The 141,013-nt window shown below is 37.7% G+C and overlaps 3 protein-coding genes and 2 pseudogenes across 5 annotated transcripts; 2 read left to right on the plus strand and 3 right to left on the minus strand.

The window, feature by feature from the left end:
* Nucleotides 1–3,145: 3,145 nt before the first annotated feature.
* CIRSR (corepressor of RBPJ and splicing regulator) lies at nucleotides 3,146–40,960 on the minus strand. The gene is made up of 10 exons (XM_036075796.2): nucleotides 40,781–40,960; nucleotides 36,075–36,169; nucleotides 31,544–31,617; nucleotides 30,253–30,263; nucleotides 30,098–30,162; nucleotides 29,233–29,281; nucleotides 28,208–28,325; nucleotides 6,805–6,911; nucleotides 5,191–5,276; nucleotides 3,146–4,164 (listed from the first exon to the last, which is right to left on the minus strand). The coding sequence occupies exons 1-10, from the start codon at nucleotides 40,850–40,852 to the stop codon at nucleotides 3,450–3,452; spliced, it is 1,392 nt and encodes a 463-aa protein (XP_035931689.2). The 5' UTR covers nucleotides 40,853–40,960; the 3' UTR covers nucleotides 3,146–3,449.
* SCRN3 (secernin 3) lies at nucleotides 40,946–72,606 on the plus strand. 2 transcript variants are annotated; one of them, XM_078071008.1, is made up of 8 exons: nucleotides 40,946–41,029; nucleotides 42,983–43,152; nucleotides 45,002–45,183; nucleotides 46,363–46,562; nucleotides 49,479–49,691; nucleotides 62,098–62,260; nucleotides 63,237–63,417; nucleotides 71,191–72,606. In XM_078071008.1, the coding sequence occupies exons 2-8, from the start codon at nucleotides 42,994–42,996 to the stop codon at nucleotides 71,359–71,361; spliced, it is 1,269 nt and encodes a 422-aa protein (XP_077927134.1). In that variant the 5' UTR covers nucleotides 40,946–41,029; nucleotides 42,983–42,993; the 3' UTR covers nucleotides 71,362–72,606. The 2 variants fall into 2 exon arrangements, with proteins under 2 accessions (XP_077927134.1, XP_077927135.1); XM_078071009.1 differs by lacking the exon at nucleotides 49,479–49,691.
* On the minus strand, nucleotides 52,146–53,449 carry LOC118525221 (U1 small nuclear ribonucleoprotein C pseudogene; annotated as a pseudogene).
* On the plus strand, nucleotides 63,429–64,639 carry LOC118525220 (small ribosomal subunit protein uS2 pseudogene; annotated as a pseudogene).
* An 11,960-nt stretch (nucleotides 72,607–84,566) lies between the features above and the next one.
* GPR155 (G protein-coupled receptor 155) lies at nucleotides 84,567–127,880 on the minus strand. Of its 2 annotated transcripts, none has more exons than XM_036075792.2 (16): nucleotides 127,669–127,880; nucleotides 123,008–123,504; nucleotides 115,231–115,630; nucleotides 113,319–113,484; nucleotides 112,308–112,463; nucleotides 110,227–110,310; nucleotides 109,524–109,641; nucleotides 105,546–105,630; nucleotides 105,367–105,457; nucleotides 103,958–104,168; nucleotides 99,233–99,337; nucleotides 94,536–94,672; nucleotides 92,971–93,066; nucleotides 90,488–90,552; nucleotides 89,070–89,207; nucleotides 84,567–86,514 (listed from the first exon to the last, which is right to left on the minus strand). In XM_036075792.2, exons 2-16 carry the CDS (start codon nucleotides 123,471–123,473, stop codon nucleotides 86,223–86,225), a joined length of 2,610 nt encoding a protein of 869 aa, XP_035931685.1. In that variant the 5' UTR covers nucleotides 123,474–123,504; nucleotides 127,669–127,880; the 3' UTR covers nucleotides 84,567–86,222. The 2 variants fall into 2 exon arrangements, with proteins under 2 accessions (XP_035931685.1, XP_035931686.1); XM_036075793.2 differs by having other exon boundaries at nucleotides 86,433–86,567.
* Between the last annotated feature and the right edge of the window lie 13,133 nt (nucleotides 127,881–141,013).

Genomic DNA, 141,013 nt, shown 5'->3' on the forward strand with positions numbered 1-141,013 from the left:
AAGGGAGGAGAAAGGCGGAAGGTGATGGGGAGTATCTGCCTCCCTTTCTGTCAGCAGGAACCGGGTTTTAGGAGCCTGGGCAGAACTCGCAGTTGCCATCGCACTTCCCAGACCTTAGGGTTCCCTCGGTCTTACTTGTTTCTCACGACTGTTAAAAAAGCATTTCTCCTTTTTGGTCCAAAAAACGCCCCCAAGGCCTGCAGCTATTGCATGCCTGTCTTTTTAGGAAGTGGTAACTACCAAGGTTTTCTTGCAGAAAACCTGAAAAAGATTCCTGAATATCCTTCAGCTACTGAAGCTAAAATGCAGCTTTCTCCCTGATCTTAAGCACAGGCGGTAGAGGATGCGGCCTCACTGAACTGCTTCCCGCAGCGACTTCACCCAGTGACTTGGCCCTTATGGGCCTTAGGTAGGGAGGAGAGTGAAATGGCTCGGGTGGATTCTGAAATCTAAGAGCTTCACTGTAAAGCATATGAAATGTTTGGTGATTAAAACTGGGAAACGCCGGCTCCCAGCAGCATGGCCTGATCTGATTCACTATCAGCAAGCAGTCTCATGGAAGAAGAGCAAGAAAGGTCTCTACAAGCCTTTCAGATAAAAAGCTTTCTTCAGCTTAAAACCGTGTGACTCAAAACAAGATTTCCACTTCACAGTGCAAGGTAAGCAGACCTGCCACTATGCTGCAGCCACCTCTGCCTATTGGGGCACATTTACTAAATGAAATTATGGCTAACTAACCACATAGACATTCAGATAAATAAACAAGTCCTAACCTAGTAACCTGATCTTTCCTGGGCATTTGTAAATCGACAGCACCTCCTACAGGAATTAATTTGCTAGTGTTAAATTATGTTAAATGTTAGGCCGGGGAAAGAGGGGAGAGGAGAGTGCCCCAGAACCGGCTGGGGGTGGGGGGGGAGTGCAGTCTCAGGCCCATGGACAAATAAATGTCACTAGGCATACCCAGATCTCTTTATAAGAATTTTTCTCATAAGGCTAAGAAGAATGGCAAATATAACCAGACTTTTCTTGTGGTTTTCTAAAATGTCACTGTTGAAGACTTGTTTGGGTTCTTCAATCATAGATTCATTAAACTTGGAGGATTCTTTGATCTTTGGTACTTAGGGAAGTCTCCACACAACTAGACGTCCTTTTTATTACGGTGTTTATCTCTGCTTTTTACCTTGTATTTCAAAAGCAAAAGTAGAATTAGATGTGTAACATTTTGTTTAAGAAAATCACTTTCAATTCCCTATACCCATACCATTACAAGTATGCACAAGCAGTGAGCCTCGTTAAAGCTCTTACCATGTTGAGTCTACGTGAAAATCCCTCCCTTTGGGTTTTAAGTTTGCAAAATTGGAATGCTAGCCCCTGGGGGTCTGTCTAGCACCCTTTGGTGACCAAAGCTGAAAGCCAAATAGCAAATCAACACCTTCCATAACCACACAGGAATTTTTCTCACTGTTAGATGGATAAGAGTATTGGGGCTATTGGCAGTACTTGATAGTTTCTCAGTCTTAACAATGAAGGATAATTAAACCAGAGATTAAAAAAAAAAATTCTCATGGCCACCTTTTTTTTTTTTATGGCCACTTTAAAAATGGATCACACTTTTGTGAAAGTCAAATGAAAAAAGTGTAAGAAATGACAATGTAGTTCTTTAATTCACTTTTAATTACAGGATGCATTTCAACATCTCTCTTCACGAACACTGTATTGGTTCAGAAACCCTTTGAGGCAGTTAAGTACTGCATAGGTTTTGACATTATAAAAATTATAAAGTCTAAAAAGGCATAAGGTAGAAAATAATCAGTGCAACACTGATGAACTCAAGGTGTAAATTAGCAGTCTTTATCAATTTCAAATGCATGCTTTTTTTTTAAATGAAGGAAAGGGATCTTTGAGGTGCACTGTAAGTTATTAAAGAATACTGTATAAGGAATTCAAGTTCTCCCCCCACCTCAAACCCTCTTAAAAATCTAAATAAAGGGTTGCTTATGCCTTTCGTTTCTTATAAACCAGACATTTGTGTGTGTGCATATATGTGACAAAGACATATATATCAGACTACATAAAGCGATTTAACTCCTTTCAAACTTACTTTTTATAGAATTTATGAAATTATGACTGACAACCCTCAAAATAATCCAAAGTAACCAATATTTGCATTCTATTAAATAACAGATTTTTTTTTTAAAAATGTGGAACCGTAATAATAAATACTTTGTCCATGATGTTTTAGTAGATGTTTTTTTGGAATTGCAGGTTACTTATAATCTGTATCAAAAAATCTTTTTCTATAGCTTTCCTTTACCATATCCTTTGAAGCACAAAGGAAAATTTGCAGCTAAGTTTAAATATGCTTACCTATACTCATGAAATTATTTAATAGTTTATAATAGTCCATTCATGACATTATATAAATGCTTAACCTTTAGAAGGAAAATCTTTAATAGTTGTGTGCTAGTAGCAGAAAGGCCACCAGTGGTAGGCAGAATAATGTCCCCTCAAAGTATACGTTCTCATCCCTGGAACTGTGAATATCTTAGGTTACATGGCAAAGGGGAATTAAGGCTGTGGATAGAATTAAGATTGCCAATCAGTTTATTTTAACATAGGGAGTTTCTCTGGTGGCCCAATCTAATCACAAGGGTCCTTAAAATTAGTGCAAGAGGGATGCAGAGTATCAAAATGTCAGAGTGATCAGATGTGAGGACTTAACTTTACTCTTGGTAGTTCTGAAGATGGAAAAAGAGGCCAGGAGCCAAGGAATGCAGGCAGACTCCAGAAGCTGAAAATAAGCAAGCAAATGGATTTTCTCCTAGAGCCTCCAGAAGGAACCAATCCTGCTGACACCTTGATTTTAGCCCAGTGAGATCCATTTCAGACTTCTGATCTCCAGAACTGTGCATCTGTGTTGTTTGAAGTTTGAGGTAATTGGCAGCACAGAAAACTAATATGCCATCCAAACGTAAATAGAACCTGAAGGGAGTTTAAACGTCTTAAGGAAACAGTGATCAAATCCACTACTGAATTCATACTAGAGAATTTCAACAATGATTATACTTTGCTTCAAGTAAATTCAAATCTTAAAAGTAATACATTTGAATAGAAAAAAACAACGAAAATTAAATTATAGCCATTCAGTGTACTGTCATTCTTTTAATGATGTTTCAGAACAAAGAAAATGCCACAGAGTTATATGGGGTGCTTAATCTAGTAGAGGGCACAAGAAACACTTAATCAACAGAAAATATTTTTACAGCCCCAAAAGAGATTACTTACAAATATTTGCGAAGTTCATTCTGCTAGGACTCATGTAGTTTTTGTATTTGATATGACAGTTTTCAGGAATGGAAAATTAAAACAGAGCTTTTTTATTAGAAAGACAATAGTATATAATTTAGCCCTTGCCACAGATACTCAATAAGGAAGTGGAGATATTTTTATTCCCAGGTAATTGTCACATACAGTCTCTCTTTATTCTCTCTACTTCTGCTTCGTTCTCTTTGTGTCACCCTGGTATGCTTATCTCCTGGGCTCTCTCTGCGCACTCTTCCTCCTCTGTGTACATCTGTGCCACGGCTTCTGGTGTCACTCCTTCCATTCCGCTCTTCACTGGGACTTCGCTGTGGCCGTTTTCTTGTTTCCCTCTGCTTGTAACCACCGTGACTTCTGCTGCTCTGGCTCCTACTGCCCCTCTCGTTTCTTTCAGGTCCTCTCTTCTCTGGGCGCTGGTTATGGCTTCTGGACTTTCTGTCAGAATCAGAATGGCTCCATTTGCTATTCTCCCCAGAACTCTCTTGTTTTAAAAACCTAGGCTTTTCCTTGGCTTTTTCTTTGTGATGGTGACTGCTAGAAAGTTCTTCATGAACTTTTCTCTTCTTAGACTTGTCCTTCTCTTCACAATCACTGTTGTTATTCCCTGAACACTTATTTTTCTTTCTTTTCTTCTTTGGTATTTTCTTTTCTTTGTTGTCACTCTCACTGCTGCTTTCTGAAGTCTCACTGGAGGAGGAGGAGTGGGGGGAGGAGGAAGAAAAGGAGGAGGAGGGGGACCTATTTTTATGTTTTTTGTGTTTACTTCTGCTTTTCTGAAGCTTTTTCTTTTTTCTATCTTTTTTCTTTTTCTTTTTTTTCTTCTCAAGCCGGTCCAATTTCCTGGGAAAATAGTAACATACTATGTAAAAATAGTCCTTTTGTTGACAAAAATGAAATTTTAAATAGACAATATATTTTCTTTGACACTACTGAAAGTGGTATTCAAATATAAATGCATTCTTTATTAAATGACAATTTTCTTTTAAATTATTCAAGTCACACATAAAATTAAATGCATTAAGCCAATTCTCTCACTATACTTTCCTCAATAGTAATGATCCTTAAAAAAATTCTTACTGAATCAAAATTTGAAATTATATACCACTCTAAATAAACAGTCATCCTGACCTCAAGGAAGCTTTATAACATTAGTTACATGCTAATGTAAACTCAAATATGTAGCTATAATCAGACAAAAAATTGATGATATGTGCCATTTTAAAGTATGGAAATACTAATCAATATTATTCCATTAAGGCATTCTGAATTTCTAAAGAGTACTTCACATTCTCAGAAGAGTAACTTGTTTATGTGTCTGAGTTACTCTGAAATAAAAATGTCTTCACTGAGGGTTCTGTCCAGCCATTCTCAAAATCCACATACTGAAACATCATGAGCTCCCTCTATTGGACTCAGCAGACATTTCTTGAATTCTTTAATCCAGAGGTAGTCTGTTTAACAAGATTCATATTTACCTTAAATTTAAACATTTTTCAGCATTCCTCATAAAATCTTACAAAAAGAATAATACATGGCCCACAAGTGTTTTATGAGAACAAATTGTGTGCAAAGATATGTACAAATCCATTATGAAAAGTAACACCTACAAATAAAGCTATTTCCAAACTAAATGTTCTGGGAAGAACAATGATTTTGTGCCATAATCTGAATATATAATCTTACATTCACTTTCATATTACTGAAAGAAAGACAAAATTGTATTATTATAGCTAAAGAACAAATTAGTAGATGTGACTCATGTGTTTAAAGTTGCTTCATAAGCTCTTAGGATCAGGGTTAAATATGATACTAAGATAAAATATAAGAAAAAATAGTTGAATCCATTAAATATACACTTTTAATTACCTGAGAAGTTTCTGTTTTTGTTTGGTTGTTAGTGACTTTAAAAATTCGACTTCTGGATCTTCTTCACCTTCACTTGCAACATATTCCTGAATCAACAAAGACATCAATAAATTGCTAGATTGCAAGACAAATTAGTTATCAGATGGGAAAGAAAACATTTACAAGTAAGGAATTTTGTGTTAGAGACATACTATAAGATGAGTATGACATCCTGGATTGGGAAGCAGGGGGTGGGGGACTAAAAAATCTTGTAGTCTGCTTGCCAAGGAGGATCATAACACACTAAGAGGTGAGGATAACTGCTTTGTCAGCATTAACAAACTTTATCAGGAAGAAGAAGATAGAAAACACAGATAAAACATTTATAGCATGGCTTCTACTCTCCACCTCTTGAGTTTGAATTTAAACACTTAAGCATTTAAATATTTTATTTTTAACTTAATGAAATGTTAAAACCAAGAAGATCATGAACTTTATTTACTATTTATTTATTATTATTACTATTATTTTTTAAGATTTTATTCATTTGACAGAGACACAGCGAGAGAGGGAACACAAGCAGGGGGAGTGGGAGAGGGAGAAGCAGGCTCCCCGCCTAGCAGGGAGCCCGATGCGGGGCTCAATCCCAGGACCCTGGGACCATGACCTGAGCCGAAGGCAGACACTTAACGACTGAGCCACCCAGGCACCCCTATTATTATTTTTGAAGATTTTATTTATTTATTTGACAGAGTGAGAGAGCACAAGCAGGGGGAGCGGCAGAGGGAGAGGGAGAAGCAGGCTCCCCACTGAGTAGGGAGCCCGATGGGGAGCTGGATCCCAGGACCCTGAGATCATGACCTGAGCCGAAGGCAGATCCTTACTGAGCCTCCCAGGTGTCCCTGCTCATGAACTGTACAAGAAGGTCAAAACATCCACAATTTTAGCCTTTATAAATTCAACAGTACATTATCAAGTATATACCAATATATCGAACAGTACAGATACACGATTATATAGGTTATATGAAGAGTCCCTAGCAGTGTTTGAAAAGTAATGTGCCTATTTTCAGAGTACCACAAGTTTATGCCAATGGGAGTCTGGGTTTTAGTGTCAGTTCTCTCTCTAAACAACCACATGAGGCACAAGGGCAATTGCTTTACTTCTCTGGGCTCCAGTTTCCTCATTAAATAAAATAGTTTGTGGTTAGGATATCTATAACCCTTCAAATACAACCATTTTCTGGATCTATGTACAGTTTAATAAATTAAGTAAGTTTAAAATATTTTCTATAATTTTTAGGAGTTTGCGACCATATACCACTTCTCATTGGCTCTATTTAATGTAAGTTAGCAGGAAGGAAAAAAAAAACACCTTATCACCAGTTCGGTTAGAGATTTTATCCACATAAACCTAGAGGAGCAGTTTCATTTATTAAAATACAGGTTTAAAAACAATTTCTCATTTAGGTTAAAATAATAAAGAATCAAAATCAAAATACATTTTAGGCATTTTCTTTGCTCTATCTTGCTTTCCTATGGATATATGCATATTGGAAAACATTAAGTAGCAATTCACAAGCAATCACATTTAGATTTATAGACATTTTCAGCTTACCGATAAAAAGATCATTACCTGTGATGGATCATTTGCGGTCAAGTTTCTCCCCAGTACATTTCGTTTCAGTGCAAACCCACTGTTTCTCATCTCCGCTATTAGCTCCGAGGGGTGCATCGATGGCCCTGTTCACAAAAATCACAGTTTGAATGTATCATTTATATCTCTCTACCTTTTTTGGACTCCACAGTAGGAATGCAGTTGAAGCTTTGTTAAGTAAAATCACAGCTAAATCAACTCAATAATCTTCTGCTGAGCAAATAATCAGATATGATTTTCTAAAACAGCAGTCTGGAGATTCAGAATAGAAAATAATTGCATTTTTCTTTACGTGCCAGGGGATTCTCTTCTTATGTAACTTTGTCACATTGAAAAAGATACATTTAGATGTTATCTGCTTGGCAGTTTTTAGTATAAAATTAAAGAAAAATGGTAAAAAACTGAAATTAAACTTTAATAGTTATTCTCGCAGCAAGAATTCAATTTTAAAAAGATACTTTTAAAGGTACATGAGCAATTTATTATTGTAGTTTCCAATTAAAAATTCCTCATCCTTATTTATCAAATACCAACACTGAACACATTGCCATGTGGTTGTGAATTATCAACAGAACACACACACACACACACACACACACACGCTATGAGTCACTATTAAGCACTTTTGTTAATCTCCCATATATACACTCAGAGTTTGAAATGTCTAGTTACCAGTTTGGGGTTGGTGACAAACAATTTTAGGCTGGCTATAGGTGTGTGTGTGTGTTGTATCTTTCACAAGCTGCTGTTTCCACTTTCGCAAAATCCCAAACTGAAAAGCAAGCTCCTTTTTTGGTCACATAATATATACTAAAGATACATAATATGGACTAAAGATAGATACAATTAAAAAATGATTTAAAAAATATCTGTGCTCCTCCCTCAAACATTAATATGTTTACCATATGGAAGGAGGGATTCTTTCCTCTTTCTTTCATATTATTTCAGTTTCATTTTGTTTTCCCTGCAGGTAGCACACAAGGACAACATTTCATGAAGCTATTTAAAGTTTCTGGCCTAAATTATCTATACTGTCTTAAATGAACTACCCTGGATAATCTATCTGGAATATAAGGAAGAATAAGACAGTTCCTGCCAACAAGGAATTCATAAGGGAGGGTTGGGGATAGAGAAACTTCAAAAACAGATTCTCTAGGTTTTTTTTTTGTTTTGTTTTTTAAGATTTTATTTATTTATTTGAGAGACAGAATGAGAGAGGGAGAGGGAGAGAGCATGAGAAAGGGGAGGGCCAGAGGGAGAAGCAGACTCCCTGCTGAGCAGGGAGCCCGATGCGGGACTCGATCCCGGGACTCCAGGATCATGACCTGAGCCAAAGGCAGTCGCTCAACCGAGTCACCCAGGCACCCCAGATTCTCTAGTTTTTTATTAAATACTTCATCTTTTTTTTTTTTCACTGCTTTATTGGTCTTTTACTAGTTATTTGCGAATTCACCTACATGTTACCATGGAAAACAAAAGACAATAAAATTCAAATCTGTTCACTTGTCAGTAGCATCTTTGGCTAAAAAGTTTGGTCAGAAAAGTTCAGGTGCATGTTACTATCTTTTATTATGATCTATGGGCTTTACCACTCTATTCATATTACCAGGAACAACTGAAAGTACGAACATAACTTTATAAAGTAGAAAATGTGTTTTCTGAAGTGTCAAAACTACATTTCCTTGTTTTTGTTTTTTTTTAAGATTTTATTTATTTATTTGACAGAGACAGTGAGAGAGGGAACACAAGCAGGGGGAGTGGGAGAGGGAGAAGCAGGCCTCCTGCTGAGCAGGGAGCCCGATGCGGGGCTTGATCCCAGGACCCCGGGATCATGACCTGAGCCGAAGGCAGACGCTTAACGACTGAGCCACCAAGGCGCCCCTACGTTTCCCTGTTAATTTTTTTTTGATGTCAAATGAATTCAGAAAGCAAACACACTAAAAATTAGGATAAAAACTACTCCAGGAAAGGGTCAAAGAGCTTGGCCATTATGATGACAGGTTACTAATTTCATCAAAAGATGGGTAATCTTAGTAAGTTTTAAAAAAAACCACACTTTTTACATTTTTAAAAAATATTTTATTTATTTATTTGACAGAGAGATAGCAAGAGCAGGAACACAAGCAGGGGGAGTGGGAGAGGGAGAAGCAGGCTTCCCGCCGAGCAGGGAGCCCATTGTGGGACTCGATCCCAGGACCCTGGGATCATGACCCAAGCGGAAGGCAGGCGCTTAACAACTGAGCCACTCAGGCGCCCTTTACATTTTCATTATAGCAGTTATAACTACTTCAAGAAAATTATCTCCCTTTAGCCAGTCTGACAGATTATATAGATTATGAACCAAACAGGACTCTTGCAGCATTTGCATTGCTCCAAAACCTCAAGTGAACTCTGTGTAGTACATATGCTTGGCATACACTTCCACACTGTAAGACTAAATACTTAGGGAACCACCTGACAAACAGTATTCAATATACAGTAACAATTATTATTTTTGCCAGTTGCTATAAAACATTTATGATTATCTTATGACATATTCTTTATAATTAAAAATGCTTTTAGAGTAATATTTTTCAAAATCCAGTCTTATTCATATATTTTTTTATTTTTAATTTATTTTTATTTTATTTTATTTATTTGACAGAGAGACACAGCGAGTAAGGGAACACAAGCAGGGGGAGTGGGAGAGGGAGAAGCAGGCTTCCCACGGAGCAGGGAGCCTGACGGGGGCTCGATCCCAGGACCCTGGGATCACGACCTGAGCCGAAGGCAGACGCTTAATGACTGAGCCGCCCAGGTGCCCTCTTTTAATAATACAATATGATTTTATTTATTTTTTTGTTTAATTATGTTCAAGGGAGTAAACTAGAAGGACAAATCACTGCATGAAGCATTAATCTAGAGGAGTGGATAGCCAATAGGCTCTTCAGAAAACATTTATTGTATTTAAACTATTTCTCAATACAGTCTTTTCCTTAATGTTGGTAACACATTTTTTTTTTTTTAGCTGGCATATTTTATTTTATTTATTTCTGAATATTTTTATTTAAATTCAATTAATTAACATATAATGTATTATTAGTTTCAGAGGTAGAGGTCAGTGATTCATCAGTCTTATATAATACCCAGTACTCATTACATCACGTGCCCTCCTTAATGTCCATCACCCAGTTACCCCATTGCCCCAACCCCTTACTCGTATACTCTTATACTTAAACCTTCTTCTATCGTCAAAAGTTCTGGGTTTAGAAGATGTGACAAGTCAGGTTTAATTAAGATATATTTAGCAAGATATCTTTATACTTCCTGTGATTGTGACAGTGGCTATGAAGAGTTAAACTGACAGAAATTACTCCAGCTGAGAACTCAAAATTTAGTTGATATAATAGATTATATAGATATGTTGAAAAAATACATTTTACAAATATATTCAAAATGCAAAATGACTACTTTCATGTATAGTGCCTTAATAATTTAAATTACAACTGTATTTGGAGCTCAGGAATGTTTGGTTTGCTCTTAGATTTGCTATGATTGAATAATTCTAGAGAATTCAGGAAAAGAGCTTTTGTTTTAAAATGTAGATTTGTGAGGGCTCCTTTCTAGATTATTTCAGTCAGGCTAGGTTAAGCCTCCACTGCATGAAAACCAATGTTACAACTTAGAAAAGCAGATCACTGAAGAAACCGTTTTCAACATTCACTAATTTTACAAACTCTTTGCTGTGATATGGGTAAGCATCAAAATACTGACTGTGACTATGATATTCAGCTCCATGTCCCAATTAGACCTAGACTATGTTCTACTAGAAAAACACCACGAAGTCAGTGTCTCAGGAAAAAAAAAAATCCCAGAAGGCGAATTATGCTGTACAAAATTATGTTTGTAAAGGGCCTAATCTATTCATTTAGAGCGTTCATTTTTATAGAACTAAGCAAAAGTAATGGAAGGTAAAAAATATTCCATAGTAAAATAGATGTTTTATCAGAGAATAATATAGGAAGTCAAAAGTTCTGGCTATGAGAAAGGCCATATCACTGACTTCACAATTAGACAGCAGTCCCAAGTGACTCCCACAAACGGCACAAAAGAAAGCTGAATGGTGAAGGCAAAGACAGTTGGGTTTCACTGCTAGCACTAGGCCCATCTGCTCCCAAGGACAAATGTATCTTCCTTTGAAAGTTCATCGTTCCTTTCAAGCAAAACATTCTAGTTTCGTGGTATTCAGCGGGAGAAGGGAGGGCCCTGAATTGTACATTAGGTAAGGCTGTATTACAAATGCCTTTTACTCCTTCCCCTAAATTTAACACATTAATTTATGGCTGTTTGCTGAAAATGTCTGCTATTTCTAAAGTGAATATAGTTTTGTTTGCTATTAAAGTGGTGACAGGGTGCCTGGGTGGTACAGTCAGTTGAGCTCCTGACTCTTGGTTTCCGCTTGGGGGGTGATCTCAGGGTTGTGAGATCGACTTCCTGTGTTGGACTCGGGCTCAGTGCAGAGTCTGCATGGGATTCCCTCTCCCTCTGCCCCTCCTGCTGGTGCCCTCTCTCTCTAAAATAAACAAATCTTTTTTTTTTTAAAGATTTTATTTATTTATTTGACAGAGAAAGACACAGCGAGAGAGGGAACACAAGCAGGGGGAGTGGGAGAGGGAGAAGCAGGCTTCCCGCTGAGCAGGGAGCCCGATGCGGGGCTCGATCCCAGGACCCTGAGATCATGACCTGAGCCGAAGGCAGACACTTAACCGACTGAGCCATCCAGGCGCCCCTAAAATAAACAAATCTTAAAAAATAAATGAATAAATAAATAAAGTGGTAGGGGCACCTGGGTGGCTAAGCCAGGGTTAAGGGTCTGTTGATTTGGGCTCAGGTCATGATCTCGGGATTGTGAGACAGAGCCCTGCATCAGGCTCCATGCTGAGCATGGAGTCTGCTTCAGATTCTCTCTCCCTCTCCCTTCCCTCTGCCCTCCCCCCAGTCGCTTGTGTTCTCCAAAATTTATAAATAAAATTAAAAAAAAAATACAGTGGTGATCAATTTCTTTCCTTCTGTGTATTTTAACTTTACACAGTGAAAATCTTCAAACCTAGAGAGAATACTATGTATCCCTTACACAGCTTCAACAATTATCAATGTTTTGTCATTCTTACCTATTACTTCCAACTTCCTTTCTTTTTTGATAGAGTTATTGATAGAGATTTGATAAACCTAGATTTTATTTGATAGATACAAAATCTCAGGTATCACTTTGGTATTTAATCACTAATAAACAAGGAGTATTTCTTAAAAACAAAACCCTAACACCTTTATTACACCTATCCATACTGACATTTTTTTTTTTTTAAGATTTTATTTATTCATTTGAGACACAGAGATACAGAGAGAGAGAGAGAGAGAGAGAAAGCATGAGCAGGGAGAGAGGCAGAGGGGGAGGGAGAAGCAGGCTCCTTGCTGAGCCAGGAGCCCGATGTGGGGCTCGATCCCAGGACCCTGGGATCATGACCTGAGCCGAAGGCAGACGCTTAACTATCTGAGCCACCCAGGCGCCCCTCCATACTGACATTTTTAAAACATCATCTGATATCCAGTCAACATTCAGGTTGTCTCAAAAGTATCTTTTCATAGTTGGGTTTGTCCAGATTAGGATCCAAACAAGGTCCACACACTGCATCTAGTTCACATATCTCTCAAATCTCTCTTTTCAAATTGAGGTATAAGTGACACAGTGCTCGCTTCAACAGCACATACACTAAAAATGAGATATAAGTGACACATAAGTCTGTTGTTTTTTTTTTTTAAAGATTTTATTTATTTATTTGAGAGAGAGAATGAGAGACAGAGAGCATGAGAGGGGGGAGGGTCAGAGGGAGAAGCAGACTGCGGGACTCGATCCCGGAATTCCAGGATCATGACCCGAGCCGAAGGCAGTCGCTTAACCAACTGAGCCACCCAGGTGCCCCACACATAAGTCTGTTTTAATCTAAAAAATGTCACCACCTCCACCCCCTACCTGCTTTCATTTGTTGAGAGAACGGGGTCATTTGTCCTGTAAATTTCCCACATTCTGGATAGTGATGTCATTTAATATGTTCTTCTAGTCACCTGTATTTCTGTAAGTTGGTAGTTAGATCTAGAGGCTTATTATTAAATTATTTTGGCATTTTATGCCATATACTTTGGAGGAGTACATAGAAAATCTTCTTAAATTTAGATTTAGAAAAATGACACTTGAAACAAACACATTTCTGGCTAATGAACTAGACTAAGGAAAAAAGGCTGAGACTTCAACCTAGTATGTTTGCTGTTACCACGTAGTCATAGTCACAGTGGCAGAACCTTAAAAATGTTTTTTTTTTTTTTTAGGATTTTATTTATTTATTTGACAGAGAGAGACACAGTGAGAGAGGGAACACAAGCAGGGGGAGTGGGAGAGGGAGAAGCAGGCTTTCCGCTGAGCAGAGAGCCCGATGCGGGGCTCGATCCCAGGACCCTGGGACCATGACCTGAGCCGAAGGCAGACGCTTAACGACTGAGCCACCCAGGCGCCCCCTTAAAAATGTTTTAAAATAAACCCCAAACATTATCACAAATAAAATATATTGATTCTTATTTCCATGAAAGTACAACCTTCTGTCTTTCTTTCCTAAAATTAAACTGACTGTATCTAGTAAAAAAAAACACTCCCTGTTACTAAATGTAAAAAGGACAAATAGAGACACTAGTTATATAGTACACAATTGAGAGGGAGATCTGGTCTAGTGGAAATTATCAAGAATCTTATATATGATTCCTAATATTACCTAACCTTTTTGCTTTTAAGAAAGCTTATAGAAAGTTATCTTAAAAAAAGACTGAAAAGGGGGGCACAGTAGGAACATGCAGCACAAGTCCCAGGGAAAAAGTGAACAAAGCTATTAATAAAGTGTGTGGGTGATTTTTATTTATATAGATGAGAATGTTTTATGTATGATTTTCTAAAGGTTATGCAAGAACCAATTGTACTGAATTGTAATAAAACTGCTCCATACTGGGAATTTTCCTGACACACTGCCAGTTCAGCTTAGTGGAGGCTGGAAACAATAGGGTTTCTTATTGCCCTTATTCCAAGTTCATACTGAAGACAGCTAATTTGATCTCTATTAAAACATACAATGTAAAGGAAAAATTAAACATTTCATTTTAGTCTGTGTGTCTAGAAAATACACAAAAACAAGGAAAAAATAAAACCTCTCTTATTGTATGCCAGTAAAGAACACTATTTATTAAAAACAATCTTCCCTTAACAGAATTAATAGTTAAATATATGACTTACATTTGATTATATCTTCAACTTAAGTTATATGCAAATATTTTAGTGATGATACATCCAGTGATAATAAAGTGAATTCAGAGTCCATAGAGCACTAAGAAAAATCATTTGTGCTGTGATGAACATGAAGTATTAGAAGTTAGCACCATGTTTTAATTAAGTTTTAAGAATATGAATGCTCCTGAGAGAGAATATGAGAGCTCTTGAAAATTATTCATCCATGAACCTCAAAAACATTATGTTGAGCCAAAGAAGTCAGACACAAAAAATACATACCATATGATTCCATTTATATGAAGTTCATGAACAGGTAAAACTAACATATGAGATTAGAAGTTAGAATAGCAGTTGTGGGTAGAGGAGGCTGACTGGCAAGGGACATAAGGATATTTTCTAGATTATGGCAATACTGTGCTCTGTATCTTATCAGAGACATTGGTTACATGGGTACATACATCTGTCAGGCTCAAACTCTACGCTTAAGAACCAATGCATTTTAGGGGCGCCTGGGTGGCTCAGTTGGTTAAGCGACTGCCTTCGGCTCAGGTCATGATCCTGGAGTCCCAGGATCGAGTCCCGCATCGGGCTCCCTGTTGTCAGCAGGGAGTCTGCTTCTCCCTCTGACCCTCCCCCCTCATGCTCTCTCTATCTCATTCTCTCTCTCAAATAAATAAATAAAATCTTTAAAAAAAAAAAAAAAAAAAAAAAGAACCAATGCATTTTATTTTATTATTTTTTTTTGAAAAAAAAAATTTTTTTTAAAGAACCAATGCATTTTAAAGAAAGTTACACATGGTATTTTAAACCGGTCAACAGTAATTACTGAATGACCACATTATTACAGATTCTCACTACATTTCTGTATTACGTCTAACTATGGAGAGAGCCTGGCAGAGGAAATTTCAACTAATTCATCCCTACTATATAATATAGAAAGTGATTTTAAAAATCAGTATGTATTACTGAGCAATTATTTTATTTCATTAGGCCTCTTAGAGAACGGAGAACTTAGTTTTTGCCTTGAAGTTTATAATCTTTTGGGGAACACTAGTTCGTATCAAAGAACAGGAAAAATATAAATTATAAGTCTGTGTTATGAGATATATTCAGAGAAGATAAGAAACAGTGATGTTTATAATAGTTAGCAAAACCTTTCCATTCAATCACTAAACTATTATTTGTTAAGCATGTACACTGTGCAAGGCATTGGGACACAAAGATAAGTAAGATACAGTTCCTAATTCAGAAAAGCTTAGACTTTCCAGGAAAGAACAAGAAACTGAGTTTGATTTTCAAACTCTCATATGATTTAGGAAAAGGTAAAAAGTAGGGCATTCTAAATGAGTGGAACATGATGAAGGTTGTTAACTTCATTAAGTTTGATTTGCGTAGCAGAATTAATATTTACTAGGTGGACTACATTTCATTCATTTTCCTTTTCCAGGAAATCACTAGCTAATTTCCTTTACTTGAAGCTGGCAGACCTTGAGTAGATGTAATGATGTTAATAGGAAGAATCATGTAAAAGAGAGTTATGACTGTGATCTGAGAATCTTAATACCCCTTGGAGATTATGGAAAGCATAGCTCCCACTGTCCCACACATGCTTTTAACACAGAGCAGAGTCATTTACTGATAGAACAGGATTACAATTAATTTGTTAATGTCAATGGAATTTCAAGGCCTAGTCCCTGTAACAACAAATTTAAGCACGGAATTATAATAGTGCTTATAAATAGTTAGAAATGCCTTAACCACTGGTAATCACTTAAAATAAAAGAGCCAAAATTTAAAGTATTAATCAAGAGCACCATTTTGACCTTTGAAGCACCATGACTTGACAAGTTTTACTGAATTATCTCTTTAATAGGTCAATATTTCTTTTCAGCTAATTAGCTTCCACGTGCATTAAAAAAAAAAAAAATTGGTTCCTGACTGATCAACTACATAAAGGAGAGAAATGGTGACTAACTTCACTTCTTTATTTTGAGGTCAATCCTTTATTTATTAGTTTTAATATCTGCCTACTTTAGGAGTTTAGCCTATTTTTTTTTTTTTTTTAAGTAGGCTCCACACCCAGTATGGGCTTGAACTCATGACCCTGAGAGCTGCATGCTCTACTGACTGAGCCACCCAGGTATTCCCAATTTAGCTTTAATAAGATTCTGGTAACACAAATACTTTTTCTGCAGTAGAATTATGTTGGAGAATTAAACAAAAATTCTGCCATCAGATATAGGTCTATCTTAGTAGCTATGCTGGTAGGATTCAACTTCTTCAAGGAGTTGCATAAAGGAACTCCATAACAGATTCAGGGAGATTTGCCAGATGGGCAACTGAGTTTATCATCTTTTTTTCTACAGAAAAGTGCCTCTCGCATGCTCCTAGGTATCTTTCTAGCAAAGCTTATGACTAGACAGTTATTTTGCGAAATTTCCCAAACATATTCTGAAGTGACAAAATATTTTCAACATAAAAAGCTGATGAAGGGGCGCCTGGGTGGTACAGTCGGTTGGGTGTCCAACTCTTGGTTTTGGCTAGGGTGGCGATCTCAGGGTCATGGGATTGAGCCCCACATCGGGCTCAGTGTGGAGTCTGCTTGGGTTTCTTTCTACCTCTGCCCTCCCACCTGCTTTCTCATGTGCGCATGCTCATTCTCTCTCTTGCTCTCTTTAAAATAAATGAATAAATCTTAAAAAAAAAAAGGCTAATGAAAAGACGGAAGAGCAGCATGTGGAAACTGTTGCAAAAAACTTCTATCAGTGCTATAGTTTAGTGTAACATTCTTCAAGGAAATTAAATCAAGAGTTAGGGAAAATTAGGTAAGGAAAAGAGCATTCATAGGCAAACAAACCTTTGTATTAAGTGTAAAAATAATATGTTCCTCAATTTAAGCTATTTATTCATTTTCATATTGAATGAAACGGATTAAAAACCATGGTGTAAACAGAACTCGTAGAGACATGTGAAACATACCTACCTAACATCAGTTTAGCCATTTGTAGTGTGACTGGTTCTGAGACTTAGATATTATAAAGAAAAAGAAATTTTGTACATGTCAAAACTATCCAGTGGCACTCTTTTGAATTTGAAATTTACTTTCATTAAAAATGTAAAATTTGCCGTATTATATGAAGTCAGTTCCAAATATTTTAGCTAAGTTAAAAAAAATGGCAGAGCAACTTTAAATATATAGCAACTTAAGCCTAAAAAACCAAAAGTCAAATAATTAGTATAATATGAAACTATAATGTTAACAAATTTGGATTCAATGTTTATTCATTATTATGTTGCTTTAACAACTTTTAGATTTTGGTACAATATATAAAGAGCTTGAAAGTCCTCCCATCCTTACAACAACAAAAAGCTGAAAAAACTGAAAATCAACAAATCTTCTGGGAGGTATTAGAGAATTGAGGCCACAGGGTAAAACACTGCCCCCAAAACAGGAGAGACGGGCGATACAGAGAATCACAGTTTAACAGGATCAGAAACCACCAATGGAGTCAGCAACTACTAGGAATCCTTAAAAGAATAATATACTATTGTTGGACTGAGCACAGATTAGCTTGAGAACTAAAAACACTTTAATGAGTTTTACTTCCAGGAGCCTCACCAGGTTCTCACTGTGAATATAATCCCCTTATACTTACCTTCCAACAGTAGGAAGGGAAAAGTAACCATTTTGAAAATATGCCCAGAGCATTTTGTTGTCCTGAACATATGCTCACTCTCAAGGGAAACTATTTTACCAGAGCCTAACCTACGTGGGGAAAAAAAAGAAGCTGAGAAGTAGGGAAAAAAAGCTGAGAAGCACCTGTGAAGGTTATAGCCCAGGAGCATAGGCTCACTAAAAAGAGTGAGATTTAGGAGCACATGGCTGGCTCAGTTGGAGAAGCATGCAACTCTTGATCTCAGGGTCATGAGTTTGAGCCCCATGGTGGGTGTAGCAATTACTTAAATAAATAAATAAAAATAAACCTTAGAAAAGAATGAGACTTAGTCATAGGATTATAGAATGATTCCCCTTCCCCTGTATCTTACCACCACATCAATAGGGCTCCTGTATAAAAAGAGGAGATTACAACTGAAGCAAGGCTCAGACTGTTATATGTTATAAAGAAGCAGCCTGTAGGGACACCAAAAGATAACAGGGGAGACAAAAACAAGGACACTAGAGGAAATTCAGGCCCTGACATCTACAGCTACACCCAACTGTAAATACAACCTAGCTCCTAGCCAGATAAACATAAGACCTCACACTAAAGACACATCATGTCCAGCTTTCAACAACAAAAAATTACAAGTATGCTAAAAGACAAAGCAAGCATCAGAATCAGACTTAGCTATGATGGAAATTTTGGACTTACCCGATTGGGAATTTAAAATAAGACTAATATGCTAAAGGTTCTAATGGACAACATGTAAAAATAGATGGATAATATAAACAGAGATAGAAACTCTAAGAAATAATCTAAAGGAAATGCTAGAAATAAAAAACATTAACAGAAATGAATGCCTCTGATGAGCTCATCAGTAGATTGGACATGCCTGAGGAAAGAATCAGTGAGCTTTAAGATATGTCAACAGGAACTTCTCAAACTGAAAGCAAAGGGAAAGAAAGTGAAAAAAAGAAAACCAGAATGTTCAAAAACCGTGGGACAATTACAAAAGGTACAACATATATACAACAGGAATATGAGAAGGATAAGAGAGAAAAGAGAGATAAAAGAAGAAATACCTGAAATGGATGAGCGTTCCCAAGACTAATGGTAGACAACAAACCACAGATTCAGGAAGCTGAGAGATCACCAAGCATGATCAATACCAAAAAATCTACCCTTATAGCATACTCAAACTGCAGAAAATCAAACACAAAGAGAAAATCTTGAAAGATGCTGGGGGGGTGGGGTGGGGGTGGGGAACCCTTACCTAGAAAGGAACAGAGATAAAAATTACATCATGCTTCTCTTAAAAAACCATGCAAGCAACAGGAGAGCAAAGTATTTAGTGTTGAAAGATAAACCTACCAACACTGAATTCTGTAACCAGTGCAACTGTCCCTCAAAAGTGAAGGAGAAATAGTTTCTTAAACTAACAAAAATTGAGGAATCTGTCACTAGCAGACCTGCCTTGCAAGAAAGATTAAAAGATGTTCTTCAGAGAGAAGGAAAATGACACAGATCAGAAATCTGGATCTACATAAAGAAAGAGCATTTGAAAATAAAATATAAAATATTTTTTCTTATTCTTAACCGATCTAACATAGTATCTTGTTTGAAAATGCTGGTGGTATTTTGATAGGGATTGCATTAAATGTGTAGACTGCTTTGGGTAGTACAGACATTTTAACACATTTGTTCTAATCCATGAGCATGGAATGTTTTTCCATTTCTTTGTATCATCTTCAATTTCTTTCATAAGTGTTCTATAGTTTTCAGGATACAGATCTTTTACCTCTTTGGTTAGATATTTCCTGGGTAACTTATAGAACCTTGAAATTTCAGGGCACCTGGGTGGCTCAGTCGTCAAGTGTCTGCCTTCGGCTCAGGTCATGATCCCAGGGTCCTGGAATCGAGCCCCGCATCAGGCTCCCTGTTCAGCAGGAGACCTGCTTCTCCTTCTCCCACTCCCCCTGCTTGTGTTCCCTCTCTCACGCTGTCTCTCTCTCGGTCAAATAAATAAAATCTTTAAAAAATTAAAAAAAAAATCAAAACTTCCGGTTTAAAAAAAAAAAAAGAACCTTGAAATTTCTTGAGTGACAGGAGTGTTTGTTATTCATGATGGGACCTGACAGCTTATATTAATGAGGCGACTCATGGTGAGTGCCTAGATAGGTTAGGCTAAGGAGATGAGTCAGGACAGGGCTGGCCATACCAGAAAGATCAACCATGTTATTAGAGGGTTGGAGCTTTGAGCCACATGACATTAGCCTGGTCTCTGGAGAAGGGAGAGGAACTGGAGGGGAGTTCAGCTATATGGCCAATAAGTTAATCAATCAAGACTATGTAAATAAACCCTAATAAAAACTCTGGCTTAGGTGACCTTCCTTAGTTAACAATACTCTGTGCATAATTGATGTGCAAGGAGGGTGACATGCGTAGACTCCATGGGAAGAGGACACTGGATGTTAAGTGTTTGGGATGGTGGGTGGAAAAAAGGCAATTATAATTGTGTAAGTGTGAAATTTAAAGGCAAAGAAAATGATACTAAATCTACCTTCTTTACTACATATTGTATGATTTCATTTATATGAAATGTCTAGAATAGGCAATCTATAAAAAAAGTAGAAAGTAGATTAGTGGCTGCCCAGGGCTTGGGGAGACTAGGAGCTGGAAGGTGAAGGGCTGAGGGGTTTCCCTTTGGGGTAATGAAAATATTCTAAAATTAATTATGGTGATGATGGATGTATAACTCTTGTAAATATACGAATTCAAACCATTGAAATGTACACTTTAAGGCATGAACTGTATGGTATGTAAATTTCAACTCAATAAAGCTGCTAAAAAAACACCTGGTCAAGAAAATGAAAAGACAGGCAACAGACTGGGAAAAAATATTTGTAGGAGACACATCTGGTAAAGGAATATCATCTAAAATATACAAAGAATTCTTAAAACTCAGCACTAAAAACAAACCCAATTTAAAAAAAATGGGCCAAAGGCCTTAACACACACCTCACCAAGAAGATACACAGAGGGCAAATAAGCATATGAAAACATGTGATGCATCATATGTCATCAGGGAAATGCAAAATAAAACAACAATATACTACTGCACACCTATTATAATGGCCAAAATTCCTAACATTGACACTGTTAAATGCTGGCGAGGATGTGGATAACAGGAACTTTCATTCACTGCTGATGGGAATGTAAAAATGGTATGGCTACTTCAGAAGACAGTTTGGCAGTTTCTTATAAAACTAAACATACTCTTACCACAGTATCTAGCAATCATGCTCCTTGGTGTTTACCCAAAAGAGGTGAAAACTTATGACCACATAAAAACCTGCACATGGATGTTTATAGAGCTTTATTCATAACTGCCAAAACTTGGAAGCAACCAAGATGTCCATTAGATCAATAAACTGCAGCACATCCAGATAATGGAATATTATTTAGCACTAAAAAGAAATGAGCTATGAAGTCATGAGGAGGAAACTTCAGTGCATATTACTAAGTGAAAGCAGCCAATCTGAAAAGGCTACATACTGTTAAGATTCCAACTACATGATCTTCAGGAAAAGTTTAAAACTATGGAGACAGTAAAAAGTCAGTGGTTGTCAGAGGCTCGAGGGAAAGGAGGGATGAACAGGCAGAGCACAATTTCTAGGACAGTGAAACTACTCTGTATGATACCATAATGTTGGAAACATGACATTATACCTTTGTTCAAACCAACAGAACATACAATGCTGAGTGAGTCCTAATGCAAACTATGGATTTTGGGAGATAATGATGTGTCAGTATAGGTTGATCAATTATAACAAATGTGGGGCGCCTGGCTGACTCAGTGCGGTGCAGCACGCCAACTCCTGATCATAGGATTCTAAGTTCGAGCCCCATGTTGGGTATAAAGATCACTTAAAAGCTAAAATATTAAAAAAATTGTAACAAATGTACCACTCTTGTAGAGGATGGTGATAATAGGAGAAGCTATATATTTGTGGGAGCAGGGTGCTATGGGAAATCTCTATAGTTTCCTCTCAATTTTGCTCTGAACCTAAAACTTCTTTAAAAAAGTAGTCTATTAAGAAAAAGCACAAACAAAAAACAAAACAAAAGGATTAAGTAGGAGGCACACAGATATATGTAACTATTAAATCTATTAAGAAGGCAAAAAAACAAAAACAAAAATACCCCTCTTACCTTGAAAACCCCCACTGTGGATTTAAAATAATGTTTAATTTCAGTATACACTAAAAAAATAAGGGACAGATGGTAAGAGTCAATGGTAAGAATAAGGGCCAAAGAGTATGGGTAAGAGGCAGGTGGGCAGGCCATTTAATTATACTGTAATATAAAAATATTTTATAAAAATTCAGTCACCACTGAAGCTTGAGAGTTTTACATGTAATTCTGATGTATTTAGAGTGCATGGAAACTTACAAAGTTAAGATGATCTTATCGGTAGAAAAGATATAAACCAGCTTAGCCAAAAGAAGTATTTTGATTGCCTAATTTAACTCTGTAAAGGAGAAGTAAATCTTATAGCTGGTCTCTGTAAACCTCACAGCTGGAACATTCTAACAGCACCTTGCAGTTTCCAGTGATCAAAGTAAGTTACTTTATATACTAAACTAAGAATTTCATAATAGAAATAATGCAACACCAGGGGGTGCGGTTATCATGAAATAATTACACTCCTGGGAGATTACAGGCACAAGGCTATACCCCAGGGGTGTGATTATCCCATGATAACCACATCCACTGAAATTGCATTATTGCAAAAATAATCTCTATTCACCGGTGAGACATTATTCAATAGGTGATTTTTTAAAATGAAAAGATTTTTTAGCTTGAATCAGCAAGTGGATTAGGAAATTGGCCAGTTTATTTTTCATTGCATTCAAATTCAGAATAAAACATCATTATTATTTGCTTTCCTATTTGATATAGTAGAGTTTTTTATTTTGTTTTTGAGAAACCTTTAAGAGTTTCTCTTAGTGTTAGTTAAGTGGCACTGCTAAATTCAGGTCAAACTTCAAACATATTAACTAAGCAATAAAATTTTAAATAATTTACTTCTATGTAAAAAATTTTAATTCTTCTAAAATAATATTCACTTAAAAATTACAAATGTACAACCAATGTTAATATATTGGTCTATTTCCTGCCATTTTTCTACAAGTAGCTGTCTATATGTCTACCTACAGACAGCAAGAGAAACACAAATGGAATCCATGTAGCTTTGTTTTATAATCTGTTTTTTTATTTGACCAAATGTTTTCGACAACATCCATATCATTAAATCTTCATATCATTATCAATTGTTCTTACATACAGCTGAAGCTGATGGTTCTCAATCTTGACAGTGCATCAGAAATAGATCAGTAACTTTCATCATCTCCTGTGGTATCACAGATGGTGAAAGTTACTGATCTATTTTTACCATAATTTTATTACAGAGTTCAGTGCTTTGAGATATTCTCAGATGAATAAGATAAAGGATTTAAGAAATTAAAAAATATCCTGTGTATTTACCAGTATTTGTTCTCACACATTTGTCAGTTTTAAAGGAGAAAATGGAAATGGAAATTTTCCTAATGCCTTTTTCTATAAAGAGTGAGGCAAAGAATTAGACTGCTAGTTATTTCTCATCATGAATATACAATTTACAAAACACCAGTAACTCTTTGCTTTATTTAGCTGTTCCCACTATTCTGAAAATAAATTTAATATAGGAGTACAAAGGAAAACATTACCTTCTGAAGGATATCATGAAATATTCAATGTCTATTAAGCCTAAATTTTAAGTTTCTCTCCCAATTTTAATCACACATTTTAATATAAAAGTAAAAGAAAGTCACTTGTAATTTCACCAAATTATTAAACTATTTCATTCTTCCATGTTTCCTTCCAGTCCTAATGTATACGCATGTAGTTTTATATTATCAAAATCATAATGTAGATTCAATTAGTATTCCTTAATTCACTAAATATAGCAACAGTTTATTCTGCCATTCCCCTAGTGCTAGGTATTTAGTTTATAAGAGTGAAAAATTAGAAATGATGCTGAAATGAACATTTCTCTTAAAATCAAAAAAAGGATTTTCATCACATTACCATCTTTTCTTCTCCACTGTACTATCCCACTTCCAAAAACAACACACCACACTACACAGGATATTCTATGGCATCATTTTTGCCTAAACCTGTTTTCCTAAATTTTCAGATCATGATCATCCTCTAGGGGTGAGAGTCTCAGACTCCTTTCAGGACTCTGATTCAATAGGAGCTTGGGAACCAATATCTATCTTTAACAAAAAAAACAAAAAAATTTTTTTAAAGAGAGAGCACGCACATGCAAGCGGGGGGTGGGGAGAGAGAGAGGGAGCAGACTCCCCACTGAGCGCAGAGCCCAGCACACGCAGGGGTAAACCTCACAATCCTGAGATCACGACCTGAGCTGAAATCACAAATCGGATGCTTAATGTGAGCCACTCAGGAGCTTCCCCTTATCACTTTCTTATAAATTCCTGGAAGCTGAATTTCTAGGTAAAAGAATATGAATGTTTTTAAGGCTTTTGATACATATCACCAAATGACTCTTTAAAAAGGCTATTCCAATTTATCAACGGTGGATTAAAATGTTAATTTTACCACACTTGCTTCAACATTGGATGTATACTTCTTTTAAACCTGCCAAATTTGGTAGGCAAAAAGATAATATATTATTTTAGTTTTCATTTCTTTGGTTATTTTTTTTTTTTTTAATTTTATTTATTTGACAGAGAGAGTGCGCACAAGCAGGGGGAGCAGCAGAGGGAGAGGGAGAAGCAGGGAGCCTGACATGGGGCTTGAACCCAGGACCCTGAGTTCGTGACCTAAGCTGAAGGCAGATGCTTAACTGACTGAGCCACCCAGGTGCCCCTATTTCTTTGGTTATTAATGCTCTTGAAAATGTCCTCATAGGTTTAATGGCCATTTGGAGTCCTCCTTTTCTAAGCTACGTATATTTATATCTTTTGCTCTTTTGTGTTTGTATGTTCATTTTTTTCATGTTGACTTGAAAAAACATTTTATGTATTATTGAAAGAACATTTTATATATTAGTGATATCAACTATAGTATTTCAATAAAGTTAATACTTTTTTTTACCCTCTACCACCCCACTGCTCAATTCATTTAGATACAGAGAAATAGTCACTAATTTGTAGACATCTCAAGCTTGGTTACAAATATGTTAAGACTTATTAGAAGCTAAAAAATACAGCATTTTTCTATTTGGTTCACTTTATTTTGAAAAAGTTTATATGACTGAAGAACAGTACTACAGTATAACCCCACCATAAGTGGGCTCCAAAAACTTTGTATAAAATGAATGATTACTTTAAAGTTTATGAATGTAAATGGGTGGTGGAGGAGAGCTAATAAACCAGCTTTGTTGTATCTGAATTCACTAAGATTTTATTTATTTGAGAGACAGAAAGAGAGAGCACGAGCAGGGGGTTGGGGCAGAGGGAGAGGGAGAAGCAGGCTCCCTGCTAAGCAGGGAGAGCCTGATGTGGGGCTCAGTCCCAGGACCCCAGGATCATGACCTGAGCCAAAGGCAGACACTTAACCAATTGAGCCACCCAGGCACCCCTCACCATTTCCAATACTTTTTTTTTTTTTAAAGATTTTATTTATTTATTTGACAGAGAGAGACACAGGGAGAGAGGGAACACAAGTAGAGGCAGAGGGCGAGGGAGAGGCAGGCTTCCCTCGGAGCAGGGAGCCCGATGCGGGGCTCGATCCCAGGACCCTGGCAGAAACTTAACCGACTGAGCCACCCAGGCGCCCCTCCAATACTCTTAAAAATAGGTTAATAGCACAAGTTCTTTTGGTTGTTGTTATAGACTTTCTAATATATAATCAAGACAAAGCAGGTCTATTGATTACTAAATAAAAGGCTAAGTCTGGAGTCTATCCTACTCATTCTCTCAGAAGCAGGATCAAAGTAAGATGAAGCTAGGGAACAAAGACAGCCATTACCACTGCCTGCCCCTAGCCAATACAGGAGTCATAGAGTTGTAAGGGCACCACAAGGCTGAGTGAAGGAAAAATGAGAAAGATGCAACCCCCTTTCAGATACAACATCAGATTCCTATGACTACTAAGATTAGTGGTCAGAAATATTTGGGTTGGGGCACCTGGGTGGCTCAGTCGGTTAAGCGTCTGCCTTTGGCTCGGGTCACGATCCCGGGGTCCTGGGATCGAGCCCGACGTCGGGCTCCCTGCTCCACGGGGAGCCTGCTTCTCCCTCTCCCTTTGCCTCTCCCCCTGCTTGTGCTCTCTCTCGCTATCTTTGTCACTATCTGTCTGTCTCTATCAAATAAATAAATAAAATCTTTAAAAAAAAAAAAATATTTGGATCAACGGGTTCTTTATATGACCTAGTCTACACCCATGTTCTTTGGGGCTTTATTTCTTTTGGGACCACTCTCTCTTCTTTTATCAGTTGAGTGGGGGCAGGGGAGGAGGGAACATCAGTATGTGGGTTTTAAGAGTACCTGCACTGTGGAATTAGTGGGACATTCTTTTGTCAGAGATTGCCAGGTACAGACCAACATTCTCTCATCACTGAGCAAATAGCTTCCCTCTCCGTAAAATATGATTTCTAAACCTTCTTTAGAGCAGTAAGGAAAAAAAAAAAATCAATTGTTAATATTCTGTCTCTGTACTTCTCTACTCATTCTAACATCCATAACACCATAAAAGAAACAGTGTCAAGGGGCTCCTTGGTGGCTCAGTCAGTTGAGCCTCCAACTCTTGGTCTCAGCTCAGATCTTGATCTCAGAGTCATAAATTCAAGCTATGCATTGGGATCCACACTGGGCATGGAGCCTACTTAAAAAAAAAAACAAACCCACAAAAACAAAACAAAAAAAACACTGTCACACTTGACAATGGATCAAATTCCTAAACTCTTAATATGGGAACTGGCATCCTGAATCCTAAAGCCTGCCTCTGGCTTGCTGGAAGGAAGCAGGATCTCTTGTGAGAGAATAGAGGCTGAAGGTCATATGCTGACTGACAGTGAACCCTGGGCTCAAAGGTGGTAGTGAAAGCCACAGGGAGTCCAAAAAGGTGCATCAGAGGGCTGGTGAACTGAGGGGACGGGCCTTCACGCCCAGAGCACTTGCTTCAGTACAGCAGCTCTGCCTTAATACATGTTCTATGTACTGGGGTTTCATGTAAGATTTCTTTTTAAAAAAGGTTCTATAGCGGGGGCACCTGGGCAGCTCAGTGGCTAAGCGTCTGCCTTCGGCTCAGGTCATGATCCCAGGGTCCTGGGATCGAGCCCCACATCGGGCTCCCTGCTCGGCGGGAAGCCTGCTTCTCCCTCTCCCACTCCCCCTGCTTGTGTTCCCTCTCTCTCTGTTGAAAAATAAAATCTTTAAAAAAAAAAAAAAAGGTTCTATAGCTTCTTAAATAATGCTGAAAAATCTCTTGAGTTATACTATCATCCTTATTTTAAGATGAGTTGAAGCTCATAAAAGTGAAGTAACTTGTTTAAGATTACAGAGTTAAGCAGGTTATTTTTATTTATAATTTATTATCACTTATAGTTGGATTGGTGTGGCTGTCTCAATAATATACTAATAAGGCACTAATAAATTCAAAACTTCTCAGCTTTAATATCTGAGAACTCAGGGGCACCTGGGTGGCTCAGTCGGTTGGGTGTCTGCCTTTGGCTCGGGTCATGATCTCGGGGTACTGGAATTGAGCCCCACATCGGGCTCCCTGTTCAGCAGGGAGTCTGCTTCACTCTCTCTGCCCTTCTCCCTGCTTGTGTGCTCTCTTTCTCACTCTCTCTCAAATAAACAGATAATTAAAAAAAAAAAAATCTGAGAACGCAAATGATCCAAACCAAATTAGACCAGTCTTTTTAAGTCGTCAATAATAAGCAGGAAGGTATAACTTTTAAGTAAAAAATTTTAACATATTTAACATCTTTTTAATCTCAGTTTTGATTTTATCTCTGGACTAAAATGACACAATTGCTGAGTCTTCTAGTCAGCCTACATTTACAATTTTGGAGGACATGAGAAATAACCATTTCTTCCTTCTATTTTTAGGTTACTAACCTGATGAACTATGCTTAATATATTTTTTACCTTTAAAATCAAGTTTATAGGCTCTGGGCTAGAAAAATTAAATTTAATTCTGATACACAGCATTTCAAATTCAAAATATATTACCAGAGTTTCCCATTGATCATATTTTGGGTACATGACTTAGTCCAAAAAAACCAAACCAAAGGAAAACAATACCCAGAGAGATGAAAGAAAAATGTTATCTTTCCTTGTTATGTTTATCCTTGATACAAATTCTAAAACAAACATAATTCATGTCTAGTGCCTACCTGAGCCATCAGTGGGAACTGAACTTGCATTGATTCCAGAAAGACCAAACAGAGGACATTCTCGATCTGTGTTGACATGACCCCATTTGTGACATTTAATGCACCTCACGTTTCGAACCTGAGAAATAGTGGACGTTATTTTAGTTATTAAGATAGTAAGAATCTAAGAAATGTTCAAATCCCTACTCCTTGGTAGAGTTTAAGTTAAATTACTGTCATTTTTAAAAGATTTCCAGTGAAAGACTCCATGACTATATTTGGTAATTTAATATAAATACTAATATCTTTTATAAATTCTGCCTAAAAGCTATGAATCCTATTTCTTTTTGACTGTTACTTGGTGGCAATAAAACAATGTCATCCAAAAAGAAATGGTAAAATACCAAAAAGGAATTACATTATGGCTGAATCTTAAATTCTCTAATTTTTAAAAGTTAACCTTTAAAGTTTCGGTTTCCTAATCAGGGGTTGGCAAACTTTTTCTGTAAAGAACCAGAGAGTAAATATTTTAAACTTTATGGGCCAGAGGTCTCTGTTCCAACTCTGACAATGTAGCAGGAAAGTAGCCACAGATAATATGTAAATGAATAAGCAAGGCAGGATTCCAAAAAATGTTATTTCCAACAAGAATCTGGCCTTCTGGTGATATTTTGTCCCAGTTCTAAACAAATAGTTTTAAATCTTTTCTTAACCTTAAGCTAATTCTCCAATTTCCTGGAAACTGAAGAGACCCTTATCATTATAACCTTCAGTACAAAACTTTGATTCCTATCTTTTTTTTTTTTTAAACAGGAGAAAATCAAATTTAATAGGCATATGTACAGGGAATCCACATGAACATGAGATTCCCGATTCCTATTTTATCAGTCTACTACATTTAATGTTTTCTCCCCTAGTCCTTTTACTACCTGATACAAATCAAAACCAAAGAGCCCTTTTCAGCTTACATACCTTTTGGACAACAGTATAAAGAAGTATTTATTAAATAAAAATTATTCTTACAGAGTAAAATATGGGTCACTTGCCTGAATACCAAAGGGCTGATCTCTGATGTTCATGTCATCTTTGGCATATCTATTAAGTAGAGAATACGTACAAACACAATATTAAGAACAATTTAATAAATTAAACAGCAGTTATTCTGAAAACAGTTTTATAATTCTAAATACATTATAAAATATGTAACTTCAATAAATACACAGAACTAGGAAATCTATTTAGTAATTCCAAACACCACTTATTATTAATTGTCCAGTTTGATGATTTGTGATTTTTTTTTTTTTTTAAAGATTTTATTTATTTATCTGACAGAGAGAGACACAGCGAAAGAGGGAACACAAGCAGGGGGAGTGGGAGAGGGAGAAGCAGGCTTCCCGCCGAGCAGGGAGCCCAATGCAAGGCTCGATCCCAGGACCCTGGGATCATGACCTGAGCCGAAGGCAGACGCTCAATGACTGAGCCACCCAGGTGCCCCTGATGATTTGTGATTTTAAAAAAATGAAAACTATATAAAATTAAAGTCTATGATCAAGTAAATTAGTTGTATAAAACAAATACCTTTAACATTAGTTGCCTGCACTAGTGAACGAAAAGACAATATAAGATGGGATATTAGATAAAGTTGGTGATATATATTTCATCTTTTTTTTTAAAGTTTTTTTTTTAAGATTTTATTTATTTATTTGACAGAGAGAGACACAGCAAGAGAGGGAACACAAGCAGGGGAGGGAGAGTGGGAGAAGCAGGCTTCCCACTGAGCAGGGAGCCCAATGCGGGGCTCGATCCCAGGACCCTGGGATCATGACCTGAGCCGAAGGCAGACGCTTAACGACTGAGCCACCCAGGCGCCCCGTGATATATATTTCATCTTAAAAGAAAACTGGCTCTTACTTTTCTCGGGGGGCTCCTTTCTGCCATTCAAATTTGTATTCGGTCTCTCCTTCTGTTTCTTCTTTCTAAAAACATTCATAAAGAAGTCTTTCAATTTTTCCATAAAACTACAATCTATTGCCAAGTAAATCCAAACACAGAAAATAGTACTTTACCTCTTTGTTTTCTTGATTGCAGATCAAAGATATGGGAGGGAAAAAAAGGTAGATCAAGTTAAAAACTTCAACATTAAAGTCTGCTATCATATACTATACTATGATGTCATGGTATTTAATTGTAACTTTTAAGAAATTATTGGTTTGACCTTTTTTTTTCTTCTTTCACAAGATAAAATTCAAATCACTAAAGGATAAATACAATATTGAATGAGACCGTATGCAGTAAGCATGTTAATTCCTAGTTTTTAAACTTTTATATTTTTTGGGCGCCTGGGTGGCTCAGTTGGTTAAGCGACTGCCTTCGGCTCAGGTCATGATCCTGGAGTCCCGGGATCGAGTCCCGCATCGGGCTCCCTCCTCAGCGGGGAGTCTGCTTCTCCCTCTGACCCTCCTCCCTCTCGTGCTCTCTGTCCCTCATTCTCTCTCTCGCAAATAAATAAATAAAATCTAAAATCTTTAAAAAATAAATAAATAAATAAAATAAACTTTTATATTTTTCATTGACAAAATATTATGCTATCTATAAGTATATTCAGTAAGAAGGACTAAAGATGTATACACAAATTATAAAAAAATAAATGCACTTCTGCTGATGCTGACATTTTTTCCTCCTCAAAGGTCAAGTCATTAAAAATGTCAAGTCACGAAATATTACTAGATTAGACAATTATTTTTACTATTTATTCTATTGTACTGAATTCAGTATTTTAAAATTATCTTTACAGAATAATAGCAATTTTAAAAGATGAAGAGCAACTTTTATGTATGTATGTATTTATTTATTTAAAGATTATTTATATATAAATTTATTTATTTATTTAGAGAGAACACAAGCAGGGAAAGGGAGAGAGAATCCTAAGCAGACTCTGTGCTGAGCATGGAGCCCAACACAGGGCTCAATCTCATGACCCTGAGATCATGACCTGAGCCCAAATCAAGAGTTTGACACTTAACCGACTGAGCCACCCAGGAGCCCCAAAAGATGAAGAGCAATTTTTTTTTTTTTAAAGATTTTATTTATTTATTTGACAGAGAGAGACAGTGAGAGAGGGAACACAAGCAGGCGGAGTGGGAGAGGGAGAAGCAGGCTTCCCGCCGAGCAGGGAGCCCAATGCGGGGCTCGATCCCAGGGCTCTGGGATCATGACCTGAGCCGAAGGCAGACGCTTAACAACTGAGCCACCCAGGCGCCCCGAAGAGCAATTTTTAAAAAAATGTCTGTCATAATAGTTCTCAATCTTTAGTTGTCAACACATCAAAGACTAAAAAAAAGGAAATGAAGCAAGTACCTTTTTTAGCTCCTGGTGGGGCCTCATACATGAAATTAAGGCCATTCTTTACACGCTCATCTCCCATAAGCAACCTAAATTAAACAAGAGAGTTAACAATTTTACATAGGAGGAAAAAAATTACAGAATAACCGTTCCCCATCTCTCACAACCCTAAGGGAGTTAAGAGAAAATATTTTTATTAGAGATAAAGTTCCAAAACTTTACTTCACTGATTAGATAACATCTGAAGTACATGAATGGGAAGTCAAACAGTACTGCCTCTTTAGTAACTGGTTTTAATTTGAGACTTTCTCATTACCTGAGAGATCTTCGCCCTTCCAACAGAAAAGGGGAAAAATGCCATGGTCACTCTCACATGCTTTTCTTAAACTTTGAAATGCTATGGAAATAATGACAGCTTTGAAATCCTATATGGCAGCACAAATTTGGAATTAAGTTAAATAGTGCCAACATTTTTTCTTAATTGTGAGGGATCAAACAGTTTTGGAAAAATGAGTCTCTCTGGAATTTCTTTGGAAAGTCAAATCCAATTAATGCTTGTAATAAGAGTCAAAGTCAATAGGAGAATCAAATTCTTTGATGAAGCCAAAGAGGAGAGAACAGTTTAAAGATATTCTACAACAGGTTAATTACTATGATGGAATCAATGTCTGCTGCACCTCAAAAATCATTTTCTTTCTAGTTCTAACACTGAAAATTGCCAGTTTGGGTTCTGTTTAGAGAGATATGCAGTGACTTTTTTTTAAAAAAGCTCTGCAATAAATTGAATGCCTGGTTGAGTTAAAGTTTTAATTCATAAGATCCAAGTAAGTCCTGATTATAAAGATGAAAGCTAAAGAGTGAATAGAATCTCCTCTTATACTTGAAAAAGGCAATCACAAAGGGTATATTACATAATTATAATTCTTCTCTTATTTCCATTGGAATTTATAAAGAACCGTAAAAAAAAAAAAAAAAGGAGAGCAAAAAAAAAAAAAAGGAAGAGAGCAAAAGGATGACAGATCTATATCCATACAATGGAATATTATTTTGCAATAAAAAGGAATGAACTACTGATACATGCTACAAAATAGATGAACTTCAAAAACATTATACTAAGTGAAAGAAGCCAGTCACAAAAGACCATTTATATGTATGATCCCATTTATATGCCAAGTTCAGAACAGGCAAATCTACAGAGACAGAAAGTAAATTAGTGGTTACTTAGTGTTGACAGGTAGAGGGACAGGGTGTGGGAATGGGAAGTGACTGCTAACGGGTACAATATTTCTTTTTCAGATGATGAAAACGTTCTGATATTAGATTACGGTGATGGCTCCAAAACTCTGTAAATATATATACTTAAAGCCAACATACACTTTTAACAAATTATATCTTAAATTAACACCATTTTAAAAGTTAAAATCAAGCATATGAAAAGCTCAGTATCATTAGTTATTAGAGAAATATAAACCATAGAGAAATATAAATTAAAACCATGAGATACCACTGCATACTAATTAGGATGGCTATTATGAAAAAAAAAAGGAAAATAATAAACACTGGCAAGGACATGGAGAAAATGGAACCCTGGTGCATTATTGGTAGGAATGTAAAATGGTGCAGCTACTATGGAAGAGTTTGGTGGTCCTTTAAAAGCTAGATACAGAATTGCTATATGATCCAGCAAATCTATTCCTAAGTATATACCTAAAGGAACTGAAAGCAGGGACTTGAACAGATAGATATTTGCATGCCAATGTTTACAGAAGCATTACTCACAATAGCCAAAAGGCAGAAGCAACTCAAGTGTCTATCCATGGATGGATGGATAAACAAAATATGGTATATACATACAATGGAATATTAATCAGCCATAAAAAGAAAAAAGTTCTGACACATGCTACAATATGGATGAATCTTGAACACATTGTGCTAAGTGAAATAAGTCAGACGCAAAGAGAAAATATTTTTATTCTACTTATAGGAAGCACCTATAACAGGCAAATTCAAAGAGACAGAAAGTAAAATAGTGGTTACCAGGGGCTGGACATAGGTGCCAAGCTGGGAGAATCTGAGGTCAAAAGCCAAAGGCCAAAACTGAAACAATCTGAGCACCAAAATAAGTAACAATAGTATTGGATTATAACCCATTAAATAAATACCTGAGTCCATACTGATAGAAATAAATAATTAAATAAATAACTAAAGGAGGGAAAGGGAAAATTCTTTTTTCCACAGGAATTCAAATTTTAAAATGTAGAAGGAATGAGAGGAATAGATTAGAATACCACAGTAATAACGGATGCAGGCAATATCCACCAGTGAATGCTAAATTAGTGAACAATGGTTCAAGGAAGAACAGGGTATTTGTATAGCTTCAAATATTAAATTACAAAGAGAATAAAGTAACTCTCTTTTAAGATAAAGAATAAACAACGGGTGCCTGACTGGTTCAGTTGGTAGAACGTGCAATTCTTTTTTTTTTTTTTTTTTTTTATTTATTTATCTGAGAGAGAGAATGGGAGACAGAGAGCATGAGAGGGGGAGGATCAGAGGGAGAAGCAGACTCCCCACTGAGCAGGGAGTCCGATGCGGGACTCGATCCCGGGACTCCAGGATCATGACCTGAGCCGAAGGCAGTTGCTTAACCAACTGAGCCACCCAGGCGCCCTAGAACGTGCAATTCTTGATTTCAGGGTCTTGAGTTCAAGCCTCATGCTGGGCATGGAGCCTACTTAATTAAAAAAAAAGAATAAGCAGTATAATCTGTTGCAAACCTACTTTTCCACTTCCACTATCTCTTTATCAGCCTAACTCAACTATTGGCTGCTTCCCTGAACACCCTCTCTACTTTCCCCCTGTGATCTTTAATAAGCTTTTACTATATGTAAATCAGGGTTTCTCAACAGTGATGCTACTGACATTTTGGACCAGATCATTCTTTGCTGTGTGGGGCTGTCCTGCATATTGTAGGCTGTTTTGTTTTGTTTTGTTTGTTTTCTCTGAATGTAGGTTGTTTTGCAGCATCCCTAGTCTCCACTCCTTAGATGTTGGTAGCAGCCAACCTCTGAGTTGTGACAATCAAAAATATGTCCGAACACTGCCACAGGTCCCCTGGCAAGGGCATGGGGTGTATGTGGGGGCAATAATGGTCTTCAGATAGAACCACAGATCTAAATCCTCAACATTCTTCATAGTTCAGCTCAAATGTCACTTCTTTCATGAAGTCTTACTTTGTTATCCCAAATTATTATTCTGTCCTACATTAGCATGCTACAGTTTTTAAAACATTTGTTTTTAATATATCAGTTATTATATTCAGCTTTGAACTATAATACTTAGTAGATATTCCTGAGGGCAGAGACAAACTACATATCACACTTTTATAAGCCCCTATAACAAAAAGGCCTATTTATTGTCTTGCATGGAAGGTACTCAATAAAAGTTAACCAGATTAAACTGAATTAGTGAGAAAAGTACTTAATTGAAACTAAAAGTTTTATTTCTATAATTTCACTCTTGATATACTATATTTTAAAGAGAATATTTAGTAAGTTTAGTAGTACTTATATTTCATATTTTGATGAAAAACAGAAATGAGCTGAAGAAAGTATGGTCTATATAACTAAAGCACCACTATTCACTTGCTTGATTAACCAAGAGCAACCAGCTTGAGTTAGACTTGCTAATATAAACATAAAATGACAATAAATAAAGGGCAGGTCCTATGCTAGAATAAACCAATAAAGGACTCTAGCTATGATTCTGCCATTAATAGAGCAACGACATGCAGGTCAAGTAGAGTCACTTCATTTTACTTCTTGAAGGTGTCCTGTGCATCTCTTCATTTCAGTGTATGCTGAAGAAATATCTTGTAAGCAGTCTCAGTAGTTCGAGTGTAGACTTTCATTGTTCTTCCAAGCTTTACCTAAGTTGGGATTTGCTCATAAACTGTATATGGAGTCACATCAACGTATGTTTTATGTGAATTATGGGTAAGGTTGGAAAAAGTGGCAATGTACAGATATAAGAGTAAAAAGGGTACCAGGAAATAGAATCCTATCATTGGGGCATTCAATTCAAAAAAAGCTAATTTAATACATGATTTAATAAGTGATTATTCTCATGCAACTGATTATTCTAAAAACACTAGCATATAAGCAAAATAAGTCAATCAGAGAAAGACAATTATCATATGATCTCACTGATATGTGGAATTTAAGAAACAAAACACGATCATAGGGGAAGAGAGGGAAAAATAAAACAAGACAAAAATCAGAGAGGGAGACAAACCGTAAGAAACTCTTAATCATAGGAAACAAACTGAGGGTTGCTGGAGGGGAGGCGAGTGGGGGGATGGGGTAACTGGGTGATGGACTTTAAGGAGGGCACGTGATGTAATGAGAACTGGGTATTATACAAGACTGATGAATCACTGAACTCTACCTATGAAACTAATAATACATTACATGTTAATTAATTGAATTAAAAAAAAAGCCAACCATACACACACAAATAAAACCACTAGCATAGTGGAATTTCTTACCTATTATCATATGATTCTTGTTCTTTAAGATACTGTTGCATTAATTCTTCTTGTTTCTTCTTATCATATGATATTTTTTGTTCTGCCATCCATACCTAAATTAATAAAGTAAAAAATTTAAGTTAAATAAAAAGTTTGCTTTTCTTTATAATAAAATATAAAATGTTACCATACATAGTTTACAACATAACCTATTTGGCAATAATGACATCACCACAAAAAAACAGCTAAAAAGTCTGATTTGTGCCTTGATACAGGTCCTTAAATCTAGTCATTCAAAACAGCTAAACTTTCAGGCAAAAATATCAAACTTAAGAACCACTTTGAGCACCTGTGGTACAACAGCTTCTTGCACTGAGTCTCTGTGTTATCTCAGAGAAGAGAATGACCATCTCTCTATATGGAACATGTCTAGTCTGGAACATGTCTAGTCTAGAAAACATCTAGGGTACAACCAGTAGGAATAAATAATGCCCACCAATGCCAATGGGTAACACAGACACTCCAAAAGAGGAGAAATGGAGGATAAGGAAAAGAAAAAAGAAAAGAAATTGAAAGGTAATTGTAGAAAAAAGGGAAGAGACAAGAGAGGAAACAGAGACAACACAGAGATGCGTCAAATGTCTTGGAGTTGCTCAAGGGCACCACACCACAGGCTGAATGTGTCCCCATGTGAAATCCTCAAAATCATAAAAGTGGTGGAGGTAAAAAGCCCATACAACTTATTCAAGGATACTTAATCAGGTTATTTCTAGGTTTAAAAGATATCAATGCCTTCCTACTGCTTTTACAGTAAAGGACACAGTATTTGACAACCATTCAATGTAAACAGCAAGTCAAAACTTTCTCTCCAAACATGCTAAGTTTTAAGAAGGTAAACTGGAGGACAAATACTTACATTGATAAAATTATAATTATTAATTATGGGGGCAGATAGGTGTGGTGAAGAGGGTGTGGGACAAACTGCCATTACTCAATTTTAGAAGCAAAAGAGGGGTAGTTACCAGTATTTTAGTAGTGATAAAAAAGGAAGGTTCTAAGGGGACACTGTTTTAGATGTGGACAAGAAGGAATTCATATGGAAATAAAAGCAAAAACAGAAATGAAAAGAGAATTCTTCAGGGACAACATATACCAGAAATTTCTTTCGGTACAAGTTTCCTGAAAGTTTCTTCCACTGACTTCATACTTACCAACGTAACGTTACAGAACAAAAAAAACCCCTACACTTGGAATAGGCAATAAAAAGCCACATTTGGAATTTTCACTGTAGCTCAAAGTGAAAACAGCTGCAACAAAGACATCAGGGTGTCACCGCCTCGTAGAATAACACATTAATAATATTCAAATGAATAACATATTATTTCTAACAGAATACCATTTATTTAAAGCTCTAGATTTTACAAAGTTATTTATTAGTCTCAATTGCTCAAGAGCTTAAATACATATTGAGTACCATGGACTGGAATAAAAATAAAACACACTTTTGCCTTAAAAATGCTCAGAATCTAATAAAAAAATTATATAACTTTTCTGTATGTTTAAGCTATTTCATAATAAGAAAAATGAATTGGGTAAATAATAATAAAGTTTGATATCAGGATAATAGAAATATGCCCAAGATAAATAGAACAAGATAGTGATTAGAGGACAGGAGGAAGTCTGGTATAATGGAATGCTTTCTAGCAAGTTCTGGTTTTTAGAAGTTAATTTTTTTTAAAGATTTATTTATTTTATTTTAGAGAGAGGGGGGAGAGAGAATCTGAAGCAGACTCCCCACTGAGTGCAGCGCCTGACAGGAGGCTCGATCTCACAAACCCAAAATCGTGACCCGAGCTGAACCAAGAGTTGGACACTCAACCATGTGAGCCACCCAGGCACCCCTAGAGGTTAATTTTTAAATTAAGTAACTACATTCATAGGTAGCCAAGGTTATAATTTCTTATAATCTTTCCGAAGATGTTCTAATGCATATATACATAAAATTACACATATATGTATATATATAAAACAAACATACACACTCTTTTCATAAATGGTAACATATACTGCATACATGCACACAGAATATGCATAAAGTAAAACCGAATATCATGGAGATCATTCCTAGATCAGTAAATAAAAGCTTTCCTGGTTTTGGGGGAGGACAGGCTGAATATCATTCCACTGTGGAGCTATCTCATCATTTATTTAATTAATCTCCTGCTGTACTGATGGGCATTTAAGTAATTTCCAATCTTTTGCCATTATAAACTCTGCTTCAACAAATAACCCCATACATAAATAATTTCATACATGTTAAGCAGGGTTTTGAAGAGGATCAAAATTTTGCCAAGGAAAAAACAGGGTAAGATACTACCAGTAGAGGGAACAACTCAAAGGCCCAGATGTGTAAAATAGGAATTAAGTAGTTTGATATTACTGGAGTATAAAATCTGAGGAAGAACAGCAATAGGGGATGAAGAAGGAAAAATAAACTGAAGTTAGATAACTAGGACTTAATCCTGTAGTATTTTATTTTATTTTATTTTATTTTATTATTATTTTTTTTAATCCTGTAGTATTTTAATAAGGAGCCAAAAGAGATCAGAATTGTGTTTTAAAAAGACCACTCTATGGAAACAACCCAAATATTCATCAACTGATAAATGGATAAATAAAATGTGCTATATCCATACAATGGAATTATTCAGCAATAAAAAGGAATACAATACCGATACATTCTACAACACGGATGAACTTCTAAAACATTATACTAAGAAAAAGAAACGATTCATAAAAGGCCACATATTGCATGATTCCATTTATAGGAAATGTTCAGAATAGGCAAACCTACAGAAACAGAAAGCAAGTTAGTCGTTACCTAGGGAGGGGGAGCAGGGAAGGTTAAGGACAAAAGGAGAGTGACTACTAACAGACACAGCGTTTTTGGGGAGGTGATGAAAATGTTCTATAATTGTTTGTGGTGGTGACTGCACAAATCCAAGAATATACTAAAAACCACTAAATAGTACACTTTAAGTGGGTGATTGTATGGTATGTGAATTATATCTCAATAAAACTGCCAAATTAAAAAAATATTATTCTGATGGCTACATAGAGAATGGGGTCAAGAGGGGTCAAGACTGGAGTAAAAAAAAAAAAAAAAACCTGTTACGAAATTTAACAGTTTAGGTGGAAGATGATGAGGGTCTAAGCTAAGAAACAGGCAGTAGTGACGAAGAGGAGAGATGAATTCAAGAGATATTTGTAAGGTAAGACAAATAGAATTTATTAGCTACCTAGATAAAGGGGTGATGGAATCTTGAATTTCTGGCTTCGGTGTCAGGATGAAGGATTTGTGTTACTACCTCTATTTCCTACTAATATGAGATAGGAAGTATAAAAAGAAGAGCAGATTTAGGATGAAAGATATATCCATTTCAGATATGTTGAGTTTGAGATGCCTGTAATATACCAAGATGACACTGTTTAGTATATAGTTGTCTTGAGGTGCCTTAAGCTAGGGGGAGAAAACTTAGAATGTAGATTTGAGAGTCGAGAGTAGAGAGGGAGTAGCTAAAACCATGAAATTGGATGTGATTGTCTGGGAAAGCATATAAAGGCACAGGCCAAGGATGAAGCTCTGGGTAACACATGTATTTTAGGGTCAGGCTACAAATAAAGTTTGTGTGTAGAGGCAATTAGCATTTTACTGAGCAATCCCTCTACGTGGTGGGCTCCGTGCTAGGTGGTACTTTGTTTCAAAACCTTTATATACCATCTTATTTAGTCCTTAAAACAATTTCTCAAGGCAAGGTAACTGATACTGGTCATTTTAAATTTACAGATTAGGAGATGGGGATAAGGGATATTAAATATTTGTGAAAGGTCTCAGGGCTAAAAGTGACTGTGCTGAAATAACTAGAATCCAGGTCTGATTCCAAGGTCAGACTTTTCCTACTTGACCACTCTTGCTTTCCACTGTCACACTATTCAGCATTGTTTTTCTGTACTGAACCGAGTAGGCCTGTAACCGATTATTTAAAAAGCCAAAACGGGGGCGCCTGGCTGGCTCAGTCGCAGGGCGTGTAACTCCTGATCTCGGGGATCGTGAGTTCGAGCCCCACGTTGGTTGTAGAGATTACTTTAAAAAATATAAGCAAATACAAAAATAAAACCAAACGTCGTCGTGTATCTGAGCCTAATGTAACACTGTGTATACTTCAATTAAAAAATAGTAAGTAAAATAAACAGCCAAACTTCAAAGAGATCATCAGACGCTACATTACCGGGTGGGATAAAAAGAGGAACAAGAGGTGACTTTATTTCCCTTTTAAGAGTTATCTTAAATAAACAGGGAATCACCTTTGGACAGGATGGCAGAGCTCAGAAGCCACGATCTCTGGGAACCAGAATCAGCTGAGGAAGTAATGAGTAACCCTATGATCAGACTTCTTCATATCTTAAAGATTTACTTTCTAGCTGACAAGCCGACCGAGCAGACGAAGGCTGCCCATCTTCTGGCTGATGTAGAATAGGCGTCGAGGGCCAGCTTTGTCAGCGAGTTTCTCAGCGGAGAAGAAGGGGCGAGAAGACCAGGGCTTTAGGCCTGGGGAAGAGGTGACTGTCCCAGGAATCCCAGAGACACCACCACTTTCACCTCCAGCAGCCCCTGGGAACCCAGACGCCAAAGGCCAGAACCCTCCCCTGCTCCCCCTACTTACTTTTTTGATATTGGACTTGGAGGCGGGATGAAAGTCCTTCTTGCACATGAAATTGGCGAAAGACTTCCCCATCCTAAAGCCTAAGCTGGGGAAGGTAGCCGCGGGACCTGTGAACAACGTAAACAAACACTGCCGCCTAACCGGAACTGCGCCACCAGGGCGAGCGGGAACTTCCGCGGTCAAAGGTGACAGCTTCCGGCGACTAGCGCCTCCGCCGACCCCAGCACGCCCTTCCCCCTTTCATTGAGGGTAGGTCCTAGGCCGGGGGAGGGGCGTGAACGGGGGAGGGGCGTGCGTAGCGGAGGTGCGAAGTGGGCAGCCGCGAGGGGCCGCGCGGGCGGGACCGAGGGGCTGCGGGAGGTGCCACCGGTCTGAGGGGAGCGGGCTGTGGGCTGAGCGCCGCCAGCTGGGGTGTGGAGTGTGTGCTGGGTGGGAAGGGGTGTTTGAAGTTTGAGCCCTTTAGTCTGGACTCTGACTCGGGTTCCATGAAGTTTTCCGCACCGATTTTCTCGTCTGCGTTGTGAAAACAGTAATTCTCGCCAAAACTGTAGTACGTTCGTATGGATCAAACGATGTGATGTTTCTGAAAGCTCTTGGTGAACTAAAGCATATAAAATAGAATGCCAACTCCACAAGAGCGAGGATTATATTTTGTTACCAGCTGTACGGTGTCTGGTTCAGAAAGATGTTCATAAACATTTGTTGAATGATGAATGCGTACTAGGAGTTCGTAAAGGCTCTCAAACCTTCCCTTTCTAAGTGGGCTAGGTGTTTTCCTAACTAGGTGGCATGTTTCCTTAGCTTCTCGGAGGACGCCTGTTAAGCCAGCACTGATCATCTCGTGCCGCTTGACGGCCCTTGAGACTCCAAGGTTTTCATTGGACGTGGCTGCTACCTCTGTAGGGATCCACCAACCCAGTCCTCTCTCAGGGAGGCAGTGGGTGTGATAGCAAGAATAAACCTTTTGTGAGAAATTTACTCTTCTGTCCAGTAATAACTATAACAGCTTTTTTTTTGCGTGTCTGGTATGTTTCATGCACTATGCAAAAAAGCTTTACATATTGTCTTATTAAATTCTAATAACAGCCTCCTGAGATATTTACCGACGAGACAGAAGGCTTAGATAGAGATTAAATAGCCTGCCAAGGATATGCAGTGGTAGAAATAACTTTGGAACACAAAGAAAAGGCGATCCAGGACATAAAGTTTGAGATTCACACAGAAAAGAATAGCAGCTATCCTATAACTGAGGAACTATCCATAGCTGAGGAAAAGAGACAAGTCTTAATTCAGGCTGAAGGTGTTGCTTTCTTACTTGAGTCATTTTGATTTTTTAATGAAACATTTATTAGATTTATGTTGTTTTTAAATTGCTAGCCTCTATTTGTATGAAGCCATTCTAAAGTTTGGGCATCATAAAGGAAAGAAGGAAACTCTAAAAAAATTATGTCCATTCTGGAAGCGAATATATTCTACCAAAATTGAGGATTTAAGATTTTCCAAATTACAAATGAAGACACAATCTTGATACTAAATTCTACAATCAGGATTTACAAGTTATGTATGTGAACTTCTTCCTGGAAATATCAACAAAAACAATATTTTTGTATTTGTCTGATTCAGTGAGTTTTTAAAAATTTTAGTCGTCTCAGTATTATAATCTGTGTATTCTTCTCCAGCTCAGCATTATGTTCTGAGTGTATTCTTCTTGTTTGAGGAAATATTGGGACTCTTCATAAGTTCAGGTGATGAGAATACAAAGATTAATAAAGTGTACTCCCAGCCCTCAATGATCTTACTATCCAGGAGGAGACTCCTATATGTGCACAAATATGGAAACTCATATGTGTACACAGATACGGTCTTCATAGCAGTAAAATGCAGGCTTCCCAAATATGGAAATAGTGAAAGGAGATTCAGGGAAGACTTCAGGAGAGAAAGATCTTAGAGGATAAATTTGACCTATAGACTAGAAGAAGATACTGGTCATTGCTATGTTCCTACTGATTCTTGTAGTACAAGATTCATTCCCAAGTCGTTTTCTTACTGATTTTTGTAGTACAGTATAAAGTTTAAACTTTAACGAACACCCTTTATTAGGTATGGCAATAACATCCATTGGTCATCAAGTAAAATTCTTTGTTTTGTATATACTAAAAATGTTTTTCTCCTTTTATTTTGAATCTTCTATATGTTTTTTAGTTTTTTTAAAAATGGAGCCTTGTTCCTGTGATACTTTTGTGGCATTACCTCCAGCAACTGTTGGTAACAGGATTATTTTTGGAAAAAATTCAGATAGATTGTGTGATGAAGTACAAGAGGTAGTTTATTTTCCTGCTACAGTTCATGATAACCCGAGAGAACGTCTTCAGGTGGGTGAAGTACATGTTTTGTTTTTCGTTTTTTTTTTTTTTTTGAAGTACATGTTTTGTTAGCAATAGTTTTCTTTAAAAAATGTCATAAACAGCTTTTTAAAAAAAAAAATACCTAGCTATTTGGCAGGGACTATAGAAGTTAAAAATTCAAGGATTTAAATTTGAAAAATAATTTGAGTCAGAACTAGATTTCTGGTCTTATATTTCAATGATTTGGAGGAAGCTGAAATAACAATAAAAATAATTGTTAATTCTTTGATCGAATATTTGAATGTTTATCATACGCAAGCATGTCAAATAGGGCAAAGATTTAAAGTCTGCTGTCAAGACCAGTTCTGTCTTCCAGGAGCTTAGGGTCTAGTAGAGGAATAGGATGTGTATGTAACTAACCCTATTATAAAATAGGGTGGTTTAAATGCTCAATTTAAGTAAGAGCAACAGTTGTGACAACAGTGGAGAAGGAGCAGTTAATTCAGACTAGAGATCAAGGAAGTCTTCACCAGGAGCTTGGGTTTCAGCTGGAGTTTGATGGACAGAAAGTATTCTGATTGGTATAGAACAGAGAAAGTCATTCCAGTCTCTGGAAATAACAGTTTTATCATCAAAAAAAGGCTTATGGGGCCCTGTGATAATACTATTAACATGCATTTTATGCAGTCCATTTGGTAGTATACACATTAATTAAAGGATCCTTTAAAAATTATTAAAAATCCATTCAACAAGGGCGCCTGGGTGGCTCAGTTGGTTAGGCGACTGCCTTCGGCTCAGGTCGTGATCCTGGAGTCCCTGGATCAAGTCCCGCATCGGGCTCCCTGCTCGGCAGGGAGCCTGCTTCTCCCTCTGACCCTCCCCCCTCTCATGTGCTCTCTCTCATTCTGTCTGTCTCAAATAAATAAATAAAATCTTAAAAAAAAAAAATCCATTCAACATGGAACTTAAAACGTTTCACATTATGCTTTTATTGCTAAGTTATGTATTTTTCAGATTTCATTTTATTGCTATTCTAATACTAAAATATATTAAATATTAGATGTTTTCTGTATACAGGCCTTTTTTTTCTTTTGCGAGACTATTTATTCCTCTTAGATCCATTTCCACTTTCTCTCTTTATGTTTAAATTTCTCCTATTCTGTAAACCAGTGGTTCTTATTCTTTATACTACTACTATACTACTTTATAGTACAGTTTATATATAGTATACTATATATATATAGTATACTACTATATATATATATGTATATATATATATATATATACACACATACACACACACACACCCATCACACCAGATGGGTGACTTCCACAGGTTACGTAGGCTTCTATAGCAATTCTCTTGTATATAAGGGCTACCATATGGGACTTATGTCACTAATTAAGAAATACTGGACATTGAGATTGAGATCCATTCCCTTTAAGCTTCAACTGAATACATCTTCCTCTACAAAATGTTTCGAGATTTCACAACTAGAAACTCTCTCTCCTGAGCTTACGTTAGCACCTCACTTTTACTTTTCTTAATGGCCCTTATACTTTACATTTTGTTGTATTTTAGTTAGTGTGAAAGTCTTAGTTTCTTGAAAGCAAGATTTGTATCTGATTCATCTTTATAACTAATATATCTCTTAGAGTGCTTTGTAGTAAGAGATGCTTAATAAATATTTGAATGAATAAAAGCTTTAGGGTCAATTCTGGATAAGTTTTAAGGGTAATAACTTTATTATAGAAAATTTTAAGTTAGTTATACTTTATTTCATAGTGGGCATGTCTTCTGCTTGATTTGTAAGATTCTGAAACTTGATAACTTTCTTTTTTGGTTTTATGGTTGTTGCTATGACTTTCTTTACAGTGTACTTACATAGAAATTGATCAAGTTCCTGAAACATATGCTGTTGTCCTTAGTCGCCCAGCTTGGTTATGGGGGGCAGAAATGGGAGCCAATGAGCATGGAGTTTGCATTGGGAATGAAGCTGTATGGGGAAGAGAAGAAGTTTGTGATGAAGAGGCACTACTGGGCATGGACCTTGTCAGGTTATTTTTTAATTATATTTTTTCGGTATAGAACTTGTCTAACACTCTTACAAGTTTTATTTTCCTATTTTTCCCATATTTTGGACATTGATACTTTATAGTTTGTGTTAAAATGCTTCAGAGTACAGACATACCTCATCTTATTATGCTTTGCCTTATTGCATTTCACAGATATTGCAGTTTTTACAACAAAATAAGAAGATAGTCTAAATTCAATTTTATATATTATGCAAAATAAAAACAGGTAAAATATAAAATAAAATGTCATCAAAACAACTGGCAATGACTTATTTTGAAAAATAACATCCAAATCCTCCAAAGCTCAAGGCTACCTTCATGAAGACTTTCTGAATTTCTCCAGCCCACAATGACTTTTCCTTTCTCTAAATGTTCACATTTGCTTACTTTGTGTCTCTGTGTCACATTTTGGTAATTCTCACAATATTTCAAACTTTTTATTATTATTATATTTGTTATGGTGATCTGTAATTAGTGATTATAACTTGGTGAAAGCTCAGATAATGGTTAGCATTTTTTTTAGCAAGGAAGTCTTTTTAAATTAATTTTTAAATTAAAGTATGTAATTGTTTTTTTAGACATAATGCTGTGGCACACATAATAAACTATAGTATAGTGTGAACATAACTTTTATATACACTGGGGAACCAAACAATTCATTTGACTCACTTTTTGCGATATTCTTTTTATTCCAGTGATCTGGAACTGAACCTGCAGTATTTCCAAAGTATGCTTATATATGCATGTAATTTGCAGACTCAAAGATCATTAATTGGGAGAAGGGAAGGAGTTGAAAATTATGATTCATTTATGTGAATTATGTGAAGTACCCAACATACTTTATCAGACCTTAATTAATTCTCACAGTAACCTCATGGGCTATATATTATTATCCTCATTTTATAGATGAGATACTGAGATAAAGCAACTTGCCAATAAATTACCAAGTTGGAACTTGAACATTGATCTATGATTCCAAAGACTTTGTTTTCATGGTTCCAAACTGACTTCAGAAGGAATGGCTTAGAAGTTGGATTTCAGTTTATCCATTAACTTGAAAGAACTTTTGCTTTGAATATAAACAAAAAATCTCATGTGCATGAAATTGTTTAAGAGAAATGATGGAAATTTAATCTGAGAACTTTTATATTTTTATTTTAGACTTGGCCTTGAAAGAGCTGATACAGCTGAAAAAGCCCTCAATGTCATTGTTGATCTATTAGAAAAATATGGCCAGGGTGGAAATTGTTCAGAGAGTAGGATGGTATTTAGCTATCACAATAGTTTCCTGATAGCTGATAGGAATGAAGCCTGGATTCTGGAGACTGCAGGGAAGTACTGGGCTGCAGAAAAAGTACGAGGTATGGACAACTTTTCATGATTTGTTTTTTTTTTTAAATTTGTCTTATAATTAATAAAATAACCCCCTTAACTGCAGACATTGCATTTAATTGTTTCTCAAGATTTATAATCCAGTGCAATGAAGGGTTGAACTTCAGGGGAAATGAAAAAATTTGAAAGAATGTTAACAGTGAAAGAGCACTACAAAGGGCTTTTCTGAAAAAGAGAAAAAGGTAGTGTTCTCTCTTTTCCATATTATGATACTAATTTTATATAACCTGTATATATTTTCTGTGCTGCATCTCTTGGTTGTTTTAGTACTTTTCTACTTCTTAATAACCCCTTGCCATTTCTTCCTCTTTTAACTTTGGGCTGAACTCAAACATTTTATTGTGTGTGGATATGGAGGTGAGGAAGGGGGAGTGCTTCTGGGGATTGGTGTCTGTCAGTTAGTGGCTGGAAAGAATATGTTGATACAATAGTAAAGAGTAAACATTGAGTAAAATAACAATTTGATTATTTTAGGATGCTTTGCATGCATTTTTTTCATGGTTTCTTTGTGACCATATATTCCTTTCATTTTTCAAGTGACGAAATCTGGAGATGTGAAGTGCTTTACTTGAGGCAGTGATTGAAAGACTTAGAATTTAAATCTTTCCATCCTGACTCTCAGTTCAATATTCTTTCATTAGAGTACAGCCTTATACTCAAGCACAATCATGTACTTTTTATGTACTTACTTCCTGGATCTCCTAGTTTTACAGGAGAGATAATTTGCACACGTAAAATATTAAATGGTGCCTGAATGATTCAGGCACATAGATGATGTGAACATTTAGAGAAAGGAAAAGTCATTGTGGGCTGGAGAAATTCAGAAAGTCTTCATGAAGGTAGCCTTGAGCTTTGGAGGATTTGGATGTTATTTTTCAAAATAAGTCATTGCCAGTTGTTTTGATGACATTTTATTTTATATTTTACCTGTTTTTATTTTGCATAATATATAAAATTGAATTTAGACTATCTTCTTATTTTATAATTGGCCTGATTGTACCACTAGCACTCTTTATTTTATTAAGTGTGCTAAATGCAAGAGAGAAATGAATAAATGTATTCTGTTGAGAAAGATAGCCCTACCTAGCCATTCAAAATGAACGCCTGCATTGAGTGTAATTATCCAGTTGTAGATTAACTTTTCCAACTGGTTTCTCTTCCTATTACTAAATGAGCCCAAGAACTACATAATTAAATTTTAGTGAATTATCTGTTAGATGGAAAACTCCTCTTCCCTGTCTGATTCTATCATGATGTTATTCTAGTTTTTGTAGTGAGAATACCCCAAGTATGACTTTGTTAGAGTAATTTAATTGATTTCTACTTAGCAGACTGTTATTCTTTTTTTTTTAATTTTATCAAATCTTTTTTTTTTTAAAGATTTTATTTATTGGGGTGCCTGGGTGGCTCAGTCATTAAGCGTCTGCCTTCGGCTCAGGTCATGATCCCAGGGTTCTGGGATAGAGCCCCACTTCAGGCTCCCTGCTCAGCAGGAAGCCTGCTTCTCCCTCTGGCGCTCCCCCTGCTTGTGTTCCCTCTCTCTCTGTGTCTCTCTCTGTCAAATAAATAAATCTCAAAACTCAACAGTAAAAAGACAATCCAACCAGAAAAATGGGCAAAAGACAGGAAGATATATTTCACCTAAAGGGATATACAGATGTCAAAAAAGCACATGAAATGTTCAATATCAGTAGCTATTAGGGAAATGCAAACTAAAGCCACAATGAGGTATCTCTGTACTTATATCAAAAGAGTTAAAAATTTTTAAATGACACTACTAAGCACTGGTGAGATGGTGGAGAATGGACCACTTAATCATTGCTGGTAAGAATGTGTAGCTACTCTGGAAAACAGTTTGGCAGTTTTTTAAAAAAACTAAGTACACAACTACCATACCACCCAGCAATTGCAATCTTGTGCATTTATCCCAGAAACTTACATTCACACAAGAACCTGTACACAAATATTTATAGCAGCTTTCTCCATGCTAGCCAAAAACTAGAAACAACCCAGATGTCCTTTAACTTGTGAATGGTTAAACAAACTGGTATATACCATGGAATAATACTCAGCAATAAAAAGGAAGGAACTATTGATATATGTAATAACCTGGATGAATCTTTAGAGAATGCTGTCAAGTGAGAAAAGAAAAAAAAGGTTATATGCTATATGATTTCATGTGTATAATATTCTTGAAATGACAGTAATAGAAATGGGTAACAGACTAGTGGTTCCCTGGGGTTAATGAGGGTTTAGTGGGGGTAGATAAGTGGGTGTGCCCGTAGGAGGGCAACGTGAGTGATCTTTGTGGAGATGGAAATATTCTAGATCTTGACTGTGTCAATACCAGTAGTTTAGCTGTGCTATTATACAAGATGTTACCATTGGGGGACACTGTGTAACGGGTACACAGGATCTCTGTATTACTTCTTACAACTGCATATGAATCTACAATTACCTCAAAATAAAAAGTTTAAAAAGTTTAATTAAAAAAAAGTAATTCATTTATCTTTTTTGGGGCGGGGAGAGAGAGGGAGAGAGAAAGAGTGCAAGCAGAGCAGAGGGGGGTAGAAGGGGCAGAGGGAGAGGGAGAGAGAGAATCTTAAGCAGGTTCCACACCCAGCGCAAAGCCCGATGCAGGTCTGTCTCATGATCCCGAGATCATGACCTGAGTTGAAATCAAAAGTCAGACACTTACCGGACCAAGCCACCCAAGCACCCCTATTTATCTTTTTGAGTATGTAATAGATGAGATACACATGGTACAAAATTTAGAAGTCTATATTCGCATTTTAAATAGTGATTAAGAATCATAATGTACAGATAAATATAACATGTTAAATGTGATTTTTCTTTTCCCTTCCCCTCTTCTTCTTTGAAAATAGAGGGAGTTCGTAATATTTCTAATCAGCTTTCTATAACAATCAAGATTGATCGGGAACATCTAGACATGAGAAACTATGCTAAGCAGAAAGGTTGGTGGGATGGTAAAAAGGAGTTTGATTTTGCTGCAACATACTCTTATCTTGACACAGCCAAGATGATGATTTCACCAGGCAGATACTGTGAAGGCTACAAGCTTCTGAATAAACACAAAGGTAATTTTATCACTGAAATAATATCAGAATGAAAAATTATATTTTGCCTGCGTATAATGTGGGTATGATAAAATCTGGTTTTGAAGGAATTATTCTTAGTAAAGATACAGTTTTATTAAACTGAAATTTTGTAAACTAATATAAGCTTTTTTTCTAGAGATAAGTGAAGTGCTGTATAATTCTGAGAGGATAATAATTCTTTTTGAATGACAGGTTTAGATTCACAATCCTCAGACCCCTTTTTTCAGTTTTTACTAATATTTTTAAACAAAATTGGGATCATTTTTCTTCTCAGAAATTATTGGAACATGGAGACAGGTTTCTTTAATTTGTCTTTTGATAATACTCTTATGTTATTTTCTTACTAAAAAAGTTATATCTAGAACTAGTTGAGAAGACAAAGTGAGCAGATGTAAGAATTCTCTCTTCTCCTCAATTCTAGAAATATTGAATAAAATATTTAAACATTAAGGATATATATAGTTAGGTTGAACACAAGAAAAGGAAATCACCAACTACCAAAAATGAAGAGAGAACCCATAGTGTTGGCAAGATTTGAGGTGTCTCTTCCTCATACAGTTCTATCTGTATCAAAGAGGGGATTCTGGACCAGATATAAGCCTTAAAGAATAGTTCTAACATCCATGAGAATGTAGGTGTCTAGGTGAAGACCTATTTGGGGAGCAGGAACTGGACTATTTACCAAGATTATGAATCTGAAAAATGCAATTCTGCTCCCTTCCCAGAGTCCCAGCCTGGAATTGAGCTATCTGTTGTCTCAGGCTATGGGTCAGCACAGTCTCTGGTGAGAGATTGAACTCGGAGCTAAATGTATTTGGTAGGCTCAGCTGGAGCTACCTGTGCTGTGCTGAGGAACAAACACTGGTTGAACCAGTAAATCACACAGGATCTCAGCATACCTGTGTCTCTGTAGTCACTATGTGAATATTTGATATGATAGATATTCAGATTTTACTCAAATTTCCCATCCAAATGAGAAATCTGCCATAATGAATCTACATGTAACTGCCATTGAAAACATTTAAGTTATGTGGACACTGAGATAAAAGGATGTAGTTTCTACATTTACTATGGATAGTTTCTATTATGTCCTCAAGTTTACTGATCTTTTCTTCTGCGTTATCTAATCTGCTGTTAATCTCATCTAGTGATACTGTCATTTCAGTTATTATTTTTTTATCTCTATATGTTCCATTTGGTACTTTTTGTGTATATTTCCCATTTCTCTATTAATTACTTTCATGGTTTTTTTTCAATGAGCATATTCAGCACATACCTGTTTTATAATAGCTGTTTTAGCCTCATTGTCTGCTAACTCCATTATCTCTGCAGTTTCTGGATCTGTTTCTGTTGATCTGATTTTCTTCTGGTTTGGGTTCAAATTTTCCTGCTTATTCATGTGTCTGGTAATTTTTAATTGGATAGTAGACATTGTAGATTTTATTTGTTGCATGCTGGATTTTGTTTTATTCCTTTAAAGAGTGTTGGACTTATATTAGTTAAGTAACTGTTTTTAAGCTTTTCTAGGATAGCTCTAGAGTAGCCTTTACTCTAGGGCTGGTTTGGTACCACAACTAAGGGATGTGATCCTTCTGGATATTGTGATCATTATGCCTTTACTGATTTTTTTTTTTTTAATTTTTGTATATATTAATGAGAGAGGAGTGTGAAAATCTCCAATTATATTTATGGAATTGTGTGTTTTTGCTTTGTATTTTGAAGCTCTATCGTTAAGTACATACACATTTATAATTGTTATGTCTTCCTGGTGAATTGGCCCTTTTGCCTTAATGAAACATTATTTCTCACAGTAATGATCATTTTCTTGAAGTCAATTTTAGCCCAGTCTTCTGCTTACTGTTTACATGACATATACTTACCTATCATTTGCTTTCAAACTATCAGTATTCAGACTATCAGTGCATTTCTTATAAAAAGCATATAGTTTGATCTTTTCTTTTTTAAAACCATTCTAATAAGTTCTGCCTTTTAATTAGAATCTGTAGTTCATTGGAAATTTTATCATTGAAAAACACAATACCAAAGTAAAAATTAACTCAGTAGGCTCAATAGCAGAATGGAGATGACAGAGGAAAGAGTCAGTGGACATGAAGATAGATCAGTAGAAACTGTCTAATCTGAACAACAGAAGTTGAAGCAAGCGAACAAAAAGAATAGGGTCTTAGGGACTGTGGAATAGTACCCAGATGTCTAAAATTCATGTCATTAGAGTCTCAGAAGGAGAGAATGGTGTGATGCAGAAAAATTTTTGAATAATGGCTGAAACCTTGTCAAAATGGCAAAAGACTTAAGCTTACAGATTCAGGAGTGTTAGAAATCTCAAACAAGATAAACTCAAATCCATGCCTAAATGCACAAATTGCTAAAAACCAAAGACAAAGAAAAAAGCCTTGAAAGCAGCTAAAGAAAAACAAATTACATGTAGGTAAAAAAGTGATTTCTGCGAGTTTATCATTATAAACCATGGATGCCTAAAGGCAGTGAAACAACATTTTTAAAATTCTAAAAGAAGAGATCTGTCAAACCAGAATTCTATATTCAGCCAAAATATTCTTCAGGAATGAAGGAGAAAGAAAAATATCCTGATATGTAGGAAAACTAAGAGACTTTGTTGCCAATAGCCTGATCTAAAAGAAATTTTAAAGGAAGTTTTTTAGATATAAAGGAAATGATATCACAGTGAAACATGGAACTTTAAGAATGAAGGAAGAGCCGCAAAAATGAAAAATATCTGGGTAAATATAACACTATGTTTCTCCTCTTAACACTTTAAAAATATGTCTGACAGTTATAAGCTAACATTACATTTCCTTAATACACAGAATTACCTCAGTATAAAGAGGGGAGTACATAGAGACCTGTATGGTGGTAAGATTCCTACATTCTCCTTGAAGTTTTAAAATATTAATTCTAGTAAATGGAAAAGTTAAGTATGTATATTGTAATCCTAGATCAACTTTTTTTTTTTTAAACTAAAACAGTTGACAATTTTATTTTCACATTTCACAATACAAATGAAAATTGCTCTTTTTTTTTTTTTGTCCCACTACTTCTTGGCAAATCTATTCTCTCTTTGATAGGAAGGGGGAGCAAGTCTTCCTTGTCCTGCTGTGAGAAAACACCCAGAGTCACAGCACCCAAGTAATATAAAATGAATATAAAGAGGTTCCTGTCTCTTCTTATCTGTCTGGTCGAGTCATTCCTGGCCGACTGGGCACCATCATGGGACGGGCAGGAGGTCTCAAAATTGGGGGCCCAGGCATCATTGGCATGTGGCCTCCCATAGGTGGCTTCATTTCAGGAGCAGATCCCACTGGCATCATCCCAGGAGGAGGAGGGCCCATCATTGGCATCATGGGAGGGCCCCCCATATGGCGTGCTGGCATCATACCAGGGTGCGGAGGACCCGGGAGACTGGGGGGAGGTGGGATCATTGCCCCTGCAGGAGGAGGAGCAGAGAATGGAGTAGGAGCTATCTTTCCTTGTTGAAATGCAGCGGTTGTTTTGTCGATCATGCTCTGAGCCTGCTCTTCCATCCATTTCTGATAGTAGTCTTTCATATTCTCTTTGTGATTCCTACCATTGCAGTGTGTCTTACAGATGGAGAATCATGGGTAAGGTGTGTGTCCCAGTAGTCACAATAAAACTTAGGCATGTTGCTCTGCAGGCCCCTAGATCAACTTTAAAAAAAGCTACATAGGGGCGCCTGGGTGGCTCAGTCGTTAAGCGTCTGCCTTCTGCTCAGGTCATGATCCCAGGATCCTGGGATCGAGCCCCGCATCGGGCTCCCTCCTAGGCGGGAGGCCTGCTTCTCCCTCTCCCACTCCCCCTGCTTGTGTTCCCTCTCTTGCTGTGTCTCTCTCTGTCAAATAAATAAATAAAATCTTTAAAAAAAAAAAAAAAGCTACATAATAAGGTATAGAAAAAGTTGAACAGATAAATTAAAATAGAATACTAAGAAAATATTCAAAAATAAGGCGAGAAAGGGGAAATGGAGGAACAACAAACCAGAAGGATCAAAGGGAAAACAAACAATATAATGTAGACCTGAATTCCAACATATCTATAAGTATAAATGTTCTAAGCACACCAATTAAAAGAGCATGTGAAAGTGAATTTAAAAAACAAAACAAAACAAGACTCAGCTATTGCTATATATAAATAACTAACTTAAGGTGAAAAGTAAAAGGATGGGAGAAGATAGATCTTGTAAACACTCATCAAAAGACAGCTGGGTTGGCTATATAAATATTAGATGAATTAGACTTTAGAGCAAGGTAAATTACCAGGAAGAAAGAGGGATACTACATAATCAGAAAAGGTCATTTAAATGGGATTATTATGTCTCCATGGTAAATGTATATGCATCTAACAACAAAGCTTCCAAATATATGAAGCAAGAACTGATAGAACTGAAAAGAGAAATAGACAATTTCACAATTATAATTGGAGACTTCAATACTTCTCTTTTAGTTTTCAGAAGAACTACTGGACAGGAAATCTGCAAGGATATAAAAAAACTGAACAATACCATCAACCACTGGATCTAATCCATTATTTATAGGATACTCCACCCAACAACAGTGTAATACACATTCTTTTCAAGTGCACAACAAACATACACCAAGGTTGTCCATATCCTGGGTCATAAAACAAATCTTACCAAATTTAAAAGAAACAAAACAAAGTATGGTCTCTGGTGATAATGAAATTAAATTTGAAATCAATTATAGAAGGATATCTGCAAAGTCCCCCAAATACTTGGAAATTACACATTTTTAACCAATGGGTCAAAAAAGAAGTCTTGAGGGAAATTAGAAAATATTTTGAGGGAGAAAAAAAAAATATTTTGAGGGGAATGAAGTGAAAATGAATATACCAAAATTTGTAGGATGCAGCAAAGGTAGTGCTTACAGGGAAATTTATAGCATTTAATGCTTATAGTTGATAATAAGAGAGGTCTCAACAATATAAACTTAAAAGTTCACCTCAAGAAATGAAACAAAAAACCAACCAAAAATGAACAAACAAAAATCCCAATCAAGGAAAAGGATGGAAATAATAAAGATAAGAGCAAAAATCAATAAAATTGAAAATAAAACAATGGAGAATATTGATCAAACTAAAACCTGGTTCTTTGAAAAGATCAATAAAATTGATACACCCTAGAAAGCTTGACAAAGAAAAAAAGGAAGACAACACAAGTTACATGTCAGGTAAAGAAATATCATTATCTACCCTACCGGCATTAGGAGGATAACGGGGAAATACTACAAACTTTGAGGAAATGAACTAGTTCCTTGAAAGCCACAAGCCACCAAAACTCACCTAAAAAGGAATAACTCTTGACAGTTGTCTGCTAGACAGTTTAACTGGTTGTACTCAACCTGCAAACTCTACTGGTGGGCAGCTCAAATTTCAGCTCAGTTCTTTTTCTTTAGCTGTGCTGCTTGCAGTGTGCCCCACATGCTGATTCACAAAACAGATGGAAATTTGGACAGGGTTTTTTGTTTTTTGTTTTGTTACGTTTTTGCACAGAATTTGGGGGTTTTTCTCTCTAACTCTGCCTTTTATGGGATTCTTCCTTCACTTTCTAGTACCTGTGGTTGACCTCTAGTTCTTCAGGCCAGAAAGCCCAAGGTTTTCTGTAAATATTTGCACAATATTGCACAGCATTGACTGAGGCCTTCCCTTGGGCTAAAGCCAAAACAAAAATAGGAAATTTATCCTGTGCTTCATCCCATCTTCGAAATGTCTCCCTCCGGAATTTTCCGGCTTTTGTTCACTGACAGAACCTTCAGGTAGTCTATATTTTGTCCCAAGTTTATAGTTATTTAAGGGAGGGTTGGTCCGATAGGAGCTTATTTGGCTAATTGAAAGCAGAACTCCTTCCTATGTCATTTAATATTCTATGACCTTATTTTATTTATAGAAATATATTCCCATGATTCAAAATCCACATGTACACAGGGTGTATACAGTGAAGTCATTTCCTTCTATCCTGTCCCTAGATATTAATTTCTTTTTTCCATAGGCAATTCCTTATATATTCTTCCAGAGATAATATATACTTAATGAAACAAATATGTATAAATTTTTTCTCTTTTTTTACAGAAATGGTAGTACGCCACACACACTTTTCTGCATATAACTTTTCTTTAGTTAGCAATATATAATGTAGATAATTCTATTTTAATATATTCCCAATTTTCTCATATTTTTAACAGATGCATAATTTTCTGTTATTTTGATATCTTGTTTATTTCCATATGGTTATAATCATCATATAGTAAAGATTAGTTGTATGAATCATAATTTAGTTAACAAAGTTCCCATTATTTAGGTTGTTTTTAGTTTTTCATTATTGAAAATTACATAATATGCTTATAGCTTATTTATATTCCCATCCACGATTATTTTCCTAGAATATGTTTCTAGAAGTAGGATGTAGGGTCAAAGCATATATGCATGTTTTAAGGCTTTTGAAGACGTTGCCAAAATGACCACCAGAAAAGTTGCATCAGTTTAAATTTCCATCAGCAATATTTGAGTGCCATTCTAATATATTTATCAATATAGGATATTATTTTTGTTCAACCTTGATAAATTTTGTAGCAGAAATGGCATGTTATTATTTTAAAATAGAAATCTCTTACTAGTGAGATTAGACATATTCTCATATGTCTAATTATTCTTAGATTCTTATGTTTGTTGAAAAATTGTAATTTCAAATTGCCTGTTTATTAATACATCTTTTTCCATTTTTATATTTGGTTACTACTAACTCTTAAAAAAACTTGTAGTGTATCTTTGTCCTTTTGCTTCCAAATAGCTCCAGAAAAATAACTTCTATTTAGATTATTGGGTGGCAGTTAGCGACTAAATGGGTCATTCCATTAATATTTCAAAATATGTGACTAATATATTCTCCTTCACTTGGAGGATAAAATGGTTCTGTAAACCAATCAGAAAGCAACTATTTGGAGATAGGTCAGTGATTGATATTTGTTTCTTAGGTATTCATTAAACACATTAGTAATCTGTTAGTTATTTGGTATGACAGAAAACATTTTGTGACTATGTTTTTTTTTTTTTAAAGATTTTATTTATTTATTTGACAGAGAAAGACACAGTGAGAAAGGGAACACAAGCAGGGGGAGTGGGAGAGGGAGAAGCAGGCTTCCCGCTGAGCAGGGAGCCCGATGTGGGGCTCGATCCCAGGACCCTGGGATCATGACCTGAGCCGAAGGCAGACACTTAACGACTGAGCCACCCAGGCGCCCCGTGACTATGTTTTTAAAGATTTTATTTTTTGGGGCAGACAGACTGTGTCTGTCTCTGTCAGATAAATAAATAAAATCTTTAAAAACATAAATAAATAAAGATTTTATTTTTTGACAGAGAGAGAGAGAGCGAGAGAGGGAACACAAGCAGGGGGAGAGGGAGAGGGAGAAGCAGGCTTCCTGCTGAGCAGGGAGCCCGATGTGGGGCTCGATCCCAGGACCCTGGGATCATGACCTGAGCTGAAGGCAGACCTTAACCGACTGGGCCACCCAGGCGCCCCTCATGTGAAAGGTTTTTTTAATAAGGTTTCTTAATGTTAGTCATTTTATAAATAGGTTATTTAGACTGTCTTTTTTTTTCATGTAGATGGGTATGTAGAAAATGCTAAAATGTGTTATTCTAAGGAATTTTAGATTTACTATTACTGTAAAAGTAGAGACTGAGTAGCAGTTGCAGCAGTACCTATTCCCATTTCTTAAAAGCTATCGGGCTGGACACTGTGCTAAGTGATTGCATTATCTTCTCTAAGGAACTATGTGAAGTAGGTATTATCTTCATTTCACAAATGAGGAAACTGTGCTCTTTTTATCTCCTCTATGAAACTGAAAAAAATGGACTCTCTTATTTGAGCTTATATTTCTCTCAGCACCTAGTTCAGTGTCTTGCGCTAGTATTTTGTATGTGTTTAATATGTATTTTTTGATTAAGTTAACAAAGGATTGTTAGTTGAATTAAATTAAATTGTAACTTACAGATAATTTAACAAAGATCACTGTTGTGTACTTTTTTCTGGCAATAACTTAGAGGTTCAGGACATAAATTAGGAAGTATTCCTAAAAAAATGAAGAAGAACAACACATAATTAAGGTGGAGAGGAAAATGTCAAGAATCCTAGGGTTTAACTGGGTAATTGGATAAAATAAAGAAAAAAATAGAGGTAATTATAAATTATTTAGCCACTGCATCATAGTAATTAATTCTGTTATTTTTAACTACAAAATAGCTGGATTATATATAGATTTAAAATGAATGCATGATTATAGCAAGAGTTGCATCTGACCTGAAACTTCTTTTTCTCCCCAAGTATAACGTACAGTTCATCCAGCTTTCTGTGCTTGCCAAAAGAATAAATGTCTTTCCAATACTTTCATAGAAAATTGTCTGGTAGTACATTATAGTTAATTTTTCCTATGATTTTTCTAGGTGGAAGAGCCTACCCTTCTTCTTTCCAGCTACCTGATAGCTATTAACTGTGCTGCATGTATATCCAAATTGTATCTATATTCACTCATGTATTTTAAATAACTAGTTTAAATTGCAGTGAAATTGCACCCTGTGTTTTGCATTCATTTTACTGAACCCTGCTACTGCAGTCTCAGTACTTATTCAATGCTTGCTAGTGGATTACTTATAGCTATCCTACTCAAGTGATCATGTAAATCCTCCCTTCATTTTGAGAATTGTAGGTTTTGAATACAGAAAACATTTTCATAATACCTGTATTATCGCAGTGTTATGGTTCTGACACTGTTTTCATTAAAACTTGCCATTTATAGGAATTTAGATTTGAATCATTTTAAAATCTCACTAGGTGCAGAAGCTATGTGTCTGATAGATAGGTGTGGATGGTAGGCTTTTGCTTTATTGTTTAGTTTTAATGTTAAGGGCTGTTTTCAGATACACCCTCTTTTTTTCTTCCTGCATTTTCTTAAAATTAATGAAAGATTTGTTCTTATAACAAGTTATCTATAAATTATTTTTCTTGAATTTGAAGTCATAGCTATCCTAAGGAGAAATGGAAAATTTGCTATTAACATGAAATAGTAACGTATATGATTGACTGAGGGTATAATATTAGATTATTTTATATGGAAGTCAATTTTATTTTAATTTTAAATGTCACAGAATCACATTTTGAGTACAGACTTGCTGTAAGCTTTTTTCTTTTAATTATTCCCTTATATCATGGGAATGGAGGGAGGAAATTCTTGCTTTTCATGCTCTCTTTGTCTTTGTGAGTTATTTCATTTTGTTTTCCTTTACTGTTATTATAGTAGGGTATTAGGAGAGAGGAGATAAATACCCGTGCTCAACCAACTGTGTTAAATGAAAGTTATTTGTTTCTTTAGAATGAATTTTAATGCAATAGTTAAACATTTCCAATATAAAGTATGTGAAAATATCTGATGGCAGGAACTATATGTTTTATGGTTTTTTTTTAACTGTACTTTTTATAATATGGGTGTATCATGTTCGTTACTATTATTGAAAAATTGATACTACTTGAGGGTAAAAAGAGACTGATGGGAGGCTCAATAGTGGAGTGATTAAAAGCACTGAGCTGGACTTCTGCTTCTGGTTATCAAGGAATAACTAGTATTACACTAACCTCCCCCCAGAATAACTATAAAAGCTGGAGGAATAAAAACAACTGTTTGAAGGTATAGGTGAACACCCAAAACAGTTAGGACATGAGGGCCTAGATCCAAGAGATTGAGAAAAGATTAACTATACTCTGAAAAGTGCCTGACCTTCTATGTCACAATTTCTCCTTAAAGCAATTTTTGACTTCTAAGCAGCACAAATGTAGGATGAGATATTGAGAAATCAAGACAAAAGTAGTTGCTAAGAGCCTAAAAAGCTAAGTAGAGATTTGGGAATCTCACAAGGCCTTAGGGACACACTTAGATCTAATAGCCAACCAGGAAGAGGCCTGGGAAATATCCCAGGCTTTCAGTTGAGAACCCAGAAAAGCTACAATAGGGAATAGACCAGTCTCAACTGGATCAATAGGTAATCTACTTATATTCTGTCTGTTTTCCAGAAGAAAATTAAATCCTCTGTTGAGGAAAACATCATGAAGAACTTCTATAAACTTTCATCCATAGTGTCCAACATTCAATAAAAAATTATCAGACATGCCAAGGAATAAGACTAAGTGACTGAAAACCAAGAGAAAGCAGACAGTAGAAAGTGACCCACTGGTATACATAAACTAGCTTCATCAGACACGGACTTAAATTAGTATGTTTTGGGCGGGTGGATGGCTCAGTCGGTTAACTGTCTGCCTTTGGCTCAGGTCATGATCTCAGGGTCCTGGGATCAAGTCCTGAGTCAGGCTTCCTGCTTGGCGGGGAGTCTGCTTCTCCCTCTCCCTCTGCCCCTCCACTCATGCTCTCACTTTCTCAAATAAATAATTTTAAAAAATTATCTTTGTGATCATGTTGCAGTAGTTAAAGTTACATTCTCTTACCACTTTTGTTGGAAAAATTACACTGGATTTAGTCATTGTTCTCAGAATTAGCATATTAAAATTCTAACCTAAATTTTGTTAACTATAAGCTTATATAAATTTATTTTTGTAATATTATTATTTCATTTTAAAGACCTAATCAGTCCTTTTCCTCCACTATTTACCATGAAATTTTGATTCTTATTTTAAATGTGCTGCTTTAAATGGCTATTTTCTAATACCATTTTCTTTTGATAATGAGAATTTCTTGTATTTATTCAGGGGAAGGCTTTTAAACCTATTCTGAAACTCTTCAGGAAAGATCCTTTTTTGAACTGTTAACTGTGGTCACCCCAACTGAAATTGGACCAGGGGACTTTCACTTCTTTACATTCACAGAGCTACATATCTATGTCAAAGTGCATCAATATCTATCTCTCTGTTTCTCCATTTCCTAGGACAGTGCGTGGCATTTAGTAGATGCTCAATAAGTATGTACTGAATGAATGAGAACTAAACAGAGAAAAATCCCATTCTTGTCTTTAGAGAATTTATAATCTAATGGCAGAGATAGGACCAATATATACAAAAGATCAGGAATGCTTATAGGAAAGGAGAACCTTATTCCAATTAAGCTTAATGGTAAGTTTTAATTTGAAGGAGTTTTGATTCAGGGGAATTGAGAGTCAAATTTTTGGGAAGAGAATTATGACATGTTAGAAGAAGGTATTTGGGCTACTTTTGGAGGACTGCATTGTGTAGGGATAAGATTATTCATCTTGTTATTAGGAGTTAGATCTGGAACCACATCTTTGACTATGGAAATGTATAGCAAGGAGCAGAGCTGTCTGAAGGCATGATTGGCTTTTTAAATTTTTTGGTGGAAATACCTTGCAAATACGGAATTCTGAGGCTCTCTGTAACAATGGTCATGTTGTGTTTGCTAAAGAGATAAAATAGATTTTTTTCTATTTTTCTAAAATAAAAAACTTAAAATATCAAACTTCACATATGAAAACAGAAAACAAAATATAATGCCATCTATTTTCATCACACACAATGGACATTTAAGTTTTTTAAGTAGTCCAGCAGAATTATGTTCATAAAAATTCTATTAACCAGGGACGCCTGGGTGGCTCAGTTGGTTAAGCGGCTGCCTTCGGTCCAGGTCATGATCCCAGGGTCCTGGGATCGAGTCCCACATCGGGCTCCTTGCTCAGCAGGGAGCCTGCTTCTCCCTCTCTCTCCCTCTGCTTGTTCTCTCTCTGTCAAATAGATAAAAATCTTTAAAAAAAAAATTCTATTAACCAATAATGTGTTTTGTCTCCTTCATTCCCACTCTGGTTACAATTCACACTTTCAGATAAGGGTATTAAAGTCAGGTACAGAAATTATTATAGGAAAAGTAGTATATTATTTTATAAAGAACATCTTGTATAATATTGGAAACCAAGCACAATATTCTCTTAATATTTTGTTCCCAGAATGGATAGACCCAGATAGTAGTTACTGATATTGTCAGTTCACTGCTAACTAAATACATCTTAAAAATTTTTGTTAAGGGCAACAAGACTGAGCATATTTTGCATTTTTTATTCCTTCTTAAGAAGTTACGATTTTACCTGATAAATGGTTTTGAGACTTTGTATTTTATATTTTCATTACAACAGTGGAATGAAACTAATCTAATATTTATGATACAAGGTTTGTTTAGAGTCAATCTCTAATTTATACCTAGACTATTATCTCATGTTATATATTATCAATATAGAGAAAGCAGCTCATATTTACAGTATATCAATCTACAAATTCATATGTATTTGATGATTTTTAAAATGATTTCCCTAGGAAATATAACTTTTGAAACAATGATGGAAATTCTCCGAGATAAACCAAGTGGCATTAATATGGAGGGAGAATTCCTGACCACTGCAAGCATGGTTTCTATTTTACCTCAAGACTCCAGCCTTCCTTGCATTCACTTCTTTACTGGAACTCCTGATCCTGAGAGGTAAAGTCATAGAATATTGTAAACCAGCAAGGGGTCAAGGAGTGGGGTAGTCATTAGTCTGTTGGTGATTTTGCCAGGCTAAATTTTCTTACACAAACATGACAATAATTTTTGGATGCATTTTCTGTTCAGGTTGTAGTCTGCCATTTCCATATGTACATAACTGCCATAACTATTCTCATTTTTACAGGAGAATATGTTAATAGATTCTTGTATGCAGTTATCTCTACTCTCTTTCCCCAAATATATTTAAGATTGTCAAGAAAAGAAAAGTAGATGGTTTTCTTTTGCAGATTCAATATTACAATATTAGATGATTAATAACAGTAAAAAGATTAAATGATGTAGTTGAGCTGGATTTAGATGGTTACTTATCTGCTTGTATCTAGAAAATACATGCATATAAAATTTAAGCTATGAGTAGTTGAAGTTATATCTAAAGTAGGATTTGTACAGACTATCTTTAGTCATTAGTGTCTCTCATAGAACTTAATGTACATTACATTTAGAAATGATCTTATAGTCACTATCTCCTAGTGTTATGGTCTTTCATGTTATTAAAGATATTTTCAAGAAGATGGGATGAGACTCGTGAATACCTTAATACTGCTGCTGATTTTCATGTCAAATCCTAATCCTCAATCTATTAACACTGAGGATTGTTCTTACCCTTCAACTGTGGAGTTTGCAGTAGAAAATGATGAACTATAATTTCAGTTCAACTATAAAACAGTTGGCACTGTTTCTGTGCCAGCCCCTTTGTTAGGTTCATGGGAATACTAAATAAAGTGTGCTCCCCAGCCCCAAAGGAGAGCCCAGTGTACCAGGAAAGACAGACATGGGTATAACTAGTATGACAGGAACAACTAGTATGTAACAAATTAATAGAGACTAGAGGGAATCTTAAAAGATTTAGAATAATGCTGAATATTTTTATATCCCCACAAGCCAATTTAATGAAGACTTTTTCTTCTAGATCCATTTTTAAGCCTTTCATATTTGTACCAAATATTCCACCACTATTGGATACCAGTTCACCAACATTTGAACTTGAAGATCCAGTTAAAAAGAAGCCACGTTTTCAGTTTAAGCCTGACAGAAGACACCCACTCTACCAAAAACATCAACAGGCATTGGAAATAATAGATAAAAAGGAGGTATGATTAAATTATATTCTGTTTTATCATTAAGAATGGTTTTAAGTATGATTCAGTCCACATTTTGAACTTCGGAATTTCAGCTTTCTTTCCTTCCTTCATCAAAAATAGGTTTAAAAATAGTTTAGATGTTTAGATTATAGACCTGTAATTGAAGGTTAAAAATAATCGTTAAGAATGCATTGTGAGCCTTTCCGCGCTACCCAGGAAAGTGTCCATACGGCATGGTTTTGCGTTCCCGTCGTAACTTAAGGAAACTTTCACAATGTCCGGAGCCCTTGATGTCCTGCAAATGAAGGAGGAGGATGTCCTCAAATTCCTTGCAGCAGGAACCCATTTAGGTGGCACCAACCTTGACTTTCAAATGGAACAGTACATCTACAAAAGGAAAAGTGATGGGATCTACATCATAAATCTGAGGAGAACCTGGGAGAAGCTTCTGCTGGCAGCTCGTGCCATTGTTGCCATTGAAAACCCAGCCGATGTCAGTGTCACATCGTCCAGGAACACTGGCCAGCGAGCTGTGCTGAAATTTGCTGCTGCTACGGGAGCCACTCCTATTGCCGGCTCCTTCGCTCCTGGAACCTTCACTAACCAGATCCAGGCAGCCTCTGGGAGCCGAGACTGCTGGTGGTTACTGATCCCGGGGCTGACCACCAGCCTCTTACAGAGGCGTCTTATGTTAACCTGCCTACCATCGCTCTGTCTAACGCTGACTCTCCTCTGCGCTGTGTGGACATTGCCATCCCTTGCAGTGGGTCTGATGTGCTGGCGGCTGGCCAGGGAAGTTCTGCGCATGCGTGGCACCATTTCCCGCAACACCCATGGGAGGTCATACCTGATCGCTACGTCTACAGAGATCTGAAGAGATTGAAGAGGAAGAGCAGGCCGCCGCTGAAAAGGCTGTGACCCAGGAGGAATTTCAGGGTGAATGGACGGCTCCAGCTCCTGAGGTCACTGCTACTCAGCCTGAAGTCGCAGACTGGTCTGAAGGCGTGCAGGTGCCCTCGGTGCCTATGCAGCAGTTCCCTGCTGAAGACTGGAGCGCCCAGCCGGCCCCTGAAGACTGGTCTGCAGCTCCCACTGCTCAGGCCACTGAATGGGTAGGAACAACCACTGAGTGGTCTTAAGCTGCTCTTCCACAAAGGCAAACAAAATGGGAATAGAGATGGGAAAGGTTGACGGAAAATAAACAGTTTGTAAAATTAAAAAAAAAAAAAAATGCATTGTGAATCTTTTAGGGAAATTTAATATATTAAATGTAATAACAGTACCTAACATTTACTGAGCACTTACTATCCAACAGCATCATGGTACCATTACACAGAATATTTTATTTAATCTTCACATTCTTTATGAGTAGCTACTATTATTATGTTCATTTTACTGATAAAGAATCTGAGACTTAGGGAGTTTAAGCAGCTTACTTCGTTTATATCTCACACCAAAAATGACAAAGCTACTGGAGGGCAGTTAACATAGTCTCTTACATAACGTTCTGAATCATATAGCCTTAGATTAATTTTAATGGAAAGTGCTTAACACCCCTTAGACTTAAAATAATAATAATGAGTTGGAGTTTTAAAAAAATGATAAATGCTTGTGACTTTTAAATGTAAGCATTATAGAAGATTAACATATCATCCAAAATCTCATCTCTAGAAATAAGCAGATATATTTTGGGGGACACAGATAAGATACACACATAGATTGACAATTTTATAATATCCATACTTCTTCAGCCTTCTTGCCCTCTTCCCTCTCTGCCCCAGAGATAAAAAATAGACTAGAAGGAAATGGAAGGGCTACCTAAAGGTTTTTTACAGAACCATCAACTCACTTCCTTCAATGAAGGAAAAGATTCGCCATCTTATACCTTTTCTCACCTGTTTATACTCTATTGCCTATAATTCCTTTTCTTCATCAAGGTATATACATTTACATTCTTTCTACATAAAGTGAATTAAATTAATTGTCCTCCAGGTAATTGTTTATTGACTTTTGTCTGTAGTATGTTTGCATGGTTGCCATTCCCCTGCCTGCTTTGCTTACGCTTAAAGCAGATAGTTCTGTCCAGACCTGCTATTTGCTGTGAATTCTTGACACTATTCTTGCTTTATTTTTTTATATTATATTTATTTATTTTATTTTATTAAAACTTTGAGTGTAGGGGCACCTGGGTGGCACAGTCAGTTCAGCGTCTGACTCTTGGTTTCAACTCAGGTTGTGATCTCAGGGTCATGAGATTGAGCCTGACATGAAGCCCAGCATCGGTCACGTGTGGGCCCCATGCTCAGCGAGGAGTCTGCTTAAGACTCTCTCTTCCTCTCCCTCTGCCCCTCCCCTCCTTCAAATAAATCTTTAAAAAAGAAAAAAAAAAACAAACTTCGAGTGTAAACACTTTTTGTAGCCTGGTGGCATGGAGTGAGAGGCAAGCAATTTGTCCCAGGAGCCCATTAAGTGTGCTGATGAAAGCCCAATCCACTGGCCATGGTGTCATACACTGCATGAGCTTGGCTTACCCTCCAGACTCAGCACAGCTCTGTGAAGAGTGATGAGCCCTTTGGTTCCTCTTGCCTTGATGCTCAAGTTCCTCAGTGATATGTTTCAAGACTGCTCTGGGGGGATTTTCCCTCATTCCTCCCTGAGCAGCCTCCACACTGCACTAATTGCTTACTATAGTTCTCAAGAGTTGTCAGCTTCCTTTTCCCCTCAATACTGCTTCTGGAAGGTTGGTTTTGTAGACTTGTTTAATTAAATTGCTGATTGACATTTTTCTAAGTAATACTGAAATAAAAATTTAAAAGCTGTTGTTACTGTTTTAGGCTTTACTTAATAGGCATTAAATGTTGATTGACAACAGAAAGTAGTGGAAAGACAATAGAATTTGAGGGAAGAAGTGTCAAAGAGCTGGGTTCTAGTCTACTTTTTTTTTAAATTTAAGTATAGTTGACACACGATGTTAACATTAGTTTCAGGTGTACAATATAGTGATTGGACAACTCTATACATTATATACACCCCAAGTGTAGCTGCCATCTGTCACCATATGCTATTACAATACCATTAACTATATTCCTTATGTGCCTTTTATCCCCCGTGACTTATTCATTCCATAACTGGACATCTGTATCCCCCTCTCCTCTTCACCCATTTTGCTCACCCCCTCATGCCCCTCTCCTCTGGCAACAATCAATCTGTTTGCTATGTATTTATGGGTCTATTTTTGCTGTTTGTTTTGTTTTTTAGATTCCACATCCAAGTGAAATCATATGGTATTTGTCTTTCTCTGGTTCTAATCTACTTTTATGTCTTAGAGCCAATGCTACTTTTAATTTACATTTTTTTTAAGATTTTATTTATTTGAGAGAGCACGCGCACAAGCATGAGCGGTGGGGAGGGGCAGAGGGAGAGGGAGAGGGAGAAGCAGGCTCCCCGCTGAGCAGGGAGCCCAATCCATCCCAGGACCCTGAGATCATGACTTGAGCCAAAGGCAGCCGCTTTTTTTTTTTTTTTTTAAAGATTTTATTTATTTATTTGACAGAGAGAGACACAGTGAGAGAGGGAACACAAGCAAGGGGGAGTGGGAGAGGGAGAAGCAGGCTTCCCGCGGAGCCCGGAGCCTGATGTGGGGCTTGATCCCAGGACCCTGGATAATGACCTGAGCCAAAGGCAGATGGTTAACAACTGAGCCACCCAGGTGCCCCCGAAGGCAGCTGCTTAACTGCTTAACCAGCTGAGCCACCCAGGCGCCCCTTGTTTTACATTTCTTGATTACTAATGAGGTTAAAATCTTCTCATATGTTTATTGGCCATTAGTATTTCCTCTTAAATGACTTGCCTCTTCTTTTCCTTAGCCTATTTTTAAATTGTTTCTTGGTTGTTTTTGTCTTTTGCCTCAAAGAGGCAAAAATATGTGAATTTTGAGTCTGTTATATTGCAGATTTTTCATCAGTTTATTGTTTAACTTTTTTGTCTGACAAAAAAGTTTTAAGTTTAGTCAATTACATTTGTTAGTCTTTTCCTTTAAGGCATCTTGATTTTATGCTTGAAAAGGCCAGCCTCACCTCAAAATAAATATAACTTCTGTATTTTTTTTCCAGTATGTATATGTGTGTTTGAAAAAAATATTTAGTTCTTTAATTTGTCTGAAATTTATTTTTGTGTATGCTAGGAAATAGGGATTCTGTTTTCCAAGAGCTGACTAATTATTCCAATACCATTTGTAGACAAAATACATTTTTCCCACTGATATGTAATGTAGCATTTCTTCAGAAAAAGTCGATACAATTTGATTTTAAAGTCCACATTAAGGTTAAGAATCTTTGTTTTTTGGAGTTCTGTGCCATAATGGTTCAAATTTTTTAAATTATGCTCATTTTCTTTATTTTTTTTAAATTTTATTATGTTATGTTAATCACCATACATTACATCATTAGTTTTTGCTGTAGTGTTCCATGATTCATTGTTTGCATATAACACCCAGTGCTCCATTCAGTACGTGCCCTCTTTAATACCCATCACCAGGCTAACCCATCTCCCCACCCCCTTCCCCTCTAGAACCCTCAGTTTGTTTCTCAGAGTCCATAGTCTCTCATGGTTCGTCTCCCCCTCCGATTTCCCCCCCTTCATTTTTCCCTTCCTGCTATCTTCTTCTTCTTCTTTTTTTTTTTTTAACATATAATGTATTATTTGTTTCAGAGGTACAGGTCTGTGATTCATCAGTCTTACACAATTCACAGCGCTCACCATAGCACACACCCTCCCCAATATCTATCACCCAGCCACCCCATCCCTCCCACCCCCCCACCACTCCAGCAACCCTCAGTTTGTTTCCTGAGATTAAGAATTCCTCATATCAGTGAGGTCATATGATACATGTCTTTCTCTGATTGACTTATTTCGCTCAGCATAACACCCTCCAGTTCCATCCACGTCGTTGCAAATGGCAAGATTTCATTCCTTTTGATGGCTGCATAATATTCCATTGTATATATATACCACATTTTCTTTATCCATTCATCTGTTGATGGACATCTTGGCTCTTTCCATAGTTTGGCTATTGTGGACATTGCTGCTATAAACATCGGGGTGCACGTACCCCTTTGGATCCCTACATTTGTATCTTTGCAAACACAAAACTAGCCCCACAAGAAATATTGGAAGGGGTCCTCTAAGCAAAGAGAGAGCCTAAAAGTAACATAGACCAGAAAGGAACACAGACAATATACAGTAACAGTAACCTTACAGGCAATACAATGGCACTAAATTCATATCTTTCAGTAGTTACCCTGAATGTAAATGGGCTAAATGCCCCAATCAAAAGACACAGGGTATCAGATTGGATAAAAAAACAAGACCCATCGATATGCTGTCTGCAAGAGACTCATTTTATACCCAAAGACACCCCCAGATTGAAAGTGAGGAGGTGGAAAACCATTTACCATGCTAATGGACACCAAAAGAAAGCTGGGGTGGCAGTCCTTATATCAGACAAATAAGATTTTAAACCAAAGACTATAATAAGAGATGAGGAAGGACACTATATGATATTTAAAGGGTCTATCCAATAAGAAGATCTAACAATTGTAAATATCTATGCCCCTAACATGGGAGCAGCCAAGTATATAAGCCAATTAATAACAAAAGCAAAGAAACACATCAACAACAATACAATAATAGTGGGGGACTTTAACACCCCCCTCACTGAAATGGACAGATCATCTAAGCAAAAGATCAACAAGGAAATAAAGGCTTTAAATGACACACTGGACCAAATGGACTTCACAGATATATTCAGAACTTTCCATCCCAAAGCAACAGAATACACATTCTTCTCTAGTGCCCATGGAACATTCTCCAGAATAGATCACATCCTAGGTCACAAATCAGGTCTCAACTGGTACCAAAAGATTGGGATCATTCCCTGCATATTTTCAGACCACAATGCTTTGAAACTAGAACTCAATCACAAGAGGAAAGTCGGAAAGAACTCAAATACATGGAGGCTAAAGAGCATCCTTCTAAAGAATGAATGGGTCAACAAGGAAATTAAAGAAGAATTAAAAAAATTCATGGAAACAAATGAAAATGAAAACACAACTGTTGAAAATCTTTGGGATGCAGCAAAGGCAGTCCTAAGAGGAAAGTATATAGCAATACAAGCCTTTCTCAAGAAACAAGAAAGGTCTCAAATACACAACCTAACCCTACACCTAAAGGAGCTGGAGGAAAAACAGCAAATAAAGCCTAAACCCGACAGGAGAAGAGAAATAATAAAGATCAGAGCAGAAATCAATGAAATAGAAACCAAAAGAACAGTAGAACAGATCAAGGAAGCTAGGAGCTGGTTCCTTGAAAGAATTAATAAGATTGATAAACCCCTGGCCAGACTTATCAAAAAGAAAAGAGAATGACCCAAATAAATAAAATCATGAATGAAAGAGGAGAGATCACAACCAACACCAAAGAAACACAAACAATTATAAGAACATATTATGAGCAACTATATGTCAGCAAATTAGATAATCTGGAAGAAATGGATGCATTCCTAGAGATGTATAAACTGCCAAAACTGAACGAGGAAGAAATAGAAAACCTGAACAGACCTATAACCACTAAGGAAATTGAAGCAGTCATCAAAAATCTCCCAACAAACAAAAGCCCAGGGCCAGATGGCTTCCCAGGGGAATTCTACCAAACATTTAAAGAAGAATTAATACCTATTCTTCTGAAATTGTTCCAAAAAATAGAAATGGAAGGAAAACTTCCAAGCTCATTTTCTTTCTTTCTTTTTTTTTTTTAAGATTTTATTTATTTGACAGAGAGAGACACAGCGAGAGAGGGAACACAAGCAGGGGGAAGTGGGAGAGGGAGATGCAGGCTTCCCGTGGAGCAGGGAGCCTGATGTGGGGCTCGATCCCAGGACCCTGGGATCATGACCTGAGCCGAAGGCAGACGCTTAACGACTGAGCCACCCAGGCACCCCCCAAGCTCATTTTCTAATAACTTTCTTCTTACATACTTTTTCTCTCAGTACCTACCCTGTAACTGGTTATGGTAATTCATCAATAACTGAAAAATTGCTTCATTCTGTAAAAGTCATGACCATTTGCCCCCTTCTTGAAACAGAGAGAAATCATAGGGAGGAATCATCGAGAAAATGTCTTTTCTTTTAGTTTCTTTCCCTTGAATACTGCTGTTCTTTTTCCTTTGTTGAATCTGATAATCCTGATTTTAAATATAGAAGATCCAACTTCATAAAAATATCTTAGCCTCGAAGAATAAGGAACATTGATGATATGAAAATTGATTACTTACGACAAAAATGCTGCTTAAAGCTATACTATCAAAATAAGATGTTTAAGTCAACTATTTGTAGTAGCTATATAATAAAGCTTTCAAAATAAAGATTCATTAAAAAAATATCTTAGCCTCAATTTTCAGCAATGTTCCCCATACACAGTATCATAATTTCAATGGTCCTGTTATTTGTCTTTTAGGTTTCTTGCTTATAGACTAATCCTACGCAGTTACTCTTATCTTTTCTACTAAAAATACCTAATAAATTGGGGTTAATCGTTAATTCAATCTAGAACAATGATTTTTCCTGAAGAATTTCATTCCTTCTATATCTAAAGAATAAGAGGAGGGGAACCAAACTATAAGTGGAAACCAGAATGAATAAATCTTGTCCGTAGAGGTGAGTTGGAATTTGGTTAGACTTGTACGTGTGTCTGTGTGTTTATTTATTTTTATTTTTTAATTGTTCAGGAAAAAGCCAAAACCCTGTTGGACAACATGAAGAAACTGGAGAAAGAACTATTCAAAGAGATGGAATCAATTCTTCAAAACAAGCATCTTGATGTGGATAAAGTTGTTAATCTCTTTCCTCAGTGTGCAAAAGATGAAATTAGAATTTATAAGTCAAACATTAGTCCTTAGTGGTCATATAAATGGTCAGCAATCTTCTTCAAAGTCAGAATCTATCATCTTGGTAAATGATATAACCTCATTTGAGCAGATCTGATTATTCTTTAATAGCATTTACGTTAATGGCCTATTAGAACTACAGATAGCCTTGCTGAGATATTGAGAAAGAAAATAACATTGGAATTAGGCACGTATATCAGGGGATAGCCAGGAGGTATTTCAGGTATTTACTTGTGTTTTTTTTTTTTTTTAGCCATAATACCTTTTTAAAAATTATAATAATTTAATAATAATTTAATATTCAATGAAGCATAAAATATTAAAATAATGCATGGATTTATGTTTATTATAGTTATGTATTATCCTCAAATAATTTTCTCATTTACAGCAAGAAAGTAGATTTTTCTTTAGTAATGGAAAATATTGTTTCGACTAATGAGTTTTTTCTCATTAGGTACATGTTAATCATCCCTAACAAAATATTCTAGATTTACACATTATCTTATTACACTTTTATTAAATTCAGACATGCTTTTTTGTCAAGACTTGGCTGACCAGTGAGCTTTTAGCTCTAATTATCAAGCAGTTTTTCAGGTATGCACCTTTATAGGCTTTTAATATTTTTAGAAGAGCTTGTCTGGGGATTAGGAAATGGGATAAGGGAACTAAGACCTTAGGAGATACTGTTTCTGTGTCTCGAATCTTTCTCAAATTTTATTTCTGTTCACTCAGTAAAAATAGTAACAGGAGTGAGATAGTGGCAATGAAATAGGATTGCTAGTGTATTATGAACATTAGAGTGTCTAATGTATTATGAACATTATAAATGAGTAATATCTACCCAAAGTTTATAAAACTTTGTTAAAGTTACATAGAGATTACCAAGACTCAAAGTCGCAAATAATAAACAAAAGAAAAATCCAACTCAAAATAACACTATTTATTGGTTTCTAGAAATATGTATTTTAGATATTTGATTATATTATCATATTTATTGGTTGCTATCACTGTAATTAGGATTATTACTAAAGTAGTGGATCATTATATTTAAAGAGTGCTCAAGAAAAATTTTTTTAGGGGTGCCTGGGTGGCTCAGTTGTTAAGCATCTGCCTTCTGCTCAGGTCATGACCGCAGAGCCCAGCATCGGGCTCCCTGCTGGTGGGAAGCCTGCTTCTCCCTCTCCCACTCCCCCGCTTGTGTTCCCTCTCTGGCTGTGTCTCTCTCTGTCAAATAAATAATAAAATCTTTTATTTATTTTTTTTTTTATTTTATCATGTTATGTTGATCACCATACATTACATCATTAGTTTTTGATGTAGTGTTCCATGATTCATTGTTTGTGCACAACACCCAGTGCTCCATGCAGAACGTGCCCTCTTTAATACCCATCACCAGGCTAACCCATCCCCCCACCCGGCTCCCCTCTAGAACCCTCAGTTTGTTTCTGAGAGTCCATAGTCTCTCATGGTTCGTCTCCCCCTCCGATTCCCCCCCCTTCATTTTTCCCTTCTATTATCTTCTTTTTTTTTTTAACATATAATGTATTATTTGTTTCAGAGGTACAGGTCTGTAATTCATCAGTCTTAAACAATTCACAGTGCTCATCATAGCACATACCCTCCCCAGTGTCCATCACCTAGCCACCCCATCCCTCCCACCCCCCCCACTCCAGCAACCCTTGGTTTGTTTCCTGAGATTAAGAATTCCTCATATCAGGAGAAGGAAAGATGGTGGAGGAGTAGGGGACCCTATTTCAACTGGTCCCCGGAATTGAGCTGGATATCTACCAGACCACTCTGAGCACCCACGAAACCAGCCTGAGATGTAAGAAGATCTGGATCTCTACAAACAGAATATCGCAGGCGGTTGATTTTGAGGTACGAAGCGGGGAGCCCTGATTCCGCGGGCAGATATCGGAGGATAAACGGCAGCGGGAGGGAGCCTGGCCATGGGGATCCTACACCGCCGGTGAGCGACAGCCTCACGCGCTGTGGAGGGGCACAGACTCGCAGACCGGTAGTGGCGGGGAAAGGACTCTAGGGCAGCCCTCGGGGCAGGAACCCGGAGCGGCGGGGTAGTGCCTGTGAACTGCAGCCCCGGGGACGGAAACCCGGAGGGCAGGGTCGCGCGTGCTCGAACTGGGAGCGGCTGGTGGTTTTAGAAGCACAAAGGGCAGAGACATGCCCTGACCTGGAGGCAGGACTGGGAGCGCTGCGGAGGGGCGCACAACCCAGGACGCTGCAGTTTATAGCAGCACGGACAGAAACGGAGACGGTGTGGCCTGGAGAGCTCACTGAAGAACAGACTGCGGTCTCTGCTCTGAGGCAGAGGGTTGGACACAGTCTCTTCTGCTCTGACTCACGGATGAGATGCGGAAAGCCGCCAGAGAACAAAAGCCCCAAAAACTGATTGCCGCTGAGCCCATCCCCCGCCACAGGGGGGCAGGGCAACTCTGCCCAAACAGGGTTGCCTGAGTAACAGTGTGGCAGGCTCCTCCCCCAGAAGACAGGCTGGGAAAACAATAGGCCAGCAACCCTAAGGTCCCAAGAAAACAGGTGCATCTTGCTTGGGTTCTGGTCAATAATTTGGACTCTATAAATTCCCTCAAACACCCATCAACAGAATGACTAGGAGGAGGAGCCCCCAAAATAGAAAAGACTCAGAGATCATGACTTATGCTGCAGATTTACAAATGGATGCAGATATAACCAAGATGTTGGAGATGGAATTCAGGCTAGCAATTGTGAAGACAATGGCTAGAATGGAGAAATCAATTAATGGCAACATAGAGTCTCTAAGGACAGAAATGAAAGCTGAATTGGCAGAACTTAAAAATGCTATCAGTGAGATCCAATCCAATCTAGATAATCTAACAGCTAGGGTAACTGAGGCAGAAGAATGAATAAGCGACCTGGAAGACAATATAATAGATAAAAAGAGAAAAGAGGAGGCCAGGGAAAAACAACTCAGAATCCATGAAAATAGAATCAGAGAATAAGTGACACCATGAAGCGTTCCAATGTCAGAATGATTGGAATCCCGGAGGGAGTGGAGAGAGAGAGAGGGCTAGAAGATGTATTTGAGCAAATCGTAGCTGAGAACTTCCCTAATCTGGGGAATGAAACAAACATTCGCGTCCTAGAGGCAGAGAGGACCCCTCCCAAGATCAAGGAAAACAGGCCAACACCCCGGCATGTAATAGTAAAACTTGCAAATCTTAGAACCAAGGAAACCATCTTAAGGGCAGTTAGGGGGAAGAGATTCCTTACGTACAGAGGGAGGAACATCAGAATAAAGTCAGACCTATCCACAGAGACCTGGCAAGCCAGAAAGGCCTGGCAAGACATATCCAGGGTACTAAATGAGAAGAACATGCAGCCAAGAATACTTTATCCGGCAAGGCTTTCATTTAGAATGGATGGAGAGATGCAGAGCTTCCACGACCGGCAGAAACTGAAAGAATATGTGACCACTAAGCCGGCCCTGCAAGAAATATTAAGGGGGGTTCTATAAAAGGAGAAAGACCCCAAGAGTGATATACAACAGAAATTTACAGGGACAATCTATAAAAACAACGTCTTCACAGGCAACATGATGACAATTCATATCTTTCAATAATCACTCTCAACGTGAATGGCCTAAATGCTCCCATAAAACGGCACAGGGTTGCAGATTGGATAAAAAGACAGGACCCATCCATATGCTGTCTACAAGAGACTCATTTTGAACCTAAAGATACATCCAGACTGAAAGTGAAGGGATGGAGATCCATCTTCCATGCCAGCAGACCTCAAAAGAAAGCTGGGGTAGCAATTCTTATATCAGACAAATGAGATTTTAAACTAAAGTCTGTAATTAGAGACACAGAAGGACACTATATCATTCTTAAAGGGTCTATCCAACAAGAAGATCTAACAATTGTAAATATCTATGCCCCCAACATGGGAGCAGCCATCTACATAAGCCAACTGTTAACCAAAATAAAGAGTCATATTGATAACAATACATTAATTGTAGGAGACCTCAATACTCCACTCTCAGAAATGGACAGATCATCTAAGCAGAAAATCAACAAGGAAACAAGAGCTTTGAATGATACATTGGACCAGATGGACCTCATAAATATTTACAGAACATTCCACCCTAAAACAACAGAATACTCATTCTTCTCGAGCACACATGGAACTTTCTCCAGAATAGACCACATACTGGGTGACAAATCAGGTCTCAACCGATACCAAAAGATTGAGATTATTCCCTGCATATTCTCAGACCACAATGCTTTAAAACTGGAACTCAATCACAAGAAAAAATTTGGCAGAAATTCAAACACTTGGAAGCTAAAGACCACTCTGCTCAAGAATGTTTGGGTCAACCAGGAAATCAAAAAAGAACGTAAACACTTCATGGAAATCAATGAGAACGAAAACACATCGGTCCAAAACCTATGGGATACTGCAAAGGCAGTCCTAAGGGGGAAATACATAGCCATCCAAGCCTCACTCAAAAAAATAGAAAAATCCCGAATTTACCAACTAACTCTACACCTTAAAGAACTAGAGAAAAAGCAACAAATGATGCCTAAGCCAAGCATTAGAAGAGAAATAATTAAAATTAAAGCAGAGATCAATGAATTAGAAACCAGAAACATAGTAGATCAGATCAACGAAACTAGAAGTTGGTTCTTTGAAAGAATTTTTTTTTTTAATTTTTTTTAAATGTTTTATTTATTTATTCATGAAAGTCAGAGAGAGAGAGAGAGGCAGAGGCAGAGGGAGAAGCAGGCTCCCCGCCTAGCAGGGAGCCCGATGCGGGACTCGATCCCAGAACCCTGGGATCATGACCTGCGCCGAAGGCAGACGCTTAACCATCTGAGCCACCCAGGCGCCCCTCTTTGAAAGAATTAATAAGATTGATAAACCACGGGCCAGACTTATCCAAAAGAAAAGAGAAAGGACCCAAATTAATAAAATTATGAATGAAAGCGGAGAGATCATGACTAACACCAAGGAAATAGAAACAATTATTAGAAATTATTATCAACAACTATATGCCAATAAACTGAGCAATCTGGATGAAATGGAGGCCTTCCTGGAAACCTATAAGCTGCCAAGACTGAAACAGGAAGAAATTGACAACCTGAATAGGCCAATAACCAGTAACGAGATTGAAGCAGTGATCAAAAACCTCCCAAAAAACAAGAGTCCAGGGCCTGATGGATTCCCTGGGGAATTCTACCAAACATTCAAAGAATAATACCTATTCTACTGAAGCTGTTTCAAAAAATAGAAACAGAAGGAAAGCTTCCAAACTCATTCTATGAAGCCAGCATTACTTTAATCCCCAAACCAGGCAAAGACCCCATCAAAAAGGAGAATTTCAGACCAATATCCCTGATGAATACGGATTCCAAAATCCTCGACAAAATCCTAGCTAATAGGATCCAATAATACATTAAAAGGATCATCCACCACGACCAAGTGGGATTTATCCCAATGTGATAGAACACATTAATAAGAGGAGGGAGAAGAACCATATGGTCCTCTCAATTGATGCAGAAAAAGCATTTGACAAAATACAACATCCTTTCCTGACTAAAACTCTTCAGAGTATAGGGACAGAGGGAACATTCCTCAAGTTCATAAAATCCATCTATGAAAAACCCACAGCGAATATCATCCTCAATGGGGAAAAGCTGAGAGTCTTTCCCTTAAGATCAGGAACACATCAAGGATGCCCACTCTCGCCACTATTGTTCAACAGAGTACTAGAAGTCCTAGCAACAGCAATCAGACAACAAAAAGAAATAAAAGGTATTCAAATTGGCAAAGAAGAAGTCAAACTCTCTCTTTTCACAGACGACATGATACTTTATGTGGAAAACCCAAAAGACTCCACCCCCAAATTACTAGAACTCATACAGCAATTCAGTAATGTGGCAGGATACAAAATCAATGCACAGAAATCAGTTGCTTTCTTATACACTAACAACGCAACTGTAGAAAGAGAAATTAGAGAAACGATTCCATTTACAATAGCACCAAAAACCATAAGATACCTCGGAATAAACCTAACCAAAGAGGTAAAGGATCTATACTCTAGGAACTACAGAACACTCATGAAAGAAATTGAAGAAGACACAAAAAGATGGAAAAATATTCCATGCTCATGGATCGGAAGAATAAACATTGTTAAAATGTCTGTGCTACCCAGAGCAATCTATACCTTCAATGCCATCCCGATCAAAATTCCAATGACATTTTTCAAAGTGCTGGAACAAACAATCCTAAAATTTGTATGGAATCAGAAAAGACCCCGAATTGCCAAGGAAATGTTGAAAAAGAAAAACAAAGCTGGGGGCATCACGTTGCCTGATTTCAAGCTATATTACAAAGCTGTGATCACCAAGACAGCATGGTACTGGCACAAAAACAGACAGTTGGACCCTCAACTCTATGGTCAAATAATCTTTGACAAAGCAGGAAAAAACATGCAATGGAAAAAAGACAGTCTCTTCAATAAATGGTGCTGGGAAAATTGGACAGCCACATGCAGAAGAATGAAACTCGACCATTTTCTAACACCATTCACAAAGATAAACTCAAAGTGGATGAAAGACCTCAATGTGAGACAGGAATCCATCCAAATCCTAGAGGAGAACATAGGCAGTAACCTCTTTGACATCGCCCACAGCAACTTCTTTCAAGATACATCTCCAAAAGCTAGTGAAACAAAAGCAAAAATGAACTTTTGGGACTTCATCAAGATAAAAAGCTTCTGCTCAGCAAAGGAAACAGTCAACAAAACAAAGAGGCAACCCACAGAATGGGAGAAGATATTTGCAAATGACACTACAGATAAAGGACTGGTATCCAAGATCTATAAAGAACTTCTCAAACTCAACACCCAAAAAACAAATAAGTCAAAAAGTGGGCAGAAGATATGAAAAGACACTCCTCTGAAGAAGACATACAAATGGCTAACAGACACATGAAAAAATGTTCATCATCATTAGCCATCAGGGAAATTCAAATTAAAACCACATTGAGATACCACCTTACACCAGTTAGAATGGCAAAAATGGACAGGGAAAGAAACAACAAATGTTGGAGAGGTTGTGGAGAAAGGGGAACCCTCTTACACTGTTGGTGGGAATGCAAGTTGGTACAGCCACTTTGGAAAACAGTGTGGAGGTTCCTCAAAAATTTAAAAATAGAGCTGCCCTATGACCCAGCAATTGCACTTCTGGGTATTTACCCCAAAGACACAGATGTAGTGAAAAGAAGGGCCATATGCACCCCAATGTTCATAGCAGCAATGTCCGCAATAGCCAAACTGTGGAAAGAGCCGAGATGCCCTTCAACAGATGAATGGATAAAGAAGATGTGGTCCTTCTATACAATGGAATATTACTCAGCCATCAGAAAGGATGAATACCCAACTTTTACATCGACATGGATGGGACTGGAGGAGATTATGCTAAGTGAAATAAGTCAAGCAGAGAAAGTCAATTATCATATGGTTTCACTTATTTGTGGAACATAAGGAATAGCATGGAGGACAGTAGGAGAAGGAAGGGAAAAATGGGGGGGGGGATTGGAGGGAGAGATGAACCATGAGAGACTATGGACTCTGAGAAACAAACAGGGTTTTAGAGGGGAGGGGGGAGGGGAGATTGGTTAGCCCGGTGATGGGTATTAAGGAGGGCACGTACTGCATGGAGCACTGGGTGTTATACGAAAACAATGGATCGTGGATCACCACATCAAAAACTAATGATGTATTGTATGGTGACTAACACAACATAATAAAATTTAAAAAAAAAGAATTCCTCATATCAGTAATCTTTAAAAAAAAAAAGAAAAAATTTTTAAAAGTTCTCTCATAACAACCTTAATCTGTCTGATTTTGCTCTTGTCTAATACAGGGCTGCCATTACAAAAGAAAAGATTGTTGTCTCAAGTACTCAGTTAATTCCGTGTTTGCCTTACATATGGTTCAGTGTTAGGTTCTCCCCAAATCATGAAGACCCTTGGCCAACCCCTATACCTCTTTTCTCTCTCTTAATATATGAGGAAACTAAGGGTAAGCAGTCCATTCATTTATCCAGGGACACATACTTGAATCTCATTTCTCTCTCTAGGGCCAACATGTTTTCTCTTTCTCCTCCCACACCACCCTAGACTCAACCAGCAGCATCTCTCACCTGACAACTGCAGTTAACTGTTTTCTACACCCATTTTTGTTCTTTATCTCCATTCACAGAGGTCACTGCAGCCCGAGTGATCTCTAAGGAATGTAAATCTAATCATGAATTGCCCTCTAAAACTTTTTAAGAAAATATTTTTTATAGCAAGTTTTAGATTTAGAGCAAAACTGAACAGAAAGTACAGAGTCCCACATACCTCCTGTCCACCTCCAACTTATCCCTCTATCAACATCCCACACTAGAATGGTACATTTCCTATAATTGATGAAGCTGTATTGGCATATCATTATCACCCCAAATCCATAGTCTACATTAGGGTTCACTCATTTTACCTTCTATGGGTTTGGACAAATGTATAATGATATGTATTAATGATCATGGTATCATACAGAGTAGATTCACTCCTCTAAATATCATCTGTTCTCCACCTATTCATCTCTCCCTCCCCCTAATCCCTGACAACTACTTATCTTTCTTACTGTCTCCATAGTTTTGCCTTTTCTAGAATATCATATAGTTGGGAATAATACAGTATTTAGCCTTTTCAGATTTGCTCTTTAACTTACTTAGTAATATGCATTTAAGTTTCCTCCATGTCTTTTCACGGCTTGAGAGCTCATTTCTTTTTAGTGCTGAATAATATTACATTGTCTGGATATCTTGGTTGCTGATATTCACTACTGAAGGACATCTTAGTTGCTTCCATGTTTTGGCAATTATGAATAAAGCTGCTATAAACATCTGTGTGCCGGTTTTTGTGTAGACATAAGTTTTCAGTTTATTTGGGGAAATACCCAGCAACATGAGTGCTGGATGGTATGGTAAGAGTATGTTTAGTTTTTAAGAAACTGCCACACTGTCTTCCAGAGTGACTACAATTTTGCATTCCACCAGCAATGAATGAGAGTTTCTGTTGCTTCACATCCTTGTCATTAGGTATTTGTTAGTGTTCTGGATTTTGGCCATCTCCTAGGTGTGTAGTAGTATCTCATTGTTTTAATTTGCTGATGACATATGATGCAGAGCATCTTTTCATATGCTTATTTGCCATCTATCTTCTTTGGTGACATATCTGTTCAGATCTTTTGCTCATTTTATTTATTTTTTATTTTTTTATTTTATTTTTTTAAAGATTTTATTTATTTTTTTGACAGAGACACAGTGAGAGAGGGAACACAAGCAGGGGGAGTGGGAGAGGGAGAAGCAGGCTTCCTGCGGAGCAGGTTGCCCAACGTGGGGCTTGATCCCAGGACCCTGGGATCACGACCTGAGCTGAAGGCAGATGCTTAACGACTGAGCCACCCAGGCACCCCTCTTTCACTCATTTTAAAAATCAGGTTGTTCATTTTCTTATTGTTGAGTCTAAAACTCTTAAAGAGTCATTGTAATAAGTCCCAGTCCTTAACAACTATCAACAAGATCCTGCTGGTCTTCCCCATCTATATCTTATTACAGTTTTGCCAATGTTTTTTTCTTTTTTTCGTAATCCCCTTCATCGATTTCACCCATCCCCCCATCTATCTCCCTTCTGGCAACCACCAGTTCTCTGTATTTAAGTCTGTTTTTTTCTTCTTCTTCTTTTTGGTGTTCATTTGTTTTGTTTCTTAAATTCTATGTATGAGTGAAATAATAACGGTATTTGTCTTTCTCTCATTGGCTTATTTCACTTAACCTTATACCCTCTGGGTCCATCCATGTTGGTGCAAATGGCAAGATGTCATTCTTTCTTATGGCTGAATAATATCCCATTGTATATGTACATACCACAACTTCTTTACCCATTCATCTATGGTTGGACACTTGGGTTGCTTCCACATTTTGGCTATTGTAAATAATGCTGCAATAAACAGAGGGGTGCATATATCTTTTTGAATTAGTGTTTTTGTTTTCTTTGGGTAAATACCCAGTTGTTGAATTACTGGATCCTATGGTAATTCTATTTTTAACTTTCGAAGGAACCGCCATACTGTTTTCTACAGTGCCTGCATCAATTTGCTTTCCCCTTTTTAAAAAGCTCTTCCTATGCTGCTCTTTCAAATCCTCGAATGTGCCCAGGTCTTTCACAACGGCTGTACCCCCTGCTTGCACCATTCATTTCATGTGCTCCTCTTTGTGTCAGCAGTTCCTTTCATCCTTTAGAATTTTGCTGAAACGTGAGTTCCTTAGGAAAGTCTTCCCCATACCACAGGGTCAAGTCTGTTGTTACAAACTCTCAGAACCACATGTGATCCTGATCAGAAGGGTAATTATATGTCTAACGTCTGTCTTTCACAGTAATCTAGAAGCTTTATGAGGTTAGCAACCGTCTTTGTTCCCACCATTGTGAGCTCAGTATTCAACATTGGCACAAGCTAGATGCTCAATAAATGTTAAATGCGCATTCGAGTGGTGATGGAAATAACTTATACAGTCCTCTAAAGTTGAGCAAATTACCGAGACAATCTATCTGTGCTACTTGGTAACCTTTGTAAAGTCACAGGTCCAACTTGTTGCCTTTTTCCATATTCAAAATGGGAATAAATACCTCCCTAAATACAAGGATTATTATAAGGATATGTGAATTAATTAAGAAACAGTTTGGGAGACTTTGACTCTGTAAATCTGATACGGTATTTGGGTTTTGGTAATCATGTGGGTAATTAATGCCTTGTGGTATATCTTAGAAAATTTAAGGTTTTCTTAAATTTCATGTATTTCTTAAGTAAAAAATATAGTAGCTGAAATTAAGCTTTTGTTTTTTTTCTTTTTGGTTAACCCTTAAATGATGTGGTTTATTATTTACCATGGTGTAATAAACCCAGGGAATAGTTTAATAAATTGAGTACTTTAGAGAAAGCTAGTTTATTTGATCTTTGGTGAAAATATCAATTTATATATTAATCTTCAACCAAAAAACTTTTTATTTTTATTTTTATTCCAGTATAATTAACATACAGTTTTATATTAGTTTCAGGTGTACAATATAGGGATTCAACAATTCCATCTATTATTCAGTGCTTATCAAGATAAGTGTACTCTTAATCCCCTTCACCTGTTTCACACATCACTCTCCCCCAACCCCAATCTGTTTGTTCTCTGTATGTAACAGTTTCTCTTTTGGTTTCTTTTTTTTTCCTTTGTTTTGTTTCTTAAATTTCACATATGAGTGAAATCATATGGTATTTGTCTTTCTCTGACTGACTTATTTCACTTAGCATTATATTCTGTAGATCTATATTGTTGCAAATGGCAGGATTTCATTCTTTCTTATTGCTGAATAATATTCCATTGTGTGTGTGTATATATATATATATCACATCTTTTTTATCCATTCATCTAATGATGGACACTTGGTTATCTATTGCAAATAATGCTGTAATAAACATAGGGATGCATATATCCTTTCAAATTCATGTTTTTGTATTCTTTGGGTAAATACTCAGTAGTCCAATTCCTGGATCATGTGGTAGTTCTATTTTTAATTTTTTCTTCCTATTTTTAATTTTTTGAAGGACCTCCATACTGTTTTCCTCAGTGGCTACATCAGTTTGAGTTCTCACCAACAATGCATGAGGGTTCCTTTTTCTCCACATCCTCGCCAACACTTGTTGTTTCTTGTGTTTTAGATTTTAGCCATTCTGACAGGTGTGAGATGACATCTTATTGTGGTTTTGATTTGCATTTCCCTGCTGGTGAGTGATATTGTGCATCTTTTCATGTGCCTGTTGACCATCTATATGTCTTCTTTGGAGAAATGTCTGTTTGTGTCTTCTGCCCATTTTTTAATTGGATTATTTGGTTTTTGGTGTTAAGTTGTGTAAGTTCTTTATATATTTTGGATACTAACCCTTTTTAAGTTATGTCATTTGCAAATATCTTCTCACATTCAGTAGATTGTCTTTTAGTTTTGTTGATCAACCAAAAATTTTGTCCTAGAAATAATTATGCAGCCTAGAATTTTGGAAATTTAGTTCCTACTTGTAAAATTTGCCAAAAACAGATTCAACAGAGTGAATGTTTTCTCTTTTTAATTAATTACTTCAGGCTTTTCTCATACCAATCATAGAAATTTATCATCTCACCTTTTCCTGAAGAATGGTGATTACATTTCTGATCCTGAACTGTGTTTCCAACCATCAGACATCACTTGACTACCTACGACCAGTGGTCTAAAGTAATTTAATATTTTACGTCATATGAGAATTGAAGGGGCAAAAACTAAGAGCTATATCCTACATAGCAAACATAAAATAATAGTTTTACATTTTTCTTGCTTTTACAAACTTAATGTCATTAATCATTATTCTTAAAATTCCAAGCACACTCTACCTTATTCCAAAACTATTGAAGTTTAAACAAAAGCTGTTCAGGGAATTAATCAGAACAAAGAAATGAACAACTTACCATACTGAATATTAGCCTAAAAGGGTAATTTTTTTTTTTAAGTAGTCTCTATACCCAACGTAGGGCTTGAACTCATGACCCTGAGATCAAGAGTTGCATGCTCTACCAACTGAGCCAGCCAGGCACCTAAAAGGGGTAGATTTAAATCAAAATTCTATCAGGTAATTTTCTCAGCTGTGACCCTGCATATTAAATATTATGAAATGTGCAAAGGACTCTGTCATATTGAATCATTAAACAAAAAGTGCTTACTGAGTGCATAATTGAGCAAGGCCCTGTGCATATAGATCCCCATGCATAGAGTCACGAAGAATGGAACAATCTCAGGAGACCCATTTAACAAAACATTGAGGGGCGCCTGAGTGGCTCAGTCAGTTAAACGTCTGACTTTGGCTCAGGTCACGGTCTTAGGGTCCTGGGATTGAGCCCCACGTCGAGCTCCATGATGGGCTCCATGCTCAGTGGGGAGTCTCCTTGTCCCTCTGCCCCTCCCCCTGCTTGTGCTCTTTCTGTCTCTCTCTCAAAAAAATAAAATCTTAAAAAAAAAAAATTGAAAATGTATAGAAAAGACCTCTGTGATGGCTTCTGCATTTTTCAGATTACTCAAAGAAAAGATGTTGGCAATGCAAGTTAAAATAGGTATTTTATTGAGAAACTTGCTTTGTCAGTGAGAGTAAAAGTTACAAATATTTTCATTTAACAAAATTAGCATATCCATAATCTTAAAAACATCCCTAAAAAGCCTTTGCTTATCTGAAACCTCAGATCAGTCAGATCCAGGGTTTTCTCTTAGTGTTTCCCATGGAAAAAGATGCTGCTCATTCCCTTCATGCAAATAACAGAACATGTGAAGTATGACTTGTTCACAAAACAAATTCTCCAGTTTGAGTTGCCTGCATGCATGTGAATTAATATCTGTACTGCTGTCACTATAAAAGTCTCCTGGTATAACAGTGAGGCTTTATGCTTACTCCTGAGCATTCTGAGACTTATAATGTGGTCATATGAAAAAAAGGGTCTTGCCACAAGATAGTTCTGCTGAAAAAACATCCCCATTCCCTAATCATAACATAAAGTTGGTACAGGTTAATACTACACAATAAAGTATAATTTACTTGTTAAATACACCAGGCTTCCATGCAGATTTTTAAAAAAAATTACATATTTGTTGCATTAAAAGGGCAATGATTTAAATCTATAAATTATTTTCTAAATGGCTTTTACATGAGACATTAAAAGTATGAGAAAAATAAATACTTGAAACATGTTTTAAATAAGTTAAACCAGTACTGACACCTAACAAGTAGAGGTTCAAAGGTCATGTGAATAGATCTCTTTTTAATTTATTGAAGATAAAGCTTATCTGAGGGCAACACTGAATAATTTTCAAGTTTATAGATTTTTATACATGGATAGTTTAAAAAGACTAAATTCTAGATGTAAAAGTAGGATGTTAGGTTTAGAATTTTTAAATCTTGACTTGAACTATATAGATTTTTTTCTCTTTAACTACAGGGAATAAAGTGATAGGGCTATCCTTCTGCACTGTGATGCTTTGTGCAAACACCAGAATTGATATATGACAATAATTTTGTTGATAAAATTTAAACAAAACTGCTGAAATTATTTTTAGTACAAAAGTTAAAGATTAGACTTCTGTTGATGGATTTTGGAGATAATATTTATGGTGGTTCTTCTTCACCTCCTGTGGCACAGATTAGTATTTTGGATATAAAAATAAGAAAAGATGAACTTTAAAAAAATATTGCTTCTAGTTTTTAATGAGTACTATTTGTCAAGAAAACGGGAAAAACAAAATAAGAAGGCCTTTTATCAGAATCATTAAAATTCTTTTTCAGGAGGTGCTATCAATAAGTGCAAAGTTATCATAATTTAAGGTCCATTTCCTGCCAGCAGTATACCTGCCAAATTTGGCAATTTAAAGCAATAGTACATTGGATGTTGACTTTGAAATTATAGCAAACAGATGTGGGGAGCAATGTTTTAAAATGTTGGCATAACTAGTTTATAGTAATTATTATATTTATTATCAGAACTTTAAATTTTGACTTGGTTTTCTCTTTTTCCTAAGTCAGTTTCCTGTGTGTTTTCCATAGACATGAAATCACAAAATGTTCGCATGGGGTGGGAACACATCTCACCAAATTTTACAGAAGAGGCAACTGAGGCTCAGAGAGATTATGATTTGCCCAAGGTCACACAGCTAATAAGAAACAGATCTGGGGCTAGAATATGGCCCAGGGTTGTCTCCTTCATAATTTAGGTCTTAGGGGATGGGGATGAATGTTCAATCTCTTTATATGTTTCCTGTGGGGGTGTGTTTGCATTAATAGCAGGAGGACTCTGTTCAGGGCTCTTTTGAAGAAATCTATAAAACAAGTACTCGTCCCGAAATTCATACTCGTTGGTAATATGTTGGATGACTCCCCCTTGCACCAGTCTATCTCCATATATCACAGCTTCCCCGCGGTCGGAGGCAAGGCCGACTTCAATGAGCCAGTTCACCAGGTCACAGCCACAGAAGGTCCCGACAGATGTCTTTGCACCACACCTGTATGTCAAAGGAATGATTCACCCATATGTTCTGTAAACCTGGTATCAGCACTGCATGATAGAGGACAAGCAAGGAAAAACAGGAGACAGGGAAACACAGCATGATAGTTAAAAGTGTGGCAGGAATGAAACTATTCTGAATATAAAGGGTTTGTTAACTCACCTGACCCTAGAAAGATCCACCAGAAAAAAATAAAATATGCCAATAATGCTTGTGAAAACAGAAACATGTAAAAAAAAATGACCTAAGTAAATGCATCTACGAAGAAGCATTCTTTTTATAGTAGCTGGTCTTTTATGATCAGATCCATTCTGTAGACAGCTGAAGAGTGTTAATTTTATAAGTTATACTCTTAGGTATAATAAGTAACTAAATTGTCTCAGGAACATTTAATAATATTTTTTACAAGCTCTTAAGAAGTGACTATTTTTACTAAACTACTCAAATCAAACGTCATTATTTTCTGTTTATCACAGTGCCTACAAACAGTCTTTCTTCTTGCCTTCAGCAGCAAGACATGCTTACTGATACGCTTGTCAAGAATTTGCATTAGGAAGTAAGGAAGGAATAAGTGTGATCTGTCTTGCTACAAATGTAAGGTCTTTAAAGTGTACTTTGATGATGAATCTATTTCTTGATTATTTAAAATCTGTCTTGCTAATGCAAATGTGGGGTACCTCACGTATGAACAAATAAATAAGGGGAAGGGAAATGTTAAAGAACCAATTCAATGAATTCTGTAGGTTTTCATACAAATATGTAAGAGACAACATGAATCTGTCCACAAGCATTAGTCAAGCTGTAAAACCTGAAGTGCTTGACAACAGGAAACAGCGGATGAAAATCAAGATGAAATGAGAAATAGGTGACAAACATTTTAGACCATTTAACCACCAAGGAGTATAGCATTTCATAGAAAAATTAGAAAAGAGGTTAATATACATGAAAAATCTTCTCAAGTACATAAATCAAAATATTTTAACACCAGTATTTTGCTTAGTAATAAGATATCTTAATTTATGCTTTGCCATGCAAACATCACTTTGAAAAAAAGCCTGAATATTACCACCTCTGTCTGATCCTTCTCCCTGCTTGTTGATTTTTAACTTATAGCCTAACAAACACCTTGTAATCCCAGACACCAACTGAATAGCACTTGCTTCCTGATGACTGACCAGGAAGCTCCAAGCGCAGTGCATGGAACTGCACAGAATGCAGAGAATGTGCCGTCAGACAGGACGCACAGCAGCACCATCAGCCAGTGTCCACTCAACTAGAAGCAAGAGCCATGCTTCTGACAGTGGGCAGTCACGGGGGGCCTTTCTGAAGTGGAGTGCCCTTTCTTCCTTTAAAAAAAACGATTGTAGGGCGCCTGGGTGGCTCAGTTGGTTAAGTGACTGCCTTCGGCTCAGGTCATGATCCTGGAGTCCCTGGATCGAGTCCCACATCGGGCTCCCTGCTCGGCAGGGAGTCTGCTTCGCCCTCTGACCCTCCCCCCTCTTATGTGCTCTCTCCCTCTCATTCTCTCTCTCTCAAATAAATAAATAAAAAAAAAAAAAACAAAAAAAAAACGATTGTAAATTGTTGGAACTAGCCACAGATGGAACTTTGAAGTAATTCTGTTTGGCTCTTTAAGGGTAAGAAACTAACTTTTCTTCATAGTTTACCATTTCCAGAAACTGAGCTTGGACCATCATATAGATTTTGCTATCCACTTCAAAGACATGCTATCTAACTTCAAATAAGAGGAAAACAAAGGTTTAGAGAATCGAACTGGCCTGACGTCACATAGCTGGTAAGTGGCAGATTCGGGACCTGGCCTCTGGTATCAGTGCGCAACCAGTGAGTCCCCTTTCCACTAGCTATACCAGGCCTCCTTTTGGGTATAATAAAATATACTGGCATAATAGGTTAAATATATCACCCTGAATGGTAATCTTCACAAATTTTTAAATATGTAGTTATACACATAAACATATTTGGTTATGTTGTGTTTTTTTCCTCTTTTATGACAACAAAAATCATGGCACTTTAATTCATTTCCTGCTGCATCCTCCATACTTTGAGGATTAGAAGAATAAATATGATGTCATAGACTGAAGATTAGGACTTGAAGGGAAAAATAAGCAGCCGAATTAATTAAAATACAAATTTCATTTCATTTTTTTGACAATGTCATTAATAATATGAAATAACATACCACTAGGAGGTGGAGAATAGAAAGCCACTTCTAAATCCAGTGTATCCCATAGCTTTGTGAGACACTAATGGCCAACGTGAAGTGAATGTTAATATTTCACGACATCTTGGTTCATTCTAAATTAGTTTTCACACTTTATATGGAAATCGGCAGTTATATAACATTTAGAAAGCGTAAAAATCTTATATATTCTGTTTCTTAAACTATAAACTGACCCATAGCTATTTTCACTTTTACATGTAAACATGCTATTGAAAATAACAACCATGTAGTTAGTTAAAACCACATTACTTAGCCTGTTACAAACCAAAATTAATCATCTAAAATATAATTATCTGGAATTTGTACTTACCTTCTTTCCTTGACAATGTTTCGGATGCAGAGGTCACGGTGATAATGGATAAATTGCTGACAGGTCATTTTTATTTCCTCAGGAACAGGAGAACCCCTGTTTTCTGCTGTCTCTTTATTATTCCATAGGAATTCAAGTCTAAAAACCAAAATTTATGGAGGCCACTTTTAAGGAAATGAAAGCACTGAGAGAAAACCCCTTCTTGCTTATCACCCCATCAACATGGCTCTTTCAAAGCTAACATCTACAACATCCAGATCTCATTAGTCTCCGAGGCAAAGACATAACCTGCACTTGGTTTCCTGGTCCAAGCAGGTAGGGTGGGGGTGAGGTGAGGCAGGGTGGGAGACTTGAGACTTGAACATTTTATAAACCCTCCTGACATATTTGATCCATTTCAGTTTCTGCCAATAAATGAAGTTCTTTTCTTATTCTACATTCTACTGTTTTAAGTTGCAAAAATTACTTACAGAGATCAAGTATTTTATTTAATCATTTTCCAATTTCAGTACCAAAGAGAAAAATACTAGGATCTGGAATACAGCACATTTCTGTTTCTGTCACCTCGGACAATAGATCTGTTGACTATTTTACCTGATCAACATTATGAAGCTGTTAACTAAGTTCAATGACTTTCCTATTACACTTTTCCTCCTTAATGAAATGATTATGACCCTAGCAACTACATCTTAATAATGTGATGATGTTAATGATGACAAAAAAGAAGAAGGAGAAGAAAGAAGAGTGACCATATACTGGGTACTTTTTATATAGTTGGTTGGATAAATTCCACTCGTACTTCTAATTTCTACTAATTTTGACTTTGAAAACAAATGAGGATATACAAAGACTTGTGCCCCCCTTTCCTGCCACTCCCAAGTTGGAGAATTCCCACTTCATTATTATATTCACACTATCATTGTTATTATAAAGAAATTCCCAATCGGAATCTAAAGAAACTCTTCACCAAGCAAATAAAAAACAAAAGTTTAGCAGGAAGAGAATTTAAGTTTTCTATAAATTGTCAGTTTGATAGAAAGAGAAATCCTATTGTCAAAGGAGAACCTACATTGTCAAATATAGACCTTTGGGGGCACGCCATCTATTATTTCCATTTCTAAATACACTTCCAAGTTTCATTTTACTTTATGTAGTTAATGGCATAGGTAGAAGTCAGCATCCATCAATTCTTGTTAAAATGCAAATGACAATGTTGGATTAATAAGAGTTCTTCCAATATTTTCTCTGCAGTTATTTACAACAGATATGTGAATCAACATATAACCTTTCTGCAGTGTTTAATTTACCCTTTCTGTAGTCTCCTAGCAGTTACTAAAGGTTTAAAAATATCAGTATCTTAATAGAATGGCCTTGTCATTACCTTTACAGATACAGATTTATTTCAAAACTAAATTTACCTTCTTTTGAAAGGCAGAATGATTAAATGTTTGTCCAATCCAAAGATGCCAAAGGAAATAAATCCCTATGGAAGAAGAAAAGTTATAGTTATGAATTCAACACTAGAACGTTAAGACTGGGAAGTTATGGAAGTCACCATATTTAGTGCTGAGGGAAGCAAATCCATAGTGATTAGAGCAATATTGTAAGGCAGGCCCTCTAAAGTTTAATGCCTGGAGGCAGTTATGATACTTGGCTGCCTCTTTCCAGTCACCTATCTTACGAATTATGTTGGATAACCGGTTTAAATAAGTACTGAGTGACCACATCTTCATGCTAGCTTACTGAAGAAAAATGGAAATATTTAAAAGTTTTATGTCGGGGTGCCTGAGTGGCTCAGGCGTTAAGCATCTGCCTTCAGCTCAGGTCATGATCCCAGGGTCCTGGGATCGAGCCCCGCACTGGGCTCCCTGCTCAGCGGGAAGCCTGCTTCTCCCTCTCCCACTCCCCCTGCTGGTGTTCCCTCTCTTGCTGTGTCTCTGTCAAATAAATAAATAAATAAATCTTAAACAAAAAAATAAAAGCTTTATGTCTTTTTTTCCTCTTTTTAAAAAAGAAAATAAATTAGCTCCTATTGTGCTTAGGTATTTATTATTTTTCTGTTAACACTTGAGAAATGATAGAATTATATAGTATTTGGTTATAATGAAATAACTGAACAAACTTTATGTGAAATGAAGTTGGCTAGGTGCTTAGGGAAAGGCTTTGAAGGATTTGGGGGTGATGAAGCAAAATGGCACCGGAAGTCAGCCACAGATCAGGACAATTGGGACTGCTTGGAGAGGCAGGAGCCTGGGAGCTGCCATTTGTCAGACACAGTGGGATAAGGATCTAAGTGCAAGTTGGTGGGAGGTGGGATGGAGAATGTAATATATTGCACGAAGGATCTACCTTTCTTCACCCCCAAACTTCAAACAACCAAAAAGGAATGATCTTACTACAACACCTATATAGGATGTGGTGGTGGTGGTGTGTGGGGGTGTATATCTCTCTCCTTTGAAACACTTGGGCCATTAGCCGTGGGGGCATCATTTCAAATGCAACATTCCTGGCATTAACTTCTTTGTGAAGCCTTCTCAGTGCCAGTCTTGGGGTGACTCCGCCTGGAGTGGCTTTCCTGAATACAAAATGCTGAGTGAGACTATGAGTTTTCAACCTAGTATTTTATAGGTCTTGGGTACAGAATCAGATCTTAAATAGAATCACAAAGTGAGGTGAGCATCAAGTAGCTTGGGATACTCAAGTCTATCTGTAATAAACTGAATGGGTCACTTATCTATCTGGACAGAGTCATTTTGCTCCCACAATAATGGCAAAACAAACTGGAAATATTTCAAGAAATTAATGTTAGGGGTGCCTGGGTGGCTCAGTCATTAAGCGTCTGCCTTCGGCTCAGGTCATGATCCCAGGGTCCTGGGATCGAGCCCTGCATCGGGCTCCCTGCTCAGCGGGAAGCCTGCTTCTCCCTCTCCCACTCCCCCTGCTTGTGTTCCCTCTCTCACTATCTCTCTCTGTCAAATAAATAAATAAAATCTTTAAAAAAAAAGAAATTAATGTTAGGGTAAAAAGTGCGGGACTCTTTACTGATAAACGTTAACTGACTTCGGTTGATTATTAAAACCCCGTGATTTCAAACACAGTATTTTTTTCAACCCGATACTTAATCTGGGGACTAATATTCTCTAATTAAAAGGTAAGGGATTAAAAACAGAATCACATTTTGAACTTTACACATAAAAATATCTTCCCAATACATAAAACATCACTTATTCTTAAATATCCATTTTAATAGTGACATAAAAACAATAGCACCTATTATATTAGTTCTTCATGGAATTTTAGTTTCTAATTTGTAAACTGGGAATGATAATGTCTACTTTGTAGGTATTCTTGTGACGTTTAAGCAAGATGACTAAAGTATCAAGCTTAATAATGGTTGGCATATAGTAGTAGGTCCTCAAGGAATGGTAACTAACTATCCCTGGCCAAAATTTATTTATCTACCACATGATTTTCTAAAAAGATTTAAGTACCTATTGTTCAAGAAACATTGAAATGTAAATGAAATGATGTTCATCAATTTAAGTGATGAAACTAAAGGCTCAGAGAAGGTAAGTCTTCTTCCCAAAGTGACTTATTAAGACCATCACAAAGTTTAAAAAGAAGCTGGAACATCTTGTCCCTGCTTAAATTATCATTCTTTATTTTAAAACCAAAGCAAAAAATGATTTGGTGTTTCTGACTGAAACACTGCGGGTGCATTCTGAGGACTTGAACCAACACGGAGACCGGCAGCCCCTGCCAGCTGTCATGTACCAGCAGCCGGCAAACCAACTAAACTCTTTCGATTTAAAAGAAAACAACAACATCCGCACCACTGCCCCCCAAACAGCCCATCCAGGAAAACAGAAAAAAGCCTTCCAAGTTCTCAGGGAATAAATACCTGGCCAAAGTTAAACACAGCACAGAAAAACTGTAACTCAACATAGAGTCTTCCAGGTTCTTGGTTGAATAGCCACCACAAACAACTGGAAAGATTCTGTAAAGGAAGGTGAAAATAGTATTTTAAAATGAAGCTAGCTAATCATTTCTCTCTATCCAGAACACAGTACAATAACTTATCTGCTTAATAATCAGGCAGAAAAAGACTAAAAGGAAAAACACCGACAGAATATAGAGGCTTTGTCTTTTGAACAAGAGGTTTCAACCTCTCCTCTTGACAGATGTCATTCAAACAACATCTAATTTGATCAGACTTGAAGCAAGAAGACATGCGCCATAATACAGAAGCTTACATAATACATCAGGACTGCCAACTAGCCTAAGACAGGACTGATTTTAAAATTAGTTCTACACAATCAAAACAATCACATCGCTAAGCAGCCGTTCTTGGCAGCATTTACTTTTTGATTTTTTTTCTTAAACAGCAGTTAAAATGGTGCTGGCTGATAGCATTCTATGTAACAAGCATCCCCACGTAAAAAGGTTTCTTCATACATTATATGGTCCATCTCCCATCTCTAGGCAAGTTACACTTGAACCATCTCAAAGAATTATATAATAGTAACTGATAATTCACAAAAGAGGACATAAAACTAATTCTAAAAGCCCCTAGTAATCAGAGAAATGCATTGAAAAAATCAAGTGCTATATTTCACTTACAAAATTATCAGATTTTAAAATTTATAACATTCAGTGCTGGTGAGAGTACTTTTACAAATCTATACTACTCCTTCAGAAAACAATTTGATAGAATGCATCCAAAGGCACTGAAATATTTGTACTCTTTGATCCAGATTTCCCAACCTTGAGAGTCTATCATACGGAAATATTGCATGGAGATGTTTATTTAAGCATTTTGAAGAACTAGGAATAATCATCCCTAAGAAAGTGGTTGAGAAAATGATAATGTATCTCCTCTATGGTTTATTAAGGAGTCATTTAAAGTAACAGTTCGGAACAACTGCGTAGCAAGATGAAAATGGTTGACATAGGTGACAAAGCAGGGTATAAATCTGTATGACAATTAGAACAATGAAAAAATGTATTAAAAATAGAAGGTGGTAATCTCACAACTATCTATTGTATGAAGTGGTTGTGTTATTTTCATAACGAAAAATTTTGTTTAAAAGCTTATTTATCTGAGGAATGTCTCCTGCGAGACCACGTAGGCATTTACCCACTGAGGTCAGTCTTGGAAGGAATACGTTAGAATAAGCGGCCCCGTACACAGCGTGGGGATACCTGGTTTTACCAGATTCTAGGTTCAGAGAATAGAGTAAATGACTCTAAGCAGAAGAGGCTACTGGGGCATTTAGGCAGCAGAGTGCTGTGAATTCTTCATTCCCCTTGCTCCCCAAAACAGCTCAAGATCAGGATTCAGATTGGCCTCGTTGCCACCCACCCCTCCCAGAAGCAGCAACTAAGTTTCCCTCAGATGCCTGAATAAAATCTTTGCCAAACATTTAAAGAAATGGCCCCAAAACAAAAATCAGAAGAAACATTTACAGCAAACAGGCCAATAATGAGAAGTAAACACAGCAACACATGACGAGTCAGTTGCTGGTCTCCACTCTGTAGATACTGCTCTTCTTCCTGGACTAACATGCAGGTCTGGGAGTTACAGCGACTCACACAATGATCATCTATAAGACAGTAAGTACAACAATTTGTAATCAGAGCTTTTTATTTGAATGCATTTTAAATTCATAATGACTTTCGAAGCAAACCAGCGCATATGCACATTCAGCTCAGCATCAGTATATTATTTTAGATGAAATCTGAGGAAGGCTCCTTCATGTGGTCTCAGGAGAGTTCTACTTGTCAAGTGGTTTCATCTGACAAAATACAAGTAGGATGCCATAGTTCCCTTCTACACTATTTAACAGTGTAACACATATATTTTTTAAGACCAGGTTTACTGTGTCTACTTATAGAATTTTTCTTTTCTTTTTTTTTAAGATTTTATTTATTTATTTGACAGAGAGAGAGCAAGAGAGGGAACACAAGCAGGGGGAGAGAGAGAGGGAGAAGCAGGCTTCCCGCTGAGCAGGGAGCCCGATGCAGGGCTCGATCCCAGGACCCTGGGATCATGACCTGAGCCGGAGGCAGACGCTCAACTGACTGAGCCACCCAGGCGACCCCTCTACTTATAGAATTTTCTACACCAAGAACACACAAATACTTTTTATTAAAGTAGGATCATACAAAGGCACAGATTGGCAGCGTGCTTTTTTTTTTTTTTACTTAGCAACACTGGGTACTTCCCTCATGCCATTAGCTGTTATTATAGCCATTAGCTATACATTATAAATATATATATATCTTAATTTCTTTTTTTAAGGCTAAATTAATAGCTCATGTTTCATCTGTAACAAATCTACATATTGGTCACAGATATCCTAGTTTGGCTAATTGTAACACAAATGTACTACTCCCCCTTGCCTTTCATTAAAGAGTTTAAAATCTGCCTTAGAAAAGACCTTTAAGAAATCAAAACTGTTATACACCATTCTGTTGACATGCAGAAGCAAGTCCAAATCACAGGTATGACCCTTCTCTGGCCTAGACTAGCTAGAGGGGAGGGGCCTTTCTCAAGAAACCTGTGTTCTCCTGCCTCAGCTCCACTATGTCCATGGCCCCCAAAGCAGGGGAAAACATTTTTTACGCAATGGATGTCTAGTCTAACATACAGTCTGATTTTAAAAAGTCAAAGATGAAAGCCACAATTTTATAGCTCTTAACCCTCAAGGTAACCATAAAAATCTGTATTTCCTAGAGCCCCTTTCCAGAAAGGGACATATGCAGTCATTAAACGTGGTCCAACATTGCGGCTTACGGCACAGGGGAAGCGCACAGTGTTGCTATGTGAAAAGAAAGCAGGCTGCCAAACTGTCTCTCTAGTATGATCCTACTTTAATAAAAATTATTTGTGTATATCTTAGTGTACAAAAATTCTATCAGTATATATAATAAACCTGGTCTTAAAATACTGCATACAGATATTACAAAAATGGATAAAAATAAATTTTATTATCTTTCATTTGCCTTTTTTACACATTGCAACATTGATTTTGCCTTTGTGCTGTGCCAGTGTTTTGGGGATGAGGAATTAATTATACTGCTAAGCTCTAAAAATTCTCACTTGTTCATGGTTTGATTTCCTCTAGCCTTTCTTTATTTCAGGCGTAAGGAATGATACTAAATTATAGGAGTAGATGAAGTCCATATGTGATGGCTTTCTTTCTATATGACTTTTACAAAATAGGATCAGAAAATGAAAGAAGCTCCTATATAAAAGACTTTTCAGGAATCAGCATTATTCATGAAGAAAATGACAGATAAGAAAAGCATAACATAATTTCCGGAGACAAAAAAAAATGTTAAATTACATATTGAATTTGTTGACAGACTTTACTATTAGGTATATTGTGTAGGGAGAAAACATAAGGAGAAAAGCCTTGAGAATTATGATGTAAAGTAAAGAAACATTAGTTTAGGAAAGTGGCATACAAAAACTGAAAGACAGTTTAACTGAACACCAAATGGGGTTTCCTAGCAGAAAGTCAGTGAAGGCCCAACATCTGATATATTTTCACTTCTTTCTATAGAAATGTGAGTTCCACTATTTAAGATTCATTACTAGCCAGCAGACAGCAGCCAAATATAAACCCTGCTTGCCTAATAACAACCACTACTACTGCAACTATGTTTAATGAGCATTTACTATGTATTCCACACACTGTGCTAAGTGATTTGCATACATCCTTATTTATAATCCTCACATTTCTTATATAAAAGTGAAATGCCTTTGACAACAATACAGTTGACATATATTTCACCATGTCTTAAGAGGGCTTTTGGGGGTTTCCCTTTCTAACTTAATTACAAATAAGCATAATCAACTGAAAGTGCATTGCAATTTCACATAAGTGCGTTCAGTTGTTTTAAATAATTTGAATTCCATTGTGCGTGCATGGAGATGATCCAAGATGGTGGTATAGGAAGACCCTGAACTCATCTCCCATAGATACACCAAATCTACCACTCTATTTGGAATAACTCCCACCTAAAAAGAACTGAAACTAGCTGGCCCGCTTCCTCCACAACAAGGGAAAAATGGCCACATCAAGCCAGGTAGGAAAGGCAGAAATGCAATCTCACCGAAAAGCTCACCCTGGGTACAGTGACTCACAATAGGGAAGGATCTCACAGGCTTAGAACTTCCTGAGGAGTGAGGGGATTGTGCTCCACATCAGGGACCCCAACCCTTGGGACCTGTACCAGACATATGAGGCCCCAAGAAAGTCTGGTTCTGGAAACATGGGGCTTATGTCCAGGGGGCCCAAGGGCTACGGGGATCTGAGATACTCCTTTTGAGGGGCTCATGCATGGACTCACCCGTCTGGGGAACCAGCACAAAGGCAGCTGTTTGAGAAGTGACTAGATTATATGTGAAGGAGATTCAACTGCTAATCTTAAAAGATTCACTGGAATTTTTTTTGTGGATGGAGCTGCTTGAGAGTGCCAGTTTTTACACTCTCCCTCTACCTTGCCAGAGCAGGCAGGTGCGTGCAAACATAACATGGCTCAAACCAAGGCACGTCCCTCCCAGAATGCTCTTCTCCAGCTCTGCTAAAATTGCAGGTGTGCCCCGCCCCAGATGCTCTTTCTTGGCACAGGCCTGTCCCACACCCAACACTCTCCTGCAGCCTTGCTAAAGCTGGTGGGTGAACTCAGTCCACACAGAGGCCACCCACTTGCCTGGCTCTGGTGGCTGCGGAGGCTTGTGCTTCTAGGCTCCACAGGTTTGTAACATTTGGAAAGATAGTTCTGGACAGCATACCACATCCTGGGCAATACACAGACAGCAAACTGAAATACACCCCCAGAGTGCACATGAAAAAGACCCATTTGATCGCCCAGGAGCTTTAACCTGAGGGACAGGCTTCAGGTTAAAGCCACACATCTAAAGGCTACAGAAGCACTCTGGAGGATGCAGGCAGAGACAGCATCTGTGCAAACCCCACCCCCCACCTCGGCCTTGCCACAGCTCACTGGTATCTCCCAGGAAGGATCTTTTACACTTGACTGAAGCCCTGATTCTTGGCAACTGCACCCAGGGGATACCTTCAGATCTCCTGGTCTAGAGGTCAGCAGGGTCTACGATTGTGGTCCCACAGGACTGTATATATTTGCATACTTTAAGAGCTGCTGCCTGAGAATCTGGCTTCCAATCAGCCTGAATCTAGGTCCCTCCCTTCGCACCCGTCCTAGCACACCCTCAACAACTGGGACTATCAAGAATAAGTCAGGCTAGACAATCACAAAGGGTCTAGAGACAACCAAGAGCTAGGGCAAGGTTGAAAACAGACTGGTGGTTATCAGAGGGGAAGGGGGTTAGGGGAGGGTGAAAAGAGTGAAGGGGGTCAATTGTATGGTCACGGATGGTAACTAGACTTATTGTGGTGATCACTGTGTAATATATACAAATATTGAACTATTATGTTGTACACCTTATACTAATATAATGTTACATACCAATTTTAGCTCAAACAAATAAATAAACTGAAATTCAGACCACAAATGTAATTCAGTCTTCTACTCTGTATGTCAAAGTTCATTGCTTTCAAAGATTTTTCTTACTTTATAAGAAAGGGTATATTTAAAGTCTATAGATTCAAAATGTAATTAAGCACTAATTGGTCCTGGCCCCGAAAGAGATGAGTGGGGGAAAAGTCTTAGCTGCTAAAATAAGAAAAGAGTCCCTCCCCAAAAAAATGGTACTTGGGGCAAACTTCTTGGAATTACCACATGGGTTAAATTTATTGGAAAACATGTCTATAATACTACCAATTACTATATTATAAGAACTTAATTTTTTTAATATTATTTTTTTAAGTAGGCTCATGTCTAGTGTGGAGCCCAACTCGGTGTCTGGACTCACAACCCTGAGACCAAGATCCGAGCTGAGATCAAGAGTCGGATGCTTAACCAACTGAGCCACCCAGGTTCCCCGAACTTTATTTTTTTAAATGAGTATCCTATCTATGCACAATTATTATCCTATTAGCACTTTTCCCCATCTTATTTGAGAATACATAAGCAGTGTAGCTTCTATGAAATCCTGAGCCGAAATCTTTTACGGTGTAAGGAGAGGAATCTCCTGCTCCTTAGGCCCATCCTCATGGCCTGGAGGCACTTACTTTTCTCAAACGAAGGAGTCACAAGCCCACTGGCGCCTGTGTTTCCTACTGTCTCGGTGGATGGGCAGTGCAATCCACCATCTCCCATTGAGCAGGAACAGCAACCTATATAGATAAAATAACATAGGAGAATAAGGCCCAACCACAACAGAAATGGACAACTTCAAGAGATGCCAAACCAGACCAAACCAGACAACCCACCCACTCATACACACACACAAATTTCCCATGCAGCCACAATGGAAATGTGTTCACACGGTGTCTATCAAGAAGAATTTACATGTGCTTATACGGAGGTTAACATTTAAGGAGTGGCAGAAAAGGACCAGCTCCTCTGTATATTGTCTCCTCGTTGCATGACAAGGAAGAGTGTTTTAATCCATGCTGCTTTTATTAGTTACCACTGTGCTTTGAGAACTAAGAATTTAAACACTTTCTTCAAAAACAGCTTTTTTTCATCACTCCTTAAAAACACGCACTAACGCTCTATCGTTTACTGTAGTTAATTGAAGCTCCTTGGCCTGAATTTGAGAGCTCCTGAGGACTTGGCCCCTCTTACCCTATCCAACCATCCCCACTGTCCAACAAGGCGTCTTCCTTCTTTCCGGACAATTCTTTAGTGTCCTCCACAAACCCCACGCCTTTTCAGGTCTGCAGACCTGGTTAGACACATGTGCGATTCCCACTCTGTTAATTCTTTGAAATCCTCTCCTCCTTTATGTTCAGCTCAAGACTTGCTTCTTTAAGAAGGTGTTTCCTTTTTTTTTTAAAAGATTTTATTTATTTATTTGAGAGAGAGAGAGAGACAGCACGAGAGGGGAGAGAGTCCCAGGGAGAAGCAGGCTCCCTGCTGAGCCAAGAGCCATGTGGGACTCGATCCCAGGACTCCGGGACCATGACCTGAGCCGAAGGCAGTTGCTTAGCCAACTGAACCACCCAGGTGCCCAAGAAGGTGTTTCCTACTAGTCTAGAAAATGCAGTCAAAACAATTCTATTTTTTCGTCTTTTCAAACATATACTGCTGAAAAGCTCTTGCTGCTTTATAGGTAGATTGGTTTATGGAAGTTCACTGAGACCTCTGCTATAGAGCTATAGTTTCTCTTCTGCGTAGTCAGAGGATGCATGCAGTGTCCTTTAAACACAGATATAAGACATGGTGCTCCTTGACATGGATTCTTTTTTTTTTTCTGGTGTGGATTCTAATAGATAATAAGTTCAGTGATAAATTGTATTAAAATTTAATATGCTAGAAAAAGGAATAATGCCTAGGCTGAAATTTTCATTGATAATATGACTTAATTCTTCAGCAGTGTTCTTAACAGAAAAAGATTTCAAAGTATAAAAACTACACTCTATAATAAGCTATTACAAGTGTCTTTCTAAATTTAAGATAATGATGCCATCTCAAGGTTAAAATAGAACCACAGTATAATAGAAAAGAAAATACAGAGATCACCTGGCCTAGCCCTCCTATCTTCAGAAATTTGAAGGCTTAAGTCAGCTAAGATGAAATTGTTCAGAAAACAGATATAAAGCCAGCCCAATCCAATGACATACATACCGGGCATGCACGTGGGTACTCACACATGATTACAGCCACCACGAAAAGTGCTATGGCAGTTTTTATCTTCTAACATAAGAAGGACACATAACTAGCGTATTAGCCTTCTCTTTTATAACTAAGCCTTTGATCTCATATTAAAAGGTTAATAGGTTAATTTCCCTTTTAGTCATAATTTCACACTTACAACATGTGCAAATCATGGGTCTCTGACAAATGCATAGCAAGGGGTAGAGGTGAGTGAACTATTTTGGATAACCGAGATTTGGGGAGGCCAGGCTGGACATCAAATGTGTTATGTGTTAACACGACTAGCAAAGCAGAAGAGAGCAGGATTTGCGGGAGGAGAATAACCACACAGATTTTCCCCTCGGAACATGGGTGAACAGGCAAATAAACAAGTACTTTGCCATGGCAATTTGTAAGGTAGCTTCAGAAAATCATGGTGCAGGGGCACCTGGGTGGCTCAGGCAGTTAAGCATCTGCCTTTGGCTCAGGTCATGATCCCAGGGTCCTGGGATCGAGCCCCGCGTTGGGCCCCCTGCTCAGCAGGAAGCCTGCTTCTCCCTCTCCCTCTGCCTCTCCCCCCACCCTCGTCCCCCCCCAGCTTGTGCTCTCTCTCTCTCAAATAAATAAATAAAATCTTAAAAAAAAAAAAAAAAAGAAAATCATGGTGTAACTTATCCAGCCATGCATCTACCCATCCATTAACAAATATTACTAAACACTTACAGTAAGACTGATACCACGCTAGGTGCCGAGGCTATAATGTTGGGCAAATCAGTCATAGCACTTATAGTCTAGCGGGTTATACAGATAGGTTCAACAGCAGTTATACAACAGTGAGATACAAGGAGAGGGAAATAGAAACACTAAGGAAGATTTCCTATGGAACCAAGCGATAGCTATCCTCTGGCTCTTTAATTATTTACATTACAGGACAAGCTGGTTTTCCTGCTGGAGATGACGATGACTGAGTTTATTTATTTATTTTTTAAAAAAATTTTATTTATTTATTTGACAGAGAGAGATATAGCGAGAGAGGGGACACAAGCAGGGGGAGTGGGATTGGGAGAAGCAGGCTTCCCACGGAGCAGGGAGCCCGATGTGGGGCTCGATCCCAGGACCCTGGGATCATAACCTGAGCCGAAGGCAGACGCTTAACGACTGAGCCACCCAGGCACCCCCTGATGACTGAGATTAAAGAACATCTATGGTGCACTTTATTTGCTATTTTTAAAATACAGATAGAGGGGTGCCTGGGTGGCTCAGTCAGTTAAATGTTTGCCTTCGGCTCAGGTCATGATCTCAGGGTCGTGAGATCAAGCCCCATGTCAGGCTCTGTGCTCAGTGGGGAGTCTGCTTGAGATTCTTTCCCTCTGCCCCCCCCACCACCCCACATGCACTTGCTTTCTTGTACTCTCTCTCAAAATAAATAACTAAATCTTTAAAAATAAAATACAGGTAATGGTGGCAACAAAAGGCTCTGGGCTTAAGACACTTTGTTTTGTGTTCCCCACACACATTGTCAGGCCTTCTGTAGCCAGTTCTGGAACACTCATGGGGGAAGAAGACACAGAGAGCCAGCTAGAGCTGTGGTCCGCAGGATCCTTTATAGGATCACTGTAGCTGTCCACAAAGGAAGTGAGGAAGGAGAGGGTACTGGGCAGCATCCGAAAAGTACTCTAGACTTCAAGAAAGCAACTTTTAAAATTTTAGTGAACACATCATAAAAAGAATCCTTGAACCTCCATTTTAAAAGGGAAAATGGTCAAGAGGGCTCAAAAGAATGAAATTCTGATGCTGAAATCACAAAGGATCTAACAAAAAAAATGAGCGAGCACCATTAATAATATGAACTAAAGGAGTACTGACCGAGGCAGGGATAATGGTGTAAGTCAGGAAGTGGCAAACTACAGTCCTGTGTAGTAGGACCTTATAGTCCTATGAAGTAAGGATTATCATCATCAGATATGGAAACTGAGGCAGAGGGAACTTGCCCAAGATCAAAGAGCAGTAGACTGTGGAGTCAGGACTTGAACCCAGGCAGTCTGGCTCCAGTGCCCGTTTTTAGCCACTGTCCTCTATACTTTCAGTTTGGCATGGAGGAAGGGAGAGAGGGCGGAGAAGGCAACATAAAATGGTAAGATCTGTGGGATTTTCCTCTTTTTACAACAAAGATAAATTCTTTAAATCTTACTCTCTTTTTTTAACCGTTTACTTATTGACATTTACAATTAATAGTTTTGAGATCAGTCATCCCTATATGCCACAAAGTCTCTGAACAAAATAGGTACCAGCACTTACACTCCCAGGCACAATGCTTTATGTTTATGAAATCTCCACAGGCACCAGTGAATCCAAAATGCATACTCTATTGCTGAGTTCCCTTCACGAATTGAAGTTGTTAACACTTATTAACAAAGTTACTAGTTAGGAACATCTGTTTACTTAGAGGATTGGCAAACATTTGCTGTAAAGGACCAGATGATAAATATTTTGGGCTTTGCAGGCCCCTGGGTCTCTGGTGAATGACTGAACTCTACCAACATAGCGTGAAAGCAGCCCAGGGAAAATACATAAATGAACGAGCACAGGTGGTTTCGAATAAAACATTATGGCCACGGAAATTTAAAGTTCATATAGCTTCCAAGTTTTAGAAATTTTTAGAAATTTTTCTTCAACTCTTTAAATATGTTAAAATTATTCTTAGCTCTTGGGCCACACAGGACCGGGTGGTGAATCACATTTGGCCTGCAGACCATGGTTTGCCTATTCCTGACTATTACTGACTCTGCTTAACCAGGTCTTCTTGAGTTCATTTTATTGATGGTGCTCACCTGATACACTATTGTCCAATTTGCAAGTGTTTTAAGTGCTTAGTTTCCTAGAAAGGGACTTCCTTCAGTTGTTACTTTCTCCTAAACTCTCAGGTCCAAAGAAGTTTTAGGACTTAACATAAGATTATCCTCATAAAAGATTTATAAATGTGACTCTAATGAAGAACTCACAGGCTCTTTCTATTATTGACTATTATTCAAGTCCCTCATTTGACAAATACACATGATAGTCAAGATATAGTTCAAGAAATGTCCCTGAAGCAAAACATTTAGGATACATGCTCTACGGACACGTAGGAGTTTCTTTATATGTCAGGATCATACTTGTTTCTGGGATAGAACTTGTAAAAGGTTCTGGTTCATTTGCTGGCACTGGACTCTCCTCAAAAGCGGCGTTCCCAGGCTCTGCTGCTTTGTGGTTCTGAGACTGGTCGAAACCTTCATAGCGTCCTGCTTGGGTGGTGTGGTTCATACACATGAGTGATATGCCAGCTACCGTGATGCTGCAGAACAGGGTGACTGCTGTGATGATCATCTGCCAAAAGTGCAAAGAGACATTAGGCCATGTTTCACAGTCCCAGCTTGATCATCTTAGTAGAGTAACTGAAGGGAACTTTTGTTTGGTGGGAAATGCAATATCTCCACAGCTATAAATGCTCTAGAACAGTGGTTTTCAAAAAAGAGTAAGAATATGAAAGGGAGTAAGTTACTTGAGGAGAAATTAGGATTTGCTTGGAATCCTAAGATTTCTAGATGCTTCTTTCACTATCCATCAATGTCACTGGTTTCCTCTATAAGGAAGCTAAATGACTGCTTACAGACCTTTTTTATTTCAAAGTGTTTGCTTGCTTTAATCCGTAATTCAAGCGTACTTCAATGAGAGACTCTGTTATGGTAATAATACTAACCATAAATAATTCTGGCTACTACTAATTGAATACTAACAAATGCCAGCGCTAGTCGAAGTCTTTTATATGTGTAATCTTATTTATTCTCACAACCCAATAAAATTCAAAATTACAAAACAGAAAAAAGAGGATAAGAAATCAAAATCTTTTGAAGGTTGGTTGGTTTGTTTTAAACACACATCCTTGGGTCCTAACCCTAGAGAATTCTGATCAGCAGATACACTATTGCTTCTCAAGCACCTTTTTCCCCAGATACTTACTGTTCTGAAATTTATATTTATAATAGGATTGAAAGTCAAGAACATGGTTTTTATTATTACTGCTAACTTATTAAATAGCTTTAAATTAATCACTCTTTCCTCCAGTAGAGGAAACATAATTCATAAGTGAGTTTAAAAAGACCCAGTAAGTTTCGAGCATTTGGAAATCCTCAACTAAAAATGGATGTAGGGGCGCCTGGGTGGCTCAGATGGTTGGGCATCTGCCTTCGGCTCGGGGACCTGGGATGGAGCCCCGCATTGGGTTCCCTGCTCAGCGAGAAGCCTGCTTCTCCCTCTCCTTCTACTGCTCCCCCTGCTTGTGCTCTCTCGCTCTCTCTGTCAAATAAATAAATAAAATCTTTAAAAATAAAAAAATAAAAACGGATGTAGACCTATAAAATCTTTACCACAGTTTGAGTTGTGACTTAAAGTGATATAGGACCACCAGTGGGATATGCAGTAAATTGGAATAGATTTTCAAAATAACTTTAATGTAAGTATAGCAAAACACAGGAACAAGCGAAAAAGAGACGTTCCCAAGAACAGAACTGTAATCTCTTCTTACCTGCTCCTTTCCATAAAAGAAGGCTGAGTCAATGCTATCTCCACTATGTTTTCCAGTTATCAGAAGAACACCAACAAGGAGAGCAGGAATTCTGTAATAAGGTTTAGAGAAAGAACGAGAGGATGAATAGTAACCGTGTATATGGAAACATGTAAGCAAGCAGAAAACTATCAACTTACCCCCAGCCAGATATTATGATGATTCCAACAGGAATTTGTACACTCCCTCTCTTTTTCAAAAGAAACAAAGAAATTGCCAGAAGGCCTAAGAACATGAAACAGAAATTGAAAGGTAGATAATTACTCTCGATGTTGGTCAGACCTCATAGAACTTTAACCAAGCTTATTTCAATGGTAGTCTGTGGTTTAGGCCCTAGAATTTACTCTTTCTAAATAAATACTGTCCCCAATATTTTGAAGCAAGTTTGTCTCAAAATCATTCGTTTTTTCCCTCCTGTGTTATTTCTTTACTCAAATCTTGTTTTATATATGAAGAAATTTTCAAAAGCCCAAATCAGCTTATTCTTTTGACTGGTATTCGGAATCTATATATTTGTTAAGAAAAAATTTTAACTGGACACCAAACAAGTCTAAAAATAAAAATACCTTCACTCTGCTGGTGCAAAGAAAGTATAGGCAATTCTTACCCAGGTTTAATTTTTGGAAAATGCCCCAAGTCTAAAGGACAGAACTTAATACAAATATAATGTGAACTTAATACAAAAACAAATGTTTTAAAACTCTTGAGCGTTCCTTCTTTCTTAAACCCAATTATTTATACAAGTAACATCCTATTTAATAAATCCTACATAGTTACAGAATCTTAGAACTTCAGAGTTGGAGGAGATTACTGTTTTAAATTAACACCTTCATTTTATAGATATGGACGCAAGGGTTTGCCCAAGCCACATAGCCAGCAGAGGGCAGAGCAGGACTACAAACTCTATCTGTTTCTAAAGCTCAGATCCATGGACCCCGTAGGGTTCTTAAGACATATTCTGCGGGATCTAGAAATTTCTGTGAGAAATTTTAAGCCTATTTGGTATATTTTCTTTCTTTTTTTTATGTAAAGATTTTATTTATTTATTTATTTGACAGAGAGAGAGACACAGTGAGAGAGGGAACACAAGCAGGGGGAGTGGGAGAGGGAGAAGCAGGCTCCCTGCCGAGCAGGGAGCCCGACACGGGGCTTGATCCCAGGACTCTGGGATCATGACCTGAGCCGAAAGCAGACGCTTAACGACTGAGCCACCCAGGCGCCCCGTATTTGGTATATTTCAATGATAATCATCTAGATGCCCATCTTATAACCAAAGCACTGTCTCATGATCTCAGAGCTAACATTTGGTTTAACATTAAGTTTGAGCCAAGTGAAGGCCAAATATCACAACACATGGTCCAAGTGAAGGTTCTGTGGTAGTCAGTCTGAAGAGAGAAAAGCAGTGAGATGAACCAGGTCATAAGCCCACACATGAAAGTAAAGGCAAGCCACGCTAAAAAAAAATCCTAACCAGAGAAATGAGTTCCATTTCACATTTCAAGTTGTGATTCAGATTAGCAAAACAAGATCCTTTGTCATGTCATTTATGTTGCTAATTAGAATTACGGAGTTTGTAATTGGGACTCTCATCTGTGAATCTGCTTAGGTTTTAAAGCTGTATATTGGCTATAGATAAGGAACTCATACCCAGACCTAACATTGTACAGATTAAGTAACACTGTGCTAGGATCATACAAATGAACATGGCGGCTCTTTCCAGGGCACCCACACCGTACTCAAGCTCAAGAGGTACTTTAATACCACTGCTCCTTCCTAAAAACATTTGTGCACTCTATAGTTCTAGGTTTTCAAAGTGCCAGGGAAAAAAGGTACACAACAGTGTGCCAACTGTTATGGTAGTGAGGGCACTCTTTGAAGTTCTAAAGGACATCATTCTTGCCTTATGCAAAGACTGATATACAAACAGGCTCAGGCTAGCCCTGGGTCTCTCTTGGGTTGCTGGCGGAAGCCGTGAGAGTTCCTGCTTGAATCAGTTAAACTCTTTGGGTCTCACTGAACTCATTTGAAAAATAAAGAACTTACACTACACCAGTGTTTCCAAAGTGTAAGGGACTATAGGTGGTATAAGGGTGAAATTTTTTGACTAGTTTTGTATTTATTTTAACATGTATGTGAAAAACTAGCACACGAAACCTGGGATTTTATTAATATAAGGCTCAATTTATTTAAGTAAAAAAAGTGAGTGAATTTTAAGGAAAAACAAAAAAAGGACAAGTGGCATGCAGATACGGCAAAAATTGTGAAGATGGTATGCAAATGAGTGAAACTGAAAATGGCTGAATAGCATGATTTAAAATGACACTTTAGGTCTAAAATTCTGTTACAGCATAATCTCACGGTTAAAGGACACCTTCACTGGGATCCAGGAATTCAGAACAAGGTCTCTGGAACACTTGGGGATTTTTGATACACTGATCTATTTGCTGCTCTCCTATTAATTAGCCTTAATAAACCTAGTATTGGAGATCAAATTGTCCATCTGTATCTGGAAAAAAAAAGTCTTCAGGCCCTTTTACTTGATATTTCCTGAAAACTCTAATGCTACCCAAGATGTGTCACTAGCTAGATCCCAAGATCTGACCTTTACTGCTCATCTGCCTGTACCCATATAACTTTGTCCCACATTTTTCCTTAAGTTCTTCTTTCCAGCTTAACTTAGGCAAAGGACCCCACAGGCATAACATCGCATGATGCAAATCGAAACTACCCCTCAAGCAATGGAGGAAGCAACAGGTGGCCCAGGCCACCCAGACCAGTTTGAGCAAAATCCCCAACTCGCACCTGTGCAGATGGACCATGGAGTGACCTCTGGGATGACCAACAGGCACATCTCCTTAAGGTGCATGTGTGACCTGATGCCCTCCTTGACACATATGATGACAAGGCTTCCCTATCTAAATATTCACCCTAACCGTAGACAAAAGGAACCCACTCACCCTTGCTCAGGGAGTCACAGTTTTGGAAGTTATTCCCCATGATCTCCTTATTTGCAGCAAATAAAGTCTCGTTTGTGCAACAACTCACTTGGTGTAGTTTCTACCTGTGGCTCACCAAGGAGCGAACTCATGTTGGTTTGGTTACAGATGCATGCCTTTAATAAGCACACACCTTCTCCTGTTTGCACTGAATTTTTCATTCTATAATTCCTCACCACATTGTTGCTTCACTTCAAAAGGCTATTGACTTAGATGAGCCCTGCTTTTGATCTTGAAGGCATGAAATCAAAGGCTTGTCCCTCGAAGCCACTTCCTGACACCTGCCTCCTAACAATGGTTATAACCAGCCCTACCATGCTACAGTTTCCTTTTATGTGCCATTGCATAGGTTCACATTTGTGGTATGAATGCAAAACAGCCACACAGAACATTTCGCAAGCAGAATGTACGCGTCCAAATTAAACACTATACTTCAAAATGACAATATGCTAAAATATTTGAATGTCTTTTTTGGAGCCAGTTGAAATGAGAAACAGTCTTTCTTACTGGGTACTCTTGTATTTCCATACCCTTTTATTCCTTAGTTTTCTTGTTCTCCTATAACCACTTCCCTTGCTGTTTAGTAATATAGTTCTTGTTGTTGACTGCCTACCGCACACCAGGCGTAAATACCCGTATCTCATTTAGTTCTCAAATAAGTCTGTAAGGTATGATAACCCAGTCTCACAGATGAGGAAACTGAGATGGCAAAAGTTAAGCTATCTGCTGGAGGCAGAGACAGAATTCTTCACTCAGTTCAGCTGCACTCTGATAGTGAGCTCTGGGACATACCTCACATGCCTCATACATCTCTGCCATTCTCTCCCTCCTTTCTCCACTTGCCTCTAGTACCTGATCTCTTGCTGTTTCCAAAAGGGAGCTGTGCTGACCGTGGCCAAGAGCCAAAGATTCCAAGGAAAAAGACCCATGTGACTGGAAAGCCCCTGCATCTGGGCAGAAATAGAGTACTATTTCTCTATACCGTGGAAACGGAACTTGGCTTTGCACACTGCCTGTCTAGTGAGCACAAGGGCCTGAGAGGATGCATTAGTCCTGGGTTATGAGCCTTCAAATAGCTTCTCACGATGGGAGACCTAAGTTTCCATTCATGATCCATCTTACCTGTCCACAGGTAGGTACTATAGAGGGAGCTGTACAATAAAACAAACACCAGAATTTGTCCAACAAAATTTTTTTCTTTAACGAAATTCCAGATCATCATTCCGGCACAGACAATAGACTGCAGAAAAAATTATTAACAAAGTCAGTCATATTCATGGGAATCAGACAACTGTTTTATTCATGGCAAATTCATTGTAATTATTCATTTTAAATTACTGCTGAGTAAGTATCATGCTAGCTATTCCAAAACTTCAAGTTTTAGGATAAAAGCCCTTCTTATAGTCTTTACCAGTGTACATATTCAACTGAAACAAACAGCATTTTAAATACTAACCCTATATTTAGTAATGGTTTACGTAAAAAAATGCTAAACCTCTTCCCATTATAACTTGAGACATGCGAAGATTTGACTAAAAGAATAAGATTGTGAGAGTTCAATTTTTAGTGATTCAGTTATTTCTATCAAAAAATGCAAAATTATCCCTGAATGCCACTATTAGCCTCAACTTTATACAGTTCAAGACCTATGGTGGTGTATAATAAGTTAGGGATAAATTAATGGTAATCAAGTTGTAATGGATTGCAATTGGTAAAAAATACTTTCGACTTTATAACTGGGAAAACCCAGCCACATAATTTTCTCCTCTATAGTAGAATAATCAATGAAAAAAGCATAGTTCTAAGTATCTGTATGTTTACTAACCTGAGCGATGAGTAAATTAGTTGTAAGCATATGAGGGAGCTGTTTATATTTCTTACTCAAAAGAAGAATAGCCAGAGACCAGATCTTAAAGACAAAAGGTTCAAAAGTTATTCAGGCTCCTTAACCTTCATAACTACTTATCAAATAATTCATTGATTAGCTTCTTTAAAGGATTCTCTTTATCTTGGTTCAGAAAGAAATTCCAATATTTTATTTACTTTAATCTGCCTAGTTCCCCAAAGAGTATTAAGGTAAATTACCATACCCAAAGAACAATAAATAGCACGGAGATGCAATAACATGGATGGACCTAGCAGGTATCATGCTAAGCGAAATAAGTCAGAGAAACACAAATACTATATATATGTGATTTCACTTCTATGTGGAGTCCGAATAACAAAGCAAATGAACAAACAAAGCAAAACAGAAACAGACTCATAGATACAGCAAACTGCTGGTCACCAGAAAGGGGAGGAGCTGGGTGGCAGGTGAAACAGAAGAGGCAGACTGAGAAGTACAATTATAAAACAAGTATGTTCTGGGGATGTAATGTACAGCATAGGGAACATGGTCAGTAACATTGTAACAACTTCGATTCGTGACAAATGGTACCTGGGCTTATCATGGGGATCATTTCAAAATGTATAAAATGCATAATGTACATCGAATAACTACGATGTACTCCTGAAACTAATAATTATATGTCATATATATTTTGGGGAAATCAAAGCATGGAGAGATCCTATCGTAAATTAACTCTTCAAAAATGACAGGGTTGGGACGCCTGGGTAGCTCAGTCAATTAAGTGTCTGCCTTCAGTTCAGGTCATGATCCCAGCGTCCTGGGATCGAGTCCCACATCCGGCTCCCTGCTCCGCGGGGAGTGTGCTTCTCCCTCTGCTTGCCGCTCCCCCTGCTTGTGCTCGCTTGCTCTCTCTCTCTCTCTGACAAATAAATAAATAAAATCTTTAAAAAAAATGACAGGGTCTTTAAGGACTAACGCCTTGATCAAGGCCATGTTCTAACTTCCCCTACCTTGGGTGGGGTAGGACACAGGCTCACAGTCAACTATTCAGGAAAAGATCTTTAGCGGGAGATGGAGTTACAGTGCATTCTTCTAAGTTTTCTTCTTTTGATTCCACCCTTGGCTCATGCGGTATCTCAATTCCAGGCAGTCTTACTTCAAACAATGCAGATAGCCCACCTCAAGACGAATTGTCTTGCATTCCTCTTATTTATAAGGATTGGGTTTCTATTCTCCCTCTAAAGTGGCCAGCTAAGTATGCTGGGTGATTTCCTTCTTTCTTCTTCCCACCCTATCAATCAAAATTTATATCATCTCTCTCCCTAGACTGTCCTCTTATCAAAGAGCACAAATTTTAAGAATATGTAACAGAAGTGAAATTTCCTAAAAATTACATTAATTACACATTTATTTGTTGTCCATATACATGTTCACCCCTGCCTCCTTCTTTTAACAGTAAAAGTTGTTTTTTTTTTTTTCCCAGCCAGAATACTGCTTGAATTCCATAAGCAAGTTGAGCTACAAGATACTCTAGTTGTCAAATGTTTAAGTATTTAATTTGAACTAGATTTCTCTCTCTTTTTTTTTCCTCCAGAAAGCTTCAGTAGCATTAAATGGGTGGTTGGACATCCCTCCCGACCCCATGATTCTACAATTAGCTAATACTAAGAGTATTCGTGGAGTGACTTGCCATTTGCAGATGCTTTTCACATATATTGTCATATGTAATCCTTTAAAAAACCCATGGAAACAGGTAAAATTTGTATCTCTATGTCCTAGCTGAGAAAACTGGAGCTTAGAAAGGCTGAGACATACAGCTAGTTTGTGATAGCGCTAAAAGCCAATCCAGGTCTGACTAAATCTCATGCCTTGTCTGCTCCACGACCCTAACTTTAAAAAGGAAAGACACAATTTTACATTTTATGGGCAGGCTTTAGCTTTCTCTATTGCATAAGAGATTTTTAAAATAGATTTTTAAATCCCTAACTTTCTGTTACCAAGCTATTTTCAAACTCATTCTGTGGTTTTCATTCATATTTACAGTGAAACGTACTTACCAAGGAGACAAGGCTGATAATACTTATATCAAAACTAACATTCTGGATGGCATACGCCAATGGCTTAGGGTCCATAGTGGGAAAGGTTAGTAACCAGGCAGAAACGTACATGATTGGTGCAGACACAAATGTGCTTATTACCATCCCTGAGGTTATCTGCAAAAAATGAAATCAAATTGAGAAAAGGGCCATAGTCTCAATTAAACAATGACCCCTAAATTTTAAATAGCCACAGCACACTAAGGCATTCTAAAATGAAAGCAAGAGTCAGTTCTCTAATACTATATTCCCCCTTTCTGAGAGTCCTTAAAAGAAAACACAGTTAAGTTCCTTTGGCTCCTCTTCCACTCTACGCTCAATTAACATTTGCACATAACCAGAACTAAACATCCCAAGCTGATGGTTATCTTAGGTTCTAGAAAGTAAACCATATTAATGATCTAATTAAACTGATGACCAGTTTCCTTCCACACTATTTCATAAAATACGGGGCAATAAAATCAATTTGAAAAAAAAATGACCAGGTAAACATTTTACAGATTAAATAACGGAACTAACCTTTGTTAAACAACTTAGTTCCTTCAGGTTATATTTCAAAAACATTTAATGCTATAGATAACATGTGCAATATGCTTAGACACTGTTAACAATTTGGTGTTAATTGATTTTAGCTATTTACTGCAATTGATTATGTGGTGTTTTGCATCTGGTGAATTAACAGTGAATGAAACAGATTTTTTTTTATCCAAAATTTCAAAAGTTACCATTCTATAAATAACCCTTAGGTTTCAGCAGAAGTACAACAATAAAATATTTAAAACTAAAAAAGACTAATGAAAAAAGGGATGACTTGGGAAAAGACCCCAGATTAAATAACTATGATGCTTCCTTATTTACAATGAAGTAGCTTTCACCTATCAAATTCTCATAAAAGAAGGCTGATCTCTGTGTTTTAAAATTTCATTTTTCTACTAACCATACAATCGAACTTAGAAAGTAGTATATACATACAATCTCTACTTCCATGTTGAACTGTGTTGCAAAGATAGCCACTCCTGGTGCTACAGGAAAGACACCATACAAAAATGCATAATTTGATAAACTTGTATGGTTCACTACACTGTCGCCCTTGTCCAAGAGTTCCACCATTTCTCTGCACAAAAGTGGCAGCACCAGGCTGAAAAAACAAGAAATGGGTCATTCACTTGATATCAAAGTACGCCGGTCCCCAAGGGGGCGATTGTTCTATTGAACTTGGCAGTAGGTTATTCTTCTTCTCCTGCCCAGAAGGTATATCTATTTGCATGCACCTATTCTCTGCATGCCTACTTGTGAACATTTTGAAAGAATCAAGAATTCAACTTGGAGCCACTTAGGTGTAACAATATTCTAAAAAAATGCTTTCAACATCAGGGATTCGGAGGAAAAAAACTCAGCTTTGGTTCTACAAATCATTTTCTCTCAAAAAAATGTTTAAAAGTTATAACTGTAGTTGCTGTTTCCTGTTTCCTCTACTAGAAAATTGAAATGTTAAAAGAAAAAAAAAAGATTGATAATCTGAGCAAACCTTTTTTTCAAGAAAATTACTAAACTTCTTTTTGGAAAGAACCCCTGATCTTTATTATGATTTGGGGTTTAAATGGTTCAGGTGTTGATAACAGTGCAGCTCGATTAGATTCTGAAAGCCAGTAGAAAAACAGGGCATCTTACAATTACCTCTTCATCACTGTAAAGACAAGGGTTTGGCAGAGGAATTGAAACAACCAAGCTAGAGCAGAAAAGTAGTGAAATCCAGACCTGCTGGAGAGTCAATTATTAAACAAATCCTTGAGGATTCCATAGAAAGAGCATATAAGGGAAGCTGAGCTAATGAAGCTTTCCTTTAAAAAGAACAAGGCCAGGGTTGGTAACATTGTCATAGTAGCACCTAGAGATATGCTCTAGTACGGAATAAAAAACTGCTCTTATCTGTATTTTTTAATTTAAAAAATAGATTAAAACATCTAATAGGGATCAAAGACACAGAAAAAAGATTTTTTTTAAGAAAAAACATTTTTAAAATGAGAATATTCAAATACTACTTGTAAGTTGAGGTTGACAATACTATTAACATTAGAACCATATTTATTACTGCGGCAATACTTAATACTTTGTTTCCAACGAACATAACACCACACCATAAATAATTTTTAAAAGTTATATTCATTTTTATTATTTTGAAAATATAGACACTATTTCATATTGCACCGCTTTCATGAATTTAACTGCCTATACAAGAACTAATTTCAATAGTTAAGTATGCCCCAAGTGCCTTGGGGTAGTGTCACAGTAAAATTATGTCACCTACACCATGAAGTATAACTCTATGGCTAATGAACTAAGCAAGCTGAAGAACTGTTAACTAAGGAACTAATAAAAACTTTATCTGATAGGCTAGGATTAGATAGTTGGTAATAATCATTTGCATGGACTTTCCTATTTAGGAAGTTCAATCACCCACTGAATTACAGAATATTTTCCCCAAATTCATGAAAAAAAGCTTCATTCAAAATTATTGTTTTCATCATGACCAATAGGGTTTTAAAAGATTTGGAAAAGTCAGAAATCCTATAAAATTTCCTTTAAAAATATGATCACACTGGGACATTAGGAGATATTAAGTAAAATTATATAAAAGTTAAGGGGAAACCAATCGTCTTTATCTTCTGGCAGTAAAATGGAAAGAATAACCTACACAGAATAAGGCAATAACCTTCTACAATATACCAACATCACATTTTCCTTTAAATCACAACTACTCAGTTAGGAGGGAGTATTACTATCAGATTACTTAAGGGAGAAAATAGTTGCAGACACATCTAATGAACTGGCTAAATAAGGCTTTCACAAAGTATAGTCCCCAAGTTAAATAAATGAAACTTACAGTTTAGCTGTGATGAGAAGAATTAGTACAACAAATGCTGACTTCTTCAGTTTCTTTATTTTTCCCACCATTGTAAGACCCAGATAAAATAGAGCTGCTCCAGAGAAAGAATTTGCAAGTCCATCAAGAAAATTTTCCATATATACGGGCACCTTCTGATCAAGAATAAAATTGAAGGCAATACCAATGAAAACCATAAATACTATTGGATTCTGTAATACACGCAGAAGTCCAAGTCCTACAATTTTCACTTTGTTTTGAGAAGCATTTTGAGTGTCTTTCCACTTCTGGATTTCACAGAAGATAAATCCTATAGGGTTCAACATCATAAGAGATATGGGCGCCACCAAGTAAATGTACTGGAGATATTCCGGGTATGTAGTTTGATATAAAGCTTCAACTGCAAAACACAAATTAAAACTGCTTTAAAAATGATTACCACGGAAATGCATTAATAAATTATGTACATAATGTTTTTCATAATTATACTGTAAATTAATATAAATAGTGCACAATGACCTCATTAGCCTACTTTGGAAAAGTAAATTTTAGTAATAAAGCTTATAAGGAAGAAAAGCACATTATATTAAATGATATTTAGCCTATAAAATGATAATCAACTTTAAAAAATTGTTAGTGAGGGGTGCCTGGGTGGCTCAGTCAGTTAAGCATCTGACTTCGGCTCAGGTCATGATCACAGGGTCTTAGAGGATAGAGCCCCATGGCAGGATCCCCACTCAGCAGGGAGTCTGCTTCTTCCTCTGCTCCTCCCCCCTCCTCTCTCTCCTTCTCTCTTAAATAAATAAAATCTTTAAAAAATATATTGTTTGTGAAACCCACTGATTTTTACTATGTAGAGGCTAAGACTAGTCTCAAAAAAAGGGCAGAATTGTAGAATTCTTAAAATTCCAAATACAAATCTAGTAAGGAATTAAACATTTAAGTAGTAATAGCAACAAGGTGGTTTGATTCCCTTGAGAGAGGTTTCACTGGAGTGGGGAACCAAAGCCACACTACAGGGGTGGAGGAGAGAGTAGGAGACAATGAATGAAATAATGAGCACTGAAGGGATAGAGTCCAATCTATCATGGAAAAGAAGTGAAGATGGCAGGTGGTTCTCAGATAAAAAGCAGAGGAGTCAGGCACTGGAGGTCCCTCCGAAGTCCAAAAATGATGAGTAGTCGGAAGGTCAGGAGTTCAGAGTAAGTCAGATAGTTGAACTATTGCGCTTAATATTTCTCAGATGCCTAGGTCCAGGATGAGTCGTGGGAGTTGGTGGCTGAAAGGGAGTAGAGGAAAACATCACTGGAGTTGGAGAAGTCAGGGACTGAGAAGGGAGAGGATTTAATGGGTAGTTCACATGGATGCTAAAGTCAAACAAGCTAATGGCAGGGGCACCTGGGTGGCTCAGTGGGTTAAGCATCTGCCTTTGGCTCAGGTCATGATCCCAGGCTCCTGGGATTGAGCCCCAGTGTCGGGCTCCCTGCTCAGTGGGGAGCCTCCTTCTCCCTCTCCCTCTGCCTGCTTTTCCCTCTCCCTCTGCCTGCCCCTCCCCCTGCTTGTACTCTCTGTCAAATAAAAACATAAAATCTTTAAAAAAAAAAAAGATAATGGCAAAACTTGGGGGTCAAGAAGATGACAATGAGTCAGATATTAAAGTCTTCACGAAATGAGGAGGAATGATCAGAATGAGGTCAGCAGATGACAGCAATGAGGATGAACAGACTAGGTAGGCAGTATGAACCCCAAAGAAGCAGTTCCTACAAAAGAGCAGAGAATAATGGTCCTCACAGAGGTACAGGTACGAGGTGGCTATGAGCAGGCCAGCTCAGTCTATATGCAGGATGCAGGTGAAGAGAAAATAAACAGCCTCCATTTGAGGGGAATGAGAAGGAATGAATGCCTTTAGGAAGACCCAGTGAAGATGCTGAAGAATTAGGAATGAAAAGGTGGATCTAAGGAATGTTTGGGAGTGGAATACAGTAGAGTCATGTCAGTGCACATTTAGCTAACACAAATTCAACTACACTCTCTTAGGAAAACACAAGATTCATTTTTTGCCCCCATAAGGCATGTTCCCAAATGCAAACTAAATACTTCACTTGTTCACTGAAGAAAAACAATGCTAGAGAAAAAAATCTGGCTGTGTTAGACTGTGAGAAATGGTACAATATACACAAAGTATGTGTGCTGTATTTTGTGGGTGACTTAAGGGATTTTTCGAGGATGTGACCATACATGATGACTTTAGAACCTAACCAGTCATAAAATAAGTCTCCTTGGAAGGCAGGTAGGTGGGTTGGATTAGATTTCTAGCTGTTTGTTGGTGGACATGACAGTTGGTGGCCTGGTCTTGGGTTGATCAGAGCAACTTGGAGCCTTGGAGTAAGCAACCTGGTCTCCAGGCACATTCTTGGCAATGAGTTTCAAAATTCAACCTAATACATACAAAGGACAATTCATAGATGATTGGAGGCTGAGAAAGAAAGATTAAAAACAAAACAAAAAAAAGAACAGCCACAGTCACTGCAAAGACAGAGGCAATCATGTGAAAAAATGTAAAAGATTAGATTTCTCAATTTACATTAAGATAAAGTTACACAGGTAGGAAAATATATTTGTTTACTTACTCAGGATACATAAGTTCAGTTAATGTCATGCACATGTCCTGTTAAAGTTATGTAACTAGATTATATAACCTTTAGAAGTCTACCTGGTTCTCATTAGCTAAAACCTACTTTTGTGTAGGATTCCATTCCCTTTTTTTTTCAGCTAAGCACATACAGGGGTCTATAATATCCCTGAAATGAAGCAGAGGCTAAACACAACATATTTGATTACATAAAATTTCACAAATTCTTTCCACTGACTTCCAAATTAGATATACGAGCTCTGTATCTCTTAGTGGTTTTCTTTCATGTTTCATAAGGTTTCATCTTTTAAGTAAAAAAAAAAAGCATCACTTTGGATAACTATTTCTAGACCGCTCCGCTCCTTCTGATCAGATATTCCATCTCTAAGAGAAAGGCTTCCATACCTGCCCACCACTCAATTTTTAAAATAGAGAATATATTTTGGAAAAGCCTTGTGTTTTCAATCTGAGTTCAAGAATTTTCCCAAGTGGCCAAAATAAAATGCATAAGGTGTTTCCTTTGACGACTTTAAGCTCACAAAGCCCCTTAGGTTAATGCCTTTTTCCAGAAATTTACTTTCCCGGCACTCTAGCACTTAATCACCATCTGAAAATGGACTTTAGATTATTTTAAAAGCTCAATGCAAATTTGAGCAGCAGTCTTTTATTATCTATGGCTAACCCACCACCAAGTCCTCTCTTCTTTCGCCAGATCTTTTCTTTTTTCTCCTCTTGAACCACTAGTCAAAAATCTCAAAATTGGATTAATGTGTTGACCAACTTATATTCTTTTGGTTTTTCTTGACCACTCCCTTGATCCATTTTATTCACTGCTGACAATATCATCTAAATCTGAACCTTCAAAACTTCTGATTTTCCCACCGTTCTCACCTCCCACAAGAACAGCTATAAAGCTGCTTTTTTGACATTCACAGTCCAGTCTCTGCAATGGGTCCCTTACTCAGTTCATCTCTCACTATTCCTTAGGGCAAAGCCTCCAGCAGTCAGTTTAATATCGCTGTTACACCGGACTAACACAGGGTTCATAATTACGAGTTCGACATGCTGATCATCATTCCCCAACTTCTTGAAGTCTCTCTTTTCTTACCTAAACCTTGCCTACAGTTTAAGGCCTGTCTCAGGTACCAATGCTTCCCCCCAGTCTTCAATCTCTGTCATGGACCTCCTTGCCTCTGGATGGCTCTGGCGCCTTGTTTCCTATTAGTGCTCCCTCATCCCATTCTAAGTTCCTTGAAGGCATCACTTCAGAGCCCCCAGGCCCCAGCACAGGGCTGAGCAAATCTGAAAATACTTGCTGAATGCAATTAGCACATCAATGAATGTCAAAGTTTTCAAAGTAAAAATGTATTTTGTAACACACAGCAATTTATATCTAATTGTTCTCTCTTAGACTTGTTTCTTTTTATACCCTTTTTTTTTCTTTTTTCCCATTCTGAATATTTATAAAGCAGGTTACTAGTAGGGCATTTTGAGTCAGGTGAACAGGTATATGAAGGTAAAAAAGGTACAATCTAGTGGGAGAGCAAAAATTGGGAATAAGTAAATAATGGTCAAATCACAAGAAGAACAGGGTTTAATGTGGAAATTTCAATCCACTTCTGCCACTCGTTTGCATAATTAAAGTTACAATATTTATCTATGAATTGGCAGTGCTTTAATTACCAATCAAAAGATGGTTTTTCAAATATGAAAGACATATATGAAAGCAGTGACCTATACTAACAAATTAGATTTATAATGATTATATCAACTATTAAGTTCTAATTAATTAACACTTACAAATAAAGCTCTTGGGGGGAGGAGAGAATCCTACTATGAGGAACTAAAAGACAAAATTAGCCACCCACTGTGCCTCCTATTTTGATTCCTGCCGGGCTTCAATTCCTAGCAAACAACACAAAGACCCAGACATGATCATTCTATTATTTAATGGCATATAGTTAAACGCTTCATTTCCTTTCTGTTTACAGCTCAAGCACTAGAACATAATTATGATTAGTCAGGGTACTTATGCTATCAGCATTGTTTGAAGAATAAATTATAGGACTTAAATATGCCTTATTAGTATCTTTTAACGACAGAGGTAGGGAACCACTCTGGTTTTCTGAAATCAACATTTCACCTTGGTAGATTCTTGGTTTCTTCTTGAACTCGTATTTCTTAAAGTTACCTTTGAAAAGAATTGCTCTAAAAAATAGCGAGCTTCTCTATTAGTCTGTTAAATGCACTGTAGCATTCTGCTACTTGAATATAGATAAATCATTTTAACATAAGTTCATAGGCTGTTATAATTGGCATAATATAGAGAAAAAGGAAAAATGAATGTCTTTTTTCTTTATTCATTAACTTATCTGCCTTCTCCCAAGTCACCCGTATATTGGACTGATATTTTGGAACAAAAGCAGTCTTAAAAAGGACATTTCTCATAAGCTATGATGCTTATCTGTTAACAAGAGAGTGGGAATTCCTGGGAGACATCACATAACAAACAGAAAGAAAGGGTCTTCTCTCTAGAGACACAGTCTTCTCTGTTCATCCCGAGAAAGCCCAGAAGGCAGATGGGCATGGGCAGCAATAATAAATAAGCTCATCGGAGCAGATACACAGCCCTACAGCTCTGTACCACACCTTCCAATCTGCAGATATGTGAGAAAGCACTTCTGCGTATACTGTTGGTTTCTGGTAAGGTTATTGTCTACAACCTAATACTACAAGAGCTCTTAAATTATTTGTAATTTAAAAACAAAAAATGACAACTCAAAATTTACAAGGATAATCATCAGGGAAATTGGACTAGCACACTGCTGGGAACATGATTATTACCAGTTTCAGTGATCCAAGGTGGGACATTAAAAAAAAACAGTGATGAAAATAGCTGACTACATTTTTGATTTGGAGATTCTGCCTTAACATGAAAATGCGTAAGCTCATCTAATAGGTCTTTTTCCACTGCTACTCATTTTATGGAATACCTTTAGAATAATATAAAGATAAAAAAAATCTTTGATTCGCTCTGCTATTAATGGGTTACAGGCTAGTTAGGTCTTGTAAAGATTAAATGGGCATGTTACATAACTGTGTGGCATAAGAGAATGCCTAGGATTTAGAACCAAAAGACCTAGGTTTGGATCTCAGTCACATTAGCTGTGTGACCTGGGATAGACAATTAAATCTCTGTAAGCCACTCTCCTTATTTGAAAATGAGGATTAAAAATATCTGTCCTACCTCAGATAAGTATATCTATAAGAAAATACTCTATAAAGTATAAAGTTACAAATGTTAGTTCTGTTTAGTTGTGGACTTACTAATCTATGAGAACATGAAACTATATATAGTTTAGCCTAAATTAAGATAATGTAATATTTGTTAAATACTTAACACTATGATACTGAGCCACTTATAAGGTCTTTATGCCATAAATACCTTCACAAATTTACATTACTAATGCTCCCGAGGAGATGGACTTTTATTTCCAAAGTCTTTTATTGCCAAAGTCTTTATTTAAATGCTTGGTTCATTCTTAATTTTAAAATTCAATAACCTTAAAGGAACACCTTTACAGTTACTATTTATAGTTCAGTCATCTAAGAGCCCAGTTTTTCCTCTCTCATAAACCTGCTTCACTCAGAGTTATTTAATTTCTAAGATTTAGCTCCATTTCTGGTAAGCAAGATGGAGGAGGGTCAAAGGAGGAGAAAAAGGAAAAGTATACACAGTAGAATCCTTTTGGTGCCAGAGGTGAAATAATTAACAGTTTCAGTCGGGGGGGGGGGGAGAGTTTTAAAACTACTGAATAAGGAATCTGAAAGTTAATGGTAGTTTCCAGTTGTCCACTTCAATAAATTTCTTTCAGTCTCTGCTCAGAAGATATACCATCAGAGAGGCCTTTATTGACCCCCTACATCAAATAGTACCTCCTCATTCCTAGCCCTCTATACAACTTTATTTTTATGGTCCTTGTCATTACCTGATATTATTTTAATGTTTATTTTATTTTCACATTAAAATGGAAGTCAATATGTATGAGAACTTTGTTGACAGGTGTATTCCCAGCAGGTAGCACAATCATTGGTATGTAACAGGTCCCTATGAAGGAGTGAATGAATGTATGACTATGTCCATAATATTCAGGTCCTCACATCATGATACATGGTCAAAGCACAGCATAAACTTTAATTTAAAAATAAAAATATAAAAAGTAGCTACTAAGTAGTTATGTACTTAGGGTGTTCTGGAAAAAAGAATACGTTCAAGATAGCTCAACATCCCAAATTGGTATGTTTTATCAGGAAAACACACATAGAAACATAAATTTAGGCTGCTTAAAGAGTTGGAAAGGTTAAGAAGGAAATGTTGAAAAGGTAAAAAGCCCTCAATATTTTCATTCTTACACAAGAAATTAACTTCAACTGAAGTACACTGACATTTTGAATAATAAGCTCAACAACAAGATTTAATGTAAAACAATATATATTCTAGATGGTAAGAAAAATGAGGGAGGAAAAAAAGTCATTCATAAATTTCCACTGCTAACATTTAATAACTATTTTTATACAGACATATGTCTATCTTTCTTATATAATTTAAATCAGAATCTGATCCCTTCTGGAACCTGAACTTCTTTCGTGTGATTGCTGAGAAGAAAAAGAATATATTAGAAAGATGATTTATAAAGTTTATTTAGGTATGACTATTTATTTTAGGTCGACATTTGAAAGAGCTTCAAACTCTGAAGTTGAGGAAAAAATAGAATTCATCCTAAGGTAAGAAATATTTTAGAAAAAATATGAGAGATTTTTTTAATTTTATTTTTTTTTTAAGAGTTATTCACTTTTGGGGGTAGGCATTGTGGGTGGTACAGAGTACAGAGATTTGGAATGAGGCTTGTGATTTTTTTTTTTTAAGTAAACTCTACCCCCAATATGGGGCTCGAATTCACGGGCCCCAAGGTCAAGAGCCACATGCTTTACCAACTGAGCCAGCCAGGTGCCCCAAAAGAATTTTTTTAGATATAAGTAAATATCTATCACTAACAAATGTCTAAATAAATTAAAGGATTAAATTTTGCTACTTCATAAAACACCTGAATTTTTTAAAAACTTGAAAAATAAAAAATAACTTACCTATAGGATATCCCAATGCAAAGTCATTACTTTGTGTAGCAAAAATAGGGAATAGTCCAGCTTTGCTAAATCGACTGTCAGGACTGGCAACCAATAAGGTTAATACACATACAATGAAAAATACAGAAGCTTTGGCAATCAAGATACTATATAGGAAAGACCAATCCACATTGGAAAAATTAAGTACAACCATATTTTTGAATAATAAAGCTGGAAGTGCAAATCTGGAGACAAAATTTCCTAGTCCTTTGGCCTGTGTTGATGTTATGACATTGGCTCTTCCTGCTATGTAGCCACAAAGGACTATGCCAAAACATTCTAGTAAGGCTGGAAAAAGCCTTGTTATTGACATTGAAGGTGGGTCATTAGTGGAATTAAATCTATTCATTACTGTTGAGGACAAAGTCTTGGTCATATTGACTGCAATGGTTAAGTTCTCTGCAGGTAAATCAGAAAAAGAATCCATTTTCTTTCACCCTCCAACTCCAACCAGATCTCTGGAAAGAAAGGAAGAAAGATTCAGTGTGACAATCAACAATGAGAAGAATTCTAGTTGAAAGCATACACTGTACACTGGCAAACCTAGACTTATCAAGTGGCCAAATAAATACATATACTTTCTTCAACAACCACCAGAGAAAAATACAATGAAAAAAAAAGGGTGAGAGTGTTTGCTAACAATAACCTCTTTACTCTCAAAGGTGGGTCAGCCCAAAACATTTATGTTGCTCTTCTATTTTCAGTATCAGACATGAATAAAATAAGATCCACAAATATGACAGTTGCAGGGATACCCCCTGGCTCTCTCCCATGATCCAAACTTGAGCTCCACCTAGTGGGTAAGAGCATGGGGCCCACAGAGCCTCTCCTGAATGTCCACCTGCATCCAAATTCTCTGGAAATTTCAGTGCTCAAGACTACATACCAGATAGGAGAGTCCTGTCTAGCCTGTGGTCATACCTGAGTAGAGGACAGGAAGAAGCGTTTAGTAGACTATCACACAGCAACTTTATTTTTTATTTTTATTTATTTATTTTTTTAAAGATTTTTATTTATTTTTTGACAGAGAGAGAGACAGCGAGAGAGGGAACACAAGCAGGGGGAGCCGGAGAGGGAGAAGCAGGCTTCCCGCGGAGCAGGGAGCCCGATGCGGGGCTCGATCCCAGAACCCTGGGATCATGACCTGAGCCGAAAGCAGACGCTTAATGACTGAGCCACCCAGGCGCCCCTATCACATAGCAACTTTATCCAGTAACTTTCCTCATCTGTGAAATGGCAATAATAATACCTACCTCACTGGGACTTGAGATTATTCAAGTCCTTATAATCACACCCGGCACAAAGTAATCACTTAACAACAGTTAAATACAACTTTTGGTAGCCCATAAAAGAGAATGAAAGAAAAAATGACGGCATCCCACCAGGCTACCCTTAGCTCCATTTAGAGTGGTCTCATATATTTGCCTTCTTGAATGCCCCATAGTCCCTTTGTGTCACAGGGACTTTGTACATGCAGTTCAGTGTAAAATGTTCTCTTCTCTACTTGCCACTGTCTATATAATAACATCTATTCACCCTCTAAATCATATAGGTCAGGAGTTGTTTTACCACATAAGGCTTCACTAACCCCATAGCTAGGTCTTTCTTAAATAGAATCATGTTCCTTACCTGTGGGCTACTTTTCTCAGTTTGTAATTATACTATGCATTAGAGTGACTATTTGATTTATGTCTATCTCTTTCACTAGACCTTAAGTGCCACAGAAGTAGGGACTCTGCATGTTTTTGCTCACTGTTGTATCCCTAACACCTAGCACGGTGCCTGACACACAGGAGGCACTAATAGATATGTTAGAGTTTACATATATATATACATACGTGTGTGTATATTATATAATTAATTATGTAATGATGAATGACTAAAATACTAATCTGCTCTTAAACCTTTCACCTTTTAGTGGATCAATGTTCTCCTTTAGGAACTATCTAGGTCATGGACAGAAAACTTTTCTTCCTGAATGATAAAGTATTCTAAGTTTTTCACTATAGCAACAGGCCCAAGACCACAAGGTGTGTTCTAAAATGTCCTAAAGCTGTTCATAAATGTTTAAGAACACAAAATGTGTTGTAAAATGTTCTAAAGATGTTCAGAAAATGCTAGAGCAAGAAAATATGTTATGCTAGCATTACAATACTTATCAGACTCCCTTCTTGCTGCCAGGGACACAATGAATATGAGGTTTGGGCAACTTTGCAACTAATCAGCTTTAATTAGTAGCTTGAAATTAATATGGTGACAACTGCCAATTTCTAAGTGATTATTCTGGGTTGACCATCTAAAGTGGCCTTATATAAGGTAGAAAGTAAAAATGCCCATGATTCCTGAAATTTACAATGCCAATGGGTAAGTTTTCAAACACCCACATGACATAATAAAGACTCAGCAGGCCAGAGACCAGCAACAACTGATACACGGGGTGTGGACATGATAATTTTCTCTGTGCTACCCTCTTATAAACTGAACCATTTAAAAACCTTACATTTAATCTGGATCAGGACAAGTATTTTTCTACCAGGATTAGATAGGAGTGGTTAATATACACAAAACTAGAATAATCACATACTTGAAGTTTACCAAATAAGCATCAAATTATATCCTGGGAAAGCTAATGGTTGGGATAGGTACCATTATTTGAAGTAAGGAGCTGATAAACAAGGGTGTTAAACATTTGGAGCCCCTAACAGGTACGGACTTGAAAAGGCAATGCTAAAGAATAAGGTGATAAACTTGTCCAGCCTTATGTTATTTCTTTAAAGTACCCCATATTTGTTTGCCTGGAATATTAGTAACTCATACTGCTCACTACCCCTTATTTGTACCACACTCACAAATCAATGTATTACAATAATTTTTTAACCAACAGTTTTAACTAAAATAGTGGTAGTTCACTGAAAAGAGTCAAATAGACCTGAACCCAGTTTGGGGACTTATAACTTATCAACTCTTTGGGCAAGTTAAATATCCCCTCTGAACCTCAGCTTCTTCAACTATAAAATGAGAGTAAAAACCTCCTTGAAGGTCTATTGTGAGGATTGGAGACCTCATACACAGCTTTTCACAGAGTAGGTCTTTAAGAAATGGTAGCAACTGCTATTAGGAGTGTGGTCATAATGAGAATGGTAACAAATTAAATATAATTCATTGTCTTATGCCCCTTCTTCAAACGTGGTATTAAAGATTCTCCACCTAAAATAGAGAGATGGGATGGGTCATAGGTTACCAGCTTTTGTTTCATACCAAACAACTAAGAGGAGTTCAATTTAATTCAGTTTGATCTTAAGTCGTTTTTACCAGGGAAGGGAGAGATCTTAATTTTCATCAAGGTGATGGTCAAATAGTTGTAGCACTGCCCAGGATTAACTCTAAGTTAGTAAAAAATTAAGAGAAAAACTTTGAAAAGTAATCTGCCCTTTCTCAGGAAGATACTTTTAGTGTTCCTCAACATTATAAAAGCAATACTTGCTAATAGAGGGAAGGTTGAAACAACTGAAAAAGCACTTACAAAGGTTTCTCATCCATTCCCCCCCCCAATGGGAAGAGTATATGCTTTTTAAAGCATTCTTTGAAAATGAACAGGAACCACAGCAATGGAAGTTTTTGTAAAAAATTGCATCCAGTCTTTTCATCTCATTAAAAACAAGGGTACCTAACAGAACAAACAAGTTGACCCATCACGGTAAAAGACTGCTCACTGGCCACTCACTGGGGTGAGGAGTGGAGAAATGCTATATACAACTCCCTTCTAGCCACTGATAGTTGGTTGAGATAACATGAAGGAACCACTGAAACTAAACAACTACCATTGCTAATGAAAATGGGGCAGAGGGTTCGGATTTATTTCAAAGAGAAAGCTTTGAAACACCCAATATCCATTATCCTGTGGGAAAATCGTGACATAGTATGATACTATTAAAGCACTCTTCAACATCAACATCACACCATCCGCCCACTCCCACCTACTTGCAGAGGACCAAATGTCCTCCCTAGAGACCTAGGGTGGGGAGCGCTGAGCACCGCCTCTTCCCTTGTCAGCAGGGACAGACTTTGGCCCTCTAAGATAAGGATGTGGAGAGTCCTTAAGGGAGCAGGCTGCCCAGAGACCAGCTGCCACCCAAAGCCTGGGCAGACAGCAGACTGGGGTCTGTGCCTGGGATAAAAAGTTGGTCTCTCAGCTTCCCCAGGGCATGGGAATCACAACATCATGGTATCTGACATGCTCCAAAAAGGGGTAAGGAAGAAAATTTGGTGCAGCGCTCCAGGTACCCGGGCAAAAACTCCCAGGAGGGCAGATACTGAGGCCAGCCCCTCGGGATAAAAGGAAGAGTCCGAGAATGACAGCATGGACGTACGAGCAATGAGGCGCTCCTCAAACTGGGGTATGACAGTTCTGTCACTGGAGGGGACAAGTGGTCCCTTCCCCTACGTTAAGTCTTCCGGAGGTCCTAAAAGCGGGGCAGGCGCAGGCAGCGGACTGCACGCCGGGGTGCCAAGGGCGGGGCACTGCCCACCTGCCCAGACCCGAGGGGCGGGGATGGGGGCGCGAAGGGTACGCAAGGCCGAGTCAGGGCGGGGCAGGTCCGCGCCCCAGGGCCCCATCTCACCTGCTACGTCTGCAGCCCCGGGGCCGCGAGAAAGGAGTCGATGCTCGTGATGGACTAAGCAGGGAGGAAATCACCGTCATCTCCCACCCCAGCCCTCTTCACCGAGAGCTGCGGGCTGCTGGCGGCCGACTGTAGCAGCTCTGTCACGTTCCGAGAAAGTGAGGTGCAGGAGTACTGTGGTCAGGTCAGCTCCTCCCCGCGCCGGCCGCGCGGCCCCGCCCCGCCCCGCCCCGCCTTGAGGCCCCGCCCCCGGCCTCGAGTCTTCAAGCTGCCCCGCCCTGGGAACGTCCAAGCTTCACGGCCCCTCGTCCCGCCTTGAGGCCCCGCCCCCCGCCTCGAGCCTCCGAGCGCACGTCCTCGGCCCCACCTCAGGCTCCGCCCCCGCCGCGAGGCTCCGAGCCGCACGGTCCTCTGTCCCGCCCTCGGCGTCAAGATGTGGGGGACACACGGTCACCGGCTCCGCCCCCGCGCCGCCGGCTCCGAGCCGCTCAGCAGCGAGACTCCGGCGGCGCGACTTCCGGCTGCCGAGCTTTTGCAAAATGGCTGCTGCTGTGGGGACGTTTCCAGTCTCGTTTTCCTCGCCCTAAATTCAGATGCGGAAGCCTCTCGTTTTTCTGCCTAACGCCCAACCCCTTGTGATCCGCTAATTTCATATGTGGGTTTGACTAGTCGTTTTATAGCACAGAGTTTAAAAATCAGATCTGGGCCAGAATCCTGCCTTCCTCCTTGCCCAAGGCAGTATGACCTTGACCTTCCTAAATCAGGGACTAAAGTGTCTATAAAGCTTTGGGACGGTGCTTGATTTGGATAGAATAAGCGCTTAGTCCCTGACTACTTGTGTCTCTGTTGTCGGGGAAACTACATGTTTATCCCGTCAGTGTACTGAGAAGAAATTTGTTAAATTGGTGGAAAACTTCCTGAGCTTGAAATGAAGGGGTCCCAAATATAGAGCTCCATTTTGAAACCCGAAGAAACTCGGTATTTGTATTAGTCTTTCAGAATCAAAATTATTTCGATTTTAGGATATTTATGATATGATTCCACTTAATATCTCCACAGGCATCTGTCCTTTGTAAAGCCTCTAATTTGCCTTGCATCCAACTTTTTTTGGGGGGGTGGTCTGGCAACTTCAGATGTCTTCCTATCATCTTAGTAGTTTTTGTGCAAAGATACAAAAAATGTATGGCTTGAAAAATCACAGTAAGCTAAGGTTAAAGGTTCTGAAAACTAAGCAGAAGAAAAATGAGCAGAAACAAACTATAGAAAAGTCATGCATTCTATTCCTGTTCTCCACCTTTGTTCTCCATCTTCACTCTTAACTGCCTTCTTTTTTTCCCCTTGAATCTGGCTACTTTTTTTTTTTTTAATCTGAGTATATTATCTCAAGGCTAAAAAGGATTTCTGTTTAGAAAATATGAAGACTTCGTTCAATTAAATAAATACTTAACTGAGTTTTGACTTTTAGGAGAATACATGAAGATATACCTGGAAAGGTAAGTTAAGGTCAGCCTCTAGGAGGTTCTTTAGGTTAGTCTTAGAATAGGGCCTTGCCTTATCCTCTGACCACAGTAAAACCATTAAATATGTTTTGACGGGAATGTGTTGTAATGATTACATTGTTTTTGGATATGCAATCTGGAAGCTTTCCCAGGATTAGTTGAAAAGAAGACTGGAGGTAAGAAAAGCACATGACTTTGGGAAGAACCTAGACACTAGGAAATGAAGATATATGTACTTTGGAGTGATGATAATGAAAAAAGTGGAAACAGCCTGAGAGACATTACAAAAGAAGAGCTGATGGGACTGGATTACTGATAGGGCCAAAGAAGAGGAAGGAGATAATGAACTGAAGTCCTTACTCCATTACAGTAAGGAAAAGGAATTGAGCTAGACAGCCTCTAACAGTCTTCCTAGTTCTAAAGTCCCATTATTTTCTATCATTCTATTAGCTGAAGATGAAAGGAAGAAATATTTCAAATGAGAGAAGCAGTTACAAGAAGAAAATAATGAATTTGATTTTAGGTCTAAAATCTAAAACCTTGAGAAATTATCTAGTTCAGTCTCTCTCTTTTTTTAAAGATTTTATTCATCCATTTGAGAGAGGGAGAGAATGAGCCGGGAAGAGGGGCAGAGAGAGAGGGAGAAGCAGACTCCCTGCTGAGCAGGGAGCCTGATGTGGGGTTTGATCCTAGGACCCTGGCAGAAGCTTAACCAACTGAGCCACCCACGTGCCCCTCAGTCTCATTTTCTGAAGAAGTTGTCATCATCCTCTCCATCTGAGGTCCTGGAGATTCAGCAGTTGATCTAAGAACACCCAACTAGTTGGTGCAAGACATTGGGAATATAAGTGCTCACTCTCCTGTGAACTAACTAACTGCTCCTGAAGGTATCAGCACATGTAAATAGAGATTTCTCCTAGACACCTAGAAAGAAAACAGAAGCTCAAGAGAGAGAAAGAATAGAGCTAAAGATGAGATTGGAGATATCTGTATGGAGTGGATAAGTTTTCTGAGAAGAGCAGGTTGTGGGGGGAAATTCTAGGAACAAAGTGTATACAGAGATGAAAGACCTCGTTAAAAAGTCATTCTTAGATAATTACTGGTGAATGCCATAAGAAAACCATTTAATTTCACTATCATATCTGCTAATCAGGCTGTGAGATGCTGATCTACATATATTATTAACTGAAAAAAGGGAAGAAAAGCTAAAAGTTATTCAAACTAATGGAGAAAAACTGTATATTAATCTTAACTTCCACTTGTAAATAACAGGACCTGTACCTTCATACACACTGATACCCTCATTTCCCTCAACTCCAGCTGGTCAGGACTGACAGGAGGAATAAACCAAGTGGTTTGTATAACGGCAAGGGTCATGTAGGTATATGCTGAGGCAGTGTGGTATGATGTAGATTCCTGGTGAATTGTACTTTTTTTCCAAAATGAAGTAGTTCTAATGTTTGGGTTTTTTTCTGATTATGAAAGTAATAATAATTATAAAATATTCAGATAATAGAAAAAGGAATGAAGAAAGTGAAAGTCACAACACCTACAGATAACTAAGATAACTTCTGTTAACATTTTACTATGTATGTATCTTTTTTCTATGCATATGTAGATTATTAAAGAAAAATAGGATCATATAATACACACGACTTTTTATATACATGGTTTTTAATAACCTTTTAAATTTTATTTTTTAAAAACATTTTATTTATTTGTCAGAAAGAGAGCCCAAGCAGGGGGAGCGGCAGGCGGAGGGAAGAAGCAGGCTCCCCGCTGAGCAAGGAGCCAGACGCCGGACTCAATCCCAGGACCCCGGGATCATGACCTGAGTCAAAGGCAGATGCTTAACTGACTGAGCCACCCAGGCGTCCCTAACCTTTTAAATTTAATAATGTATAATTAACATTTTATCCATACATCCAGATCTATATAATTTTTAATACCTATTAAGTATTCCCTATTGAAATTCTGAGAATGATCTTCCTTGAAAAAGTAGCACTGTGGGCCATCCAGAGAGTCTAATCAAAGATCAGCAAAGAGGAAGACATATATCTAATATGATTTCTTTAAAAATATTTAGTTTCTTTAAAACTCCCCATCACGTTTCCAACAGCACCAGTTTCTCTTTAGGGATACATATGATTCCAGAGAAGCTGACATCATTCTGCCTTCAGAGGTGATGAAACTAACCTTGGCTATCCAATAAGTACATTTCATCCCTTTGGACTCAGTGATTGAGTCAGGGTGGGCATTGGCTCTAAGGTAGTTTGAAGCATGACTCTTAGGACTTTTGCTGAGAATGCTGAGGTTCTCTTGCTTGCTGGACACGGGAAGATGCTGGCAGCCATCTTGGGACCATGAGAAGAGCCAGTCTTAGGATGATGCAGACACCAAGGAAGGCACAGCACAGAGAAGGAAATAAACAGGTCCTTGATGACATATTGAGTTATAGAATCAAGCATCATCTGAAGCCGTGACTGGCCTGAAGCCTATAGACTTCTCATTCACGTGAGCCAATCAGTTTTCTTTATTGTTTAAACAAGGCTGAATTGGGTTTTCTGTTGCTTGAAATCAGATGTATAGAAAAAAATTCTAGAAGAAAATGCCAACAGTAAATACCCCTGAGTAGTAAAAATACACATGATTTTTTTTCTTTGTAGAATAGTACCCAAAATTTCTACCCCCCAAAAGTACATTAATTTTATCAAGAAAAAGCATGAAATAAGTCATAAAGTGTATATTTGGTTATGTGGAAATGGTGAATAATATCTAATAGCAAGTATTTTTCTAAAACAAATTTGAAAGTCACTACTGTATATTAAACTAGGTAGGTATACAAAATTCACCCATAAAATAGAACAATTTTAGAGCATCGATACCATGCAATATATGAATTTATACAAGGCTAAGGCTAATTCTTTACAGGGTTGATCTTTGTATCCTTAGTTGTTCCATAAATGGTTTTTGAATGATTAGTTAAAACATAATTGCCTACTAGCTATCAGGATGTTAAAACATACTTTTATTCAATGGTAACTATTTGATATAAGCAATTGTCGGATAGCTTTTTTAGAATAGCTGGATTTCTTATTTTTTCCAGCTTTTCACTTGGCCCAGGCTTATAGCCTTATTTAAATATTCTCCGAAATTGTGGGTTGTTTTTTTTTTTGTTACCTTAAATACTATAATTAAATAATTTAATTTCTGGTCTGTCAAGATAAAGCCCTGAAAATTACCTTTTAATATACACATAAAATATATGTGTGTATGTATATATATACATATATATATACATACATACATATATATATACACACGCATATATATACATATATACATATATATGGACGTGTGTTTGTGTTTTTGTAAATACGTAATTACTACCTCCCTTTCAATCCGCTATTAAAATATTCTTATAGAGCTTCCAGGTTGGTGAACCCGTGGAGGTGCTACAAGAGTGGCATTCCCAGAGAGGACATGGCAGCTCGGCACCCCTTCCCACATACCTTGTCCTATGCATCTCTTCCATCTGGATGTTCATCTGTATCCTTTATCATATCCTTTTATAATAAACTGGTAAATGCAAAAATATATACATATGTATATTTTTACAAAAGCAGTGAGGGAAAGTGGAATCTAAACATCTCACCTTGTTATTGATCTTATTGGGTAAGGCTCAAATGTGGTTAAATAGGCAGAGGCTTTTATCTGGGCAAGCATTTAAGAAGTTAAGCAGAAAGCTAAGCAGAAATCAGAAAGTTAAGCGTTATTTGATTAGGAAACTGAAAGTTAAACGACTTAGGTAAGATAGGGTACAGAAATCACACAGTAGAAACATGATGGCTTTGGGGGCCCATCCAATTGCTTCAGGACTTAGCTTCTTGATATTTGTGGTTTTGTTTTGACCACATCTTTTTTTTGAAAGGGGTTAAAGATCAGAAACATGAAAATGAAAAACAAAAAAATACTCCTGGTTTTACTGCTAGTTTGCTCACTTAAAATTGTGCTCACAGACAAAATTTATTTTATAGGCTATTATTAAAGGAAGACTCATAAATGTTTAAGCATTTTGTAATTTAAGTAACTTCTAAGATGAAAAACTATAAAACTAGCCAATGCTGTAAAGTTATATAAAGAGGAAGTAGAGAGAGCTTCAGATTTAACTTTGACTTTGGAGTAAGAAGTTCTTTGGCTGACTCTAGTTAATACATGGGTAGAACTTTTGAGGAAATAGCTAGCTCAAAAGAAGTCTAACACATACTCAGCAAACAAGTAAGCACAGATCACAGAAGCATTCTTCCAGTAGAGTATAGTATGTCAGGGGTTCTAGTTCCCTTCCCTCTTTGGATGGGCAGGTGCTCTATCTGTGTTGATTTCCATAGTATCCTCAGGGCCTGGAACAATGCTTGGCACATAGTAGACACTTGATAAATATTTGTTGACCTACTAACTCTTGAAATGCCAGCTATGCAAGTTTGTAAAGTCTCTGTATTTAGAGAAGCACTTAGAATGGAAATACCTGCTCTTATAGTACTTCTTTCAACTATCAACCAAAATAACTGACAAAGAGAAGGATCAGAGCTCAAGTCTGTGTGGCAGTAGAGGAGTCAGATCATTTTTGTGGCTGAAACACAATCAATCATGGGAGTATCATCTTTGGTTGTGATATAGACGAAGTATGATAAATAGTGTCCCAGTAGTTAATTCTACAAGTCTTTAAATGTCCCCAGAATTCCAGAACTTATTTAGGAACCAAGTTAGAAAGAGGCCTGGGCACTAAATTTGGAGATGGTTGTTCTTGGAGGATAAGCTGGTAAAAGTAAGCTTCTCAGTGCAGCGTTATTTGCCATCCAGACTTCTATAGCTAATAGCATGATTAACTATATCCTCAAGCCTGGCTTATTTGTTTTAATGGCCTAACTCAAACCCACTTACATGGGTTTATTATGCTGAAATATTTTGGAGACAAGATGTTTATAATAATGTTAAAATTTGATAGAATTCCTAGAAGGTTCTTAGAAATTTCATTTTATATGTTGCCTCAGTAGCTGGTCAAGGACTTTTTTTTTCTTTAAACATAATGGTCTTTGTCAAACCAAGAACTAATATTAAGAGTTCAAGCCCAATATTTGCCATAGTGAATGGAATTGTTTATTTTAGAGGCAAAAGAAGATTATCCCTGAGGGCAATTAAAACAGTTTTTAGAAATCTTCAAACCATAAGCAGTGATCCCAGTGAAGAAGCATCTCCCTGAATATCTCTTTTCGACTACTGTAATCTTGCTTATCCAACCATCTGTGTCAAAAATTACAGTACAATATGTCCAAAATTCCTGTGCTAACTTCAGAAGGTGGTAAGCAGGAAAGGAATGACCTCTGTTACAGGGTGTTTAGCCTGTGTGGGGAGGTTGAAGAAGAAAAAGCCTTCATGGGAGTAGCTAGACATTTTTTAAAAATGTAGTGCATTAGTGGAAGTAATTACAAAGTAACCCGAGGAAGAGAAATTTGTCTCCTTCACTCCTAGAAAGAGAAATAAGAGAACCTTTATATCAGTCCCACTGAGATTAAACAACCAATAGGGAAGCTGTTGGGAAGGAGACAGCTGGTGCAGAGATTATGCTATAGGTAATATTCTATAAAAGGAGAAAGGGAGGAGGGCTAGCCTTTAGACACTTCCTCCCATCCTCTTTTAGGCCTCAATCTTGTGCTTTCAAGCACTCTGTCATTTTTTCTCTTTCTCAGCATTTTCTCATCTTCTCAGTCTTCCCATTTCATTATTATAAGCCAGCGAGTTGGTGCTAACAAGCTACCTGCTTGCTGTATGCATGATTTGTTAATATGACTTGCATGTAAGTATGGGTTACTGATCGAGGACATGGAGAGTCAAGTGCCCAAATAGTTGGAAGAACATAAGGGCGGGGATCAGTCATAAGGATTGAGGTACAGAGTAGTACGAAACAAAATTCTTAGTCATAGTCAGGAGTCCACAGGTCTGTAGGAGTAGGTCTCAATCAGGACTTCACACCAGAATCACTTGGGGAATATAAATTTTAAAAATGTAGATGCCAGGGCCGCAGCCAGACTTACTAAATCAACATCACTGCGATCAGGTCCAAGATGTGAATTTTTTTTTTCTAGATTCTGTGGATGATTCTAATGTCAATTACTATTTAAGAGCTACTCATTTAGGGAATAAACTAGAAGTTCTACATCTGTTTCAAGGGCAGGCAAGAATATTTGTCTTAGAGGAAAACAAAAAATTTTTCTAGAGTCTCAGTGCTCTATCAGGAGAAGTGTGTTCTCATGATAGGAAAAAGGGCACATTGAGTCTGGCAACTTCCTTCAGAAATCCATTTCAATAGCTGTTTTCCTATCAGGATGTCGTTCCTCATGTGAAACCCATTTTTTTTGTTTGTCCTTTGTAGAGAAAAGCAAAACAAAGCAAAACTGATCACTGTCTTTGTGTCTTGTGTATACACACTATTTCTTCACTATAGTGCCTTTATCAAATCCCAGTCAGAAAGTTGCTGGTGAAAATGGATGAAGTAATTTCATGGCACACTCAATAATGAAGCCAGTACATTTACTGTGTTGTGGATTGTGTAGCAACCCCAGTGCAGTCATTTCACAGTCTCTGAAAACTTCAGTTTTTGAGAAACAATCATAATTTCTCTTATCTTTCGGCAGAGATGTTATTTTCTAAAATATGGCTTTTTACTAATCTTTCCTTTATAACTTGCACATTTGGTGTCTTATTTAAAAAACCCTCGCTTGCATCAAGGTCATAATAATATTCACCTACATTTTCTTCTAAAAGTTAAAAGTCTTTTAAAAAGTTGTTATTCTTTGTACCATTTTTCTTTTTCTTTTTTTTTTAAGATTTTACTTATTAGAGAGAGAGAGTGTGAGTGCACACAAGTGGGGGAGGGGCAGACGGAGAGGGAGAAGCAGACTGCCCACTGAGGGCAGAGCCAGATGTGGGCCCTGCAGAGCCTATGCAGGGCAATGGTGGGGAGGGGAATGATGCGGGGCCCATGCAGGACTCAGGGCCAACACCAGGCAGAGCCCAGGACCCTGTGATCATGACCTGAGCCAAAGTCAGATGCTTAACCCACTGAGCCACCAAGGCACCCCCTTTGTACCATTTTTCAAATTCTCATATATTATTAAAGCCCCACTCTAGTTTCAAAGTGAAGAAAGTTCCTGCCCAATACAGAGAAGAATACTTCTGTAGCTCCTGCTGTAGGGTCTAGATCAAAAAACCCTCAAGGGAGAATAAAATGAAAAAGGATGTACAAAGAGATAAAAATCTGTAGATAGCAGAGCAATATCACCTCATGGAAATACAAATGATCTTAGAGTCAATGTATATTTCTCCTAGAGATACAGAAGAGATGAGGCCTTAAGGCTTGAGAAGAGTAAGCATATGCAGGACATGTGAACTAATGGCTGCTAATCATGCTGTGGATATGCTTATTATATGTTTGTCAGATGTCTAGCAGGGATATACTTATCATCTGTTTGTCAAATGTCTGGCGGGGCCTTTAGGATGCCCTTGAGCAAAAGTAACTTTATAGCTCCGTGTCAGCTCTGTTTAAAGACCAACTATCTAGAAGAAAGTAATCTTTTGATTAAATTCCTGGAAGGTGTTCCACATCTGAACCCTGCTCTGGCCTCCCATACCCACATACTTCCCCAGGCCCTTGGCTCAACCTCAGAACTGGTTGTTGGAATTTGGGCTCCGACTCTTGTGGTCCTCTATGAACGTCTATTATCTACTGTCTTTTGCAAGATTGCTTCAGACACCCAGTTGTGCCCACCCGTGATTTGGCTCACTTGTACACTCTGCTCTATCTAATCAGAATCATAGGGCCTTCATAGAGGATCCTTAATACCATTTCAACCTGATGAGAATAAGCTTCCAACCATAACTTTCCAACTGTTACCTTTTGGAGACTATTACTTACACTGGCAAATACAAACCTTTTGGATATGTTCCATATTCTCAAAGGGTTTAATTGGCAATCTTCCCAGCAAAGGAGGCATTTCTATCGATATAAAATACAGTTGATCCTGGAGCAACATGGATTTGAACTATGGGGGTCCACTTACATGTGGATTTTTTTGGTAAATACAGTACAGTACTGTAAATGTAATTTATGATTTTCTTAATAAAATTTTATTTTCTCTAGCTTACTTTATTATAAGAATACAGTTTATAATACATGTAACGTACAAAATATGCATTATTGACTGTTTCTATTATCAGTCAGGCCTCCAGTCAGCAGGCTACTAATAGTTAACTTTTTTTTTTTAAAGATTTTATTTATTTATTTGAGAGAGAGAGTGAGAGAGAGAAAGAGCACAAGAAGGGGGAGCGGGAGAGGGAGAAGCAGACTCCCTGCTGAGCAGGGAGCCCGATGTGGGACCGATCCCAGGACTCCAGGATCATGACCTGAGCCGAAGGCAGTCGCTTAACCAACTGAGCCACCCAGGAGCCCCTAATAGTTAACTTTTGAGGGAGTCAAAAGTTATGCACAGATTTTCAACTCTGTGAGGGATTGGCACCCCTAAACACCATGTTGTTCAAGGGTCAACTGTAATCTGTTTTCAAAGGTGTGACCTGTGTGTTAGGCTACCGTGGGCTGAAAAGCACCACCCTTTATGAGAACCTGTTTTCCTCTCACCTAGTGAATCGGATAGTTGGGTGGACTGAAGGATGATTCCACTTCTCACCAGTTGCAACTTTCCCTACCATCTCTGAGAAGTGTTACTGCTGTCACTGTAACCTTGGCCAGGATAAGATGGACCTATGCATGGGAGGGAGAACATACAGGATCGGTTCAGCTGCCTTGGCTGGTTAAGCAGATGGTTCTTTCCTTTCTCACTACTTTGCGGACCTTTCCCCAGCTCTGCCTTCTCAGTAAAAAGGCACAGCCTGACAATTCTTTAATTTCTGCCACTTTCAAATTCTCTCTGCCTGGGTAGCCCCCAAATCTGAGGCCTTGCCATTTGGAATCCCCCCAAATACCCTTCTCTCCTAAAATCACTGCCTATGGGTGCTCATCTGTGCCATGCCGCAAAGCCCCCATGTGTTAGCATTCTACACAGAAGCAGGGTTTGTGCCTGGGGAGCTCGTAGGCCACATAGATCTCATCTGTCACCAAAGTCCCTACAGAAGCCAGTTAGCTTAACTTCAAGAATTGTATGCCTGGAGTTCATTTCCACTTTCTCCACAGTCCCAGCTTAGCTATCACCACTCCTAGTGTTCCCTCTCTGCTGGTAATCCTCAACCTGACCAACCCTTGAGTTACAGTTTCTCTGTAAGCCCCAAAAAGTATTATAGTCACTCAGAGTTTGCAGTTCTGTCCTGGGCGTACAGACCAGATCACTTAGTAGTGGTACCATCATACCATCAGGACATCCTCAGTAGCTCTCCCCATCCTATGCCAGAAGTCAGGATGTGCCCATGACCCAGTTAAGTCTTAGTGTGAGTGAAACTTCTGCCTCCTCAGAAATTCCCCAGCTCTAGGAGAGAGGCATTCATCGAGGCTCCCTAGATGCTGTTCCTCTTGCGAGGAAATTCACCGTGGTGGACCTTTTGGGTCCTGCACTATCAGGGACAATATGCATGTTATGCATGTTATATTAGTTTTCTATTGTTGCTGTAACAAGTCACCACACACTTAGTGGCTTAAAATGATATAGACTTATTATCTTACAGTACTGGAGATCTGAAGTCCAAAATCCTTCTCCTTGGCTAAAGTCAAGGTGTCAGCAGGGCTGGTTTCTTCTGGAGGCTCTAGGGCAGAATCTCTCCTTGCCTTTCCAGCTTCTAGAGGCTGCCCACATTCCTTAACTTATGACCCCCTTTCTCCATTTCAAAATCAGCAGTGTTGCATCTCCCTGACCTTTCTTCCGTAGTCACATTCTCCTTCTGACCACAGTTTGGGAAGGTTCTTCACTCTTAAGGATTCATATGAGTAGATTGGATCCACCTGGGTAATCCAGAATAACCTCCCCATCTCAGTGCCCTTCACTTTATCACGCATTTGCTTTGTGTACTTTTTTCCAAGTTTCTTTGGTCATGTAACGTGTTCACAGGTTCTGGGACTAGAGAATGGACATTTTAGGAAGGTCATTATTCAGTCTACCATACATTTTTTTGTAGGAACACCAACAAACATTATTCACAAACTGAATTAATACCATCCTGTAAGAGCATAATTGCTCCTAATGCTCTAATCCCAACTAGATTATAAACCCCTATTTTTGGTCCTTAGCATTTAGCTCAGTGCCCTGTATACAATCAGTGTTCAACAGAGGTTTGTTTATAAGAAACCGAGAGAGAGAGAGAGAGAGAGAGAGATACACAGACACAGAAAGTATACATAAAACAACCTACTGTGGGATGCCTGGGTGGCTCAGTGAGTTAAGAGTCTGCCTTCAGCTCAGGTCATGATCCCAGAGTCCCGGGATTGAGTCCTGCATCGGGCTCCTGGCTCAGCGGGGAGCCTGCTTCTCCCTTTGCCTGCCGTTCCCCCTGCTTGTACTCTCTCTCTCTGACAAATAAATAAATAAAATCTTTTAAAAAACCCACAAAACAACCTATTGTTTTATTTAGAGAGATTATTTCTGTTCACCTTACTGGTTACTTTTTGTGCCCATAGGGGCCAACCACTTACCAGGGATCACTGGGGTAGGCCTGTCATCTGAGTCTGCAGGGGCTGATCTAGAACTGGGATGGACCAGGAACCTGATTTCATGGAGCCAGCCTAAAGGCTGGGGCCACAAGGGCCAGCCTGGTACTAGGGTTGCAGGAGTCATCCTGTCACCTGGGGTCTTGGGGACCAGCCTGGAGGTTAGGTCTACAGGTCCAGACTGGTGCTGGTATGGACCATGAGCCTGGGTCTTTGGAGCCAGCCTTAAGGCTAGGACCCTGGAGGCTAGCCTGGTGATGGGGTGAGCTAGGAGCCTGGGTCTGTGGCAGGCTGTCTAGAGTCTAGATCCACAGGGGCCAGCATGACACTGGGGTTGTCAAGGGGCCTGGGGCCAGAGGAGCTGGCCTGCTGCTGGGGTGGGCTGAAAGCCTGGGTCTGTGGTAGTCAGCCTGGTACTGGGCCCAGCCAAGAGTCTGGGTTTGTGGGTGCCTACCTGGAGCCTGTGTTTGTGGGAACTATTGGGGAGCTAGGGGCCACAGGAACTATCTAGGGCCATGGGCAGTGGCTAGTACTGGAATGTGCCAAGAGTCTGGGTTCTCAGTATCCTTCCAGTAGCCTAGGGCCATAGAAGCCTTCTGGGGCCACTGGAGCTGGGTAGCACCCAGATGAGCCAGGGGCCTGGGTTTATAGGATCCCCCCTGGGAGTCTAGAGCCAAGGGAGTCCCCTGGGGCCACTGGAGCATAAAGGCACTGGAGTGATCTGGGGACTTAGGTTTGTGGGATCCTGTAGAGAGCCACCTAAGGCTGCAGGGGTTTTCTGGGGCTGGGCCTAGGTGTCTCTGGGGTCCACAGTGAAATTGTGTAGTCATTTCACTCACCTTTTGCTATGGGGAGGGTCTGTCTCTTGGCCTAGGCTGTCCAGGCTTAGAGCATGGGTGATGGGAATAATGTAAATCTATTTTCTATCATCCTTAATGCATCTTTTCCTACATCTGTGCTTCACCCAGATTCTGTATTCTATCATCTGGAATCCTCAGCTCTTGCAAAGGTATTTTCATACATGAGTAACTGTCTAGATTGATGCTTTTGGGAGGAAATGAGTGCTGGAAATTCCTATACTGCCATTTTGCTGCCATCACTCCCCTCCTGGGTCACGTTTTTTGATCCACTCTGACAATCT

This window comes from Halichoerus grypus, chromosome 4, assembly GCF_964656455.1.
Source record: "Halichoerus grypus chromosome 4, mHalGry1.hap1.1, whole genome shotgun sequence".
NCBI classification, from domain to species: Eukaryota; Metazoa; Chordata; class Mammalia; order Carnivora; family Phocidae; genus Halichoerus; species Halichoerus grypus.

Excerpts from the sequence above, each read along its gene's own strand:
- CIRSR (XM_036075796.2), bottom strand. The coding sequence starts at position 40,852 with ATGGGGAAGTCTTTCGCCAATTTCATGTGCAAGAAGGACTTTCATCCC. Across the intron at positions 31,618-36,074 it reads CAAGAATCATATGATAATAG|GTTGCTTATGGGAGATGAGC; the intron begins GTAAGAAATTCC and ends TGTTTAATTTAG. Across the intron at positions 5,277-6,804 it reads CCGCAAATGATCCATCACAG|GAATATGTTGCAAGTGAAGG; the intron begins GTAATGATCTTT and ends TTGTTGATTCAG.
- SCRN3 (XM_078071008.1), top strand. The coding sequence starts at position 42,994 with ATGGAGCCTTGTTCCTGTGATACTTTTGTGGCATTACCTCCAGCAACT. Across the intron at positions 45,184-46,362 it reads CTGGGCATGGACCTTGTCAG|ACTTGGCCTTGAAAGAGCTG; the intron begins GTTATTTTTTAA and ends TTTTTATTTTAG. Across the intron at positions 63,418-71,190 it reads AAATAATAGATAAAAAGGAG|GAAAAAGCCAAAACCCTGTT; the intron begins GTATGATTAAAT and ends TTAATTGTTCAG.
- GPR155 (XM_036075792.2), bottom strand. The coding sequence starts at position 123,473 with ATGGATTCTTTTTCTGATTTACCTGCAGAGAACTTAACCATTGCAGTC. Across the intron at positions 104,169-105,366 it reads TCTTTTATGGAAAGGAGCAG|ATGATCATCACAGCAGTCAC; the intron begins GTAAGAAGAGAT and ends CACTTTTGGCAG. Across the intron at positions 90,553-92,970 it reads CTGTGTTTAACTTTGGCCAG|GGATTTATTTCCTTTGGCAT; the intron begins GTATTTATTCCC and ends CTTCTTCCATAG.